The 144,179-nt window shown below is 36.9% G+C and overlaps 3 protein-coding genes across 6 annotated transcripts in view; 1 reads left to right on the forward strand and 2 right to left on the reverse strand.

The window, feature by feature from the left end:
• Positions 1 to 18,698: 18,698 nt before the first annotated feature.
• On the reverse strand, positions 18,699 to 65,493 carry CCDC53 (coiled-coil domain containing 53). 4 transcript variants are annotated; one of them, XR_001005280.1, is made up of 8 exons: positions 65,281 to 65,493; positions 64,631 to 64,729; positions 51,648 to 51,713; positions 49,715 to 49,822; positions 45,473 to 45,580; positions 31,701 to 31,765; positions 23,438 to 23,526; positions 18,699 to 18,948 (listed from the first exon to the last, which is right to left on the reverse strand). XR_001005280.1 is itself a non-coding variant. In XM_011973203.1 (7 exons), the coding sequence occupies exons 1-7, from the start codon at positions 65,329 to 65,331 to the stop codon at positions 18,864 to 18,866; spliced, it is 582 nt and encodes a 193-aa protein (XP_011828593.1). In that variant the 5' UTR covers positions 65,332 to 65,493; the 3' UTR covers positions 18,699 to 18,863. The 4 variants fall into 4 exon arrangements, 2 of the variants coding, with proteins under 2 accessions (XP_011828593.1, XP_011828592.1); XR_001005281.1 differs by lacking the exon at positions 23,438 to 23,526 and adding an exon at positions 25,016 to 25,110 and having other exon boundaries at positions 45,473 to 45,583; XM_011973203.1 differs by lacking the exon at positions 23,438 to 23,526.
• Positions 65,494 to 77,498: 12,005 nt separating this feature from the next.
• On the reverse strand, positions 77,499 to 123,009 carry NUP37 (nucleoporin 37kDa). The gene is made up of 10 exons (XM_011973206.1): positions 122,572 to 123,009; positions 121,942 to 122,162; positions 115,717 to 115,841; positions 104,622 to 104,694; positions 102,666 to 102,760; positions 89,097 to 89,187; positions 80,649 to 80,830; positions 80,123 to 80,173; positions 78,329 to 78,422; positions 77,499 to 77,777 (listed from the first exon to the last, which is right to left on the reverse strand). The coding sequence occupies exons 2-10, from the start codon at positions 122,095 to 122,097 to the stop codon at positions 77,664 to 77,666; spliced, it is 981 nt and encodes a 326-aa protein (XP_011828596.1). The 5' UTR covers positions 122,098 to 122,162; positions 122,572 to 123,009; the 3' UTR covers positions 77,499 to 77,663.
• A 764-nt stretch (positions 123,010 to 123,773) lies between these two features.
• PARPBP (PARP1 binding protein) overlaps positions 123,774 to 144,179 on the forward strand; it is a 66,382-nt gene continuing 45,976 nt past the window's right edge. The window contains exons 1-3 of the mRNA XM_011973205.1: positions 123,774 to 123,874; positions 127,452 to 127,607; positions 142,900 to 143,133. Of these exons, the coding sequence (XP_011828595.1) occupies positions 127,455 to 127,607; positions 142,900 to 143,133 (387 nt within the window). The 5' untranslated portion in view covers positions 123,774 to 123,874; positions 127,452 to 127,454. The remainder of the gene's footprint in view (positions 123,875 to 127,451; positions 127,608 to 142,899; positions 143,134 to 144,179) is intronic.

Here is a 144,179-nt window from a genome sequence, read left to right on the forward strand (position 1 = left end):
CTCTGTTCTCTTGGATTTGTTTGAGTTTCCTCAAAACAGCTATTTGAATTATCTGTCTGAAAGGTCACATATCTCTGCTTCTCCAGGATTGGTTCCTGGTGGCTCGTTTAGTTCATTTGGTAAGGTCATGTTTCCCTCGATGGTCTTGATGCTTGTGGATGTTTGTGTCTGGGCATTAAAGAGTTAGGTATTTATTACAGTCTTCACAGTCTGGGCTTGTTGTACCCATTCTTTTTGGGTACAGCTATTTTCAGGTATTTGAAAGGTCTTGGGAATTTTTTTTATCTAAGCCTTATCTGCATTAGAGGATACCTCTAGCCCAGTAATAATGCTGTGGCTCTTGCAGACTCATGAAGGGACCACTAGTGGTCTTGGATATGATCTGGAAGAATTATCTGGATTACCAGACAGAGATTCTTGCTCTCTTCTTCTACTTTCTCCCAAACAGAGTCTCTCTTTCTCTCTCTCTGTTGTAAGGTTCTTGGACCTGGGCATAGGGCAACAAAATCACCCTTGTGGGCACCACCACTGGCATTGTGCTTGGTCAGGCCTGAAGCCAGCACATCACTGAGACCTGCCCAAGGCCTGCTGTAACCACTACCTGGCTATCACCTTTGTTTGCTCAAGGCCCTGGGGCTCTACAATCAGCAGGTCGTGAAGCCAGTCAGGTTTGTGTCCTTCCCTTCATGGTAGCAAGCTCCCCCTGTCCCTGGGCAGGTCCAGAGGTACTGTCTGTGAGCCAGGGACTGGAGTCCAAAATCTTAGACATGTACCTGGTGTTCTATTGTACTACAGCTGAACTGGCATTCAAACAACAAGACACAGTCCTTCCCATTTTTCCCTCCCATTTCTACCAGCAGAGGAGCCTCACTCCATGACCACCACCAGCATAGGCCCACAGGGTACACTGCCAGGCTACCACTGATGTTCCCTTAAGACCCAAGGATTCTTCAGTCAGCTTGTGGTAAATGCAGCCTGGCCTGGAACTCATCCTTCAGAACAGTGAGCACGCCCTGGCCCACAGCAGGTCCAGAAATGCCATCCAAGAGCCAAGTCTTAGAAGTGGAGACCTCAAAAACCTGCTTGATGCTCTACCCCCATATGGCTGAGCTGATATTTAAGGGCAAAACAAGTCTCCTTTACTTTTCCCTCCACTTTTCTCAAGCAGGAGGAGTCTATCCCCATAAGCACAACAGATGGGAATGTACCAAGTCTCACCTGAAGCCATCGTTCTGAGTCTCACCCAAGGCTCATGGCTCACTACCTGGGTATCTCTGCTAGTTATTCAGGACCCAAAGACTCTTTAGTCAGCAGGTGATGGGTCCTGGCAGGTCCATCCTTTCTCCTCTTCCCACTTTATATCTTATGTTTTCCTTCATGATTTCATCCATATCCATGGTTTTTTCTATTCATTTTAGGCTGATAGTTCCAAATATATATGCCAGGTTGAGATTTTTCTCCTAAGTTCCAGAATTGCTCTATCTACTGGACAGCTTCACTGGGATATCCACAAGTGCTCCAAAGGAAACAAGTCTCAAGTGGAATTTTTCTTTCCCTTCAATCTGTTCACCTCTGAGCTCTTTAATCTAGTGAATGGGACCCACTCACCATAGCCTTAAGTCTTGGCATTATCCTTGATTTCTCTCTCCTTCAAACCCCATATGCCATTGACCACCGAATCTTGTTTATTTGCTTTTAAGTGTTTCTCAAATGGGTCTCCTTTCTACCCCTACAGCCAGTGACTTAATTCAGACCTTATCATTTCTTTTGGACTTATTAGTCTTATCTCCCTGCTTCTGACCTTGGTTTCTTTCAATTAGTCCCATACAGCAAAAAAATGACCTTCTCGAAATATTAGGTTGGTGCAAAAGTAATTGTGATTTTTTTTTTTTTTTTTGCCATTTTTCAGGCAAAAATCACAATTACTTTTGCCCTACCAACCTAATACAATCCAATTATTATTGTTTCCATACAATTAAAAAAATAACAATTATCTGTAGGCTTCCAGATAAAACTCATGTTCGCCACCATGGCCCAGAGTGCCCTAACCTGCCACCTTCATCTCTTACCACATACTGAATTACTCAGTTTCCTGGATGCCCCATGCTATCTCATAGATCCCAGTATTTCCACATGCTGTTCCTTCTGCTAGGTCTTGCTCCCTCCTACTAATACCTCTTCATGGCATTCTTTAAGACTCAGGTCAGACACTTCTACATCTGAAGCTTCCCTGATACTCCCCTTTTCCAAGTTGAGATTGGGCACCCCTCCTGGTATATGTAGAAAATAGTTGGCCAGGCGCGGTGGCTCAAGCCTGTAATCCCAGCACTTTGGGAGGCCGAGGCGTGTGGATCACGAGGTCAGGAGATCGAGACTATCCTGGCTAACATGGTGAAACCCCGTCTCTACTAAAAATACAAAAAACTAGCTGGGCGTGGTGGCGGGTGCCTGTAGTCCCAGCTACTTGGGAGGCTGAGGCGGGAGAATGGCGTGAACCCGGGAGGCGGAGCTTGCAGTGAGCCGAGATCACGCCACTGCACTCCAGCCTGGGAGACACAGCGAGACTCCATCTCAAAAAAAAAAAAAAGAAAAAGAAAATAGTCCATATATATTATTTGTGAAGCACTGACTTTGATTTTTAAAAAGTATCTGTTCATGGCTTTTCCATCACTAGATTGTGAGTCCCTCCCTGCCCTCTGTTCTGTCTATCCTCTGCCCTGGCTTAGCTTTTCTTCAAGTACTTATCACCATCTGGCATACTAGGTTTGTCTCTATCCCTCAAAAAGAATATGAGTTACATGAAGGTGGAGATGTTTACCTGTTATGTTCACTGCAATATCCTTGATAGCTAGACTACAACAGTGTCTGGCACATAGTAAGCACTCAGCAGTCATTTGTGATGTAAACAAATAAATCTTCGCCCTGGGCACTTACAGCAGTATCTAACACATAATGTGGGTTGTTACACTCTACTGCAACCTTGTTTACTCATCTGTCCCTGCTACAAGAGTGTAACTCCTCAAGATGACTGTATTTTGTTTACCTTAGTATCTCCAGTGCTTAGCATTTTTTTTTTTTTTTTGGCATATACTATACTGCATAAATAAATCTCTTCAATACTGCAAATTCATCAGGGCAGGTGTGAGGTCCCCCAACACCTGGAATACTGCCTTCCACATAAAAGATATCTGATGAATGTGTGTTTATGGCAAGCTGAGCATAAGCCACAAAAGAAATTCTTTATAAAATTGAAGCATAATACCAGGGAGTGTGAATAGCATTATACATACACAAAATCAGTTTTTGAAATCCAACCTTGGGGGTCTTATGATTTCAGGTTAGGAATTAGATGCTTACACTGTTAAAAAAATAAAATTTATGAGAGGAGCATAATAAATTGGGATTATTTCATAAATTGTTTTCTTTATCTGAATAACGCAAAGATTTACTAATTTATTAGAGGTAACAAAATGGTGATATTTTATTTCGATTATTTTTTCTAAGCTGGAATGTTTCTAAAAAAACACATTTTCACTCACTATTTGAACATTTTGTATAGAAAATATAATTCTTTTTTTATTTGTTTCAAAGTAATGAGTTAGTTCACTTCCATTCTTCGAAGAAGAATAGTACATTTTATTTTTAACTTTTCGTACTTTTGTGACCTAAAGGATTTAAACATATTTAAAGTGTTTTCAAGTCATTGCAGTTATTATCTTTATTGATCCTCAAATTATCTTATTTGGTCAGTGGAAATCTATGCAAACCAGTGCTTGGATAGGTTGACATTTTTTTTTTTTTTTTTTTTGAGGCAGGGTCTCCCTCTGTCATGGAGGCTGGAGTGCAGTGGCGCGATCTTGGCTCACTGCAACCTCTGCCTCCCAAGTTCCGACGATTCTCATCTTCAGCCTCCCAAGTAGCCTTCCAAGCATTCTCTTGCTTCAGCCTCCCAAGTAGCTGGGATTACAGGCATGCACCACCACGCCTGGCTAATTTTTGTATTTTTTTGAGATGGAGTTTCACTCTTGTTGCCCAGGCTGGAGTGCAATGGCGCGATCTCGGCTCACCGTAATCTCCACCTCCCCGGTTCAAGTGATTCTCCTTCCTCAGCCTCCTGAGTAGCTGGGATTACAGGCACCCTCCACCACGCCTGGCCTATTTTGTATTTTTAGTAGAGACAGGGTTTTTCCATGTTGGTCAGGCTGGTCTCAAACTCCTTACCTCAGGTGATCCACATGCCTCAGCCTCCCAAAGTGCTGGGATTGCAGGCGTGAGCCACTGGGCCTGACCAACTTTTGTATTTTTAGTAGAGGTGGGGTTTCACTATGTTGTCCTGACTGGTCTCGAACTCCTGACCACAACTGATCCACCCACCTCGGCCTCCCAAAGTGCTAGGATTACCTGCATGAGCCACCAAACCCGGCCAAGCCTGGCTTCATTATAATAGCTTTCACGCTTGCTGATATGACATCTTGTCCAGGTTCATATTGTATATTTTCTATCCTGGGCTTAGAATCAACTGTTTTTCCCAGGAGACTTGATTTCTCATATGAGAAAGGGTAAAAAGTCAAAAGTCAGAACCTAAGGATGCTCATTGATATCAAATTGATCATGATTTTTAGGTATTTCAGCACCAAGGGCAACAGTTCTTTCTTTTTTAAACTTTTAAAAGGTTTATATGGAGACACAGTCTCACCATGTTGTCCAGGCTGGTCTTGAACTCCTGGCAGGGTACAAGTGATACTACATTTTGGCTTCATAAAGTACTGGGATTACAGGCGTGAGCCACCATACCCGGCAGGGCAACAGTTCTTCCTGTCATGTTTCTCCAGTTACTTTGGTGACCTGCTGCTCATTCTCTATTGGATTCCTGAGAAAAATATTATGGGAAAAATATTCTATAATCAAGTTCTTGCATGCTCTTATAAGTATTTTATTGTGGTAAAATACATATAAAATAAAAGTTAACATCTTAATTTCTTTTTTTGTTGTTGTTGTTATTGTTTTGTTTTGTTTTGTTTTTTTGAGATGAGGTACACTATATTGCCCAGGCTGATGTCAAACTCCTGAGCTCAAGCGGTCCTCCTGCTTCAGCCTCTCAAGTAGCTAGGATTACAGGTGCACACCACCATACCTAGATCATTAATCATTATTAAGTATGCTGTTCAGTGGCATTAGGTACATTCACATTGTTGTGCAACCATCACCACCATCTATCTCTAGAACTTTTTCATCTTCTTTAACTGAAATGCTGTACCCATTAAACTCTAACGCCCTACTCCAGTCCCTGGCAACCACCATTCTTTCTGTCTGCATGAATTTGGCTACTCTAGGTACCCCAGACAAGTCAAGTAATAAAACATTTGTCTTTGACTGGGCACGGTGGCTCATGTCTGTAATCCCAGCATTTTGGGAGGCCGAGGTGGGTGGATCACTTGAGGTCAAGAGTTCGAGATCAGTCTAACCAACATGGTGCAACTGCATCTCTACTAAAAATACAAAAAATTAGCCAGGCGTGGTAGTGCACACCTGTGATCCCAGCTACTCGGGAGGCGGAGGCATGAGAATCACTTGCACCCAGGAGGTGGAGGCTGCAGTAAGCTGAGATCGCGCCACTGCACTTCAGCCTAGGCAATAGAGCAAGACTCTGTGTCAAAAAAAAAAAAAAAAGGTCCTTTTTGTGTCTGGTTGACTTTATTTTTCATAACGTCTCAGAGTTCACTCATGTTGTAGCATATACGAGAAAGCCTTCGTTTTGAAGACTGAACAATATTCCAATGTGTGTATACACCAGATTTTATTTATCCATTCATCCATCAATGGGCATTTAGGATGGCTCCAACTTAGAGCTATTGTGAATATTTCTGCTATGAACATGGGTAGACAAATATTTGTTTATACCTTTGCTTTCACTCCGTTTGAGTATATACCCAGAAGTGAAATTGCTGAATCATAGAGTAATTCTACGTTTATTTTTTTGAGGTACTGATCTACTGCTTTCCACAGTGGCTGCACAATTTTACATTCCCACCTACAATGCACAAAGGTTCTAATTTATCTGCATCCTTGCCAACTCTTGCTGTCTTTTGTTTTATTTTTTGATAATAGTCATCCTAATGGGTGAGTGGTGGAATCTCATTGTGGTTTTGATGTGCATTTTCATAATGGTTAATGATATAGACCATCTTTTCATGTGCTTCTTGGCCATTTGTATATATATACATATTTGATTTTTTTTTTGAGAAGTGACTATCCAAGTGCTTTGTCCATTTTTAAATTGGGTTGTTTATTTGTTTATTTTTGCTGAGCTGGAGTATTAACAGTTTGTATGTTTATATTTGAAGTTCAATTTGGTTGGATATGAAATATTTAGCTCATATTTTTTTCCTTGGGGTGTCTTAAATATGTTACTCCATTATCTTTCAGCACAAACTTACTACCAAAAAGTTTGATGATGATCTAATGTTATTTCAATTAGAAATGACTTGGTCTTTTTGCCTGTATGCCTGAAAGATTTTTTTTTTTCTTATTGCCTGATAGGTTTAGTAAAATGTGTCTTGATGTTAGCTGTTCTGGGTCTACTTTCCCAGATATATACTGTGCCTTCCCAGTATGTAATCATTTTTGTTTTAGAAAAGTTTTATTGAATTGTACCTTTTAACATTTTGTTACATTGTATGGCTTTCTTTTTCTTCTTCATGAACTCCTATTACATGTATGTAGCATCTTCTTTGATATATACATATATATAATAAATATATATCTAAAGTTTGTGTATATATAAACTTTATCTCAAATTCTCCACATTATTGCCAAGAGTTGGTATGTTCAGTCATTTAAATTTTAGCCATTCCAATAGGTGTAAATTAACATCTCATTATAGTTTTAATCTGCATTTTCCTAATGACTAATAATGTTGAGCATCTTTTCATATGTTTATTTGTCATATGTATATCTTCTTTGGTAAAGTATCCATTTAAATCTTCTGTCCTTTTGTTTGAGACAGAGTCTTACTCTATCACCTAGGCCAGAGTGCAGTGGCATAAGCTTGGCTCACTGCAGCCCAAACCTCCTGGGCTCAAGTGATCTTCCCACTTCAGCCTCCTGAGTAGCAGGGACCACAGGTGCATGCCACCATGCCCAGCTAATTTTTGTACTTTTGGTAGAGATGGGAGCTGGTCTCAAACTCCTGGGCTCAAGCGATCCATTCACATTGGCCTCCTAAAGTGCCTGCATTACAGGTGTAACCTACCACACCTGGCCTTTTGCCCATTTTTTTTTTTCTTTTTTTCTGAGACAGAGTCTAGCTCTGTCGCCCAGGCTGGAGTGCAGTGGCCGGATCTCAGCTCACTGCAAGCCTTTTGCCCATTTTTTAAATGGTGTCTTCCAAAGAGAAGTTTTTAATTTTGTGTTCCAATGTATCAACTTAGTTTTTCTGGATCACATTTCTGGTCAAGATCAATATATAAAAATATATCTAAACTTACCTATTAGTTCTAGTAGCTTTTTAATACATTACAATAGATTTTAGATATAGATGACAATGTCATCTATGAGTGAAGATAGTTTTACTTCCTCCCCACTATCTGTATGCTATTTATTTCTCTTCTTGCTCATTTTACTGGCTAGAATCTCCAATGTAGTGTTGAATAGAAATAGTAGGAGCAGACATTGTTGTCTTGTTCCTGGTCTTAGGGGAAAAGCATTTGGTCTTTCACTATTAAGTATGATGTTAAGTCTAGGATTTTTGAAGACACCCTTTATCAGGTTGAGGAAGTTCATTTCTGTTTTCAGTTTGTTGTGAATTAAAAAAAAAATCAGCAGTGGTTGTTGGATTTTGTCAGATGTATTTTCTGTACCTATTGAGACTGCCATATGGTCTTACTTTTTTGTTAGTTTGTTAATATAACAAATTACATTGATTGATTTTTCAAGTGCCAATCCATTCTTGCATTGCTGGGATAAGCCCCACCTGGACATGACATATTATTTTAAAAAAAATATAGGTTATCTTTTTAGTACAGTTGTAAATTTACAGAATAATTGAGTAGGTAGTATATGTAGTTTCATAAATCCACCTCAGGCTATTCCTCCCCAGTTTCTCCCACTATTAAAATCTTGCTTCCATGGCACATTTGTTGTAAATAATGAACAACTGATACATTATTATGAATTAGTCCATAGTTTACATTAAGAGTCATTGTTTGTGTTTTACAGTTGTACCAGTTTTGACAAATGTATAATGGGGTGTGTCCATAATTATAATTTCATACCGGATAGTTTCACTTTCCTAAGAATCCTCTATACTTCATGTATTCATTCCTCTTTTCCTTCCTTTCACATCCACTGATCTTTTACTGCCTCTATAGTTTTGTCTTTTCCAAAATGTCATATAGTTGGAATCCTAAAACGTGTAACTATTTCAGACTGGCTTCTTTCAGTTAGCAATATTCATTTAAGGTTTTTCTGTGTCTACTGCTTGATAACTCATTTCTTCTTATTGCTGAATAATATTCCATTGTGTAAATCTATCAGAGTTTGTTTATCCATTTACCTATTAAAAGACATCTTGGACTGGGTGCCATGGCTCACACCTGTAATCCCATCACTTTGGGAGGCCAAGGCAGGTGGATCACCTGAGCTCAGGAGTTCGAGACCATCCTGGGCAACACAGTGAAACCCTGTCTCTACTAAAATACAAAAAATTAGCCCGGCATGGTGGTGCATGCCTGTAGTCCCAACTATTCAGGAGGCTGAGGCACAAGAATAGCTTGAGCCCGGGAGGTGGAGGCTGCAGTGAGCTGAGATCACACCACTGAACTCCAGCTTGGGCTACAGAGTGAGACTCTGTCTCAAAATAAATAAATAAATAAAAAACAAAATAAAATGAAATACATTTTGGTTGTCCCTAGCTTTGGCAAAACTATAAGCAAATAAAGTTTATAAAACTTATAAACAATGCTGCTGTAAACGTTCATGTGCAGGTTCTTATGAAGACATAAGTTTTGGTCAAATACCTAGGAGTGTGATTGCAACATGGCAAAATTATGTTTAGCTTTGTAAAAAAACTGCCAAAATATTTTTTCAAGTGGTTGTACTATTTTTCATTTCTACCACAATGATTGAGGGTTCCTATTTCTCTGCATACTCATCAGCATTTGGTGTTGTCAGTGCTTTGGATTTTAATCTTTCTAGTAGATATGTAATGGTATCTCATTGTTGTTTTACTTTATAATTCCCTAATGCTATATGACAATGAGCCTCTTTTCAGATGTTTGTTGATATCTATATATCTTCTATAATATTGGTTTGATTTACTAAAATGTTTTAAAGAATATTTATCCCTGTTTTCATGAGGAATATTAGTTTGTAATTTTATTTTCTTGTAATGTCTTTGTCTGCTTTCATATGTTGGTCTCATAAAATGTCTTAGGAAGTAGTTTCCTTTTTTCAGTTTTCTGCAAGAGCTTGTGTAGAAGTGGCATTATTTATTTCTTAAACGTTTGGTAGGATTCACTCCTGAAACCATGTGCGTTTCTGGTTTTCTTTATGGGAATGTTTTAAACTCTGCATTCAATTTCCTCTGTAGACATAAGGCTGTTCAAATTAACTATTTAATCTTGAGTTATTTTTGATAGTTTGTGTCCTTCAAGAAATTTTGTCACAGATTTTAGCCATGGAGGTTTTTAAATTTTTCTATCTAGGTATTCTGTGTTTATGCTGGCCATTTTAAGCATCCTCACCACACACATACACACACAAAAGAAGGGTGATAATGGATGTGTTAACTAATTTGACTGTAGTAATCAGTATACAATGTATACTCATACCACCTCATCACACTGTTCACCTTGAATATACACAATTTTGTCAATGAAATATTTTAAAATACAAAATAAAAACTATTCTTCCAGCATCTCAGAATTTTGTAAGGTTTTATTTCTAAAACTAGAATGACAGTATAGCAAAGTATAAACCAATATGATTAAGAGGTCCCTAAGAAAATGTGGAAGTAGCTTTACTTGACTGCCACAGGGTCACATCTTTTAAAGCAAGTGAAAAATTGAGAGATCAATATTAAAATGTACTTAAGATACATGAAAAACATTTCACAACTTCACTTTGCAGATTACAATGTGAAATTTTAATAAGATTACCAAAATTTTAAGTATTTGGTCTTATATAGATAACTAAAATTATTAATATTTATTATAAGAATACTGGTATATTAAATTTTTTTTATATAATAAAACTCTTTTCTTTCTCATGTTTCTTGGGGGAATCATTCAACTTCCCTGGGCCTCAATTTATTCATTGGCAAAAATGGGTCAATTAGTTTAGATTTTTGCTAAGACTTCTTCTAGACCTCAAGTTTTTAAAAAAGTTTTCAATGTTAACTGTAAAACAAAGTGTTTACCTCTAAAGTGTTTTAAAATAATTATATCAATTGGAACATAAGTATATATGGATGCCTAGCAAATAATTTATAGATACTGTAAAATGAGTTTTTCCCCACATTTATTTACTTGTAAACTGCTAATCTAAAGTAATATTGTTTTGGGAATAGAGGAAATGGAGTCACAAATGAAATCTTTATACTTCATGTTCCAAAGGAAGAGAGATGTCTCTTGTTTAAGCAATCTGCCCAAATTCCAAGTCAGAGTGAGACTTGCTTTGGTGTCAGTCCTCTCGTTTATGAATCTTACCAACAAAAAAGGTAAAAGTGAGTGTTTTTGAGAAGATACCTTGGCACTGTTGCAGCAGCTATTAAAGTAGAGGATTAAATTGTGTGAATCTAAGCTCCTCATAAGCCCTGGAAATCAAGCTTGTTTTTGTGAGGAACTTGATCAGAAACAAAAGAGTTTGACTGAACATTATGCTGTCTGGACAGTCTTCAAGAGCACATGGACACAATTTATTCTTTAACAGGAGCCATGTTCTGGTTCAGATGTAAAAGTTTCACAGAAAAACACTGTGGGGTATGTGTAAAAGGAAACACTTAAAAATTGTATTAAAATTACCGCAGACTATAAAGATACAGATTTAGTCATTGTTTATCTTTTGCTCATTCTTGGAAGATTTTTAAAATTAAAATTTTTAATAAAAAGTTCTGGAAATCTTGAATGTGGCTTACTATCCAACTTGTCTTTATATCCAACAAGAAAAGTGTGCATTTTAAATAAAGGTAATCTCAGGCCCATCTGGTGTTTTGGAAGCAGCACTGTCTGTAGCTGATACTTCTGGTGGTATTCTGAAATATATCCCCAGGCCCACCTTGGATTTCAGCCACTGCTGTAGTGGAGAGTTCCACTCAATTTTAGACTCACTTTTTGGTGACAGCAACCAATCTTAAATGATTGCCCCATTTCTCTACTTTCTGATCTTGTATCCTTTCCAAGGTCATGGGAGCACCCTAGGCCTATGTAAACAATAACAAAATTCCAAGGCCCCCCAGCCATCTGAATGGCCACCTCCTCTCAGTCAAGGGCATTCCAACATTATCCTGAAAAACTAGTTAGGGGATGATGGGAAGGGGAAGCCAGACATGCCCTTCTCCCTTTTGGAATTACTGATAGACCAGACTCTTTAAGTCTGATAAGAAACATTTACAATCTAGTCTCTCTGAAGTCTGCTACCTGGAGGCTTCATCTGCGTGATAAAACTTCACAACCCCTTACCATAACCCAGACATTCCTTTCTATTGATTCCAGGTCTTTAGATAATAACTCTTTCAACCAATTGCCAATCAGAAAAGCTTTGAATCCACCTGTGACTTGGAAGCATCTGCTTCCAGTTGTCCTGTCTTTTCAGCCTGAATCAATGTACATCTTACATTGGTTGATGTCTTCTGTCTCCGTAAAATGTATAAAACCAGGTTGTGGCCCAACCACGATGGGTATATGGTCTCAGGATCTCCTGAAGTCTGTGTCTCAGGCCACTGGTCACTTGTATTTGGTTCATAATAAATCTCTTCAAATATTTTATAGATTTTGACTCTTTTCCTTGATACCTGTGTGCGGGTAATCCTGTGATTATGGAGGGGTAATGCCCCACACCAGAGGGTCCAGGTTAGTGGACAAATGCTCCAGCTGCCAGTCCTTCCAGTGGACAATTCTAAAAGCACTGCTCATTTCTGAGGAGTCTCTAGTCCTGAAATCAAATCCCACATACCCATAATGGCAGTCACAGTAATATACATCTTATTAGGTTGTCTTCTCTCTCATTCTTCCTGTTCTTTCACTCTTGCTTCCTGGGATTACCAAATAAATTCCTTGCACCCAAGTGTTTGTCCTAGGTTTTCTGCTTTAGGAGAAATGTAAAACTTTGATATGAGGCGTGACCCTTGAGGGCAAATCTTAGGATGGGATTCTGGAACTGGATCACTTACCCTTATTGCTGGGATAAGTGAGATGGTGATAACGGTGTGCATCCTAATTCCTATGAATCTTACCTGTGGTGGATTGGCATGAGAAGAAGTAGGTTATCTGGTAGCTCTATCACTACAATGGTGTGGAGACAAAGGATTGTGGAATTGGCTCACACTTGTCAACTGCTTTGGAAGCCTTGAAAAAACAATACAAAAAAATAACTGGCAGGCCCAGATCAGCCAATTATCAACTTAGGGCATGCTGTGAAAGCCACAAGTCCTCCTTGGCAGTATTTAAACAGGCTATTATCCCTTCAGCCATAGGGAAGCTGTGCTGAAAGTCAGATACACAATGTAACTGTAAGGATGGCAGAGTGGCAAAGAGATAAAAGATGCCACCTCAACAAGTCTCCTTTGCTAAAATCAGGTCCCTCATGTCAAAGGAGTGGGACTCTGAGACCTGGGATGAGACAATTTGAGTGCATGTGCTTGAGGATCTTGAGTCCCTGATTTCCTCTGAACCCTCCATGCCAGCCAAAGGAGGTATTTCTCCCACCCTACAGGAGAGCAACCTCCCCTTACCTGGAGACCATGTGAAGTGCTCGTCTGAGGTGGATGGCTTGTTAAATGACTCCTGTGTCTTCAAGATCTAATTCTGCCTTCCCTGACTGCTTTTAGATTAATTAATCTCAGATTTCAGCTGAGAAGAAAAATACAGTCCTTGAACTGGGAAGAAATGGCTTATTTACTGAAAGAATTTTAGGTAGTGGTTAGTAAGTACTGGCAATAAGTTGGAGAATATGAGTGAAGATAAGTCTTGTGTGGGCTGGACCAGAGAGGCAGAATATAAGGCTGGATAGAGGAGAGTTTACTGACACAGGAGCACACTCTTATGACTCAAGGTATAGTATCTCATCTTTAGGACACATGAGCTGGTTTTAACAGGCTGTTGGGGTGGCTTGGTCATGATGGCCTACACTAAATGAGGCAGGAATGCTGGAAATGCCTTATCAAAGTGAAGAAGAGGTCAGAGGCAGAGAGGTGGATATGTTGAATGCATTTATTTAATGCCAAGAGAACAAAGGTAGTATTTTCCCAGGAAGGGCCCAGAGAACACTCTCTTGACTACGATAATAAAGGATGTTACTGAGGGTGACATCAACATCTTTGATAAAATCATCAGAAGCTGTACCCTCGAGGCCAGGATTCACAGTAGGATATGATGCTGTAGAATTAGGCTCTTTAGTACTAACTGAGATGATAGGATTCCTTAATGGCAGGAGGCAGGTAGTGGCATTCAACCATCAGCAGCAAAGTAACAGCAAGCCTGAAGTAAATGCTACCTATGTCACCAGGAGTATATACGGTAAACATTCACCCAATCTTTCTTCAAAGGACTTTGAACCACTTCACAAAGTGAAACAAGTGGAATACTCGATCTTCGCAAAGGTTGTTGTATACAGGGCTCAGCTGCTTGATATCAAGTGATCTAAAATTGTCCTCATTGTCCCTCAAATAGAGTGGACACCACACCAAATAGAGTGGATACCAGGGAATAGATGGAGTTTGGGCTCTAGTCTATTTCACAGTATTTTCAGTTGCTCCAGCGGGGTCCCTCTGATTGTTTCCCTGGTCTCTAGTGCATACCTGATAAATATTCTTAATAGCTTCTTGTTAGTTTCCTGACCTATGGAAAAAAAAATCCACTGTGGCAGAGAGGATCAAGTGAAAAATCCCTAAAATTGTACCTTCCGTATCCCAGCCAAGACAGCAAACCAGAAACAATACTGCATTCTGAGTGGAATTTTGGAGATTAGCACCACCTCCAAAGACTTACAGGATGCAGAGGTAGCATCTTCTGCATTTACCTGTATGGCATTTGCCATGGTGGAAGACAAGGGGATATTATCAACTTAATAAAGTGATAGTGCCAATCATGTCTACCATGTCAAGTATGGTACCTTTCCTGGAACAGATCAACACAGCCTCTGCATGATATGTGGCTCTTGTTCTGACAAACATTTTTTCAATCATTAGGAATATCAAAAGTGTTTATATTTATATGGAAAGGATAGCAATATGTATTAACTTGATTGCTCCAGAACTATGTTAGCTCTCCTGCTCTCTCTCACAGTGTAGTCTTTTTTTTTTTTTTTTTGAGACAGAGTCCTTGTCGCCCAGGCTGGAGTTCAGCGGTGCCATCTCGGCTCACTGCAGCCTCCACCTCCTGGGTTCATGCGATCCTCCTGCCTCAGCCTCCTGAGTAGCTGGGACTACAGGCACGCACCACTACGCCTGGCTAATTTTTGTATTTATAGTAGACCTATCATTTATTTCCCGTATCATTTACATCTCTTACACTAATGCCTTTTCTTCAACTTACTTGTATGATCTCATGGAGAATCTTCAGTGGTCAATTGTATCAGTTATTTATTGCTACAATTATGTGGTAACAACCAAGAACAACAAAAAACTGTATGATAATCAACAGTGAGTATTTGTTATTCACATCCACAGCCAGCTGAGAATTGGCTAGGTAGGTTTTCTGACCTTGGCTGGTCTTGCTCATGTCTTGGGTTGGCTGATACATGGACATAACAACTCATCTCTGCTCCATGCATCTTTCATCCTCATTAGACTATCCAAGTCATGTTCTTATGTCAATAACAGAGCCACAAGAAAAGGCAAGACCAACTAAGTATTTGTCAAGCCTCTGCTTGGATCACATTTGTTAATATTCCATTGGCTAAGTTGAGAATCAAAAGTTGAGGCCAAATGCTCTATTCAGAGGGGGAGGGCAATGCAAACATATGGCAAAAGGCATGCAATAGGGAGAAAGTGAATAATTGAAGTTACTTTTGCAATATTAGCTCAACAGCTGACAGGAAACAGTGGACCTTGTTGATGCATGGACAAGCTTGATATATTGGTGTGGGCAAAAATGGCTGGCTGCCACACTGCTGCCTCTGACAGAGGTGGCTCTAACAATTAGTGGTGGGGAAAATAATCTTCCTGATGGACACAGCTTCAAACAGTACATTTTGTCATGATGTTGCTGAAGAAGCATGTAGTCTGAGTTAAGTACTATAGACTTTTGATCTTGGTAACTGGCTTGGCTGGTCAGGGATAAGGAGGGAGCGATATTGAAGATTAGAGAAAGCGAGATTTAAGGATGAAGAATGTGGACAAAACTATAGGAATGTGCACAAAGTGTGAAGATTTTTGTAGGACGAAATGTCAGAAAGAAAACACTCACTTGAGGAGGCAAAAATTAGGTGGACAGGATGATTTCTCCAGTGGATGTCAGCTAGCCTTGTCCTTGATTGCCCCAGGTTACACAATGAGCCCACAAATGGAGTAATCATGGTGGTAGAGATGCCGGCTATGCTTGGGCTCAACAGCTTGGGCTTCCACACTAATGGTCATCTGGTGATGAGCTAGACGAGCTAGGATTCAGCTACTGCTGAATACCCTATTTGTCAGCAGCAGAGACCAATGATTTGGTACTATTCCTTGAAGAGGTTAACCAGTCACTTGGGAGCAATTTATTTGCATTAAATTCCTTCTACCCTGGAAGAGGAGTAATTCTTTCTTATTGTAATTAATTACTACTCTTAACAGGGGCTTTCCTTTCCTTCCAGTGGCACCTCTGCCAGCATTGCTCTCTGATAGCCTACACGATGCCTATTACCAACATGGTATCTTGCATTACACTGCCTCAGATCTTCGGATTATTTTGTAGCAAATGAGTAACAATAGGTGCATGAATTGTTGGATCCACTGGTCTTACCGCATACAACATTATCCAGAAGAAATCAATCAAATAGAACAATGAAATGGTCTATTATAGGCTCACTGTAGGCACCATCTCAGAGATTCTGCAGGGTTGAAATGCTAAACTCTAGGATGTGGTAAATGCACTACAAAAATGGCTAGTATATGATGCCATGTCCTCAACTGCCAGGATTCATGGATCCAGGAACCAAGAGAAAAGAAATAGGAATGCCTAGACCAGCGGAATTTCTGATATAGAGCAGGAGAAACGTAAAACGGGTGGTGGAAGAAGATGTTAAGTACCAGTTTGGGCCTTGCGTCCAGTTGTAGTGATAGTAACTGTGGCTTGTCTCACTAATCTTCCTGTGTAGATTTTAGAAAGACTGTGGCTGGCTATCACCTTGTGACAAAGTAGACTTAACATGGGACTCAAGCAGTTCTGAACTGACTGCTTTTGGGTAGACTGCAGCAAATATCTCTTTTGCACATTCCGTCGTCCACTTCCAGTATCAGTCACAGCTACATGGATAGTTCTAGGTGAGTAAGCTCAGACTTGTCCTTTCTGTTGGTGAAATCCCACTGCAAGTCAAAGCCATGTATCTTTCTGCTTCCTGTTCCAAGTCTTTCTTCAACACTGGGGTGCTGCTTTCCCACACAGAAGCACAGCCCGGAAGTGCAAGGATAATTAACGACCCTGGAGGCAACTCTTAACTAATGGGGGATGGAAACTGGTTAATAAATGTTCCCAGTTCTATTAGTTGAAAAACTCTGGGAGGCATTCTAAAAGTTCCTCAGAAGGTCTTGGAGCACTCAAACCCCAACTGTCAATCTTGATAACACACTCTTTAAATTTTATTATTTTTGAGAGTCTCACTCTATCACCCAGGCTGGAGTATAGTGGTGCCATCTGGGCTCACTGCAACCTCCACCTCCCGGGTTCAAGTGCTTCTCCTGCCTCAGCCTCCCAGTAGCTGGGATTACAGGAACCCGCACCACGCCCAGCTAAATTTTGTATTTTTAGTAGAGACAGGGTTTCACCATGTTGGCCAGGCTGGTCTCAAACTCCTGACCTCAAGTGATCCACCTGCCTCAGCGTCCCAAAGTGCTGGGATTACAGGCATGAGCTACTGCATCCGGCTGATAATATACTTTTAAGTGATTTTCTCCCTTTTCCACTCCCTGTTTCTTCACTTCTGTTTTCTGGGATCACCTTGCAAATGACCTTATACACACAAGCCCTTTTCTCAGGCTCTACTTTCAGGTGAACTAAACTAAAACAGGCACAATTAGTTAAATGCATTTATATATTTTTTCACATAAGTACTTTAGGAATTTTCTAGACTGTGTATAAGTAACTGTGAATAATAATTACTTATTTGCAAGGTGAGGTGAGAACATTTTAATCCTGCTGCGCAAATTTTTTTTGTTTAGGTAATACAGGAGTTGATGGCAATGATGGTTACTCATTCTGAACCACACTGAAATGACCTTCAATTTCCATCTGCTAATAAATACAGTCATGCGCTGCAAAATGTTTTGGTCAACATCCCCTAAGATTATAAAACCACATTTGACTGCACCTTTTCTACATTTAGATACACAAATACCATTGTGTTACAACCGCCTACAGTATTCAGTACAGTAACATGCTGTGTGTAGCCTAGAAGCAATAGTTTAAGTACATTTGTGACGAAATCCACAATGTTTGCACAACAAAATCGCCTAACGACGCATTTCTCAGAATGTATCCCTGTTGTTAAGCAATGCATGACTGTATAAGAATATCTGACTTAAAAACACATATGAACTAATGGCCAAGTGGTGAAAGGCTGTGTATGCTAAAAAATACTACCAAAAAGTTCCATACCCATAACATATGTGATATGTGAGTTTTAAGTTGTCACAGAAAATTTCAACCCAGTATTACTTTCTACCAGAAATGTCTTTAACAACTCATGATATGAATCCATATACTTTTCACACCAAAATATTCACAAAAATTGAATAATTCACTTAGCCAAATTCACTTTTTTTTTTTTTTTTTGCATTGGGTCTATTATTGATCACTAAACTCACACTGACTTCATTTAAAATTGTTCATTGCATCGCTTTTTTTTTTTTTTTTTTTTTAGATGGAGATTCGCTCCTGTCGCCATGGCTGGAGTGCAATGACTCAATCTCGGCTCACTGCAACCTTTACCTCCTGGGTTTAAGTGATTCTCCTGTCTCAGCCTCCCAAATAGCTGGGAATACAGGCAGCCACCACCATGCCCAGCTAATTTTTGTCACCACGCCCAGCTAATTTTTGTATTTTTAGTAGAGACGGGGTTTCACCATGTTGTTGCCCAGGCTGGTCTTGAACTCCTGACCTTAGGTGATCCACTTGCCTCGGCCTCCCAAAGTGCTGGGATTACAGGGGTGAGCCACTGTGCCTGGCCGTAATTGTTCATTGCATCTCTAAAATATTCCATCTTAGTATGTGTAGCACTAATTGTACTTTATTTAGGTTATCCTATTTTTCATTTCGAGGCCCTTTATTTTAGCGACAAGACACACCGGCAAGTTAAAAATGCTTTATTATTATTATTTTTAACATAGAAGAAGCTTGGTAGTGGACATGTGGCCATTCGATGTTCTTATGACTAAGAGAGTTCAGGCTCATCTCTTACAGAATGTAAATGTACCCCTATGCATGCATATGTAATTCTTCTCAAAATTAAGCTTAGTCACTAAAAGAAGATTCGCTATCTGAACTTTCTTCTACAGTTTTTTCACTTTCACCATCAGGCACTGGAGCATCTGGCCTCCTAAAAGAAAAGGAAAAAAAATTTAAAGGTCTTTTCCAATTGAAAAGAACACTTACAAACTCTTAAAATTGGTTCATCTTAGAATATTGCTGCTAATAAATCTGCCAAGTCTGTGTCCTTAGTCTCCCGCACTACCCCACTAGCATGCTTCTCTCAGGCTTCTTCGGCACCATGGGGATTCAATGCTATGCCTGTAGAGGCCGCGGCAGTATTTTCTCTTGCCAGTCCTTACATAGTGCGCTGCTTCAGCACTTTCTGCTTCTCATTACCATGGAGACCCAACTACAGACAGAGATGCGATCTGTAGAGGCTAGCATGACCAGTGCTAAATCCCTGAAGCTTCCAAGTGTACATGAGGTACAGAGAAAGGAAAGCTAGAAATGAAAAGGAAACGCTTCATGTTCAGGAAAGCTTCAGGGAGAAACTTAGAAATGGAAGAGTTCAAAAATGGCTATTAAAAAATAGGTAATGTGGAAATTTTGTAGCGAAGGAGAGTGCCTGGTCAAAAAAGGTTCTTAATGTTTGTTAAACGTTTTCACTTCCATGTTTTATCTTTACAGAATGAAAATAGAAAGTATGAGTTGGCAAAAATACTGTTTCAAAGATCCCCTAGGCATAATAAGGAGACATGAGAATGGTTAGATTCCAACTTTGCATGGATGTGCTCTAATAAACCTAAATGAAATTTTAATGATGTTATTAAAATAGTCAACTAGTTAAGCCTCAATAGTTTTGTGCCAGTAAATCATTTAATCAGTGCAGTGGCACTATCACTCAACCTCTATTCACTCTTACCAAGAAAGTAAATTAAGCAAAAAAAGTATTTTCTGGGGGCGGGGGAACCAAGAGGAAAAGGAGTAACAATATAACTGCTATATCTTTTTTTTTTGAGACAGAGTCTTGCTGTCGCCAGGCTGAAGTGCAGTGGTGTGATTTCGGCTCACTGCAACCTCCGTCTCCCAGGTTCAAGCCATTTTCTTGCCTCAGCCTCCTGAGTAGCTGGAACTACAGGCATGTGCCAGCACGCCCAGCTAATTTTTGTATTTTTAGTAGAGACGGGGTTTCACCATTGGGGCCAGGATGGTCTTGATCTCCTGACCTTGTGATCCACCCGCCCTGGCCTCCCAAAGTGCTGGGATTATAGGTGTGAGCCACCGTGCCTGGCCTATAACTGCTCTATCTTAATAATTAAAAACTACCAGACTGATTTCTCCCTCAGGCTTCTTGACTCTTATTAAACATTTAGGACACTTAAAACTCTTATTCACCACAAACAGAAATTACTATTACTAAAATAAGAAAATGCACAGTCTAACAGTTACTTTAGGTATTAAAATTATGGCTCATATTTTTAAATATATTTGGCATACTACAAAAGAGAAAGAAATACTGGCATTGCTCCCTAGTTGTCAAATATAAACCCATTTGCTCTGCTGAATAATTTTAGATTGTATCTACAAGGAAGCCTTATGTACTCAATACAGTAAAATTTTAAAGCTGGGTATGGCGGTTCCAGGATTTGACTGATGCTCCATCTGCCTAAAATACTAACATGGGACCATCATCGTCATCGCTTTGCATTAGAAGCAACAACTCTAGAATTAGTGGGCATGAATACTAGGCACATTTTACCCAGTAAATTTCTCTTTGCTATATAGTTGATTTCTTACTGTCTACACTGTGTTAAGTAGGAAAACATTACCAGTGGGAATTATTTTAATACCACATCAAAATTATATTAGTATCTATGACAACTCAAACAAATACAACAATGTACATAACTTCCTAAAATAAATGCTACTTTAGAAAAGGGTAGGTCAGGGATATTGGTTCATGCCTGTAATCCCAGCACTTTGGGAGGCCGAGGAGGGTGGATTGCTTGAGCCCAGGAGTTCAAGACCAGCCTGGACAACAGCGCAAAACCCCATCCTTTGCAAAAAAAAACAGATAAATTAGCCAGTAGCGGCCTATTGTGCCAGCTACTTTGGAGGCTGAGGTGGATTGCTTGAGCCTGAGGGGGGCAGAGGCTGCAGTGAGCTGTGACCATGCCTGGGCACTCCAGCCTGGGCAACAGAGTGAAACCCTGTCTCCAAAAAAAAAAAAAAAAAAAAAAAAGGTAAAAGCTTAGGACTAGAAGAAACTGAAACTATAAAATTCATTAATTTACATGTGTAACCATTTATTGAAACGTGATGCTATATTGCATAGTAATTAAGAATATAGGCTCTGGGTACAGACTGTCTGTGCTGAAATCCCATCCTTGTTTCTTACTTGTTGGCCAACTTTGGGGAAGCTGTTTAACTACTTTGTGACTGACTGGATTTTGTGATGATTAAATTAATAAATGTAAAGTGTGTTTGATAATATCTGGCACAAAGTATCAAATAAATATCTGCTGTTACTATGATTATTTATTTTCATCATCATGCATCTACTATTTGCTAGAAAATGTGTTAGGTACGGGAGATACAGAGATGAATAACGAGTAGTTCCTTCCCTGAAGCAGCTAATATTTTTGTGAGGGAGACAGAAATGCAAACAAATTGTTACAGAATGTGATATAGCCATGTGCCACATAATAATGTTTCAGTCAGTGATGGACTGCATATGATGGTGGTCCCATTAGATTATAATGGAGCTGAGAAACCTCTATCACCTAGTATTTACTATACTGTACTTTCTGTTATTTTATCTTATTTGACAAGGAGTCTCACTCTGTTGTCCAGGCTGGAGTGCAGTGGTGTGATCTTGGCTCACTGAAACCTCTGCCTCCTGGGTTCAAGAGATTCTCCTGCCTCAGTCTCTCGAGTAGCTGGGACTACAGGCACGCACTACCACACCTGGCTAGTTTTTTTTTATTTTTGGTAGAGAGCAGGTTTCACCATGTTGGCCAGGCTGGTCTTGAACTCCTGACCTCAACTGATTCATCTGCTTCAGCCTCCCAAAGTGCTGGAATTACAGGCGTGAGCCACAGCACCCAGCCTCTCTTGTTATTTCATTTTGTTTTACATTTTTTGAGAGAGTCTTGCTCTGTCAGGCTAGGGTGCAGGGGTGCAATCTTGGCTCACTGCAATCTCTGCCTCCGGGGTTCAAGCCACTCTCCTGCATCAGCCTCCTGAGTAGCTGGGATTACAGGCATGCACTACCATGCCCAGCTAATTTTTATATTTTTAGTAGTGATGGGGTTTCTCCATGTTGGCCAGACTGGTCTCGAAGTCCTGATCTCAGGTGATGCACCTGCCTCAGCCTCCCAAAGTGTTGGGATTATAGGTGTTAGCCACTGTGCCTGGCCTCTGTTGTTATTTTAGAGTGTACTCCTTCTACTTACTTTTTGAAAAAAAAAGTTAATGTTAAACGGCCTCAGGGAGGTCCTTCAGGAGATATTGCAGAAGAAGGAATTGTTACAATAGAAAATAGCAGATTTATGCGTGTTATTGCCCCTGAAGACTTTCTAGTCAGACAGGATATGGAGGAGAACAGTCATATTGATGATCCTGACATGTGTAGGCCTTGTATGTGTTTTAGTTTTTAGCAAAAAAGTTTAAGAAGTCAAAATAAAAAGTTTAAAGGATACAGATATAAAGAAAGAAAATATTTTTGTATAGCTGTACAATGTATGACTTGTCTTTTAAGCTAAGTAGTATTACAAAATAGTTAAAAAAGGTAAAAAAAAGTTGATAAAGTTATACTAAGCTAAGGTTAATTTATTATTGAAAAAAGTTTTTAAAATAAATTTAGTGTAGTCCAAGTGTACAGTGTTTATGAAATTTACAGTTGGTATAATAATGTCTTAGGCCTTCATATTCACTCCCTATTCACTCACTGACTCACCCAGAGCAACTCCAGTCCTGAAAGCTCCATTCATGGTAACTGCCCTATGCAGGTAACATTTTTTACTTCTATGTTTAGATATGCTTAGATACACAAATACTTGTCATTGTGTTACAACTGCCTACAGTATTTGGTACAGTAATATGCTGTACAGGTTTATAGCCTAAGTATGTCGCACGCTATACCATTTAGGCTTGTGTAAGTACATTCTATGACGTTTGCACAATGACAAAATCACCTACAATGCATTTATTGTAACAGATCCCTGTCATTAAGCGATGCACAGCTGTATATATACAAATAAGGCTGAACTGTTTGTTTGAACAGAAAAAATGGTCGCTGAAGTTGGTCAGAGAAGACTCCAAATAATTGGAAATACTTGTGAAGAATTTTATGATTCGAGTAAGACTTCGCCAGAAACAGAAAAGGTGGAAATAAGGGAGAATGACAGCATTCTGGGTAAAGAACAAAATGGGATGGTGTAGCAGGCTGCACTCAGAAACTGTAAGTCATTTGGTAGTTAGAGTGTAAGGTACCCCGGGGTGCAACATTAGATGAGATTAGAACATCTAGCAGGAGCAATAGGTGGAAACTCTGTTTAACCTTCTGAGGAACTGCCAAACTTTTCCGAAGCAGCTGTACCATTTTACATTTGTACCTGCAATGTATGAGGGTTCCAATTTCTCCACACCCTCAGCAACACTTCTTATTGTCTGTACTCATTCATTTTTTTCTTTTTCAATTTTTCTTATCGTGGTAAAATACAGATAACATAAAATTTAACATCATAACCATTTTTAAGTATACGGTAGTGTTAAGTACATTCACATTGTTGTACAACCATCATCACCATCCATTTCCAGAACTCTCTTCATCTTGCAAAACTGAATCACCGTACTCACTTATTAATATTCCCTTCTCCCTCCAGCTGCTGACCATCACTGTTCTTTCTGTCGCTATGAATTTGACTACACTAGATACCTCATGCAAGTGGAATCATACAATATTTGTCCTTCTGTGATAGGCTTATTTCATTTAGCATAATGTCCTAAAAGTCCATCTATGTTGTAGCATGTGTCAGAATTTCCTTCCTTTTTAAAGCTGAATAATATTCCACTGTATGTATATACCATAATTGTTCCTATTCATCCACTGATGGTTACTTGCATTGCTTCCATCTTTTGGCTATTGTGAAAACTGCTGCTATGAACATGCATATACAAATATCTCTTTGAGACTCTGCTTTCAATTCTTTTGGGTACATGCCCCAAAGTGGAAGTGCTGAATGATAATTCTATTTTTAATTTTTTGAAAGATCACAGTACTCTTTTCTATAGCAGCTGCATCATTTTATATTCCCACCAACAATGCACAGGGGCTCCAATTTCTTCATATCCTTACCAATACTTATTATTGTCTTTGTTTGTTTATTTATTGGGGATATCTCATTCTGTTGCCCAGGCTGGAGTGCAGCGGCATGGTCAGAGCTCACTATAACCTAACCTCCTGGGCTCAAGTGATCCTCCTGCCTTAGCCTCCCAAGTAGTTGGGACTGCAGATACACACCATTGCGCCTGGCTAATTTAATTTTTTGTAAAGATGAGGTCTCACTTTGTTGCCCAATCTGGTTTAGAACTCCTGGCTTCAAGTGATCCTCTACCCTTGTCCTCCCAAAGTGTTGAGATTACAGGCATAAGCCACTGTACCTGGCTCCTCATTCATTTTATTTTATTTTATTATTTATTTATTTATTTAGAGATGAAGTCTCGCTTATTTATTTATTTAGAGAGGCTGGAGTGCAGTGGCACCATCTTGCTCACTCCAACCTCCACCTCCCAGGTTCAAGCAATTCTCCCTGCCTCCGCCTCCCAAGTAGCTGGGATTACAGAAGCCTGCCACCACACCCAGCTAATTTTTGTATTTTTTAGGAGAGACAGGGTTTCACCATGTTGGCCAGGCTGGTCTCGAATTCCTGACTTCAGGTGATCTGCTTGCCTCAGCCTCCCAAAGTGCTGGGATTACAGGCATGAGCCACCGTGCCTGGCCCCCTCATTCATGTTAAAATAAATTTTATGCTACTTGAAATTGGAATTGCCAGGAGAACAAAAGAAAAAGTACATACTAGTTCTCTTTGGGTACAAAAAAGAAAAGCAAGCCACAAGAATCAAATGAAGATAGGAAAGCATTTTGTAAGTTGTAAAGTCTTTTAAGTATTACTAGTAATAATAAAACTCACAGCAATACCATCATTTCCAGTCTGGATATTTGTATTTTCAAGGGGAACAGAAATTTGGCTCTGCATATTTTGATCATAAATGTTCTTACTTTACCCTATAAGTTGTTTTTCATGGAAAGAAATTTAAAGACATATTTGAAAAAGTTGCTACCTTAAACTACTAAAGTTTAGCTTCTCCCAATTCAAAGAAAACACACTTTGCTACTAAAAATTTGGAAATGAGGACTTTATAATAAGTCTCTTGTTATTTTAAATATATAAGTGAATTTCCAAAAAAGACTATATCAACAAAATACAGAAAAATATATATCATGAATATCATGCGTATTTTTTTTTAACAATTTCAATCTTTGGTGGTTACAATAAAAACACTAAATTGGTGGCTACATTTTAATAAGCATATTTATATTTGTGACACCAAAATTATCAGCAAAATTCTTAATAAAAGCAAATTTTTAAAAAGTTTAAGTTTAAGCTAATTATTAAACTTATATCTTAAAAATATATCTTAAAAATATTTTTAAGATACATCTTAAAAATATATATCTTTTCAAAGAAGTTACTAGGTTGACCTCAACTAAAAATGAGCCAAAATATAGAAAGGTGCAGGAGAAAGGACGAAGTATATACAAATCTGCCCTTTTTAGCATACCAGATGCTGTGCACATTCTAATTTTGACACCCACTCTTCTCCCATTGATGTGAATCAGTGAAGGTTGTCAACTAGAATCCTCGCTGTCCTCATCTTTTCCCTATCCACTTCCTTGTTTCAGTCACACAGTCTAGGCCTGGCTAATCACAGGAATCTATTCCCTTGCAGCGAGAGAGAGATGGATTCAAGGAAAGGCACACAATTCAAGCAGGGCTAGTCAGAATGTTTCCTTATAAATGAGCTATGAGTTATGGAGAAGAGGGAACTCTCTCTCTGTTCAACTGGAAAAACTAGCAATATTCTGGGGGGCTATGTTCCCAGGCTTCAGAGAGGAAACTCATCAGTACTAGGAGAGACACGGTTTATTACACCAAGGAAGTAAAGGTAGAATGAAGTGGGGAGAGAAGAATGCCAGTCAGCCAGCCCTGATGACACTGAGTCCCTAGATCCTGTCCTTACCTAGATTTTTCAGCTATGAGAGTCCATAACTTCCCTTCTTACATAAACTAGTTTGAGTTGATTTCTGCCATCCTAAATATGAAGAGAGTCCTAAAATACCAATATTGTTGGTTTAATTTGTTTTCATTAAAGGAAGATTTGTATTTGTGTTTAAAACTAGCTACTTTAAGGACACAAAAACCAAACATTCTTTGGGAAAACATGTAAGATAAAGAGTTTAAAAACATTTTTCATTTTCTAGACATTTAAAAACATTGAATTTAAAGCAGATTAAGTACCAAAAACATTGTCAGTAAAAATATTGCTGAGTAGGAGATGATGAGGTAGTTATTATTCAAATCACTAATGGCAACTACACACACATAAAGTTATAATGTCACATGGTACTGTTGTCCATTAATGGTCTGTCAGAGCTATGCGATGGCAATAGGTGGTCTTAAGAGAGACAGGTGTCGTGGCTCACACCTGTAATCCCAGCACTTTGGGAGACTGAGGTGGGTAGATCACCTGAGGTCAGGAGTTTGAGACCAGCCTGGCCAACATGGTGAAACCTTGTCTCTACTAAAAATACAAAAATTAGCCAGGCATGGTGGCATGTGCCTGTAATCCCAGCTGCTTGGGAGGCTGAGGCAGGAGAATCACTTGAACCCAGGAGGCAGAGGTTGCAGTGAGGTGAGACTGCACCACTGCACTCCAACCTGGGTGACAAGAGCAAAATTCTGTGTAAAAAAAAAAAAAAAAAAAAAGAAAAACAAGACCCAAAACACTAAGATTCTTGAATTAGATTGTATTGACTTAATAAGGACCTCTGGGTAATTAAAAATGTAACAATTTTGACTTTGAATTATAGTAGCTAGTGAGATTAATTTGGTCTTTTCTCTTTTGAATTCTCATCAAGACAGGTATATCCTGTTCTTTGTCTTAGTAGGTAGACTCCTGCAACCATGAAAACAATTTAATGCCTAATATCATGAAGAAAAAGAAAAGCAGCTGTTTTAGGTAGGATGGACTTTTGCTATTGGTCTTGGGACCCTTTATTTCCCAGCAGCTCCTCTGCCACTTGCTTGCTAGCCACACACAGACCCACAACTGCTTTCTAACATCTCCTCTTTGATATATCTATTATCTCTCTCATTCTTATGATCAAGTTCTCTAAAAGTAGACCAATTACAATTTTTGATATGGTTTGTCCTATACTTTCTAGCTAGTGTCTGCCAGCTAATGAATGAGGACTGGTAATTACATTAAATGGAGAACGTAGCTCAGCAAAAACTAACAAAATGGAAAGAGTAAAAACCCTATTTTTGCATGTCCAGTTGTGCAACTGAGGTCTAATCTGTCCTCAATCAGCTAAAAGTCAATCTTTACTCCACTATGCTGTTGTATAGCAGGAGGTAAAGATCCCCCTGGCAGATAAGGAATGATCTTAGAGGGCAGGAAAATCTGCTGGGCATGCCATGTAAAAAAAAGTTTTCTTGCTTTCCAGTATCCTTTTGTTTAACAATAATAAATCCCCTCTTGTCTCAGCGATAAGTAGGCTAAGGTGGCTACTTTTATTTCTGGCAACCATAAGAGTGGTCATTCCACCGTCTGGGAGGATGGTATAAATGTCTTTTGGATAGATATATCCAGGAGAAATGCCAACTGAGCTGGTTCTGTTCAAAGTCTGCACAGTAACTTGAACTCAATTATATGCTTTCTTTAGTCAAATCGATAAGTTGCACACTGCACCCTCCCACTAAGGTTAGGAGTGTGTTCAACTGAACTTCAAATTCAGAAATCTGTTCTTTAAAGCAAAGTTAACAATATAGGTTCTCAGTTTGAGAAAACAGAATATAATTTAAAAAGATAACTACTCTGTATATGTTAAATACGTCTTTGTTGAGAACATAATAGTATATAGGCAACTACAGGATTATAAACAAGTTGTTATCCAAAGCCTGATAAATCCATTGTCTAGAATTTGCTACATAGTCCTTGATTAAAACATTCATAAATCACAACTAATATGTATTAAACATTTACTGCTTATCCAGAGCTGTGTGTGCTGAGTGCTTACATCATTATCTATCTAGTCTGAACAACTCTATAAGGAGCGAACTCTTCTATTTCCCATTTTACTGATGAGGAAACTGATGCACAGAGAGGTTTGGTAATCAGACCAAGGTTATACAACTAGAAAGTGGCTGGGTAGAATCTGAATACAAGTAAGTAGACCATCTCTAAAGTCAGCCTCATCCTGAGCCTCAACCATTGTGAATTTCATGACTTGCCCATGGGCAAGTCCAGAAGCTAGTCTGTTTATCCTAGAATTGTAAAAGTAGCAATTACTAGGTAACAATAGTAACGCTAGTTCAGGGACATAAATGTAAGAGTACAGAACAGGATGGGGTGAAACTTTTTTCTTTTTTTCTAAGCAAGAAAATCTAGGCAGTGATTGAAAGAATATTTAAGGCGTGATTTACCCATTGTATATTTCTGAATGTATTAACCTTTGGCCAAAAACCAATCAAATTTTTCCATTTTCTCCTTAACTCTTTTGAGTATTTTGATGACAAATACTCTTTCACATATCTTTTTATCTCACTGGTAGTGAAACTAATTTTTAGAAGCTAAACAGGACTAATTCTTGGTTATATATAAATGATTGTTATTTTCAAAAAATTTAATTTTTAAAAACAATCACGTGAATCAAATCCAATATTTACTTAGCAATTATCACGCATTTTCTACAGTTTTATAGACTTTCTAAATTCTGTAATAGTCATTTTCCTGGGAAAATTGCTAGGATCTCTTCTCTCTTATCATGTAAATATTTTTGATTTAAAATTATGTACTCTTAGCTTCCAATTTTTCATACAAATAAGCCAATCAAATAGCAATATATTTTCTGATCAGTATTTATTTCTGTATTAACCTCAGTTTTGCCCTTTGCTCAGTGCAGACAGAGCTAGGCCATTTCTTCCAACAGTTGTATGAGTTTGTCTTACTACTTAAAGCTAATAAAAAATAAAGTGTATGTTTATACTTTAAAAGAAAAAAGAACACAGAACAATCTTTACTGAAAGTTCTTGGCTGAGGCTTAAAATGTACCTAAGATTCTAAATAAAAGTGTACTCTTCCCTTGGATGGCACATTTTCTTCTCTTTCATCATCTCATACTTCTCTCCTGAAGTGAGGCTCCATAACTTTTATGTAAACATGATTCCAAAAGCACCATAATTCCTCTGTTAACACGGTAGTTGATTGCACTTATCATATCTAGCTAAATACAGTTGAAACTGGGTTGCTAGTAGTGGTGATAGGTTATAGTGAGTCATCCCCCCTGTAACCAGTGCCCCTGGTGACTAATGGCATGTGCATATGAGGTAATGGGTCAGAATTCAGGCTCCAGGCTGTGGTTGAGGAGCAGCTTTTCTGTAAGACAATGTTAATTGTTACTGGAATTCTACCCTTAAACTTGGCACTACCTCACAACTGAATGTTTCTCAACATTTATAGACAATGAAATACCCTCAAACTGGCCAAGCGAGACACAACGAAATGTTGAAGGGCCTGGGATCTTCCCCCATGGTAGTTACCTATGGACTCTATCAGGTGGTGATACCTGATGGAGTCTTGAAGAATAATAGGTTAGCCAGGCCAGTAAGATGGGGGAAGGGAGTTCCACAGAGAGAAAGGAGAACATTTAAAGACACCAAAAGGGAATAGGAAAATGATACATTCAGAGAACTGCAAGTAGTTCACTATGGCTATATGAAATAGGCATATGTGAAAGAAACGCAAGAGAGGATGCTAGTGAGAGAATCTGCATCTTGATGATAAAAGCATTTCTATGCAATACTAAGATGTTAGACTACATGTTGAAGGCAGTGGAGGGTCACAGGAAGATGTGAAGCAAGAATGAAGTATGAAGAGATCCACTCAGGCTTTAGTGGATGGCTTGAAAGAGACCAGGAAAACCAATCAGTAGCTACTATAGTAATTCAGATGACAAATGATGAGGGCGTGAACTTAACAGCAATGGATATGGAGGTATACGGTGAGACGTGAGAGATATTAAAAATGAGAACACATAGTGATTGACACTGTAGTGGGTAAGGAAGAAGACAGAATCGAGGATGATTATCAAGTTGCTAGTACAGGTAGCTGGTTGAAGTAAAGGATTATGAAGTAGGTTTAGGCTGGGCAGGGGATGAAATGAAGCCAGTAGCAGGTAAAAGTCTTGGATATCCAGCACATGCTGATGCTTACAGGGTGCTAGTTTTCCACTTATTATATTTTCTCTAGAAAAAGACAATAATTTTAAAGGTAATTTTAGTTCTCTGTTATTATAGGAGGTCTAACTGTATTTCCAGAAGCAAAAGGTGGTCATAGTTAATGTTAAATATATTTACAACCTATATACTGCAATGAGTACCAAAATGGATTGAACCTATAGGTCTGATTCACATTAAAATATGTATCACAATCCATCTGGCTTTCAATGTGTGTGTCAGAAACAATTTCCAGAACAAATGCCAAATATCTCAGAGATCCTTCAGTTCAAGTTGCCAAGCTATGCCATTGTACTTGAACTGTTTGCTACTTGGATGTATACCAACTGTAGATATATGTTTGAAATTTATTCTTGTAGACTTTAAAAGAATTCATAAATTTCATATTTTGGCAGATAAAATATGAGACAAAGACTACTTCATAATGTTTTACCACCAAAGTGTACACCTTTTCTTGGAGGACTGAGAGCCAAGAAAAATTCCAAAGTATACTCTGCTAGTACAGTAATGAATGGTTGGAGTGTGCAGCTAAATACATTGGGGTGAACTACAACCCCAAACTGGAAAGATTCTTTACAAGTACCTAGATACTTGGAAAACAGAATTCTTCTGAAGAATCTATTACAATATATTTTATACAAGATGAACTGAACTATGCAGCCAGATTTGATTTGTTTGGATGAAATAAATTGTTGTCAAATTTCTGAGCTACAATTTTTTTTATCATTTCTCAAAAATATTTTATAAAATTCACACAATAAGGGATTAAATACTTTCAGGTTAAAAAAACTCACATAAATTAGTATCTAGTTTCTTAATAATCATTAACATAGACCTAGGGAAACTTTAGCCTATTTATTTCTCAATCTGGCTTAACCTAGATTATAGCAGACTAAATTTCTTACACACTGAGATCTTAAATGAAATCATCTACCCCCCATAGATAATAATCACCCCCCACTAAAAAAGGACAAACAAACAAACAAAAAACCAAGAGGTAGTACAAAAAGGAAACCAAACCAAACAAAAAAACAACTGTCATTAAATTCCAGCTCCTTTGGATATCTAGAATCATTACTAATCTATTGAAACTGTTCCTAAAATGTGTAAAGGCGGTTTTAGTAGAATAGGATATTTTTCTTTTTGGTAACATAACAGAGACACTATTTACAAAGATGATATCCTCAACCATAAAACACTGTAGGGATAAAAATATAGAGAATTTGAAATATTTTTATTATAACTGACAAATTCAATGTCCTGGCAATAATATAATTATATTAGAAGAATTACTTACTCAAGAAGATCTGGGTCTAGTCCTTCTGATATCATTTTGTTTCTTATTGCCATCACTGGTACACCCTAAGCAAAGGATATACGATAATTTCATCATTAAAAATGCCTCCTTTATATGTCTACACATACCATCACATACCATCAAGACCTTTATGTCTACCTATATGTCTACACATACCAACAAGACCTTTAGATGCCTCATTATTTAAGAGTTCTTATTCTACTTTTAAATTAACATGTGCCGAGGACTTGAATAATCTAGTGAAGTACTCATTTTACATTGACCTAACAGAATCAGTCTTATCCAATACCACATAAGCCCAAACTACATCATTTGAGCTTATTCATTACTAATTCTGCTGTATAGAGAACAGAAATCATATTCTCACTCTTCTTATATCACCAAAAGAAAGGAAATATTACTCAAATGATTAAAATACCAGCTGAAGTGATACAATGAATAGTTAACAATATGAATAGGTATCTTTTCAAAGATTTCAGAGACTTCTGCTCTTAAGTATAGCTACATTAATGTTCTTTTATTAAGCAAACAGTTCAATTCCATTTGAACACTTTAGACACAAAAATCAAATCTAATTCAAGAACCTCCCTGGGACTATATTACACATCTTCCCAACACCGGTGCAAACACTAACTAATGACAATTTTAGAAGTATATACGTTACAAAAATAGTAAAAACACGTGAATCTCAGACTTCAGGTTAAGAATATGAAAACAGTAAGAAAAGAATATGACAGAAATAGACACATTTACTTGAAAAGGAAAGAGACTTGATGTATAACTAAACATTTATTCCAAGTTCACTTGGTAAAGCTCCAAGGGGAGAAGATGTAATCAGATCTCTGTCAACTCCCCTCTCTTCACACCATCCCCAAGGATAAGAAACACTTAACTGATGTGTTCAATTTGAGGGCCTTGATTCTATCTCCTTAAAGGAGGCAGGGTCACGGCATGGGACCCTCTCTCTCACCCCGTGTGGCATAAGAAGGAAAGTACACCCAGGCACACTCAGGAAAAAGCCCAGTCACCTCTCTATTGCTGTTGTACACTTTTCCTTTATCATTAGCCAGTTGTGATGTTCATTTTTTTACTTTTTAATTGCCAAATAATAATTACACATGTTTTTGTGTATAATGTGTTGTTTTGAAACATGTAGACATTGAGGAATAATCAAATTAGGCTATTTAGCATATCCATCACCTCAAATATTTATTATTTGTGGTAGGAACTCCTCTCCCATAGCTATCTTGAAATATACATCTTGAAGATGGGATAGGAGTTTGTCTAAAATGAAAAACACAAATACTTAGAAATACACACAAATCTTTATATAGCCTATCATATGTACACTTGTCTCAAACTTTTAAGTACATACTTGTCCAGATATACTCCTTCCCCTCCAAAATGCTGATTTTATATTTCCCAATAAAATCTCAGTTTAAGTCCAGGCATGCATATGTACAAACGTGAGAGCTAAATTTATTACAAATTTAATATGGAAAGTCTTCAAAGTTAAGGACACTATATATAACATAGTATCTTGTATCTCACAGATCTTGCCAAATTAAGTTAAATCATTAAATTTAATCCTCCTTTTTTTAAATCAGAACATTTTATGTCAAAGAATTTAATTTTTATTTACTTTTTAAAAAACTGCCCAGAAAAGATAGCTATAGAAAGAGTCATAATCACTTATTTTGGCTATGGAGGAAAAAATACCTACATCCCCTTTCACAGCCTGCTAGGTTAAATAAGGCTAGGAAAGCAGAGGCTTTCTTTTGAGTTTACAGGTTACTAAGAAGACTCTCATGAGAAGTAGCAAAGGCAAGGTGGTCATTTGCAGGCCCATTTATACACTTATCTTGGTAACTGTTGTGTTTTATCTTATAAATTAGTAAAATTTAGCTTACTAAGACTCAGGTAAAAATAAATACTTAAGTGCATTCTAAATATTTTCACGAATCAATATAAATAGCACCATCTTTGAATTCTCTTCAAAACCATACCTCTGAAAGCAATATTGTTCCATGAGGCAATTTTTAAGATATTCTGAAAAGTGCATTATAATAGGTTTCGAAGTCAAAGAAGGTGGAAGATAAGTTTAATGACCAAAAAAGAGAAAAACAAAAAGGAAAAAGCCCACTTGCTAGGGGCATCCAATGTGAACAGACTAAAGTTTGGAATAAAGAAAGCAAGAAATTAAAACTAACACCACTTTTGAATATATTATCTAAAACTAAGACTTGAATGAAACATATTTAAAAACAAAACATACTTAATACAAAATTAATTTTAATAGTAGAGGAGAAAGCTGATTACTTGAATGACACAGCTGGGAATTTAACTTGATAATTAAATGCCATTCAATTATTTATGATAACAGGGGGTAAGTTAGGAGTTTGAAACATTCCACAAAAAAAATATGAGTGCTAGGAAAAAAAGAGGAGAAGAGAAGAGTTAATGTCATAGTTCTTTAAAAAGACCTTTCGGCTTCTATTAACTATGGTTTGATAGTATAAGGTCTTTCTACAAACTCAAGCATGTGATTTATTTATTATACTTTAGCATAATCCACAGGACATCACTGGAAAGGTCACACAAATAAGTTACAAAGCCAAGAAAAGAGAAGGGAGGAGAATGAGGTTGAAAAAAAATTTCCTAAAATATAGCAAAGAAAGTGTATATTGGGTGGAGGTGAGGGGAAGCAATGGGTGGGAAGGGAGGAATGGGGAACAGAGAAGTTGGTAGAATTAGATAAGCCCTCTATTTGAACATCAGCTTCATGGAATTGATTATAGTATAAGAATAATAGAAACTTAAACCTGTAAGCTCCAAATGTGAACCTTAGTTTCTGGGGTCTGCTTACAGCAGAACAGCACAGATATGCATACAATTTGGTATTTTTAGTCATTTCTGTGTATGCATATGGGTAAAGAAAAATATACACAATTGCAAATATCTTACTTGATTCTGAGACTTATTATCCCTACCTTAATACAAATCTCATAAAGCTTGATAAAAAATAATAATTTGGCCTGTGTTCCAAAGAATGCATTCCAAAGGGATTTGCTGTTGTTTCCAGTGACGTTGCTTAGAAAATTTGTTGTTTTGCTATATTCTTCCTTAGAAGTCAAGTAACAGTCTGGTTTGTTAAACACCAAAAAGAAGTGTCCAATTTCTGATCGCCAACAGACAAAGCTATTGGTGGTCTAAGGACAAGAAAGACCTCAAAACTGAAGTCTACTGAACTGTGGGATTTTTTTTGGCAAGTGAAAATGACAGTGTGTCCAACATAAGTAATGAAGAAGAGAGAAGGCAGCCATAAGTCTGATGTTCCAAAAAATCACGTCTGTATTTGCGTCACTGGAGAAAGTGTGTAAAGAAGCCACACTAATGAAATTATGATGGCAACACTAATAGTTAAATACTAGTTTCTTATATCACAAAAAACTGTTTGGAGGTTTACAGGCCTGCCAATATTTACATTTATTTCTTATTGTGTTAAAGAAAGTCAAACTACAAAATCCTTTTATAAACTTTAGGAAATTTTCCTAAAGTTTTAGATTAGAAGGGGAAAAAAAAACTTCATTCTCAATTTAAGATAAATGACTTTCCTTGTTTAAAAATAACTAAAAATGCTCCTTATATTTTAGAGTTTTTCCTCTTAGTTTAAGAGTGTGAATTGTAACAATTCAGTTATGAAAGATGAAAAACATGAAGTTTTCTTCCCCACCTAAGGCAACAATAAAAAATAGATCTACTGAATACGTTGGTGGAAAAAGCTTTTTCTTTGCAGAGAGCGGGAACTAGTAGAATTTGTAAAAATGCTACGGATTGTTAAAAGGCAGCCAGTCCCCCAGTGAGGGTCCTTTTCCTTAAAATTTAATAAAATGGACTCAATCATATCTTTGCCTTCTGAATTTCAACAGTCCTATTAAAAAAATATTTTATTGAGGCTGGGCTCAGTGGCTCACGCCTGTAATCCCAGCACTTTAGGAGGCTGAGGCAGGAGGATCACCTGAGGTCGGGAGTTCGAAACCAGCCTGACCAACATGGAGAAATCCTATCTACTAAAAATACAAAATTAGCTAGGCATGGTGGTGCATGCCTGTAATCCCAGCTACTCAGGAGGCTGAGCAGGAGAATGGCTTGAACCTGGAAGGCAGAGGTTGCGATGAGTCAAGATTGCACCATTGCACTCCAGCCTGGGCAACAAGAGTGAAACTCCAACTCAAAAAAAAAAATTTACTGTATTTTATGAAATAAATTAGTAGGATGTACATTTAGGATAAAATTTTCAGATTAAATATTACATATAATGGATTATTCACTGAATGAATCATAACACAAAAGAAAGCAAATGCTCAATGACCTTTTCTCTTTGAAGCTTTCAATGAAGGAATATCAATTAATTTAAATAAATTTTTTTATCACGTAAAATGAATATGACTGTCTAAAAAAATGGAAACTTTATTTCTAATGACCTATACAGATCTGGAAAATACTTGGTAAACGACTAGTTCCTGGAAACAAATTCTTCAAAAATGAACATTTTCACAGCAATTAAATGTCACTAAGGATGGCTATAAAAAATGTGATATTAGTATTAAAATATTCTCAGCTATATGATTATTATAACAGTGGTATCAGTGAAGAATAAACAGATTAGAATTGAGGGAGGCATATATGATATTACCAAGTAGGTACTGACACGACAACCATATAACTATTTAGTATCTGCCCACTACATGGCAAGTACTTCCTTCCATCTTCTAGCTTTATCACGCATCAGAAAAAGCGAGAAATTTAAAACCTGAACTTAGCAGTATCATTGTTTACTGCTCTCTAACAAACATTCATAACAAGAAAATTTAAAAATACGCAAAAGGGCAAATACATAATAGAAAGATTTATGTTTTGAAACAACATTAAATCTGTACACAGTACGACTGGTTCTAAGCTCCCCAACTTTCAAGGCAACGTAGAGGGTTCAAAAGGCAGCTAAAATGATGGAAAAATCATAATCTGTAAAACTGGCATAATCATTCTTCACACATGATTTCCTTTGAGGTCAGCTCACTGACTTTAGCAGAGAGTAATTTTTGTAATTTCTTGCTAAAAGTATGACAAAAGTTATCTTTCTCTAGGTCCTCTGTATACTGGGGCCATGGCAAAGCATAGGTAATATGGCAGGGGCTTTCAGTTGGTGGCTAACTGTCACAGTTTTCTGCTTAAGGGAAAGCTCTATCCAAACCTTCTTGCATTTGATATAAGCTAGAAAGTAGAAGGAGGAGGACAAATGTCAGAGGTCACTTGAATTTCATTGATCCCAACTCAAAATTACTACTCATATAGTCTACCATTTTGCTAAGCTTTGCTTCTTTCTTTTACTTGTAGTTACACAGACCTGCCTAACTTATTTAGTTCATGGGAAGAATAAAATAGTTTTACTCAAAATTTTCAAAGTTGGCTAAATTCTACAACTAATTAAACAGACAAATGTTCATTTGTATCTTTTCTTTATATTCATAAGTGTGGCAAATCAAAGTCATTGGACATGAAGCTTTATTTTTCAATGAACAGAAAGAGGCTAAAACAACACAAAATAAACCTTCATGTACTCAATAAATATTGATCTTGATATTGATTAGTAAACCTTAGGTATTATAAAAGAAACGAAATACATATTAATATGATTATACCTATAGTTAGAAAACAATGAAAAAATAAATCACAGCTATTAAGCTAAATCTGTAACAGTGTTGTTCACAGCTATGATTATATACGAACCAGTAGCTCCTCCTTTTTGACTATACTTTGACTATACTGTTGATCACTGATGAGGAACTTACCTGGAGTTCTTTAAACCATGGAAAGCCACATTGGGATCATATCCAAAAAATGTTTTAAAGACTTTAATTACTCTTACAATAACTGCATCTTGTTTGTCATCTAAAGAACATGCTATTTCATGCTTGATTGGGTTTCACAAGGTCCAAAGTGCATAACTTCTTGATGAACATCTTTAATAATCATTTAGAGCCTCTTCATCCTTAGGTAATGGAAGTCACATTTCCTCAGGCCAACATTCACCGCTGGCAACGGATGCATCAGAACCACCAGAACCAAAGAGATTATTCAATTCACATTTTAAGCCAGCCAAAGAAAATAGAGCTTTAAAAAAAAATCTAAGCGTCCAAGAGACTGTTTTGGCAAATACGGTTTCAAAAAATACAAGTCATTAGCTTCTTAATGTGGAAGTCGGACTTGCCCAATGCACAATTTATTACTGGCAAAGGATTCACCAAGATCTGCCAGTAAAGAGGGGAGAATTGTTGGAAAAGTGATCTATGTACACAATTCCAGTTAAGTTATAAAAGCAATATGTAATTTAGTAAAGGCTTGTGCTGCACTATTATGACAACAAACATTAAATCAAAATCAATTATCTGCCACATTTGGAACACAACACTATTACTCACTGAAAAATCTTGTATAAAACTTGCTTAAAAAGGAAAAAAAAGTCAGAAAATGCCAGCAGGTGTTCCAGGAACATTCATTAGTAATGAGATCCAAATTTGGGGATCAATTAATAGATCATAAATCTAAAAGGAATTTCAGATCTCATTTTATGTGTGAGGGAATTGAAGCCTTGAGAGGTGACATGACCTGATGTGATGGCAAAGCTAAGAAACTATACCATGTTGTATTTCAGAAGTACTGGGAAAAGATCTGGGTGTACTCCTAGGCAATGAAATTTTTTCCCAGAGAAAGAACAACTTTTCTTTCATTGTTTTAATATAATCATTGTTTTATCTCTCAGAGGGTAGTAATCCAGAAGTGACAGAAAAAGGCATGGAGACCAAAAAGTAAGGTATTGCTTATTACTCTGTCGACTGGTACTTGTGATTAGTGAAGGACTGTGTTGCTTTTTGTTCAAAGGAGTTTATATTAATTAAATAGTTTTCATTATCTAGACTGTAAAATAGATTTACAGGTATGTGGCAAGTGAAGCAAGGCATATATAAAAGCAAGGCATTCTAGGAGATAGATAGTTCCCAGGAAGAGGAAGTTTTCATTGCAGTTTAGGGAGGAACCCAAAGGGGACTGGAGTTCATCCTCATATCCAGGAAGTCTTAACATTAAGAAAAATCTGTTTTTGTAACCCACAAGACTTTCTACCATATCTGAAGTGAATGATCACATCAGAAGTCTGCAAAATAAAGCTTTCTATACTACAGAAGAAGCTGAAAGGGCTTGAAAAACACGATTCTGTCATATTACAGAAGACAAAATCGTTCTAAACAATAATTCAAAAACTAGGAGAAATGGTTAAAAGATTGTTGAGGAGCTATGTATCAAGATGATACTGAGTGGAAGTATATTACACTTTGGAAAAAGAAACACAGTATAATTGGAATAGAGGTATAAGACTCTTCTTATGGGGCAGTAACTCATATTTTTAAATGACAAGAATATAAAGGCAACTGAAAAAGAGACAAATCCTATTATTACCCTTTCACAAGGTGAAAGACCTTGTAGCACTGTTAATTCCCTTTTGAATGTATAGAGATGGTTATTTTTAGGATCTTAGGATTAGAAATTATTGGCATAAAGGATTAGATATTGTTGGTATAAATACAGTTTTTTTTCAGAAAGAGTTTTTTTTTTTTTTTTTTGAGACTATGCTATCTTCCTTTGTGTTAATATAAACAATTCCCTAAAAGCTGAGATGTAGGCTTCTAAAACTGTTTCTATAACCTGTAGTCATGTGTACAGTGGATGTAAACTACTCAAGGTTATACTAATAGACAAATTAGAACTCATTTAAAGAATTATGTTGTTATCGGTCTTTCTCCGCATTAAGAACTAAAACTGAATTCTGAGTGGTGGGTAAGCAAACGTTAGTCACCCCTAAAGTTGAGAAAAATTGGGTCTTTTAATGCAAATCTAAAATCTTGTTGGGAAAGTGATACACTTTTCAGTATGATAAGGTAGTCTGTAATGAAGTCACTCTCTAGAATTTACTGGGGTTAGGCTCCTCCTTATAGCCAGTGGTCAAATTTGCTTTTCTATCTATATCCCTGTTTGTTCTCAGTTACACTCGAAGAACTTAACCACATTTTCAGAGGGAACAACTGATTAGAAGACAAACACAGAAAATAGGAAGGCATATCACTATCCTGAGGTATAGAGATACAAAGCTATCTGTTTTCTTTCCATGTCAATGACAGAAAATGAATGGCTCAGTGGTACAAATTATAATAGGTCTCTAATGATTGTTCTTCACTCCACTTCTCTGAGTCATTTTCTAAAGCAAAGTGGTACTGTTATCTGCTCTCCCAGTTAAAAGTTATAGTTTGGTAACGGAATGGATATAGGAAACACAACTTGCTACGCAGATACTGCTGAAGAGTAATATTTTAGGTGATAACTTATGACATTAGAATGACTGTACTCTTGGAAAAGTGCTAAGTGGTTTGGAAGAACCAACAGATTATGTTCAGCAATACCCACAGGTATGTTCAAGAAGCTTTACACTGAAATCAAAAGATTAAAAAATCCTCAATTAAAGTTTTAAGACTAGACCTATGAATAACAACAATATAATGGGGAAAAAACAGTGGAAGAACTGCCAGGAAATTATTAGGAGGAAAATGTAAACAGCAAACAAATCCAACAGCCTAAAAAAAAAAAAAGTGTGTGTGTGTGTGTGTGTGTGTGTAAATAGAGCAAATCTGAAATTTCAAAATAAGTAAATCTTGGGGACTGCCAACACTTAATAGGAAGAAACTTGTGTATGAGAACTCGCATTTCAAAGAAACGTCTTACAATGTTTTCCAGCAGAAAGAGGACAATAACCATAAATCAAAATATATACACGTATATGGAAATTCTTGAACATGAGATAAAGAAACCCCTAAGTGACGTTAAAAGAAGGCAAAAATTTTATCAGATGGAGCATACTTTTTGGCTACCTAGCCGGGTAGAAGATTTAGATAAGGCTTTCTTAAAACGCTGTAAACAAGCAGAAAGATCCAGACACGATGGGGGATATTATCCATCTACAGGTACTAGAAGCTTAATTTTGCCTGTATTAGAATATCTGATAAATTCCTAAGTTGCCCCACTGAAAATTTAATTCCTCAGTAGATAAAGGGAGCAATGAGGCAAACATGCAACTATTTGTGCCTAACACAAAGGCCAAAATAAATGATAATGAAGAAGGGACAGGAATTCTGGTAGTAATCATGCCAAGGAAAGAAAATTCCTGGGCATTGTCAAATATGTAGCCTACATCTGTTGTTGGAAATTTTGACAGTCACTCATGATATGCTTAGAAAACAGAAGAAGGAGTGAATTTATAGATGGCTCAATAATCATAATCCAAAAATTAATGATTGGCAGATTCATGTCAACCTCGAGGAAGACCTCTGCTGGGTCTATTCTTGTTATGGTCCTGAAAAACATTTTAAATTGATAACCTGAAGAAATGAGAGCATATTTATACATATCCAGGGAGCACAAAGTGAGAAAGGAGAGATCATATGCAGGATTACATATAGAGTCCATTAACAAATATTGATTGAGCACCTGTATGGGTAAGGTGTTAAAATGAATACATGGATTAATCAAGACACCATTCTTCCTCTCATGATTCCATTTTCAAATGGAGATAAAAAAATATGTACAGATAATCATAAAACAAAGTATTAAGTGACAAACTGCAGAAAGAATACCGGTAAAGTCATTGGATAGGTCAATAAAAGGAACTATTACTTCTATCTAGCTTTATGTGTGTTGGTGGGTTTAGAATCTGGAATGATTTAGTGCACACAATCATAGGAACATGTTAGATAACAGAATTTGGACATGTAATAATAAAGAGAAGGATAATCTAGATTCAGAGAAGGAAAAGCATGGCACTTACACAGGGAACAGTTTGTGGTTTTGCCTGATTAAAGAATGGAACTCAGGGCTGGGCATGGTGGCTCACTCCTGTAATCCCAACACTTTGGGAGGCTGAGGCGGGTGGATCACCTGAGGCCAGGAGTTCAACACCAGCCTGGCCAACATGGTGAAACCCTGTCTCTACTAAAAGTACACAAATTAGCTGGGCGTGGTGGCGGGCACCTGTAATCCCAGCTACTCAGGAGGCTGAGGCAGAAGAATTGTTTGAACCTGGGGGCAGAGGTTGCAGTGAGCCGTGATCATGCCCCTGTGCTCCAGCCTGGGCGACAACAGCAAGACTCCGTCTCAAAAACAAAAAACAAAACAAAACAAAAAAAACAAAAGAAATGCAGGACAGGGAGCAATAGGAAATAAAAGTTGGGTAATAAGGTTCTGGGATGCAGGTTGGCACAATAAACTAAAAACAATAAAATTAAATTTAACTTGGATGAACTTCTAGTTTTAGGATGGCAGTTTGATGTAGCTCCCCACTTTCTTCTTGAAAATCACCCCTAAACAATTTGAAACAGAATATGACCTCCAGCTTTAATGACTAAGAGGCATATATGAACCAATTACATAAAAATTAAGAGCAGATAGAAGAATGATTGATGACTTAGCAGAGCAAAAGAAGGTCAAGTCCATGTGCCTGACGAAGGAGATGCCAGGAAGAAGCAGCACTTCCAGAATGCTGAAAATGCTTAGGAAATAGATAAACCCCCACCAAAGGCAGAAAGGAGACAAAGGGCTAAAAACAGAAAAATTTGTCTTAAATCAGAAACAGTCTGAGGCAGAAGAAATTGAACCTCTAATCATACTCAGTGACATCAAGCAAAAAGGATAGGCTGGAGTTAAGTGCCAAGTACTGCTAGAAAGTTTAGGCTTTTAAAAAATAAAACAATTATTTATTTTCTTAAATGCTTTTTAAGTTTAAAAAATGTAAACGATATTAAGACATAGTTTAAAATGTTTTTAAGCAATTCTTAATCAGGGTTTTTTTCCCCAAAATACATACGCTCTATGTATCAAGTACCAACTTTAGAGATTCTAATTTTGTAGGGTAGGGCCCAGGAACTTATATTTTGGAAGTTTATCAAACTACTGAGCTAGTGTGAAAAAGGAATCTATCACCTAAATCTATCAAAAGGTGAAATGGTATAGACAAATTATAAGCATTTTCATTCACAGGACTATGTACAAGGTATTGTTGCAGGAATGAGGAATAGTGTAGTACACAAAAAAATTCCCTGTCCTTTTGGAGTTTATAATTTTGTAGGGAAGAGAGAGAGTAAATATATAAAATATGTAGAATGCTGGAAGTTGATAAGAAGAAAAATACAGCAGAGAAGGGGTAAAGGGAATTGGGTAAGAGGACACTGCACTTTAAAACAGCGTGGCCAAGGAAGGCTGTACTTAGAAGGTAATATTTTTGAATATAGATTTGAAGGAGGTGAGGGAGCAAACCATGAAGGTATCTGGGGAAAAGTGTTTCAGGCCGAGAGAATAGCTGAAGCAAAGGCCCCAAGACAGGGGGCTGCCAATGTATTTTTATTCAAGGGACAAAAAGGAGGCCAGTAGAGCTAGAGAAGAGTGAGCGAGGATATGAGATCATAAAGGTAACAGAGGAGCTAAACTGTATAGGATTTCATGGGCCTGTAGAGGATCTTGGCTCTTATTCCTATGAGGTGATAAGACATATGATTAAAAAAGTAAATATTTAAAGGGTCATCTATTTGTTTTTTTTTTTTAAGACAGAGTTTTACTCTTGTTGCCCAGGCTGGAGTACAATCGCATGATCTCGGCTCATTGCAACCTTCGCCTCCTGGGTTCAGGCTATTCTCCTGCCTCAGCCTCCCGAGTAGCTGGGATTACAGGCATGTGCCACCATGCCCAGCTAATTTTGTATTTTTAGTAGAGACAAGGTTTCTCCATGTTGGTCAGGTTGGTCTCAAACTCCCGACCTCAGGTGATCCGCCTGCCTTGGCATCCCAAACTGCTGGAATTACAGGAGTGAGCCACCGTGCCCAGCCCGGGTCATTTATTTTATATGTATATTTATGACTGAAAAGCAATCAAACTTGTTCATGTAATTAATAACAAAAATAAAAGTTGCAAGTGGTATCTGGAAACTTTACCTGGCTAAATAAATCTAGACAGTACCTAATACAGTAGCTTAGCTTAAATTAAGTATTTGATAAATATTTGTGAAATGAACAGATGGTGGATTTATAATGAAAAAGAAAAAGAGTTTTTGAAGTTCTTGTAAAATTGAAGGCAATATATCAAGAATTTAACAATTATCCTAAGATGCAGCCTTCATAAAAGATTTCAGGGCATTTTTACGGAGTATCATCTAATAGATTTTCCTATTTCTTATTTTATATAGATTTGGCAAGAAGGGGCTAATATAAAAAATCTTTCAGTCATTTTGAAGCATCTCCCTTTTGTTTAGAAGAGTGAAACACAGTTTTTGTTTTTGTTTTTTTTTAACAAGTCTACCTTTTAAGCTAAGGTTTTCCTGGGTTCTAGTTTTAAAAATGTGTTCATCATGATTCATGCTTAAACTGGCTGTGTTTTATTCTTCTTAATTAAAAAACTTCATCTATTTTCACCCCAAAGTTTGGTTTATTTTTTTCTAAATTGACCGCCAATATCCTGAGCTCTAGGCTTCAGAAAAAAGGAACTGTGGAAGTGAAAAATCCACTTCTGATAGCTAGGAAAAGTGCAGCTTCCAAATGAGCCAATCTACTCTTTCTGGTTGTCAGAATTTGCTTTTAAATTACTAGGTGATAAACTATCCCATGGATAGCAAAACAAAACTGTCCTTTAGTATTAGTATTCTGCTTCTTTTGCTTGATAATAGAATTTTACAAAAGCATTATTATTATTATTATTTTTGAGACAGGGTCTCTGTCACCTACACTGAAGTACAGTGGCACAATCAGTCAGGTGAGCCAGTGCACCCTTGAACTTCTGGGCTCAAGCAATCCTCCCACCTCAGCCTCTTGAGTAGCTGGGACTACCAGGTGCATGCCATCATATGGAGTTTTTTGTTTTTGTTTTTGTTTTTTTAAATGTAGAGGTAGAGGGTCTTGCTTTGCTGCCCAGGCTGGTCTCAAACTCCTGTCTTCAAGTCATCCTCCCACCTCAGCCTCCCAAAGTGCTAGGATTACAGGTGTGTGTCACTGCGCCAGGCTTTAACTGTTTGATTAACAGAAAAATGATGGACAACTAACTCCTTCAACTATTGAAATAGTTTCTAAAGGAATAAAAAAATGTTAACTTCTGCTATTATAGACAACTGCAGATATTTTTGGTACCATACCATGTTATGATTTCTCAGGAAAAATATGAATTCTGAAGTCATATAATATCAAAAGCATTACCTTACATGGCCAAGAGATCATTGATAGATGAACATAAAAATTTTTAAAAATATTATTTGTGCTAATATATGGGGATTAAGCTAGAATCAACTGATTTACCAAATGAATAGTCTACTTTCATTACTTTTTGTATCTAAGATTTGCATTGATAACTTTGTGTAATGCAAAAAAATTTGTATAAATCTATATTAAACTATGTTAATTTAAAGTGTGGGATCGATTCTAATTACAAAGATTTGACTTCTTTTTTTTTTTTAAAAAAATCAGAGAGTTAAAATAGAAAGGAAGAGAATAGAAAACTTGGTTACTTGGTTTAGCAGTTTTCTCAAATTGAAAAAAATAACAGCAAAACCTCCAGGGTTAAGAATTTCAAATGAGGCTGCTACACAAAGAAGACAGACCAAATTAGCTTACCACTTGAACCATTTTGAGATATCTGGCATATCTTGGATCCTTGGCTACAGTTAAGATATTTTCTGCTGATACTTCACTTTCCTGTAGTCCAGAGTCTTGTGTACTGCTCTGCTGTAGAGAGTATTTTGTGTAAATCTTTAGACAATTTACAAAAGGGGTCCATCATGTTACTTAAAAGGAATGCTTCTTTCCATAATTCAAAGGCAATAAATTGCAGAAAAAAAAGCATCTCCCCAAATTTAAATACCAATAATTTAATTATGAGATATGTTTGCAAATATCTACAAATATTTAAATATCACTTCAGAGGAGGTTACACTTCAACACTATATTGGTTCCTTAAAACACAAGTATATTCATGCATTAAAATAAAAATTCTGTTTTACTTGTCCTCAGAGTGCTGATACAAAGCATGAATTATATATAGGTGGTTATACTATTTTAACAAAACTTTTAAGAAACCTAATAAAACTATCAACTGTTTATAAATTAATAATAAATTTACTGAGATAATGATGAATTGATTTCCTAGATATCTATAATCTACCTAATTGAGCCCTTTATTTAGTAAATCATTTTATTCTAAGTGGACATGGCTCTTCTAACTTTTTAGAAAGCAATTTTTGGAGAAGTTGTAGAAGAGAAGCCAGTTTGTCAGACAGAATTATCTGGTTTTATATATTTCAGCTACTGATGGAACTATTAATGGTAACATTGTCTACAGAGTGGTTAAAAGTCATACTAAATACGACTTGTAATAAAGAATCTTGGGGAATGGTCTTTTTAGATGAAAATGCTATTGTTATACAGGCAGTCTTCACTTTGCATGGTACCATGTTACTGAAACTTGTGCATATCAGAACTATATCTTTGCTTAAATGCAAAACTAGAACTGCCTGTATACAGTACTTGATTTTTCTATCAAACCAAACATTTAGAAAAAGCTTAGTTTTGTGAATCTCTCTCATTATCTGTATATAAGCATTAAGAAGAATTTCCTTAGAAGAAATCAATTTTATGTCTATTGTTCATGCTGAAATGTAGATAAATCAATATCTTTATATCTTCACAGTCTTTAGACTATGAATGTGAATTACATATTGAAGTTTTTCCTCAGATAATTCAAATATAAATTAAATCTGTTGAAAATTCCAAAGCAAATAAAACATCCAAAAATCCTTTAGGTTTCTTCTGTTACATAATATAGCTAAGTTTTACAAAAGTCAGTGTGTGTGTGTGTGTATATATATATATGTGTGTGTATATATATATATATTCATCTATAATATACATAAATACAAAAATTCCAAAACACTGTTAATTAAATAAAAAATTAAAACAATAACCAAATATGTTTTTTAACAATTTATGGAAATTAAACTCATATAATAGCAAAATGGTGCAAATGAGAACTATATCCTGGCCAGATATCAACTCTCAGTCGTTAACTTTTGCATAATAACCAAGATCTCAACAAGGTTTAATTATGAAACACCATTGCTATCTGAATGATCCATTAAAACCTCTATCATATCTCTCAACTGTCCTTCATTTATTCTCAAATCAAACTCACTCTGCACAACTGGATATTCTATTGTGAATAATGATGAAATCTGAACCATGAAATTAAAGTTGCAGAAATATCAGTACACAAACTTTGGGTCTTTGACTCATGTATAGATTAGAGAGAGTGATAAATAGATGATTTTTTTAAAAAGTGCACTATTCCCCTTTATCTGTTAATTGAGTGAACTATAATGTCAATAAAAACTCTGGATTAAGCAATACTTAAGCCCACTTCAAAATATTTTGTATAAAATATACCAGTTGATAACAACGAAGAAATGAGAAGTTGATGTGAATATTAAGAACATGCTGAGCAGTTATTTTATTAAGCTAATCAACACACAACTTTATCACAGTATTTCAAACTTTGGAAGCCAAAAGAACTTCATAAACCCTCTAAATAAATACATAAACATTTTAAAATAAAATTGCCAGAGATATACCAGGTTATTCTGAATTTGCAAAGCAAATTAAGAAATTCAGCTGTGATTACTGGTAATCAATTTTTTGGGACATTAAATATGTGAGGACCAACACAACTGCATAAAAATTTTAAAGGGCATATTATAGATGGCATTCATAATAGCACCTGGAAAAATTAATAATCAAAGTTAGGTATACTTAAAAATATTATAGAAATATATGACTGCTCTATCCACCACATAATAACTACTAGATAGAGTGGAAATATTTTCTTGATATTCTTTATAGATGCTTTGTTTTAGAAAGAGGATAGTCATATTTAATTGAGAGAATATAAAGTTAAACTCCTCTATAACATCTGGATATCCTCTTGCATTTTATAAGTTTGAGTGGCCAGGATAATGAAGTTTGCTATATTAAATAAATGGATGTTAAATTTTATAATATCTAATGAAGTAAATGATAATCTAATTTATTACCCAAATATATACTATATTCTAAATATATGGCTTTTCCTACAGGGCCTCATACCACATATCCTCAATATGTTTAATAAATTGAACACAGGTACTGAGAACAGAGTAGTGTAGTGTAGTATAGTGTAGTGTAGCAGGTAAGTGCTAGGGCTCTTGGCACCAGACTGTCTGGGTTAAAATTCTAATTCTTACATTACTTTTCGACCTTCAGCAAGTTACTTAACCTCTATATACCTCATTTGACCCATCTATAAAGTAAGATTGATAATATGGTGCTTATATTATAGGGCTGTTGTAAAGATTGAATTCGTTTATGAAAGGCACTTAGAAACGTGCATGCCTTGGTAGACAGAAAGCACTCTTGAAGTGTTAGCTGTTATCATCATTGTCAACATCATCATGATCTAAAAAATATCCTGTGAAAAGTGCCTCCAGGTACAAAGGCAGAATGCCATTATAAGTCTATTTGTTTAATTTGTTTATTATTACTTTGGTAGGCCACCACTTTGATAATTATTTTGTTTTAGATTTTAATACCTCGCTGAGATACACTAGAGATTGTTCTCAAAAAACAAATAATTTTTATTTTTTGAAATAAAAAGTAATAGAAAATTGAAATTCATACAGAAGCATAAGTGAGTGTTAAGATCTAAGAGCCAAATGTAAAGTATAGCTTTTATTAGGATGCTGATTCAAATGAATCAACTTCAGAAACAGTTTTTACACAACTGGTATTTCTAAGATCAGTAGCTCTCAAATTTTAAGAGCCTACAGATCACCTAGGGGTCTTGTTAAAATGTAGATTCTCAGCAGTTTTGGGGTGGAGCCTGAGATGCTTCATTCTAACAAGCTGCCAGGTGATGCCCATGTGGGTTGGTCCATGGCGTGTACTTGAGTAACAAGGGGTTAGACAATACCAGCGAATGTTCATTTATTTTTATTTTTTTTATTTTTGAGGCAGAGTCTTGCGCTGTCACCTAGGCTGGAGTGCAGTAGTGCAATCTCAGTTCACCGCAACCTCTGCCTCGTGAGCTCAAGTGATCCCCTCACCTCAGCCTCCTGAGCAGTTGAGACCACAGGTGCGTGCCACCACACCTGGCTAATTTTTGTATTTTTAGTGGAGACAGAGTTTTACCATGTTGCCCAGGCTAATCTCAAACTCCTGAGCTCAAGGAATCCACTTGCCTCAGCCTCCCAAAGTGCTGGGATTACAGGCATGAAAGACTGCACCTGGCCAATTATTGTTAATTACATTGTATATGATAAGGGCATTTATATAAGAAAAATGTTACAAAAGAACATGTCAAAACTTTTCAGAGATGCTCAAAAATTTATGCAGGGGTGAGATGATAAGCTGTCTGGGATTAATTTCAGCAAGTGACCAAGAAAATAGATAAAGCAATTGTGACAAATCATAACTGGTGAATTCAGGTCTATTTTTGTGTATGTTTAAAAATTTTACAATAAAACATTTTAAAAGTACATTTCTTATAAGAACTTAGAAAAATTTCTAATTATTTTGAAGAAAATAATTATTTGAAGATTTTTCCTAGTCCTACATAGACTGATTTTCTTTTTTATAGGCAAAGTATTAACTTAAGGAAGCCCTTCAAAATAACACAGCTAATTTGTTTTTCCCAAACTTCATTTTCTATGTTAAGGTTTTAAAATTTTACTATTAGAAGTTTTACATTTTTATTTTTCTTCCTTCCAACCTGCTGCTTAAAACTATCAGTTTCAACCAAAAACATCTGCTCATTTCTTAGAACTCACTTACCTGTGGTTGCTCTGAAGTGGCTTCAGGATGTGCTCCATTTGTGACACTGGTGACATTTAAAGGAGATACTTCAACTGTGACATCATCTAGGCCTGGGATAGATGACAACTGAAAAAAGATGAAAAGAAAATTGGTATTGAAATATGAAGATAGTACCTGCATAAACACTGTAAGTTTCTAGGTTTGTATATTTTTAATAGCTGTCTTAAGTTTTAAGGCTATACAAACAGGTTCATAATATCTTGTCTTAAATTTTCCATGTCATAAACTAAAAGTGGAAGACAGTCACAAATTATTTTGAAGAACTTCTCAAAAATCTAATTTAGTTTATATAACCATTATTTTCAAAATACATGCAATCCTAGTGTAATGACTGAGAGCTGGTCTTTGAAGTCAGACTGTCTAGGTTTAACTTTTAGCTCTACCACTCACAAGCTGTGTGATCTTGTGCAAATCTCCCTATGTCTCAATTATCTCACCTGTAGAGATAAGAAAATGTACCTAGAAAAGTTGTTGTAAAAATATTTCTATTAATAATACTTTGAAAAAAAAGGGCTTTGTGCAAATTTTGAGTTTCAATTATCTAGGATAAGCCAAAGCTCTTGTCTTTACACTTTAATGTATGACACAGCTCATTCTTATTTCTTTCTTTGAACATTCACTACTGAACGTTATTAAAATACGTTTCTTGTATGCAAAAAAAATGGGCATATTGTTGGTATTTCAACCTGAAATGGTTTAGCATTTCAGGTTAGATCTGCAAGACCCATAAAAACCTTCTTTTCTGAGTTCATCCTGATATCAATGACACACATTTGTCAGACGTTTGGCTAATTTTGGGGATGACTCTATGGCCATGGAGATAACTAAGGTTAACTTGTCCATATGGTAACTTAATGTGTGACCTTGGACTCTAACTCCCTAAAAATTCCTTAAACACTAAAATAAGACACATATTCATAATAAAGAATAATAATAATAAAAAAAAACCCAATGGTAATAAGATCTCAAGCAGCAATACTCATTGAGAACTGTTGACTGATAACCATAGTTAGCACAGTGGCTATGGTCCAAATAGTTTCAAGTGGGTATGGCTGCTAGAGGAATACTTGAACATGTTCAAGGCCAGGTTTCCAAACAAGAGAAATGTTCTAAGAGAAACACAGTTGCTGAAGTCCATAAGGACACGTAGTAAGTACAAACTAGACATTCTGGTCATATTAAAAAGGGATATCATTTTTTTCTTCCTCATAAATATTCACTGAATATTTCTTAGGTTTTTTTTGGTAAATGGACAAAGAAAATATTAATTTCAGAAAAGTTAGTAATGAAAATACACTAGTGTCTCCATAATTTTATAAACAGAAAAAACACATGTAAAAAATATTAAAAATGAAACCAAACTAAATACATCACTGTTATCGAAATCTTTAAGCTTTCAATCTAAAACAGTCTTCTGTTTTTCTTAGTTATCATTTGCAATTTCTGACATCAAAATTGTATTCTTCATTAGCATTTAAGGTATTCGCAAATAGAAACAGATGACATTGTCTCTAAAATTTGCTCTGAGACATCTAAAGATTTATATAACTATTATTGTATTATCACATAATAACTAGTAAAATAAATTTGGAATTTTCTATCAAATGAAGTGCGCTTGATAACAGCTCAACTTGTTAACATGTTACTCGCATTATGCGTTTGCCTAGCACAATGAAAGAAATCTCAAACCATGTGTACGTTTGAATTAATGGTTCATAATGAACACCATTTTCTTTGCAATTGCAGTAAAATTAAAAACACAACCAGTATCACTTCACAGATACAGAAGTTAAATGGAATCACTCCCAAATGCAATGAAAGTTAAGTATGATTAAGAAAGCTGGTATATGTACAGCAAAGTTTATACTACAAATTATTCAGAAATACTAACCTTTGCATCTAAAATATTTAGAGTTGTTTCAATTTGTTGGATACGAAGCGAAAGGTCTGCCAGTTTCTGGAAAAGAAAAATTAGAGACATAAATATAAAGATTTTAATTAAAATAAACTGTTAACAATAACTAAGGGCAGATTTGAAAATATTAAAAACCATTAAATATTTGTCATATTCTAATGTAGTACTGTCTTATTTACATGAGTAGGAATGAGAACTCTTCTATTACCTGTATTAGAAGGCTTCTTAGTTTTTGGTTTTTTTTTGGGACAGAGTCTTGCTCTGTCACCAGGTTGGAGTGCAGTGGTGTGATCTCCGCTCCCTGCAACCTCTGCCTCCTGGGTTCAAGCGATTCTCCTGCCTCAGCCTCCCAAGTAGCTGGGACTACAGGCACGCGCCACCACGCCCAGCTAATTTTTGTATTTTGAGTAGAGATGTTGTTTCACCATATTGGTCAGGATGGTCTCGATCTCTTGACCTCGTGATCTGCCCACCTTGGCCTCCTAAAGTGCTGGGATTCAGGCGTGAGCCACCGCACCCAGTCGCTTCTCAGTTATTTTATAAAATCATATTCACTTATAACAAAGTGACATTTTCTGCAAACTCATTATCAGAGCAGTAAACAATTGTTGAGACCAGAATATAAACAAACCAGGATAGAGCCTTTTGTTTACCACTGTACCTGTAGTGCCCAGCATAGTACCCTGACACTTAATAGGAGCTTAATAATTATTTGTTGATGAAGAAATTTTTTCATAGAAAATAAAAGAATAAAAATTATTCAAAGACACTCTGCAACAAAGTCTGCCTTTATAAATTACTTAAATGCATAAGCATATATAACTCGTCCCAGATTTAAACATCCATAGTTTGAAAAATAAAGGGGGATGGAATTGGAAGACGAGTAATTCATTTCGGAAAGAGAAGAGAAAAAACTAGAGTATTAAAACAAAATCTACCATCAAAATGCAAGGTAAACCAGATTGAAGAGCTTATCATGTTTGTTACTCTATATAAATTGTCAATATACCTTGTAAATATACACCTACACAAAGAAAGGTAACATCATAAAATATGACCTATAAGAACATTTACTTAAAACCTCCTAATCTTAAACATTACATTCAGTCACATAATCCAAGAGCAGTTAGCCAGTTTACAAGTTGGCAGATACACAGCATCCTGACTGTATTCTGGGCTATTATTAAGATCCTGACTATTAAGTAGAACTTTATCATCCTGTGAAATGGTCACTTTGCCCACAATTAGAGGGGACAAAAAACTGAAAGTGGCCACAAAGCTTCTTTACAGATCACTTATTTTTAGGTTAACATCTTGATATCCACAAAGATATAATCCTCAAAGAAAGTATTAGGATCTAGTTTTTACGGTATCAAAGCTAAGTTCACCCTTGACTTCTAGAATTCATTCACATAAGGCTTTTAGGTAAACACCAATACAGGTTTATAACATGTATTATGGATGAATCCCTTTCCAAATTATAAGTGTATTCCTTAAAATCATAGAAATTTAATTTTGGCAAATCTAATCAGTGTCTCAATTCACTAGAGAAGAAATTCTACAGCAAATTAATATGTAAAGTGAATGATAATTTCCACCTTATTTAAAAACGGACATATTGGTTTGCCTGAAGGAAACAAAAAAGGAAACAAAAAATTGAATTAAAAATTTTTCTGTTTTAATATACCTTTAGAAGTATTTACTTTTAAGCAATAATCATCAATATTGTAAATATTTGAGTCTTTGCCTTGCCACATATGGCACACTGTATATGCAACATATCAATTGAAATCTTATACCAAATCTATGAAGTAGGAACTATTATGCCAATTTTAAAGATGAGAAAATTGAGTCTTATAGAAGTAAAATATCCCGAACTCAAACCCTCCAACTCCAGAGGCAATACACTTCATCAGATTTTTTGAGAATTTTACATTGTTAAAACATAATGGTAAATTATTGGGTATTGCATAGAATTTTTGTTATCCAAAGCTAACAAATGATCAATTCGTTTCTCACTAAGATGATTCTGTGCCAAGAGGAAAAGCCTTTTGCTCTTCTGATTCTGAGATGATCACTTACAAAGCGGTTCTGAACTACAGTACATGAACTAGGATGAGAGAAAAAAATTCTACCTTTATTTTTATCTACTTCTAGCTTAAATTTGGCATTGTTTAAAAACATAGTAAAAAAAAAAATCACCGTAGGTTGGGCACAATGGCTCATGCCAGCACTTTGGGAGGCCGAGGCAGGTGTATCACCTGAGGTCAGGAGTTCGAGACCAGCCTGGCCAACAGGGTGAAACCCCCATCTCTACTAAAAATACAAAAAAATTAGCCAGGTGTGGTGGTGTGCGTCTGTAGTCCCAGCTACTGAGGAGGCTGAGGCAGGAGAATTGCTTGAACCTGGAAAGCGGGGGTTGCAGTGAGCTGAGATCATGCCACTGCACTCCAGCTTAGGCGATAAGTGAGACTCTGTCTCAAAAAAAAAAAAAAAAAAAAAGAAAAAAAAAATCATGGTGGTTTTAGGATCTATGACTGTCATCAATAGAAATCATAGATTTTTTTTTAATCACATCACAATTGCTGCAGATTTCTTTACACTTCAAAATTATGGTTATTAGACATACGAAAGGATAATATAATTTAATGCTTTAATAAATAACCTACTAGTATAACATAGTTTTAAATTTTTTTAAGTATATAACTGGTTTCTTTTGTAATCCTAGGCATTTTATTTTATCCACCTGAAAACATTAATTTGGTTTCACTAGACTGTCAAAGTGTGCATGGCATGACTAAGAAAGAACTCCTTTTCAAAGATAATTGAGTCTAATAAATGGTTTTGTATGTTCCAATGTAATTATTGCTATAACATACCTGAACGTATACTTTTTAAAGAGACATTGTTAAGTGAAAAGGTGTACCTGGGTTCACTGATGGGTTGCTGAAGTTCATTTCTAAGATGTTTATGCTTGTGGCATTTTCTTCATACAATTCCCAGACCACTATAAAACAGGTTTTTCAAAGCTGGCTATATTGACATTTGTGGGTGAAATATTCTTTGTTGCAGGGGACTGTCCTGCACACTACAAGATGCGTAGCAGAATCTCTGGTCTCTATCCACTAAATGTCAGTAGCACTTCCCAGTTATTACACTCAAAAACACCTCTAGACATAGCCGTATGTACCCTGGTTGAGAGCCACTGCTCTAAATTATGGATGACTATGGATATAACGAAAGTAACATAATTGGTGACAGTAGCTGTTCTCACCTCTGAAAGTTTTAGCAAGAGGAAATGGGAAGGTAACGGTCTATCATCCATTTAACCATTGTTTTATGAACACTGAAAACAAACTTGAAATGTTATGGTTTGGGTAACAGGGGAATTTATAAAGTCCCTGATATTTGTCAGATAAGCTTAAAGCTTGATTTACTATCCATCTATTTCCAAGGCAGTACATTTTATAAAGTTTAAAAAAGGACAAAATAAAGAAGGAAATATGGAGTTACTAGTTGAATACGGAAACAAAACACTGGTTTTTCATGGTTGTAAAATACCTTGCTTATATATCCATTTCTCTAAAAGGGAAACAGTATTTTAAGATAATGGATCTCTTGGTATACCCCACTGTGTTGTATGTGCCCCAGAAGCCAGAAAAGGAAGCAATCAATGGTTTTATTAGGTTGTGTCTGATACTTAAGCCCAGCAGTTGTTAAAGATGTAAGAGCAAATAAGGATTTAAGTAAAACATTATCTGATTAAAAGTTAAGTCCAATGGAGGCTAAAAAAATGAATGTAGAAGATAAGCACTAAAGAAACTTTTAGGTTATGTGACAATTCTCAGCACTTTTGCTTGTACCTAAAGATTTTAGAAAAAAGAAAAATTTCAGAATATTAAAAAATTATTTAAAAATCCAATATCTCAGGCATGTAATAAGTCTGAGTTTGGCTGAGGGCGCTTGTAATCCTAGAACTTTGGGAGGCTGAGGCAGGCAGATGGCTTGAGCTCAGGAGTTCAAGACCAGCCTGGGCAACATATGGAAACCCTGTCTCTACAAATACAAAAAATTAGCCAGGTGTGGTGGCATGCACCTGTAGTTCCAGCTACTTGGGGCACTGAGGCAGGAGGTCTAGGCTGCAGTGAGCTAAGATCACTCCACTCCACTCCAGCCTGGGTGACAAAGTGAGACCCTGTCTTACAAAAAAACAACAAAAAAAGTTTGAATTAAAATAACATTCTGGCCAGGTACAGTGGCTCATGCCTATAATTCCAGCACTTGGGAGGCCGAGGCCGAGGGATCACTTAAGCCCAAGAGTTAGAGACCAGCCTATAATGTAGTGAGATGCCATCTCTAACTCTCACACACACACACACATACACACACACAAACACACACACAAAATTAGCCTGGTGTAGTGACATGCCTATAGTCCAAGCTTCTAGGGAGGCTGAGGTGGGAGGATCACTTGAGCCCAGGAAGTTGAGGTTGCCCTGAGCTGTGATCACGCCACTGCACTCCAGCCTGGGTGATAGAGCAAGACCCCGTCTTAGAGGGAAAAGAAAAAAAAATTATTAAAAACCCCAAAAACCCAAAGTTCACATTTGACACTCCTGTTTACAAAGTACCACTACTTTAAAACTCACTATAAGGTTAAATGCTCAGGTTTCACCTGCAGTATGCGTAGATCTTATGTTGCTTCCCGCCAACCCCTCAAAATTTGCAGTCCCAATGGATGACCATAAGATTTTGCTGACTAAAGCAAGAATAAAAATGCTCACTGGGGATTTGTGATGGAAGAGGAGATGACCCTAAGTACCTCTGCAATGTGGGTCTGATTCTACTACTTTCTCTGTCATCTAATCTCTCTTCTACTCTGGTGCCAATCACTGGAAGAGTTACAAAAGTAGCCTAATATGCAGAAAGTTTTTGCAAAGTTGAGTTCTTCACAGAATGCAGTTTTATACTCTTCTCTTTAGTGAAGAACTCTAAAAACAGTGCCACAGACGAAGAAAGAAGCCTAGCAATTTGTTTCAAACTTAATTCTGGCTTGAGGGTTTATCTATGACTGAAGTTGTTTAAGTTTGGGTTTGGTTCAAACCAGATCCTGTCGGGGGATGGGGAAAGTTTTCTTTTTCCTCCCAGTTCACTCTCAGTTCAAAAACTAACAGTTGAGGTTCCTCTTTTGTTGAGAGAAACAGTCAGTTGATTCTGGTTTAAGGCTTTAAATAAATAAGGACTAGAGGCCTATTAGGTACTATTAACAAAAGCATTTCAAAACACCAAAGTGACTTTAACTTGGGAGAAAATGGCACCTTACATTTGAATACATATATTCTTGGAATTGACATAAAAATATATTACAACAAATAGACATAGCATAGCAAAGAAGTGAATATGAATCTAAAAATAGATTTTAATATAGCTATAAGAAGGTACTTGTACTGCACACTCTCACTTGAAACTGACATAAGCATGCTTCTTAATCAGGTAAGTCAGTGCAATGTAAGAGAGTAATGAGATATTGACTTTTCCAGTTAAAAAATCAGTGGGAATCCAGTTCTGCTACTTTCTGTGTATGTGCAGCTAATGCAGCTACAACTACTGGGGGCATGCAGAAATATGTTGAATGAATGAATGACTAAGCAAATGATTTAAACTCCTCTACATCTTAGTTTCTGTATCTGTATGAGTGGGATAACTAAGCCTCTCTCAAAGGGCTGACTGCGATAACTAAATACACATAAAGCACTTAGTATGATGCCCAGCACAGAGTAAGTACAGAATAAATATTAGTTGTCATCTCATTGAGCAGCCTCCAGCTGACATGAATATCCAAATTGCTAAAATATATATTGTAGAAAATCAGTTACAGTCAACCCTAGATTATCAAACATAAAGGAGAAAAAGGTGGGACAACAACAGCAAGATGGGGAAACAGGACTTTCCAGCACTGATCCTCCCACAGAAACATCCATTTGAAAAACTATTCACACATGAAAATACCTTCTCAAGAGCTAAGGAAACCAGGTGAGAAATTATAGCACTGAGTGTAGCACAAAAATAAGAAAAAACACATTGAAGAGGGTAAGAAGGACAGTTTTACAGAACTCATGTCACCCTTTCCCCAACTCCAGGCAGCACAGCATGGAGAGAGATACCCTCCAAGTGGGCGAAGGAGAGGTAGTGAGCACAGGACTTTGCCTTGGACCACAACACCAGGCCCACCCCAGTAGAACTCAGTGCTGAGCAAGCCCCCTCAGCCCAGACTCCAGGCTGACACCTGCAGGCGAAGCCTTTAGGCCCCTCCTGGCACTAGGCTGGATCACCTAGTCCTGAGTTCTAGGCTTGTCCCACTGGGACCCCAGGCTCCAGACCAGCTTAAGACTCAGGACAGCCCCAGCACCAGGCAAGACTGCATAGATTGTCTCCAGGTCTGCTCTAAGGGCAGGCCAGCCCCAGTGGCCCTAGGTTCTAGACCACTCCCAGCACAGGGCTGGCCTCCATGGGCCCAAGGTTCAGGCCCACCCCAGCACCAGGCCAGCTCCTGCAGATACAGGTTCCAGGCCTGACCAATGCCGAGTCAGCTCCTGTGGCCCCAGTTTGGCTCCTGCAGCCCACACCCCAGTAGAAGTAGGTTTTAGGCCCATCCCAGTAGGCCCTTCTGTTGGACTGGCACCCATAGACACAGGCTCCAGGACCATCCCTGTGGACTCAAGTTCCAGGCTAGCCACTATTGCCTTAGGACCCCGGCCAGCCCCATGTAGCCCAAGTTACCAGGCCACCACCTATAATCCCAGGCTCCAGTCTGGCCCCTGTGACCCCAGGCTGCACACTTGCCCCAGCACCACGCTGGCCCCAGGCAAATCCCTGTGGTCAGTCAGAATCTAGGTATGTTCCAGCAGACCCGGAGTCTGGGACCACCCCAGTAGATTCCATTGCCAGACTGGCCCCCATGGACTGAGGCTTCAGGACCATTGCTGCAGACTCAGGCTCCAGGCTAGTCACAGTACAACCAGGACCCAGGCCCACCTCCACATACTCTGGCTCCAGGTCCATCCCAGGGGTCCCAAGCACCAGGCCCACCTTGGAACCTGGCCAGACACTGCAGACTCAGGCTCAAGGCTCATCCCAGTGTCAGACCAGCCCCTGCAGACTTAGGTTTCAAGTCAGAACCCTAAGGATCCAGGCCCACCTCTATAGAGCTAATCAGCAGGTCCATCCCGGTGGATCAGGCTCCAGGAACAACCCTATAACCCCAGGCACCAGGCCAGCCTACCCAAGGACTCCAGCAGCAAGCCTGCCATGCACCACAACAGATGGCCTGTCTAGAACCTCTGGATGGGCTTACTGGTGAAGGGCTTTCCCAGACAAAGCCAGTCTGCAAAGACTGGAATAAGTCCTTACTTCTTCAAAGACATACATACCAACACATGGCCACAAAGACCAAGAATAATCAGGGAAACACGTCACTACCAAAGAAACAAAATAAATCACCAGTAACTGACCCTTCTTCACAACGAATCCAAAATTATTGTTTTAGGGAAGCTCAGTGGACTTCAGGAAAATTCAGAGAAACAATTCAATGAAATCAAGAAAATAGTAAGTGACCAAAATGAGAAATGTAACAGAAAGATTGGAATTATTTAAAAAAAAAAATCAAACAGCAATTTTAGAGCTGAAAAAAAATGTATACAGTCAAATTCAGAATATTCTAATACTGTCATGGTGATTAAATCATTTGTATCTTTAGTATGAAAGTTAACAGATAAAACTATTACAAATAATAATAGCTAAAATAACTTAAGGGATATGCAGTGTAAAAAGATGTACAATGCAAAATCAAAAACAAAATGTGGAGAGGTGGAGTAAAAGTGCAGAAGTTTTTTATGTTATCAGTTATGTTATTATTAGTTTAAAATAGCCTGTTATAACATGTTTTATGTGAGCCTCATGGGAACAACAAAGCAAAAACCTAATAGTAAATAGACAAAAGATAAAAAGTAAGGAATCACAGTATATCACTAGAGACAATCATTTAATCACAAAGGATGACAGCAAGAATGGAAGAAAGGAACAAAAGATCTATAAAGCAACCAGAAAACAATGAACGAAATCACAGCAGTAAGTCCTTACCTATCAATAATTACCTTGAATGTAAATGGACTACATTCTCTGATCAAAAGACACAGGTTGACTGAATAAGATACAAAAATAAGACTCAACTACATGCTGTGTACGAGAGACTCACTTCACCTTTAAAAAATGGACGCACATAGATTGAAGTGAAAGAATGGAAAAGAGCTGGGCACAGTGGCTCACATTTGTAATCCTGGGATGCCAAGGCAGGAGGATCCCCTGAACTCAGGAGTTTGAGACCAGCCTGGGCAACATGGTGAGACCCCGTCTCTACAAACAATTAAAAAATTAGCTAGGCATCGGGGTGTGTGCCTGTGGTCACAGCTACATGGGAAGCTGAGATAGGAGGATAGCTGGAGCCTGGGAGGTTGAGACTACAATAAGCCATGTTCACGCTACTGTACTCCAGCACGGGATGTAGAAGGAGACCCTGAAAAAGGGAAGGGAAGGAAAGGGAAGGGGAAAGGGGAGGGAAAAGAGAAGGGAAGGGAGGGAAGGGAGGGAGGTAGGGAGGGGGGGAAGGAAAGAAAGAAAGAGAGAGAGAGAGAAGGAAAGGAAAGAAAGAAAGAGAGAAGAATGGAAGAGAATATTTCAAGTAAATAGAAACCAAAAAAGAGCAGGAGTTGCTCTTTTCAGATAAAACAGACTATAAGTCAAAGGCTGTAAAATGAGTCAAAGTAGGTCATTATATAATGGTACAGGGAGCAATTCATCAAGAAGATATAACAACTGTAAATATACATGCATCTAACATGGGAGCACCTAAATATATTAACATATTAATATTAATAGATCTGGAGATAGACTATAATATAATAATAATGGGGGATATCAATAGCCTACTTTCAACCATAGACAGATCATCCAGGCAGAAAATCAGTAATGAAACACTGGCCCTAACAGACATATGTAGAGAATTCAATAAAACAGCAACAAAATACACATTCTTCTCAAGGGCCCACAGAACATTCTCCAAGTTATATGATATGCCACAAAACAAGTTTTAATACATTTAAGAAAACTGAAATCATATCAAGTATCTTTTCTGACCATACTGGTTTGAAACTAGAAATCAATAATAGAAGGAATCTTGAAAAAAAATCATAAATATCTGGAAATTAAATAACATGCTCCTAAACAACCAATAGGTCAAATAAAAGGGAAATTAAAAAATATTTTGAGACAAATGAAAATGGACATACAACACATCAATACTTATGGAAGGTGGTAAAAGCAATTTTTTTTTTTTTTTTGAGACAGAGTCTTGCTCTGTCGCCCAGGCTGGAGTGCAGTGGCCGGATCTCAGCTCACTGCAGGCTCCGCCTCCCGGGTTCATGACATTCTCCTGCCTCAGCCTCCCGAGTAGCTGGGACTACAGGCGCCCACCACCTCGCCTGGCTAGTTTTTTTTTTATTTTTTAGTAGAGCCAGGGTTTCACTGTGTTAGCCAGGATGGTCTCGATCTCCTGACTTTGTGATTCGCCGGTCTCGGCCTCCCAAAGTGCTGGAATTACAGGCTTGAGCCACCACGCCCGGCAGGTAAAAGCAGTTTTAAGAGGAAAGGAAGTTTCAGCAATAAAGACATATAACAAAAAAGATGAAAGATCCAAAATAAACAACCTAGTGTTACAACTCAAGGAATAGAAGAACAAATAAAACCCAAAGTTAGTAGAAGGAAAAAATAATAATGATCGGAACAGAAAAAAATGAAAGAGACTAGAAAAACAATAGAAAAGATGAATGAAACTAAGAGCTGGATTTTTGAAAAGATAAACAAAATCCACAAACTTTTAGCTGGATTAAGAAAAGGAGAAGATTCAAATGATATCAGAAATGAAAGAGATGTTATAACTGATACCACAGAAATACAAAGAATTGCTTTTTACAGCCACAGAGCGCAACTCAGCTCAGTGACGTTAAAATGCTGATGAACTTAAGGTCTGGTGTGTGTTTGAAAGAATCAGTGAAGCTTTTCTTTTTTTCTTTTCTTTTTTTTGTTTTGTTTTTTTGAGATGGAGTATTGCTCTGTTACCCAGGATGGAGTGCAATGGCGAGATCTTGGCTCACTGCAACCTCTACCTCCCAGGTTCAAGTGATTCTTCTGCCTCAGCCTCCCAAATAGCTGGGAATACAGGCGTGTACCACCACACCTGGTTAATTTTTGTATTTTCAGTGGAGATGGGGTTCCACCATGTTGGCCAGGCTGGTCTCGAACTCAGCCTCAGGTGATCTGCCCACGTGGGCACAAAGTGCTGGGATTACAGGTGTGGGCCATCGTGCCCAGTCCATCAAAGCTTTTCAAGTAGATAAGGAGTATTTGAATATGGGACCACTGATATATTCAGAACACAAGTTTTTGCTTTCTTTGTCTCTTTCATGGTGGTAGCTGGGGTGAATTGAGATGGTCCCAATGTTTAATAAGGAATGTTTAGATAAGAATTTTTTGTTTCTGTCCTGTGGTTGAGTTGGTGCCATAGAGAATTTCCATAAAATTCAATTCCATTACTTAAAATAGTTTTTTTTTTTTTTTTTTTTAACTAGTTTTTCTATCAACCAGCCCCAGTCTGAAACTTGAGACAGTGTTAACACAAAAGAGCATACTCTACCTACAAAGACATGACCTAGACTAGTTCTTCAAGCAGGTCAGTTTTAGGACACATTAATTCTATCCAACTAGACTAGCTATTTTACAACTATGGAAGACAACTTTATAAACTCTGCTTTAACTTACAAAGGTTATTTAATAATCCCATTGTTTTGATGATTCTAAAGATTGTAAGTTTATTTTTATAGTCTACTCTTAAATATTACTGTTGAGGCATATATACAGCAATGGTGGACTTAATTCTGCCTAAGATATCTGAGCATCTGTACTAAAATATGAAGCTACCTTCATTTGGTTGGTATGCTAAAGAAATTTTGTAAGTATCTCATTTTTAAAAAATTTGGTTTGTGTGTTTTGTGTGCTCAGGAATTTTTCCACAGTACCAGAGATCACTGTAGTGATTAAATTTGACCCTTTTGACAGAAAACAGAATAACAGATTCCTAGGGATAAAAAAGGGGTGACTGCAAAGGAACATGAGGGAATTTTTGGAGTGATTCTACACCTTGTTCTACAACTATTCTACATCTTGATTATGTTATGATTATGAATTTGTCAAATCTCATACTTAACGGTAAATTTTAGTGAATATAAGCTCATACTTAAATAAACATGACTTTACAATTAAAACAAAAGAAATATGAAGGCTCATAAGAGACTGCTATGACCAATTATATGCCAACAGATTGGATAACCTAGAATGGATAAGTTCCTAGACACATACAACCTATCAAGACTAAATCATAAAGAAATAGGTAATCTGAACAGACCAATAATAAGAGATCAAATCAGTAGTTAAGTCTCCCACTAAACAAAACCCCCCGGACCTGATGGCTTCACTACTGAATTCTACCAAACATTTAAAGAAGAACTAATACAAATCCTTCTCAAATTCTTCCAAAATACTGAAGAGGAGGGAAAATTTTCAAACTCAATTTAGGAGGCCAGCATTATCCTGATTCCAAAGCCAAACAAATACACTACAAGAAAAGAAAACCAAAGGTCAATATCCCCAATGAACATAGACGCAAAAATCCTCTACAAACTCTAATTGCTAAGGCTATACCTTACATAAGGCAGAATGTTCAACAGACTTGTGAATTATCTAAGCCCCATAATTTACTTTTCTTTCCTTAAATGCAATTTCAGCCAATGGTTCCCATTGTTCTCCCCATCTTCTTTTTTGGCTTTTTAAAAGACAGGGAGTCCCTGGATCCTGGATCTTGTACCTATCCTCTTTTTTAAAACAAAAACAAAACACTGAGTTTCTCTATGTTGTCCAGGCTCGTCTCAAACTCCTGGGCACAAGTGATCCTCCTGTCTCTGCTTCCCGAGTAGCTGGGATTACAGGTGCACACTACTGTGCCAGCTCTGGCACCTAGTCCCTAGTTGGATACTTAATCCTTACAAGTCATTTGCAGAAAATATTTTTATTTCTATAATCATATTTGATGCCAAAGTTATGTTTCCAGCCTATCTCCTCTAGCCATCTTTTAGATTCGGAATGTAAAATAAATTTAATATAAACAATGTGGTTTTGGGGTACGAGAACGAATAACAAATAGCAAAATAAAAACTATTTTGGGGTACGAGAACGAATAACAAATATCAAAATAAAAACTATTTTCAACTAATTTTAGAAGTCGGGCACGGTGCCTCGGGCCTGTAATCCCAGCACTTTGGGAGGCCGAGGCTGGTAGATCGCCTGAGGTCAGGAGTTCGAGACCAGCCTGACCAACATGGTGAAACCCCCGTCTCTACTAAATACAAAAAATTAGCCAGACATGGTGGCGCATGCCTGTAATCCCAGCTACTCAGGAGGCTGAGACAGGAGAATCGCTTGAACCCGGGAGGCGGAGGTTGCAGTGAGCCGAGATCGCGCCACTGCACTCTAGCTTGGGTGATAGAGTTAGACTCCGTCTCACAAAAAAAAAGAAAAAAAAGAAATTTTAGATTTCCTATTGTTCTCTTTAATCGCAATAAGCCTGACTGAACTATCTCACAAGGACCTCTAGAACACTAATTCAGTAGAGGAGGGTTGCAAGATTGATTGTAACAGAGTAAAAGAGAACTTAAGGTGTGTTAACACAATTGGGTGACGAGAGGTCATGATACATGAATAAAGACTGTAATTCTTGTTTTACTCCATTTGTCAATCTCAGCAGTGCAAGGTGACTTCTAGGCGACTCTATAAACCAGTATCACAGGACCTACCTCCTCACAAACTGTAGAAAAGCGGTTGAGGAACTGTACAGTGTGCACCACAAATTGGTTTAGAAAAGCCACCGTTCTTTTCTGTTGAATAGCTGGCACCTGTGTTACGTAAAAACAAACATGGTTCATACAGGAGGAACGTACACAGTGCAAACCTTTTCATATCTGGAAATAATCACGAGGCACTTTGCTGTGTGATACGAATTTCTTGAAGGACTGGGAATAGTCATTAACTTGTTTTCCTAAACTGTAGGTGGGGTGTCCGAAGACGACAGAGGTGCATAAAAGTTTGAGAACAGGCTCTAGACTCACTGGTACGAATTTTGGCAGGCAGAAGCAACACACATAAACACACATAAAAACTTGGGGGCTGAAAAAGAGGTAGGGCTAGCTATCACAACCGGCGTCTGTCGCCGGCGGCACAGAGACACGGGAGATGGGAAGCGAAAGTTGGGAAATGCACACCATCTCCTTAATCAGTTCAGGAGGGACCCCATTTGAAGGTGGACTGCGGAGCTCTGCCTCCTGAGGCCGGCAGAAGGGCCCGGGGCCGTGACAGAGTGGGGACCCGGAAGGTGTGGTCTCCCCGGGAAGCTGCGTCTTCCCCATCCTCCTCCCAGTGGAGGAGTTTAGTATCGTCTTTTACAAACCTTGGTCAGGTCTATGCCTGACCCCATGAGAGGAAGCCCGTCCTCATCCATCTCCTCTGCGGGCGGGAGACCCCGAGTTCACCCACAAACCCCTCCCAGATGGGGCCCGACCAACCCGGTAATCGCGTCTCAACTTTCCCCCCAAGTCCCCGCCTCCGGGGCCCTTCCCGCCGGAAGAAAATGCCTCCGCTCACTAATCACTCGGCGACTTCCGGAGAGCCCGCCTCCTCGCTCGGCATTCTGGGATTGGTAGTTTTAGTCCAGATTGTGACGTCAATTTCGCGATGGTGCAAGGATGCAGTTATAGCAGTAAAATCTTAGGAGGCAAACAAAACAAAACAAAGCCAGAAGTTGCGTCCCTTTGAGGTTACCCCTACTTAGTCCTGTCTGTTATATAACGGCTCCGTCATTCCTTGAGCAACAACTTTTTTTTTTAATCCTAAGTGTCATATATACTTTGCTAGGCTTTTACTGTGAAAACAAAGATTGAGTTTGATTGCTGCATTGGGGAGGTTTATGCTCTGAAGAATGAGAAATAAGACCTACTTCCAAAGGGTGTGTGTGTATATACACACCAGTTCCCAGGCTGGTCTCGAACTCCTGACCTCAAGCGATTCTCCTGCCTCAGCCTCCCAGAGTGCTGGGATTACAGTCGTGAGCCAACCCGCCTGGCCTTCCAAAGGTTTTTAAAACATGAAATAAAACATCAACTACTAGAGGTGAGGCACAAACCTACGGAAGTGACTGCCATTTACAGGGAGCATGGAAAAGATGAAGACCAAGTTGGCAACTTTAAAATGGGGGTCTCGCTGTGTCACCCAGTCTGGTGTGCGGTGAGGATCATAGCTCACCGTAGTCTCAAACCCCTTGGCTCAAATGATCTTCATGCCTTGGCCTCCCTAAGCACTGGGATTATAGGTGTGAGCCACTGGCACCTGGCCCTGTTGGTTTGGTTGAAGCAAGTAATCCCATACATGGAGAATGGTAGGAAATGAGGTAAGAGTGCTACCGGTGGAGGGTGTCCAGGTTATTGACGTTTTGAACAAAGAATTGGACAAAATGCACAAAGCAAGGAAAGAATGAACCAACAAAAGCAAAGATTTATTGAAAACCAAAGTACTCTCCACAGTGTACTGGATACAGAATCTTCTTAGGTCCAAATACCTGCTAGAGATTTCCCATTGGCCACTGGTGTTCTCCTCATGCAAATGAAGTGGTGGCCACAATCAGTATGATTGGTTGTGGAAAGCAACCAATCAGAGGCTGAAGTAAAGTTACAAAGGTCACACTCCTATACAAACATCTGATTGGTTGTGGAAAGCAACCAATCAGAGGCTAAAGTGATGTTACTAAGTTGCACTTCTATGCAAAGGAAGATTTGGTCCGCAATCAGACTGATTGGTTGAGGTACCTTCAATTTCCATCTGCCTGTCAGAAAAGGTGGGGATTTGCAAAGGGAGTAGTCGCTGCTCCTTTTGTTACTTAGGTGTGGAAATTTGGGGTTTACCTTTTGATTTAGTTCTAGGAAGTCAGCGTGAATTGGCCTTAGGTTCCCTGCCTCCAGACCCTATTCTGCTTCAGGAGACGTAGCCAGAAAAATTTCATTTAAGGGCCTTTTATGCCAGATTTGATACTATAGTCCATGTTTATCTAATGTGATCCACAGGGCATCTGTAGCAATTATTTGGGTGTGGGTATTGTTTCTTAAAGTTGCACATTGCACAGCTTAACCTTACAGTGATCACCTTCTGATTGAACTTTCTTAATTTTTCTTTCAAGGAGGCAAATCTTCTCTGATTTTCTTTGTATCACTATGGTCATTTCTTTTTAGTTTCTTTTGCTGGTTGCTTCGCATGTCCCCATTCTCTAGAGTTTCTCACATTTATATATCTAACCCAGATCTTACATTGGAAGCCAGTATAACTGAAGCAGAGCGAGCAAGGTGGGGAACTGAAGGACATGATGGATAAAAGTTATGTGGAGACCTGATCATGCAGAGCTTTATGGGACATCATAAGGACTTTGGCTTTCACTTTGGGTGTGATGGGAAGTCATGGAAAGATCCAGAGCAGAAAAATGATGGGAGCCACTGAAGAGCTTTTAAGCAGGGGGTGGCATGATCAGAATTGCATTTTGGGACATTCTGTTTGGTACAAGGTAATGAATGTGACTTGAAGGTAGGTGGCTGAGCCTGGAAAGGTTACATAGCTCTAACAGTCACTCTTTACTCCATCCTCCTTTATATCTAGTCATTCATCAAATCTTACCTCTTCTATTTCCTAAGTAGCTCTTGAATCAATCTGTAACTCTCCATCCTTACTGCCATATCTCAAGTTCTGTACGACACAGTTTTATGCCTGGGTTACTGCAACAGCTTCTTCCTGCCTCCATCTTGTGTCTCCAATCTATTCCACACATTGTAGCCACAGTGATTTTTAAAAAGACAAATCTGATTATATTACCCAGGATATAATTTCGTTCCCCATCTCCCTCAGTTTAATATGCTCACACGTCCTCTCTATGGCTCTTGGCCACTTCTTTAACCTTAACTCTCACTGTTATAACTTTCTCCTTAGCCCCAAATAATTTCTTTCAATTCCTGGAACTGCTTGCAGTGTGTGGGTCTTTCAAGATGTTGTCTTCCTTCTGCCTGGAACAATCTCCCTTGCTTCCCAACAACCCCTGCCTGGCTAACTCCTACTCACTCTTCACATCTCTTCTCTCCTTTATCCTTGGTTTTCAAGTTTGAATATAATGTGCGTGGGGTATGGGTATGGTTTTCTTTGTATTTATCCTGCTTGTGGTTTGGTGAACTGCTCAGATCTGTGGGTTGGTGTTCTAAATCAAATTTGAAAGAAAGATTTTTGACCATTAATTCTTCAAAAAACGTTTTTGTCATTCTTCTCTTTTTCTGGGACTTCAAAAATACTTTATGTTAGACTGGTTAATATTGCCCACAGATCATGGTGCTCTGCTCATTTCCCCCAAAACATTTACTTCTCCCTGTGTTTCAGTGTGGATAATTCTTACCAACCTATCTTCAAGTATTTTCTAGTTTCCAATTTAGTTCCAAAACACATCTAATAAATTGATTTCAGATATATTTTTGTTCTAAAAATCTGTTTTTTGGAATTTTTCTCTTGAAATTCCCTTCATTCATCTTTTCCTCTATATTAAAAAAAATGTATAAGTTTTTAAAAAGTCCTTATCATGCCAATTTCTGGTTCATCTATGTGCCTGCTTCTATTGACAACTTTTTCCTAATTATGGGTTGTGTTTCCTGCTTTTTAGCATGTCTTATAATTTTTAATTTTATTATGAACATTGTGAAAAAAAGAACGGAAAGTTCAGTGAGAAATGGAACATTCAGATTCATTCACACTTTGAATTGAGCTGATGCTGGGCTGCAGCTTTAGATGAAGTTCAGCTGCAGTTAATTCAATTCAACCTCCTGCAAAGGACTGAGCTCTTGGATCTTGTCAGTGTTTGTGTTAGAGAGGGAGGGATGGGCCATAGTTTCAGATCATTTGGTTCACCTTCGGATTCAGCTTTAGCAGGGCTCAGGAATCCAAGCACTGTAAGAATGTGCAAGATTCAGTGAATTCTCTCTACTTACTGAAAACATTTCTTCCATTGCTGCTTTCTTAGCAATCTTGGGTGTGGGATGTAGGCCTAAGTGATTTATTTTTGTGATTGAGGTCCTTCCAGATCCAAGTCTGTCTCACCAGCCTATACCACTGGCAAAGTCTCAGCCACCTTCTCCTTAACTCTGCAAAGTCTCCTAGAGTGTTGTAGGCTTGTTCTTCCATCTACTTGTATCCAGACCACGCCCTTCTCCCTGGGCATGGCAATGCCACAGCTCTCTGTTAAACTATGTTCCTCCAAACATAGGCATGACTGTAGAATTTATTTCATTAAGGTCTTATATACATGGCTTTTCAACAGCCCCATAAAAAGTATGATTTTTATCTGGTTATTTCTTATTACCACTATGTAAAAGGCTTTCATGCATCTTTCTGTATTCTAACTTGTAGCAGAAGTCTTAACATTCCATCCTTAGAGCTTTCCTGAAGCCACAGAGATTAGATTAACTGTTCGTACATGCTTCTGTAGCATTCTCTGCTTAACTCTATCATAGCACATATAACTGCCTGTTTGAAAGCCTGCTATATTATCAATTTAGGGCAGAGTCTCTGTTAGTTCACTATTAAGGCCCTAGCCCAATGTTTGTCCTATAGTAAACGCTAAGTATCTTCTGAGTGACATTTGGGCTTAATGAACCTTGTACTTCCACATCCTACTTGATATTTCATTAACCTTTGATTTAGGTGGGACTCACAACTCTGGGTACTCCATCAGTCTCCCTGAGCAGAATTCCCCACTGGTCAGCCTAGCCTTCTTCTCTAGAGCCAAGAGAGACTCCCAGCCAGGAGAAAAAAATCAAACAAACAAACAAACAAAAACAACACAGCAACTTTATGGTTATAGTTATGTATAAGTAGCAGGCATTTATATATGTGTATGTGTGTATATACATGTATATGATATGGTTCTATACACAGTTATGGGCCACAAACCATTTCCTCAGTGATGGACTACATATTAGAGGGTGGACCTATTATAGTAAAAGGTATAGTATTTTTACTACACCTTTCCCATGTTTAGATACACAAACACCATGGTGTTACAATTGCCTATAGGATTTAGTACAGTAACATGCTGTACAGGTTTGTGGCCTAGGGGCAATAGACTATAAAAAAAAAAAATTTGTAAAACGGTTTGGTTTTTAGAGTGGCAGTTTCTTTGCCTCCTAGGATATTTGATGATTACTGTTCGTCAGTCATCCTTAGCTCCTCAGAGCAGGGCCATTCACATTTTAATAACTGTATTTCCAGGACTATTAAAAACAATCTATACCTAGAAGTCTTGGCCAACCACCAGATGACCTTTGAAGTATGTACTCTTTCCTTCAGGCTTTCTTGCACTGGTAAAAATGAAAAGTATTGCCAGATTTCATTTACTGTAGTGAATTTTGGGGGCCAAAAAGATTGTAATGAATACTGATTTCAAAGACTATGTGTGCCACCTCCATGTATTCATTTTATAAAAAACTAAGAATTTTTCAATTTCTTGAAATGTTTTCATAAGATTACCAGAAAATTGCTGTTATCACGGTATAGTCTTGGGTGGGGAAACAATAAAAAATGGTCCCCATTTTTTTTTTTTTTTTTTAAATTTCTCCCTGCTTTGCTTCAGGATGGAACAGTTAGAGAGGCATGGTGTTGATTCGTAATAGTGGGAAAATAAAATTAAATGTTTCCCATCCTTATTCCCTCCTCAATCCCATCTCTCAGGAGTGATACCAATAATCTGTTGAGACTTCGTTAAGTGAAGGAATTCTAGCCTTGCTTCAATTGTGTTAAGAATTCATGTTTCCCGTTATTCCTTTTAATTGTTGTAGCTTTCTTAACTTCGTACAGAAAATTGAGTTGTAACCTTATATCCTCTAGGCAGGAGACATGATTCCACTTTGGAAAGCTAACTCCCTCAAGAGAAGAGACCTAAAGATACTTATAGTCAGCTATTCCCCAGTGAAAGAGCAAACAATCTAAATTATCCTGCCCTCTTTGAGGGGATTGGGAAAAGGTCTCACTGTACTCATTTGTGCTGATAGGACTTTTACTTATGGAGACAACTAAGTGATGACACAGGCCAATGCTATTGAAAGAATTTAGTACTTACAGTTCCCAAGAGGGCACACCATGCCGTGGAAGGCCACAGGGGAAACAGGAGTTTGGTCAGGAGAAAGAGGCAGAAGCAAAGGAACTTCTTAGGAGCAACCATTACCATTTTTATAGAGCTATGGTACTTTATCTTGAATTCACTGAGTGATGTTTTTCCCCTTTTGGTGCAGTAGAAATGAGGTAAACCTCAGTCCTGAATGTTTGCTTAGTTTTGTACACTTTCGTTAGCACTCTGTCCTCTTCATAGAATCACCATCTCTGTTTATTTTTTTTAAAAAGCAGCAAATGATGCCACTATCAGCTGCTTCTAATTAACCTCCCCTGGCTGTGTCTGTAAATGACTCAGCACCTGGATTTCTTAAAGTGGTCAGGTTATTTTGAATCACAACCATATAAAATGACTTAAAACTACTCAGAAGTTCAACACCAACATTTCTTCCCGAAGCTTTGTTTCTAGAGTTCAAAAGGATCATGCTAGAGCCTTTGCTATCAACTTTAAAAAAATAACTGGGCCACAAATTAAAAGCCAGTCAATCCAGGAAAATGGTTCATGGTGTTTTCCAGTATGAGAAGCCCTTTTAATAATATTCAAAACATTCTGAAGAACATTGATGATGACTGTGGTTGGACATCTAACATTCACTGAACAAACACATAGACATTGTTGTGGGAAGTTGAAAATAGGAATATAGGTGAGCTCTATTGGGAAATTCATCTTAAAATCCCAAATTTTCATTCAAAGATAGTATTTCTCTCCATTTCATTTTCCAGGCTAGGTTCTATTAGTTTTCTTGTAATACATCCTGCCTTAGAAAGTCTTGCCTCCTGTATACCACACAGGAAGGAATGGTTAAAGTACACTGGCTTATTTCCAAACACCAGAGCTAAAATCTGAAGACATGTAGTAGATTATCAAGTTGACAAACACACCTCCACATATCTGGGAACACTTTTTTACCCTCTAAGATTGCTGAGATCTACAAAAGCCACTATCTCTGAATGTGAATGGAGAGTTCCTTGGCTGGGTCATTCCCCTCCTTCCTGTTATGGTGTTTTGGGGAGGAAGTGGAAGATAGCAAGACACCTTAAGTCAAAGTCTGTTGGGAACATGTGAGCAAGTTTGATTTGGGGGCTGTCTATATTATCTCAGGACCCCAGGAGGTCATGGCTTCTAAGAAAAAAGAGAATTTTGCTAATGGTAGCATGAATATAATTTTGAGAAACCCTTGCAATAGTTCCATATTCTCCCAGGTACTTACCACCAAGGTTGGGGAGCAATGACCCAGGGTTACATGAAAATTATGTATACATAAAAATACATCTTAGTTATTGTGTTAGGTGAGTATAACCATGGGAAGAGAGAGGTCAAAAACACTGACAGAATTCCGGAATTGTTCCATTTTCTTGGGGTTTAACGTATTTGTGGGTTAAGTCTAGGATGAGGTGAGACTTCTGAAGCAGCTGTCTATATAACCACATCCTGTACTTGCTCAAAATCAAGTGCCAGGAAAATCGTATTAGCCAATCCAATATTAGAGCTCTACAGATTTCAGGTGAGGGGTACTACCACAGATGTTCTCTTGGAATAGGCAATTTGGAGAGAAATGCATTATTAGCTGTTCACAACACAGCTTGAGGTGCTAGTGTCCAAATCTCAGGAGAATCAGCACTACAGAACATTTGGCAAAGTATTTAAAATTCCAGAAAGTCTAATACTTAATGAATTTTTTTTTTTTTTTTTTTTGTAGGCTGGGAACCAAAATGAGCTATTACACAGTTACAATAAAATATATCAAGTTATTCTATTTGTAATAAACACCTAGTTTTATTATTAGTGGAAGAAAGTACTAGCAATTAACCAAAGAAACATTAAGATGGTAGAAAGAAGTTCATTAAAAAGTAACTTATATTGGTCTGATTTAAACTTAATGTCAACTAAGACTACTATGGTAAGAAGTGACTTTCTAAGTCAAAATGAACCAAAATGAACTTATTTGGTTATGCAGTTTCCACCTTTCCATCTTCTTTATCACTATGGTATAATTTATCATTAGTTGCGTCTGGCTTGCTTTAGAGGTCAGTTGTCTGGAACTTACTTCCTTTTATGCTGTCTCAAAAACAAAGATTTCCTAAAACAGTATTAGAAAGCTCTTACTTGAGATGGTTGCAAAGATTAACCTTAATTTTGGCCAGGGTTTAATCCTGTCTGAATTTGGCTCAATTATAGGACAACAGCTGTGTTTATAAGATCAAAGTTTTATGTTTAACCACCATTAGAAGCACAGATACCAGCAGCATTTATTGTCTTTTACTTCATAGAAACAGAAACTCAACTCATTACAGCATTATAAATGAAGTTGGTAGAAATGAATATTTCATAAATCTTTAAGTCAAATTGTTTGTAAAGGCTGAGAAACCCGGTGGTCTCCCCATTACTTACTATTTTTCATGTGGATTTTATAAGCTTACATTGTGTTACAAGTCCCAAGGTAGAGTATCCTGTTAGAAATTAGTTTAAAAGGCAAATAGCTGTATAACAAAGACATGTTACACAGAAATAAGCTGATCCAAGGAAATTTTCAGACAAACAAACGTCACTTGACCCTATATAAGGACAATTTTTTAAATTAAAGTAGTTCAAAGAACAGATGAAAATGTCAGAAAGTAGATTAAATGCTTTTGATTTTCCATGAAATCTGTGCCCAATGCATGCAAAAGGAAGTGCTTATGAGTTTGAGTAATGGATATATCATAACGTATGTTTTTTAGCTTTTGTGAAATGAGATCTTCAAAGCTGATACACTAATTATTTTGTTGTGTTACTGTGATTAGGTAACAAATGGTTGCTATAAATTAAAATCATGTTAATAAAAAAATTCTACCTACATTTTAAAGGGCATTATTTCTTTAAATGTATAATTAGAAAAAAATGTTAATTGTTTTGAAATTCTTTTCAAATGCCTGTTAAATGTTTTTCAGTCAGCAAGGTGTTAAAATTAAAGAAGCAGAGTGTTCTCTCCTGTCCTTGTTGCTGAGCACACAGCTTGATAAAGATATATCGGAACACAATGCTGCTTCTGAGGACTTGACCAAGCTCTCATGAGGAATATGTGGAAATGGATCATAACTATCATTTTTATTTGGCAAATTTTATTTAGGCTCAGAGCTAAGGCTATTATTACTTGTATGGTATAAAGTTGGGTTAAACTGAGTTTAACTTTTTGAGATATAGAAAAACATGGAAAATAGTCTAGAGTGACTACTTTTTCTCTCCTAAAAACTATTAAAATCAGTCTTGGGCACAATACTGCCTCATAACTTCCCAATCAGCGTTTCTGGGACAATGTCAGATTTTAGACAATTACAGAAAACCAGGCACAAATGTGCAAACCAGATTTCAATTTCTTCTTCACTGACATGAGATTTAAAACAGCAACAGAAACATTTCTAGGTCAGTGTCAATATGTAGTCACAAATTACCAAAGTAAGAAACAAATTGGAGTGCATGGGTGTGTGATTTTGTGTTTTGGCATGGGAGAGATACTGAAATACTCACAACGTAGAAGCCAAATCATAAAAATGAAATGGGACTTATGATCCCATCATTCTGAAAAATGTAGGATTTAGCTCTGACATCTTGCAGGTTTGTGATATCCTGACTTTTGCTTCAATAGTCCTAAATAATACAAGTTTTAGAACATAAGTACAACTTTTTTCACTTTGATATTTTAAGTGAAGCAATCCTGAGGAAAACTTAAATTTCAACAGAAGAAAAACCCTCTTGGACATATTTATAAACAAACATGGAAAAACTAAAACTGGGACATACAATGTGAAATATCTCATGTTATCATCAGGAATTAGAAGTGATGACCAATAACTAATTCCTCATAAATACTTCCTCGTGTCTTAGTCTAATTTAAACATATTTCGAAGAACAAAGTTTACTAAGAAAAAAAATTATACGATTTAAAAATAATTAAACACAATAAAATTTAACAACAAAGTATAAGTTGGAACATGGTCCTGTAGCCTACTATTAAGATCTAAAGAAAGAAAAAGAGGTTAGAGTTCTCAATGCTTACATAGGATAAAGTACATTTCATTTCTGAAACTAACAGGTGAAGGCAACCCTCTCATTTCTTAAGAATGTCTTATCTTACAGTCACTATATTAGTCCACAAATGGAATCACCATTTTCTTCTCTTTGAGGATAACATTTCCTGCCTCTTTTTGGCATAACAGTATACAACCATCATGAGTTATCTTTTTCCAACACAGCTTCCCCTACTAAAATACAGAAGTTCTATTGGGTATTTTTTTTTTTTTTTTGAGATGGAGTCTCGCTCTGTCACCCAGGCTAGAGTGCAGTGGTGTGATCTTGGCTCACCACCACATCTGCCTCCAGGGTTCAAGCAATTCTCCTGCCTCAGCCTCCCAAGAAGCTAGGATCACAAGCATGCACCACCATGTCTGGCTAATTTTGTTTTTGTATTTTCAGTAGAGGTGGGGTTTCACCATGTTGGCCAGGCCGGTTTTGAACTTCTGACCTCAAGTGATCTGCCCGCCTCAGCCTCCCAAAGTGTTGGGATTACAGGCATGAGGCACCATGCCCAGACCTACTGGGTAATTTTATCAGACAACTTTTATATTTTGGTTAAACCCTTATTCCAGAGAATCCATTTCTTATACACCCAAGCCCAGCATAATCATCTCCCTAATTTCCATCCCTAAATAAAACCCACCCACTTCATACATCAATTTTTCTAAGTATATGACAACAATTTTTGAATACACTGGCCTTAGAGGTGACTTTTTTATTTCTTGGACACATCCTGAAATGACAAATTCTTATAAGAATCACTATTGATAGCCCTTTGGCTATCCTGATGCTTTTAGGAATCCTTGCCCCATCACAGAGAGTCTTAAAGAGAACCATGTCAAAATTCCTTGCTCTTTGCTTTTTACTTTGTTAGTTCAAAATCTTATTATGAAGGGGTAAACAAAACCATTTATATCATTTGGTTATAATATTTAACTGTATTAAAAAAATTAGGAAATTGCTATGAAATTTTTCATCTGTACTTTAAAGCATATAAAAGTTGAACCCAAACATCTACATATTATAAAATTTCACTGAATTCTTTCTTTTAATTACCTGGAACATTCTCCTATCTCTTAAAAATATCATGTTCTTGATTCTATAATTATTTTAAGACACCTTACGAATAGAAAACTGCAGTAAAAAATATTTACTGGCATTAAACATAAATCTCTAAAACCTCAAAAATAAGACCTACTCATCTCTGAAATAAATAATTTCTATACATCTCTGAACCGTGTGACAGACACATACTAGGTACTTTCATTCACCTTTATTTAATCTTCACAGCAACTCCACAAAACAATGATTTCTATGGGTACTTTACAAGAGGAAGTGAAGCTTCAAAGAGGGTATTAACTTGCAGGAATGGGCAGTTTGTCAAAATGTATTGAATTCTGTATGTGACTGACAAGCAGAACCATAATTTTATATGCTTCTGACTGTACCATGATGTATCCCCAAAATGTGATACAGCTGTCTTAGATAATGTTGATTTTAATGATCTTTGAGAGGGTGAACATGGTTCCATTGCCAATAGGTCCCATCTCAAAAATACTTAAGTTTCTTGGTAAGAACAGTGAAGATTCATAAAAAGGAGGCTGTTAAAGGGATACACTAGAAGTCATTTTGATCCCATATACCACATGTTCTAAGACTCTTAAAACACCTAGTCCAAAGGAATCTGCATATAATAAACAGGGTTAAGTAATATAATCAATTACATATTTAAGAAACTGAAAACCATTTTTTACATTGAGTATACACACACACACACACACACACACACACATATATATATACACACACACACACACACACTCAACAACCACTTCCGGAGTACCCTAAGATATTTTTTTCTCCTTTGATTTTTTTTTTTTCTTTTGAGATAGCCTTGCTCTGTCGCCCAGGCTGCAGTGAAGTGGCACAATCTTGGCTCACCGTAACCTCTGCCTTCCAGGTTCAAGTGATTCTCCTGCCTCAGTCTTCCAAACCATGCTTGGCTAATTTTTTAATTTTTATTTTTTTAGTAGAGATAGGGTTTCACCATGTTGGCCAGGTTGGTCTTGAACTCCTGCCCTCAAGTGATCCACTCCCTTCGGCCTCCCAAAGAGTTGGGATTACAAGTGTGAGCCATTGCACCTGGCCTTTTTTTCTCTTGATAAATGTGTCCCTGAGAATTAGAAAAACAGCATACACTCAAAGTACAGAAAATAGGTACACTTTAAATATTCCTTTTCTGATAAACTCAAAAGCATTATTTTTCCTTGGTCATCTCTTCTCTGGAGGTCAGTTGCTGAATCAATATATGATTTTATAAGATTATTAAAAACAAAATATATATATACACACACACACACAGAGTAGAAAAATAATTTTTCAAATCATTCACATTTTATTTAATAAAAGCAACTAAGACATTTTCTAAAGTATATGGTATATTTGATATAAAAATTCTTCAAAATATGTACTATAGAAATTCTTCAAAATATGTACTAAAAATACAAAGTTTGTGAATCTAAGGTACAAAGAAAACTTTATACTTCAGTCACCCAAAACAACAGCTTGTGGTCTCCTCCAATTACACACAGAGGGAGAGTTCGATGCCAGGACAGCCCAGATCCAACGGCTACAGAACCCATGAGGATGGGCTATAAAATATGTGAAGAATTAAAGAAGCACAGTAAGTCCCCAAAATTAATAAATAAAAATGACTTGCAAAAATACAAAATGCATTGATAATTTATCTTTGTAGCAGAAACAAAATTTAAAAATATGCCCCCTTACAGGTGAAATACACATTATTGATATGCAGCTGGAACATGGGATACAATCCATGTATGAATAACTGGTACAATCCAGACTCCATTTTTGCAGTCTACACCAACCAAACAAGCAAAATTAATGTATTTAAATAAAGAAGAAAATATAAAAGTGACAGAAGAAATAAAAAGCTTCTTACATGAATATTGGCCAAAAAAACCTGTTGTCACTGGTAATGCAAACATCAAAAAAAAAAAAAAAAACACACACACACACACACACATAAAAAACAAAAACAAATGAACCACCTTTTCTTGCAATTTAAGCAGATAACAAACATAAATGTCTTTAGTTAAATTACAAATTTGGGGCTATGAGTGGAAAAGTCAAAAACACAAATTAAGAAAAGTACATATGTTACAAAACATTTCCACATTACCTGAGGGTGTCCTAAATGATGAATTTGAAACTGGCTTGACATTTTGCCAGGATAACCAGTGGTTGCAAACAGATTTTCACTAATTGTGGACCACCTGTGAAACAAGGAAGCATAAAATTAAGTATTGTATCCTATAGATAACGACAAGCTTTTCCAAAGCGGGTTTTTTCTTTTTCTTTTTTTTAAGAGACAGGGTCTTGCTCTGTCACCCAGGCTGGAGTGCAGAAGTGCTAACAAAACTCACTGTAGCCTCAAATTCCTGGGCTCCAGTGATCTTCCCACCTCAGCCTCCCTAGCAGTTGGGACTACAGGTGTGTACCACGATGCCCAGGTAAGTTTTAATTTTTTTTTTTTTTTGGTAGAAATCGGGTCTTGCTATCTTGCCCAGGTAGATCTCAAAGTCCTGGCCTCAAGTGATCCTCCTGCCTTGGTCTCCTGAAGTGCTGGGATTATAGGTGTGAGCCATAGCACCTAGCCAGAAACAGGTTTCTTTTTGTACAAAACCAGTGATTTTAATAATGCTAAATTTGTTAATATGTCTTTACAATTAGACTGGGAATTCGAGGAAAATATTCCATAAATATTTTCTCATACTTTTAAGTATTTATGAAGTGCTTATTTTGTGTTATTTCATTAAGTTCCAAAGTCACACAAGGTTAATACAATCCTTTTTTTCACAACCAAAGGGGTAACAGTGTGGTAGAAGACACAAATAAGGTATCAAATACGACAGTTATTCTGCCCATTTTCTATGCTAACTGAACCCCAACTTTGTTCAGGGCACAGTGTGTCCAACCCTAGGGGATTAGACATAATTAGTTTAAGGCAGTCATAGCAATCTCCCATAAAAGGAGAGGGTTCCTTCTTCTCCTCTTACTTTTTTTTGTTTAATTCTTCGGCAAATGGAGTACATCTCTTATGCCTGGAACTCTCATAGCCATCTTGTGACTATGAAGCAACAAGTCCCAAATCCTTTCCATTGAGAATAGCAGAGGGAAAGGATGAAAAGGGTCTGAGCTCTTGATGACAGTGATGAGCTGCTAAACAAGCCCTGAGACTACCTCCTCTAGACTTATAAGTACCATAGCTCATTGATTTTAAAAATGATGTATACTCGCTCATTGGTGTATATTTGTTCACACATCTCTGAAGTCAGGATATCTCTTATGATCCACGGCATTCTTCCATTTAGTCGAATGTATTTTATTCTCAACAATGGTATCTCTAAGTTCTACAACTTTATTGGGGATATTTTATATCCCCAATATATTGGAATATAGCATATAATAAAATTTCACTGGTTTTAGTCTCTCATTTAGTTTTGCTGTTCCTTAAAAAGCAGAAATAATAGCTTAATGACCACATGATACAATGGAGTATTATGAAAAAGAACAAGGTAGACATGTATGTTAATTTAAGTGAAAAGCAAAAACACATCGCAGAGATATACTATCTAGCATGGTTTCATTTAACACACAATAATAAAGTTTATATACATGAATATGGGCTCCCCTACATTTACATCCTTAACAGCACAGAACAATCAGGAAGCATAATATATTCCAAATTGTTGGGGTGGTAGTGGTGGAGTGGTTACATGTTTTTCTGTGTAAAGAAAATATTTGGAAAACAAATCAACTCCTTGTCTAGACCAAAAGACACAATCGATGACTTAGTTGTAATCAGGGAAAAAAAAAACTCAGTGCAAAGAAGAGAACTACAAAAGTATCCCAGTGGTGGCACAGCACGACATCAAAAGATCAAATCACAGCTCTGACAAAAATGGTACATTACCTGAATAAGCAGGCTCGATCCATGTGAACAGGTCTCTTATTCTGAGGATAACTAAAAGATAATATTTTGCATTTTATGAATTATGTGTTAGACTCAAGTGGGTGAACTTAAGGTTTAAACGGTATTTTCTCTTTATAGGACAGAATGTCCAATGTGTTTAAACTATAATAAATCCTAAACAAGCAATCAGTTAAAACAGATGAAATACAATAAAGACATGACTTAGAACCACTGCAGGGAACCATCATGCAACAGGGTCGGTGTTTTTCTTATTTTCCAATATAAGTAAACATTGCACAGATTCAAGATTTCCTCTTTTGCACTGTCCTTTCTGGGTTACTCCCAGAGTAAATCTGGATAGCAACTTTATGTTATGTAAAAATCCATAGCTCTGGCCTTCTATAGGAGAGACTTGTTTTCGCTTGACAGTGTAGTCTCAGGTATAACAGGATGGACGAGTGGATCATTTAGCAATAGTTACTGCCTTTTTTTTTCTCTGTAATAGACAAACATATCAAGAAAGTACCTGGACCGAGTAATATCCCAAATTAACCAATCATTTCCTGCAACGGCTCCAACTTTGAAGGTGTTTTTTAAGCACCAGTGTGCTGACATTAATGGCACTTGTTCTGATTCAAGAGATAAAATAGCCTGTTGGGCCAAAAGATCATAAAATCGGATTGTTCCATTCTTCTCTGCAACCATTAGCTGTAAGACAGAAAAATAAAAAGAAACTCAATCACTTATCTCACTAACTATACCTGAAGTATCAGCAGAGATTCACTGTTGTACGGTAAAATGTAAACACTTGCAATATACAGGTTGAGCATTCCTCATCTGAAAATCTGCAATGCTCCAAAAACTAAAACTTTTTGAGTGCCAACATGATGCCACAAGTGAAAAATTCCACATATAAGCACTTAACACAAACTTTGTTTCATGCACAAAATTATTTTAAAAAGTTATATAAAATTATCTTCAGGTCATGTGTATAAGGTATACAGGAAACATAAGCGAATATCAAGACTTGGCTCCCATTCCCAAGATTTCTCATGTATATGCAAATATTACAAAATGCAAAAAATTCCAAAATCTGAAACCCTTCTAGTTCCAAGAATGTCAGATAAGGATCCTCAACCTATATTACAGATGGCAGATCAAATATAAAGGAAGTAAGAGGCTATGTAAAAATCTCCACAGAATATAAAAAACCTTAGAGAAAACTGGCAAGATAAACGATTCAAGATTTGGCTGGGTGTGGTGGCTCACACCTGTAATCCCAGCACTTTGGGAGGCTGAGGCGGGCAGATCACTTGAGGTCAGGAGTTTGAGATCAGCCTAGCCAACATGGTGAAACCCCGCCTACACTAAAAAAAAAAAAAAAAAAATAGCTGGGTGTGGTGGCACAAGTCTGTAATTCTAGCTACTAAAGAGGCTGAGGCGGGAGAACTGCTTGAACCCGGGAGGCAGAGGTTGCAGTGAGCCGAGATCGCGCCACAGCACTCCAGCCGGGGCAACAAGAGCGAAACTCCATCTTTTTTTTTTTAAAAAGAAGGTTCGAGATTTGGTAGAATTTTAAGTGATGATGTATGGTCACTAAGAAGAGATCAATTTAACAATTCCTTCTGCGAAAAGTTACTTTTAAGTAAGTTAGTTATGTTGTCTAGAAAGAATACCTAAGTATGTATCTCTCAAGAGAGACAGACATTTATGTGTTACGCATACTTACGCAACTCAAGTTTGTTTCTAGAATGGAAGGCAGGGCAGCAGAGTTAAAGAGCACAGACAGGCCGCTTCCTTCACTTATAAGCTGAGTGACTGCCATGTGACTGGCAGCTTTCTCATTTCTAAAATGGAGATGGGAGGATAAGAATGGCTACAGGATTGTTGTGATTATTAAATAGTAATGTGTGTAAAGTACCTCAATGTAATGCTTGACAAATAGTAGCCACCCACTCAAAAAATAGTAGCTATTACTTCACTATTTCCTTTATTCTAAGATACCATTGACTTAAGATGTTTAATACATTGATAAGTTTTATGTGTGAAATACTTTATCAAATGCACAAATTAATTATAATGTGAATTCCAATTTTACAAAATAATAAAATGTGAAAAAATTTTTCTTAATCTCAAGGAAGCATGGCATTGGTATACCCATTTGTGGGAGATAAGGTATGAGATTGCTATTAAGTATCTAAGTGCATGAATAGTTGATGCCTGAATAAAATGCTTTTCCACTCTCTACATCTCTGTAAAGTTCTTACTTTTAAACAGTGTTCTTTTAATTCTGGTTCTATTTAGTTGAAAAATCCTTGAGGGTGTAAAGTAGTAGCGGTAGATTGGTAAGAATGTGGGATTTGGCATCAAAAATCCTAAGCTGTACCATTTAATCTGTTGAGTAACCTGGAGTTAGCTTTCCTATCTGTAAAATGGAGGATAATTATATCAGAGTCAAAAAGTTACTGTATGGTTAAAATGTGATTGTTCTTTAAGAATGTACTTTTGTACTTTCCTAAACACATAAAACATCATTTATTCTACTATTCATCTAACAGGCTTTTACTGAGCATCTACTTTATACACACATACGGATAGTCAATTATTCAGGGTAGTTTGTTGTTATAAAGTTGCTGCAAACACTCAATTAGTGAATACTGAACCATTAGGGAAATATACAGTTAGGTTCCCTGTCAGCCTGTGGTCACAACCTTTTTGATGACTGATCAATATGTAGCTTTTAAAAACTGTGTTTCTTTTTAAAGATATCTTAATATATACTGATTCACTAATATAGACCTCACCATGAACAGCGCTATAACTCATGCCTAAACAAACCTTACCTAACATATTTATTTTCTTCATAAGACACATCACAGCCTTCTTGCACTTAGAACACTAGACAGCACTACATTGCTGTGCTTGGGGATGATTTTACACAGCAAAATTTTATACAGTAAAATTACCCACAAAAAGTACAAAAATGTTAAAAAATGTGGCACTAAACTGACGAGGAAAAGACACCTATTTACAGTATGAAAGCTAAAATAAGAAGTCAGAGCTCACCTTGTTCAACCTAAGCTGAGCAAGTGCACATAAGCTGACTCAAACCTTTTGTTGTTCTGTGCTCCCTGCGTATGTCTGTGACTAAGGAAGTGCTATGAGTATTGATTTTGGGGTTACAAATAAAGTTTAGTGAGGAGGGAAATTCAAAAATGCAAAATCTGTGAATAATGAAGATCTACTATATACAAACATACACAAAACACTACATTAATTCCAACAGAAGTCAAAGATAAAGGACATATTCCTTGATCTCAAGAAACTTTCTATCTAGAAAAGAGAATTATGAAAAAATCGGACAATAATTTAAGGCAAAATGCTCTAGAGTACAAAAAGGAATTATTCCAGAATACAGACAAGGTTTGGAATTACAGTATTCTTAGAAGAAGTGGAATTTGAAATTATTTTTATTAGCCAGGCGAGGTGGCAAGTGCTTGTAGTCCCAGACACTCAGGAGGCTGAGGCAGGAGGACCACCTGGGCCTGGGAAATAGAAACTGCCGTGAACTATGATTGTCCTGCTGCCTCCAGCTTGGGCCACAGAGTGAGACCCTGCCTCAAAAACAAAACAAACAGAAAACAGAAATGATTCTTTAAGAACAGGCAAATGTTAAGATAATACTAATGCTACTAACAATAAATACAATGAGGTCAATGACAAACATACAACAAAAACAAGTACAACACTGAGGTGAGAGCTTTACATGTCTGCTTTATTTAATCCCCTAAGCTACTGTATGAGGAAATTACTATTGTTAATCCCATTTTTCAGATGAGACTGTGGCTCAAAGTGATTCATGTGATTTGTTCAAGGTATCAACCCTAGCCCATGATGGAGCCTGGATTTGAATTCAAGTCTGTTTAACTACAGTGCACACATGTTCCTTGCTACAAGGCTAGGCTGCTGAAGACTGGTGAGTGGTCTAGTGTGCTATAGTCTGGAGTGGGGAAGGATCAGAAAAGGTAAGAGAACGAGGAAGACTTACTAAGACCTAGTAAAAATATTTGATATTTTGAGAGTGACTTGAAAGATCTTGCGAATTTCAGGTATGCCTTATGGACTATGGAAGGACTAAGACTACCTGAGCCTGGTCCGAAGGTACTAGGAGCAGTAAAGCATGGTAAGCAGGTGTGCAGCCTCTATAGCCAGACTGCTTGGATGGGGCCCAGCTCCGCCTTCAGGAGCTGTAAGATCTTGGGCAAACTGCTTACCTTTCTGTGTTTCAGGTTCTTATCACTAAGAAGGGACTAATAAGAGTATCTACTTGATAGGACTATTGGGAGAACAGCAGGAGTTAGTAAATATAAAGCACTTAGAACTGTTTTGGCACAAAGCAGGCACTCAACAAACACTGGCTATTATAGGTTAAAGTCAAATTAAAAACTCACTTCTAACACAAAATTTTTGTTATTTGCTGTCTGTATAACTGTGCTCAATTATGACAATAAATCTTTTTTTGGGTGAAAGAACAGATAGGGTAGAAAAATTAAGTGAGTTTGGGAGTAACTGAATCTAAAAATGGCACATGGGGAATTTTTCCTTTAGGAATTTTCAGAACTATAAACAACACCATGCACTGTGAATTTCCAAGGGGGAAATACTTTAAGTGGCATAGAACATTGTCATATTTGAACCAGATTGAGTTCAAATCTGTCACTGTGTGACCTTGGGCAAAATGCTTTACCTTTTGGTGCTTCGGTTTTCTCATCTACAAAATAGAGTACTAGTACTGTCCCTGTAGTGTTTTGTGGGGATTAAATGAGAATACATGTCAAGTACTTAGTACAGTTCCTGGCAAATAGGAAGCATCCAACAAATGTTAAATCTATTTCATTTAGCTATTTTTTTTTTTTTGAGACAGAGTCTCATTCTGTTGCCCAGGCTGAAGTGCTCACTGCACCCTTGACCTCCCTGGCATGAGCAATCCTCCCAACTGAGCCTGCAGAGTAGCTGAGACTACAGTCGAGCACCACCACACCTGGCTAATGTTTGCATTTTTAGTAGAGATGAGGTTTCACCATGTTGCCCAGGCTGGTCTCCAACTACTGAGCTCAAGTGATCCACTTGTCTCGGACTCCCAAAGTGTTGGGATTACTGGTGTGAGCCACTGCTCCCGGCCACATTTAGCTACTCTTTAACCTCTTTTTTCTTAGGGTAGAGACTGAGATGTCCTCAGTCCCAATTATTTGATCCTGTGACATCCTAAATCCTTGGTCCTGTTATTAGCATGCATTGAAATCCTAGCTCCTATTGAGGCTTATTGGATTTGGGAGCTTAGTTTTTGGAGGTCTCTTGACTTTTATATATTTTACTATTAAATTCTAGCCATTTGTTTTGTGTTCTCCTGATTTTATGGTTTTTTTGTGGTTTATATCTCTTGGGATTTTCATAAGCATTCTATGAGATAGGTAATCAAGAACTCATCTCTCTCTTCTCTAGCTGCCTTATTTTCATCAAGGCCAAGCATGAGGCCAACAATTCTGGGCTTGCAGAGCACTGAAATGACTGTAGAGCACTGAAAACGAATGGCAGAGCACTGAAAGCGATTGGGCTTGTTACCACTGCAATGATAGTATCAACAATGACCAGTAGCTAAAATTGACTGAGTACTTACTATGTGCTTTTTAAAGGATTTTACACATGTTAGCACATTTAATCTTATATATCCATTTTATAAGATGAGGTGAAGACAGTGAGAGAAAGTTTAAGTAACTTGTCAGAGATCACATAACTAGTAAGTGGTGAAACTGGGATCTGACTCCAGGCAGTTAAATGAAGAATCCACACTCTTAGCCACTTCTCTGTATTTCAGGTGTCTGAGTTTAGCAGTGATAGGATGAAACTGATATTCTAAGACTCTTAGTCCAGTAGGCAAGAAGAATCAAAGAGTAAAGAACCACGGACTTTAGAAACAAGCTAAGGCTTGGCAAGTTAGGTGTGAGAAGAGAAAGTGGGAGAATGCACCTTAATGAAGAGAAGAATGCTAGAGTTAGTGAAAATGAAGGAAAAATTAAAAGACCTGGAGTAGTTTGTGTATAGGGAAAGAAGGAATTAAAGGTAATTTTAGGATTCTGAGTTTATGTGATTTAGAACAGGGACTTTCAAACATTCTGAAGTCATGGAAACATCATAAAAGAAAGGAGATGGGGTAAGGTGAAATTTTAATGATAAGTAGGAGAAAAACAGAAATTAAGTTAAAGCATATGGAAGAAAGAGATAAAAAATAACAGCAAGAAATTAAGCATTAAGATGTAAGTTTTGGGATAGAAGTTATAATAAATGTTCTCATTTGTCATGCAGGTCATCGTTTTTACAAAGCAGTTTATTGTAGTTATATGTGGTGATATTAACATTTTGGTAGAAACTGTGACTGTGTTTTAATTTAAGTAGACTCACTGCTCTTGGGGAGAAATGTAGGCATAAAACAAAATTTAGGAACTGGACTCAGAAATAAACCTATCAATTTAATAAGTTAGAACATTTCACTCATGCACATATGCAGAGTATAATTCTACTGATGAAAAGACTCAATGGGCCTGAAACAAATTTCTATGAAATCCCAGGGTTCAGAGAACACACTTACACACAGTCTGGGGATTATCTCCTCTGTGAAAGCTGTGAGAAGATTTGGTTAATCCTTCTTTATGTCATCATTCTACTTAATAGATTTTTTGATTCTAAAACTTATTTGTGTTGCTGTATTTACAGTTTTTCTTCCTCATACATCAGTATACAACTTAAGAGCAGGGACTTTATTAATTCTTTTATTCCCTATTACAATAAATGGTACAGTGTAGTGAGAATTAACCCTTGAAGCAATTCACATATGGTGAAAGAAAAGTTGGCAGAGTATAAAGAAAAAGGGAACATATATGCAAAGTTGCTCAAAAGGACTTAGATAATGTGGCTTTAAAAATCAAACTAGCATTTCAAGAAGGAGGTGATCAGCAGTGTAAAACACTGGCTGGAGAATAAGAATGAAGGAAAAGGCCATGGGATGTGTTGAAAATATCCCTGGTACCTTCTGAGAGAATAGTGGAGACTGACTGAGATTACGGTGTTAGACCAAAGGATGGGAAAAGAAGAAATGAAGTTAAAAGGTACAAGTGATGGATTCAAACATTCAGAAATAAAAGGTGTGATGAAGATAGTTTAAAATTTAAAGGGGAGGTGGAAAAAGGGAATTTTTAAGAGTAAGATCTATGGAGCTGGGAGGCATGAGTTCAAATGCCAATTCTTCCACTTACCAGCTGTGTGACCTTGGATAATTTATTTAATTTCTCTGCACCTTGGTTTCCTTATCTGTAAAATGGGGATAATCACAGTGCCTATCTCATGTTACCATGAGGACTAAATAAGCTAACATAATGAAATGCTGACTATGGACCTGTCGTATTTAAGCACTACGTGCTTGTTATGATTAGTGAAACTTATCTTCTCATGCAAACTTGAGGACGGAACAGAGTCGACAGAGAATAAGCATGAAGACGGCCAGTGCGGTGGCTCACAACTGTAGTCCCAGCAATTTGGGAGGCCGAGGAGGGCAGATCGCTTGAGACAAGGAGTTTGAAACTAGCTTGGGTAACATGGTGAAACTCTGTCTCAACAAAAAATACAAAAATTAGCCGGGTGTAGTGGTGCATGCCTGTAGTCCCAGCACCTTGGGAGGCTGAGACAGGAGGATCACCTGAGTCCGGAACACGAAGGTTGCAGTGAATGACGAATGCTAGAGTTACTGGAAATATCAAGCATGATCCCAAGTTGGCCATGCTTGGTAACTAGCAGATTAAAGGTCAGTTGGTTGTGCCACTGCACTCCAGCCTGGGTGACAGCCAGGCTCTGTCTCCCAAAAAAAAAAAAAGAAGTATGAAGACATTAGAGGACTGTGGGAGTCTAAGGAACTGCCATGAACTTCAGAGAACAGATGAAGAATTAACTTTAAGAAAGATGACTGTAGTAACTTCTCAGATTCTAGGGAAACATACAATAACTACAGTGATGATGAAGAGAAGACACTGGCAAATGAGAGAATTCTTGTTTAATGGCTCCTATCTTCCCAGTGAATCAGCATTAAGGGTAGTTGATAATAAGAACTTGTTGTGTATTTTTAGTGTTTTAGAAAGCTCTATCTTGAACAGGAATTGAACAATACTGTAGCTAAGACAAATTTGCCTTCGTCCACTAATGTTTGTTCACACTAGGGCTCACCAGGGTGGATGATGTAACTTAAAAAAAAACAAAAAAAAAAACTGCCTACTGGGCCAGGTATGGTGGCTCATGCCTGTAGTCCCAGCATTTTGTGAGGCTGATGTGAGTGGATCATCTGAGCTCAGGAGTTTGAGAGCACCCTGGGTAATATGGCAAAACCCCAGCCTTACCAAAAATACAAAAAAATTAGCCAGGTGTGGTGGTACGTGCCTACAGTCCCAGCCATTCAGGAGGCTGAGGTGAGAGGATTGCTTGAGCCTCGGAGGCAGAGGCTGCAATGAGCCAAGATCACACCACTGCACTCCAACCTGGGTGACAGAGACCCTGTTTAAAAAAACAAAAGCAAAAACAAAAGAAAAACCAAAACAAAAAAAATCCCTGCCTACTGCTACTAGATTGTTGGAACACCAGTTTTTACACTGACATCCACTAAAGATCAGGAAAAGTGTAGTTTGAATAAATGCCAATTATGGATGATGGCTGCCAAATAAAAATCTTAACAATTATAGAGAAACTTCTACAGTACAGGTTTCTAGACTGACCCAAATACGTTTTTGCTGATTAGTACAATCCAAATGCATTTGTGCTGATTAGTACCTCTGAGATGGGAAAAATCATTGCTCTTTCTCCTCGATGTATGTGATGTCTTATATCTCTATATGTCTTTTCAATTTGATAAGAGAGTTAAATTATAAACAATAACCTTAAAAGTCTCCTCAGGATGCCAGCATACACTCATGCCAGGAGAATGCAGAACAAAATGAGCTGTTTGCACGCCTTCCAAGTTCCAAATCCTAATAGAAGAATAACAGTATAATGTTAATTGTTCTTGATATACCATTACTAAAAAATTAAATTTCCATGAATTTATTCAAAGCTATTAACTACAGATTATAAGGCAGACATTTGTATTTAATGTATATCTTTTAAAGAAAATTATAACACCACTTTTAAATAATATGAAAGTAGTATGAATAATTTAAATTTTACCATACTCAATCATAGACAAAAAAGTCACACACATTTTCCCTCTAATTAATCTATCACAGCAACCCTGTTACATGGTAATCAAATTAAATTATTTATATACTCTTTATTTTGTGGGCAAAATCTTGAGGTTTCTAGGTCACTAATCAGGTTGTCTGACTACTTCAGTAGTCATTTCAGTTGACAACAATTACTACTGAGGTGCTTACAAACACACACACACATGCACGCTGAGTATTTTTATTTTCAAAACAACATACAAAGAAGCTAATATGAAGTTATGTAAATGTAGCAACATGGCCATCTTCCATATTGTTTATTCCTTCTACCTTTAGGATTCCAATCCAGTGGCTACTTCCTATTTATACCTTTTGTAATTTGGCTTATTTTTTCAGTTTTCTCTCCCCAAGCTGGCCATGGTTGATGATTAAAGCTGGGGTGAAAGAAGAGGCATTTGGTTCTTGCTGTTCTCTCTTTCCTCAATAGTAACAAATCCACAGTAATAAGGACCAGGTTACCCACCAACATGGCTCTCCACTTCAATTGCTTTATCATCGCAGAGGGAGATCAAGACTCAGAAACCTCAGTCATGGCACTATGTTGTGAGAATGCTATCCCTCACCCACTGCTCATTCTCCATATTCAGCCACTGTTACCTTGCACTGGCACAGAGTGTGGCACAGAGTACAGCAGGTGACAGAAGTCGGTGAGAGGCTGGCAAAGTGCACATAAAATTCTGATCCTTAAGAACTAAACTTGACTGAGTGACATGGCTCATGCCTGTAATCCCAGCACTTTGGGAGGCTGAGACAGAAGGATCACTTGAGCCCAGGAGTTCAAGACCAGCCTGGCAAATACAGTGAAACTTCGCCTCTACAAAACATACAAGAATTGGCCAGGCGCAGTGGTGCACACCTGTAGCCCCAGCTATTACTCGGGAGGCTGAAATGGCAGGCTGACGTGGGAGGATTGCTTGAGCACAGGAGGTGGAGGCTGCAGTGTGCCACGTTTGCACCTCTGCACTCCAGCCTGGGTGACAGGGACCCTGTCTCACAACAACAGCAGCAACAGCAAAAAACCAACAATAAAAAAAGAACTGAACTCATTCATTGGAATTTTTCTTCTAGGTTTTATAGTTCATATCTCACTAGAGACCAACAAAACAGATTTAGCCAATTTCAGGAATTTATTTTCAATGTGTAGGCAAAAATTTATTTCACAGAAAGCAGAATATATATTGGACAATGCTACTATTCTGTGCCAAAACACATTACTTCAAATATTCTTCTTCCTTGTAGAAATTATTGGGTCTCTGAATATTAAAATATCATAGTTACATATAAATGAACATAGATGTTTTTCAAAATGATTATCTTAATGATTAAACAATTTAGAAGCATACTGTTCTCTTGCCAAATCAATACTTTTCATCTGTATTTATTATACAAGGGAAACAACTACAATTTAATTGAAGAGAGAAATCACATTTAGCAAGGCTTTATGCATCTGTGTTTCACTCCCCACGACGAATTAGATGATTAATTATGGCAACTGATTAAGTATTTCTTCTCTATTGCCTTCTGCAAAATAAAGTGTTGCGCTAGCATATATTTTACCACTATTGAAATAGTAGGAATTTGTCTTGAAAATTCAGCAAGTTACATAAGAGGATGGTTTAAAATCTCCATTCTTTTGATCTTATTCTAATATGTATTTGTTTTGTTGGCTATTATATAAATTGAGTAAATACATTCCAAAATATTTCCATGATTTTTTCTTCCAAATGAAGGAAACAAAAGAGGTAGAAAATATGGATAAAAATATTAAATAAAAACTGGTCAGTTAATGAAGTGTATTCCTGTCCAATGAACCAAACTTTTACCTAATTTTTTTTTTTTTTTGAGACAGAGTCTGGCTCTGTCACCCAGGCTGGAGTGCAGTGGCCTGATCTCGGCTCACTGCAAGCTCCACCTCCTGGGTTCATGCCATTTTCCTGCCTCAGCCTCCCGAGTAGCTGGGACTACAGGCGCCCGCCACCACACCTGGCTAATTTTTTTGTATTTTTAGTAGAGACGGAGTTTCACCATGTTAGCCAGGATGGTCTCGATCTCCTGACCTCGTGATCCATCCACCTCAGCCTTCCAAAGTGCTGGGATTACAGGCGTGAGCCATCGCGCCCGTCCCAATTTTTAACCAGTATTTTATCCTGAACAGAGCCTGACATTTAAGAAAACAAACAAACAAAAACCTGACTTAAAAATGAGATTAGTTTTCAAGGGATTGGGATAAAATGATTCATGGTTTATAATTATATGCTTATTCAATAATTCTTAGTGGTTACACAATCCAAGTACTAAGTATGTAAAATACAACAAACGGGGCTGAATCTAGTTATCCTAACTAAATTAGCTACAGATGGGACAATTTAAGTTGTTAAGTCTTATTTTCCTTTTTGATAGATTCCTTAATTAAGCCCTTCTCAAATCCTTTTGTGGAGTTCAGCTCATTTTTCTGTGTCTTTACTATATAGCTTATCTAGTTAATATTACTTACATGAGATAGTCACTTCTTTGGATAAAATTTTTGAAGTATACCACATATAATAAAAGTACACAAATCTTAAATGTACAATTCGAAGAGAAGACACTCAAAAAGAATGGCACCTAAATCAAGAAACAGAGTATTTCCAAGGCTCCAAAAGTTGTCTTGTGCTCCCTTTCCAGTCATACCTCTTTGCTCTCTCACAAAAGGTACCCACTCTTCTGACTTCAAATGTTATTGCTTACTTTTGCCTATTTTTGAACATCATAAAAATGATGTCAATTTTCATATGTTACATGTTTTCTTGGTCTGACTTCTTTTACTCATCGTTAGGTTTTGTGAGATTTACCACCATTTGTTGCATGTTGTTGTAATTTGTCTTTTCTTAATGCCTTATACAGTCTTCAATTAATTCAGTACACAACAACATATATATTCATTCTACTCCTGACAGATATTTAGGTTGTTTCCAATTTTTGGTCATCACCAAGACTGCTGCTATAAGCCTTCTTGCACATGTCTTTTAATGAATATAGATACCCACATACGATCGCATACACACACACACACACTTGCTGGGTACATACCTAGGCATGGAATTGCTGGATCACAGCTTACAAATATATTCAACTTTAGCAGGTAGTTATCATCAAACAGCTTTACAAGTTGGCTGCACCTCATATTTCCTTTTTCCCTCTCATATTTAATTACCAGTGGAAAAAGTCAAAACTTTCTCTCATTCTCTGACAAAAACAGTCTTAAACAATTATTTATATGAATGGCAACAGGTACAGCTTTTCAGGTGGTCTTATTTTGTAAGGTAGATTTCTCAACTCATCTTTTTTTTTGCATTTTACTTTCACGTATCTATGTATGGACAAATGTGCCTAAGTTTTAAAATGTGGTAAACACAGTCTACAGTAGAATCTCTCTGAACTGACTCTGACAGATTTTTTTTTCCCTCTATAGAAGTGACAAGAATGAGAACGCTATTTTTTAATATGCCCACACGTGCATTTGTTATATGTGTACGAAGAGGGAATATAGCTTCTTTGCTTAGCAAACCACTGGTTGTATGTGATGTAAACCCATGCTTATTAATGTAATTACATAATATTATATAAACTGACAAAATATGAATGTGAAAGCTATTTCAATGAAACCAAGTCAGTGCCAACTAACTAAAGGTAAGTTTCTAAAAGAGAAAAAAAAAAACTCACTCAAATTAGGTATGTGTGACAGTTTTAAAAGATTAAATAAAAAAAATAAAAATCTAGATGTATTCTGAATTAAGATTGCTTTTCTAAGTGTTATTTTCATTGAAGACATTGTATTTTGGTTGTGGTTCATGTCAAAAAAGTGGTCCCAAGGCAATCAATGGACTCATAACCTAAGAAAAAAAGCACTGGCCTAATGACTGGCGAATGGTTTTTAATACACATGGGTCGTATATTAAAATAAGGCACGTAGGCATTCTTTTAAAATGATGTCCTGAGTTTACTGACTTTTTGTTATCTAAGAAACTTTTGGTCTAGACCACGACAGACAACAGGATTTCTACTATAAAAGAAAAAAATTCAAAATCTGAAAATTCAGGTTTTAATATTTCCAAATTATTACTATTGCAAAGTCAGTTATAACCACAGAAGCACACTTTTCAGGAAAGTAGTGCATCACAGAAAGAGAACTGCTTTAAAAGCTCACAGCCGGCCGGGCACTGTGGCTCACACCTGTAATTCCAGCACTTTGGGAGGCTGAGGCAGGCAGATCACTTGAGGTCAGGAGTTCGAGACCAGCCTGATCAATATGGTGAAACCCTGTCTCTACTAAAAATACAAAAATTAGCTGGGCATGCTGGCAGGCACCTGTAATCCCAACTACTCGGGCGGCTGAGGCAGGAGAATTGCTTGAATCTGGGAGGCGGAGGTTGCAGTAAGCTGAGATTTCGCCACTGTACTCTAGCCCAGGAAACAGAGTGCGACTGTCTCAAAAAAAAACCAAAAACCAAAAAAAAACCCACAGCCTTCATAATACACATAATCAAACATATGAAAAGATGACAGACCACTTATCAAAGGATAAAAGTACATAATAAATGTTATCAGGTTTAATTACCTTAGACAAAACCTAGGATTTATATTAATATACATATGCACATATTTAAATGTTTGCAAGGGAAATTTAAAAGGAAAAGCTTTTATGGCAAAGTTATGTGCTGACATATTAAGATGCCAATACAGACCAAATCAAATGGGAACTAGGTAAATAAAGCATCACTCCTCAAGTGAAATAAAATGACAGTTTTCATCCAATTTGAACTGTAATTATAATAAACATCCCCATCCCTCCTAACATTGTGGTCCTAAATAGAACTCTTAGATTTAGCTGTAAAATGATGGGATAGAGAGCTATCCAGATCTAAGATTATGAATTATGCTTATTTTACGTTTAGTATTTTATTGCATAATTATTGCTCCATTTCAGGCCGAGTGCTTTTCAGCAGAACATTAAGTATCTCTACCATATGGTATTTAAATGTTATTGTCCCATTTAATTAATAAAAAGGTCCCATAAATTGGGTGTTGGCATATTGGGGATATCCTAGATATTCTCAAAGGTCTTTTAAATGGACATTAGTAAAGAAAGATGTTCTGTCTGAGGATTCAAAAGGAAATTTCCTGGGTAATACTCTGTTTAATTGTTCATTCTCCATTTTTAACATTTTTGGCAGCTCATTGTTTGCTAGGGAATTCATTGCAGAAGGGAATTTCTACTACCAAATGGTTTTTGACAACACAAAAGAAGGAATGGATGACATTAAATGACACATCTGTATCCATTTGGCCCTAACTGGTAAAGCAAAAAATATGAACCATAATCTTTCTAAAAGACATGACTGGATCACATGAATCTGTGTATTGATTAATTAAATGAGAAAGAAAGAATAGTAATACAGAGATGTAGTTATAAGGATTAGCAGGCACTTTACAATGTCACTGGTACACGAAAGGGACCCTCAACATTCTTAGACAAGAAACAGATTTTTCACTGAGCAAAACTAGGATTTTCTCTTAGTTCCAATCAATCAATTACTAAGTTAATCAGGTTATAGATGATTCAAAGTAGGGTAAGCCATAGTGTGTTTGCTTAGTAAATGAGTACACAATTAGAAAGAAAAGTGAAACGTTTTGCAAAGTGCTAAAATATCTGGTTTTAAGTGCAAAAGGAGTTCAGAGGTGGGGAACCATGTAACTGAAAGCCCACATCTAGAGATTAGATGGACAAATCTTTTCGGTGGGTATGGTAGGTTAGAGTTGGTAAATAAACTTTGTCAGTTTATGGTTGAGACTATGGAGAACTTTGACAGCTAGGCAAAAGCCTTAAAAGTGGAGACAACAAAATAGCAGGATAGTTGGAAGAATTTTGTAAAGGATACTTTCAGTATGTGTGTCCAAATATATTTAGAAAATAAGATTAGATTAATTCTTTTTTTAAAAAAATTGAGACTACTGAGCAAGTAGTAGCTGTAGCAGTAGTTTTAATGTACTAGCAGTACTAATGATAAAATATTATTATTAGAAGTTTTACTGACTTCAGAGCAAGATTTAAGAGGGCGAAAATGAGATAATTGTACATGCTTATTATCTTACCCCTCAATAACTGAAAATAGTAAGGCAAAATCAGAGTTGATAACAAAGGCTGCATGTACTTTGAGGGTGGAGAGAGAAGGAAGAAGGTGCCCTGTTTCATACAGAACACTAATAAACTACACCACACAAAATTTAATCTATTATACATCTTCACAAAGCTTTGGGGAGGGTAAAAATCTTATCAATTTATATGCTGTTCCTTCATTTTGATTTCTTGTAATTGTAAACAAATTGAGCAGAAACTACAATTTATTATCACAGAGGTGAGAAACTGAGGCTGTCTCAGAGGACAATTGTTAACATCTCATTTAACTTATACAGACAGATAAATTTTTGAAGGATGGAAATTGAGAAATTTTGTCACATTTAAAAATAAACTTCAAAAATTAAACTCTCAACTGCAAAGAAATACCATATGTTAGTTTTCAAACAGACCATGTGTAATGATTTCATCTTTAAGGAATTCAGAGTAGAAGGGCTTTTTCTTTAACTAACATAAGCCTTAACACAAGCAACAGTAACACTACCCAGGAAATATTAGCATTTCATTTTATCCAAGAAAAATTTTGATAAACTTTACAACTTAAAATTTGACTATATGCTGAATACTAAAGCTATCAATAAGAGAAAGTACTCCTTTATCATTCATATCAACGGTCTTTCAAAATCTGGAAACTGTTTATGGATATGATTCCCATTTTACAATCCACTTACTGTAACCACATGAGGGCCACCTAAAGCAAGCTTAAATTACTATAGTCACTGATTTGGTGGTATATTTTATTAAGTACTTGTTTTGTATTTCATCTACAAGGGCATACAAAAAAGAACAAAGTATTGGCTACTAGAGAGTGATTTTTACCAGTAAATGATCATGTCAAGTTTTAGAAAACTTTTTCAGCACTTTACTGACTCCTACTCTATTACAGTCTTTCATTAACACACTATTTCATTGCATTGAATTTAAAAATGTCTGCAAAAGTGATAAACAGGTTTTAGTATAATTTTTGGAGAGCTCTTTTAAAGACAATCTCTATGTTCTATCACTGGAGCTAAAGTATTACCACGCTCAACACAAAGTGTCCATTTTATCCCTTTCTCAAGGCTTTTGTTAGAACTATGCAATAACTGATCTTGATTCAAAATGTTACAGAAAATTAGAGTGAGTTTTAGAAGACAAGCAGGGAACTTTTCCTGAATTTTAACTATAACACTATAATAAATCATGTAAATTATTCTGATTATACTTTGTACCCGGGCATGGTTTATGCACTCCTAGATGTGGATTACTTTCCAAAGAATGCTTCATTGGCCTGCCTTCAGAAGGCTCTCAGTTTCCTTTTTTCTGTTTCCCACAAGGACTATTATTAAGTACATTGCATATTTTGTGATCTCAGTTGGGGTGGGGGTGGAGGAAGAACACTTCACCTTAATTATGGATCTTAAAGACTTGCAAATGTACATAAACAGAGGTAATATGAAAAACACATAGCTTGCATGTGGTACACAGAACAAATTTGATAAAAATCCTTTTTCCTCTTGTAACATTTTTCAAACAACTATTTTACTGGCTTAGTCAGTAGCTTAGGTAATTTAGTATTCCTTTATACAGTGATTTGGTTACATTCCTATATCTTATTCTTTATTTTTTATATGCCACCCTTCTCTCATTCTTTTAAAAAGTGATCCCAGTTAGAACATGACAACTACAAATATTCCATGGCTTAGAGAAAGTGAATGGAACATTATATGCACACCTATATTTTATTAAACTAAAAATTCCCTGGTTACTAGAAATCAGTTTTCTTTCACCATAAACTTTTATCTAATATTTTAAAAGATTATTGAGGGATGAGGAGGAGGGATGGGATTTACTATTGATATCCTTTGTAGTTACAGTGAGTGCTAGGTCTTGTATTTCTTTTGTATCACCCGAAGTACTAAATATTGGGTATACTAAATATGTTTAATAAATACTTGTTGATCTGACTTGTTCTTACAGAATGGTACTGTTTCTAATATACAAGAACATCTGTTATTTGGCAATGACTGGGAATGAGATGTTCTGTATTAGTGAGTTTTAAAAAATAATAAGCTTAACCCATTAAATACTTAAATGACACTTTTACATTCTTTCGCAGGAAGAGATAATAATTTTTTCTAAATGAATATGCGCTTCTTTACCTTTCAAATACCATAATAATTTTAGCCTTCTTTCAATGACACTAGGTCATAACTATGAACATAAGTATTTATATTTTTCTGTGCATATGCACATACAAACACACACATAAAGCATCAGTATTTGTATCAACGTGTGTATATATGTGTACATATACATTTTTATATATACATGTATATGCACGTGAGTGCATCTGCATATGGTAGACATGATGAGGGATCATAAAGAAAATGGTGTAGAATATGAGGCTGAATGACTAGAAACTCCATGCTTTACTTGGGAATTTCTTTTATTAAACACATCTCTCAGATGCTTGCTGTTTCAGTAATGGCACCTTTTTCATAAAGATACATATTTCTTCATCAAGATATATACTTTTCTGTAAGTGTGTGTGTATATATATACTTCCTGTAAGAAAAGTATATATATACTTACTTTTTCTGTATGAAAAGTATATATATACTTACTTTTTCTGTAAGAAAAATGAAAATATATATATATTTTCATACAGAAATAGTAAGTATATATATACTTTTCATACTTTTCATACAGAAAAGCATTCTTTTACTACCAGAAGAGCATTTTTCTAAGCTCTTCTATTACTACCAGCAGAATATTCTTCTAAGCTGTGTGATGTCCTCTACAGCAGCAAAGCCTGGCCGAATCCACAAAATACCTTATTAGTGAAAGTCTAAAGTAACCTACTCCAGAATAGCTTTCCCTACCCTCCAGAAAAGTCTGTTTCTCAGCAGCAGTCAAACCCTCTGTTACTTAGGCATCACTGATACCATGCAGCTCTCTGTGGCAGCTTGCATTTTCTCCTCTTCTTTATCTGAATAACTGGGCTAATGTGGTATGAAGAAGGAACCTAACATCTTCATTTCAAGGATTGGTACTAGAGTGTGATGTCAAAGGTATCTTTAAAAACGATAAGTTCTTTACCAGCAGAAGATGGTAACACTTCTATAGACATGACTCTAAATACAATTCTATCAATTTTACGAAGCTATAACTAATGCTTGATTTTGATCAGAATGGACAGGTAATAGGAACATTTGCTTTTTCAATAACCCCAAAAGACTAAAATCTCTTAGAGAATCTTAAAGTAGAAACAGTATACTTCAGTACTTAAGAGACAGACTGCTATAAAAGGGGAATACTACAAGAACCTATCCTATAAGGTGTTTGAGGATTAAATGAGTGAATTCATAAAAAATGCTCAGGATAGTGCCTGGTCACATATTATTATCTAAACCAATGAGCCTCAACAAGGGGTTGGTCCAATACCTAAGGGGCTATTTTTGGTTGTCCTGATTATTGGGGTGCCACAGACATTTAGCACATGAGAGCCAGTGATGCTAGTCATTTTATATGCCTTTTGAATGACTGAGTGAACTCTAGAAATCCCAAAAAGTAGGGACATTTCAAAAGAGATATTTTCTGCAATCTTCATTAATTATTTCATTCCATGGCATAACAGTGAATTACTTTGATACTGTACATATAAAAACTAGCTGATTTGCAAGAATATTGTCTTTCCTTATTTTTCAAACTTGACATCCTATGATTTATCTTGCTATGTTATTCCTATTTTGATTACCTGTATTTCCCTATTTCTCTTATGAGATTTAATTTCATTCTATTACTACTAACATGAGCTTTTATCCTACAACTGTAGATCTGCTCAGGGCTATGACACTGCAGAACTCCAGATGGCACTATTTACATTATACTCTACACAACTCATAAATCCTTGCAACTGTGCAAGTTGACTGCCTTGCCTCTGCCTTACATTTTCGTGTTATCTAATTTTTCTGATATCCAGTCTTATTCGTTGTAAAGAATAACAAAAGCTACCCCACTATGTCTTCATATGTAGTTGTATCTGAGCTTATACACAATGCATTATTATTCTATTGGTTTTCCTTTTATAGAAACATATAATAAAATTAAGGGACTATAACAATTTTCTGTACTTACATATTTGGAAGGCTACATTTTCGGTGAGTTTCATTTAAAAAGGTGTGGTAGGCATTATAAAACGTTTGTTAGAAAGGCAGTGTTGGAACTGATAAAGACCGACTTTAATGAGAACTCAATTTTCTTATAAACTTGCATAGATCACAGAATAGTAAAACTAGATGGAATCTTAGATAAAATGTAATCTATCATCTTCCATAATAACATTTTATATTATCAGAGGTACTTTGGTTCACCGTATGACTCTTTATTCTATTTGATTCATAATTTGGCAATTTTCAATACAACACATACATTTCATGAACCTATTCAGGTGACAGATTGTTTTAAAATAGTGTTCCTAGGGCAAAATTCTGCTAGCTGATTATAATATCGTGTCTTTCTTTGAAATGTCAAAGTCAAACATCAGAAAATATGCACAGATCAAAATATTAAGGTTATTTAAAAATTTTTTAAGCACTGAGTCTGCTCTTTACAGTACAGAATACATGTTGTAGAACTGCTCATATGATAGTCTCTTTTGTCACATATGTGATAATGTAAGAATATATAAGTGATATTATAAGAATCTTATCATTATCACATGTCCTCTCAGAATTCCTTCTTTTCCTGCTATGAGAGTGTATGATACTATCTACTCTTTCTCATTTTAAATTTGTTTTTATATGTGTTCTGTTTTTTTAAAAAATCTTACCTATATTGCTTAGGTTTTGGCCTAAGAGGTTTGGCTTTAATAACCAATCAGAGTTGTTTATTTTTGGTTGGTGAACTAAGCTGTAAAATCTAAAAATACTTTGATGTGCATCAACCCGAAAATCTCAGTGGTTTACAAAAATAAGCATAAATTTCTTGCACATGGGTCTATGGGAAGCTCTGTTTCCATAATGCCATATGGGTCCATATCTGCTCCATGTGTTTCTCATTCTGTGATTGGTAGCTATCTAGGACATGCTCATCTTATAGCAAATGACAGAGCACAGGAGGTCAAGTCAAGCCAGGCAAAACATTTGAAGCTTCTGCTGTGTCACACCTGTTAATGCTACATTGGCCTAAACAATTCACAAAGGAAGGGCCAATCAGGTGGGAAAATCTCCTTTCATGGGAGGGTGAAAGGAAAGCAAATATTTGTTGAACACTAATATCAACAACCACAGTCTGGCAAAATGAGAAACTTAGGAGCAACGTAGTGAGGTTTTAAAAAATTAGATTTATTTAAATGAAAAGACTTACTCTTTAGTTATGCCTTTCCTACTTTTTAGAGTAATAATGTCCTTTCTTTTATAAAATGATAATGGTAGAAGGCAGTAAACGTAAGAGTCTTATATTTGACAAAATAAAAAGTTATCAACCCTATGTCAGTCCCCTAAATTTTTAAATAATTTTGCTAGTGTACAAAAAAAACTGAGTCATAAGAAAACAAACAAACAAAAACATAGATACTGAGTGTGATCTTAGGTCTCTCTGGCTTTTGTTCACTATTCAGAGGCGATTCCTTGGCTTGCAGAGACACTCATTTTCCCCCTTTGCAGATTTCATTATTCCAAATGCTTGTGATTAGGACAGTCATTATTTATTTCCAGTGATTGAATTTTTACCTTAAAACAATTCCATTTACTCTTCAAGTCACTATACAAACTTGATTTTGTAGTACCTGGGGCTCTAGAATCTTAATGTCATGTAAATCTTTCATATCTCTGACATGAAAATTTTAACAGACAGTACATAAAGAATAATGGCCTATGACTCTATCACTTTAAAAAGATGAGCTATATTAAGAAGATTAAAAATTTAAAAAGTAGCTAGCAGCTTTACTTCTAATGTGAACTCATACATATTTAATAGTTTTATATGTACATAAGTACTAATAAATACTAAGGATTTTGGCAGAGTTTTATGAAACATTATGCAAAACAGCAGAGCAGCAGTTTTTCTCTTCCTCAGTATTGTTAAAGCAAATGAAGCAACTGACACCCTTCCAATGACTGATGCACTCATTCCACTCCTGACTTCTCAGCTTATTTCCACCTGCTATTCTTCCTTTTCATCTTGTTCTTTACTTGTAAAATTCTCCAGCTTTAGGCACTATTAAAATGTTATAGCTACCTCATCTGTTCTAAATTAGAGGGTGAGGTAGAAGAACATAATAGTTAAATGTATTGTATCTAAAAAAAAACTTACGTAGAAACTACTGATTTTATCAAAACACTAAATTTTCCATCAGTCTTATGTAGCAGATGAGAGTCATAGTTCATTATTACACACTAACTTATACAACATCTGTGAAGTAACTTGACAACTGCATTTTACTCCTACTCATCTTGTCCAATACTGAAGAATTTGATCCAATGTATGTTTGTGTGTGTGTGCTTTTTTTTTTTGAGATGGTGTATCGCTGTGTCACCCAGGCTGGAGTGCAGTGGCACAATCTTGGCTCACTGCAACCTCAGCCTCCCGGGTCCAAGCGATTCTCTTGTCTCAGCCCCCCGAGTAGCTGGGATTACAAGTGTGCACTACCATGCATGGCTGATTTTGGTATGTTTAGTAGAAATGGAGTTTCGCCATGTTGGTCAGGCTGGTCGTTAACTCCTGACCTCAGGTGATCCGCCCACCTTGGCCTCCTAAAGAGCTGGGATTATAGGCGTGTGGCACTGTGCCCAGCCCAATATAGATTTGGAATTCATAAATGTGAAAATCTGAAATAAGAGATAAAAGACACACATGGGAGGCAAGGGAAGTTTTCATTAATGGCGATGAGGACTCATCTCACTGGTTTTGAAACTCATGTGTGTGCCATACCAACAGTTCAAATAAGGTATGCTTCTTTTACAACACTATAGAATTTATATAAAAGTCACATTGTTTTCTCATTTTAAAAATGTAATTCTCATTAAAATGACAATTTAAAAATGTGGTTATAACATAAGCAACATACCTACAGGTGTGATCGTCACTCACACTTGCAATTTCTTGGCCTTCTTTGGGATCAAACACCAAACCATTAATGAAATCTGTATGGCCCTCTAAAACCTAACAGAAAGAGAAAGCTTAGTAAGAAAACAGAAAAATAACCTACAATATTCCTACATAATATTTTTGCTTCACTGCCTTAAAAGCTTTCACTGCATGTTTTTCTATAAATATTTCTTAAGCAATCTGCTATTTTTAAAGCATGATTTATACACCCACTTTTCTGGAAGGTTTATCTTGGAAAGAAATTGATCATTCAACACACTATTAGCTTAGTCTTTCTTTTCTAGTATGCATTTCTTACAAAAACACACACGCATTTTTATTGTACCTGTCCTCATATCACCTTCTTTCTCACTTATTATATAAAGCCTAAATAAAAATTAGAGCTAGGAAACTTTTTAGGGGTACTTTTTAGGGTACTGAAGGGTACTTTTTTAGGGTACTTTTAGGAACTTTTTAGGGTACTGAGGTAGAGTACTTCTAGGCTTTTTACCTTATATCTCTTGTTCTGCATACTCACTACTACTTAACAAACATACACAGGATGGACTTCCCCATCTAATGACTTCATTTACACGCTCAATGTGACTGCCAGCAGCGAAGACAGCTGGTTGTTATAAGCCCATAGTCATCACAAACACAAAAAATCTTCTCGACACAGAAGCAATAAATGAGAAGTTGCACAGTGGAGGACTGTGTGAGCAGGTAAGGCTCAATCTGTCTAAATCTTCATAGTTGAAATGCTAAATAGGCCTGTCAGATAATTACTTTAATGGTTATCATTCTTTCTACCTTTCCTTCTTTCCAAAAACTTAAATTTGATCTCAGTTCTGAGGTTATTAAAGCAGTTCTATATAGTACTGCTCACTATGTAGAGATGTAACATTAAAAAAGAAAAAAAGGATTTGGGTCAAACATTCCCGAGCAACTTTAACAAACCCAGGTCCTCCAAATCATTCTCCAAAGCTTCTGTCACAGTCTACAAGACAAACTAAATTAACAGTAAATGTTTAATGTGTATTATAACTAGCATATTAACTTTGGATAAGTCAAAATTTTATGTGCCATTTATATACTTGGTTATTTCTGGTACAGCCTTAAATTAACCAATCCATACAGTACATTAAGCCCATTATAAATAGCTTACAGCATATTTTTTTTTACTATTTTCTAAATGATTGGAAAAGTTTATAATTTATCTTTGTTTTATAACAATATTCATATTTTGGCTTATTAGAAAGCCAAGAAGGCAATACCATTCTTATAAGAAAACATGATGCAATTTCAACCCAATCTGAGGGTTATTATTATAGTAACAGAAAACACATATGGCGTTTACTATGTACCAACATTATTCTAAGTGTTTTATATGAATTTGCTCAGTCAATGCTCGTAATCCTATAAGGCAGCTGCTATGATTACCCACATTTTACAGGTAAGGATATTAGCACAAAGAGATTAGGTTACTCAACCAAGGTCACACCATTACTAAGTAATAATACTGGGGTTTAAATGCAAGGAATCTGGCTTCTGTGTCTGTGCTCTTAACCACTTTGGAATCCTGCCTGTGCTATGCTGTACTGATCATTTGTTCCCATGAAGTTCAACTCTTACTCTATGAATGGTCATGTCTATCATACTCCTACTATACCCAACTGTAAATTTCTAATTCTTTCTTATTTGTTGTTCCTAATATTTCAATAAGAGATATCAGATTTATAGTCATTATTAAGAACCTAGTTCTTAGTAATATAGCAAGCTAGCTACTATAACCTATAGTAGAGTAAATGAGACCCTAAATTATATACTTTAATGATGACCATAAAAAGCCATTTTAAATTGGAATAAATGCAATTAAAAAAGCAAAAAACAAACGTTTTAAAATAAACTCTAAAGATGTAGACAGTTGTCAACATACCTTATATTCATTTTTATCTTGAAGATCTGAAGTAAATAATCTAATTTTCATATCAGCAGCTGAAGTACAAAATCTGGAAGCAAAAAAACAAAAATATACCAATTTTCAGCCTTTGTAAGTGAAAAGTCTCCCCTTTCCCCATCCTTCCCTCCAGGTCACTGAAGCTTTTATCATAACTCATAATCATGCTTTTTATGGAGGGGGAAAGAAGACTGTTGTGGCTTTATTGTAAAAAATATTATATAGCCATCACAGAAAGTAGGAGTCATATTATTTTATTTTGAGAACATACAAAAGGTTAGTCTATTCTGGATTTGCTTTTTCAATAATAAAAGTATAGAATTTTACACTAAATCAGCACTTGAATTTAATTTTAAATGTTTTCTTAAAAGCAAAAAAGGATGGATTTTAAAAAGTATCTTCATTTTAGCCAGGTCAACAAGAGATATTAAAAATATTGTTATACATCTACTTTAGTCTTTGCCCTCTTCTGTTATCCATAATCCTTAGTGTTTTCTATTCCTCCAAATAAATCAGATGAAGTAAGATACTATTTTTATAACTATAAAAGCTGATACATTTATACCTACTAAAGGCTAGAGTATTATTTATACTTTAAACATTTAAAACATGTTTTTCAGTAATCAATGGATTATTAAATTAAAAAACAAAACCTAAGCAGCAAACCCTCCTTTTTTTTTTCTTTTTTTTGAGACAGTCTTGCTTTGTCACCCAGGCTAGAGTGCAGTAGTATGATGTCAGCTCACTGTAGCCTCCACCTCCCAGGTTCAAAAGATTCTCCTGCCTCAGCCTCCCAAGTAGCTGGGATTACAGGCGCCCTCCACCACACATGGCTAATTTTTGTATTTTTAGTAGAGACAGGGTTTCACAATGTTGGCCAGGCTGGTCTCAAACTCCTAACCTCAGGTGATCCACCCACCTCGGCCTCCCAAAGTGCTGGGATTACAGGCATGAGCCACTGCGCCCGGCCAATAACCACTTTTTAAACTAGTTTACCTTTAATCCTAAATTTTCTAGATTCGCAGGATGTGAGACAATGGCTGAGAAAAAAATACAAATTATATACTGAAAAACAAAAGTTTATTTTCAATTCTTTGGTAAAAAGAGTATCATACACAGATCTAAATTCATTCTTTAGTTTGACTACAGTGAGCCATTTTTTTCTTAACTAAAGGCTCTTAATCCACAGACCCTGATGTGTTGGTAGACCTTTGCTATTACACCCCTTTCCAGTAATTTGTCAAGAGTTGTTAGAGAAAACAGATCAAAGCCACCAGGGAATGATTCTTTGTCCAAGGTCTTCTCAGAGGTAAAATTAAAGTGGTAGTGGAATAAAGCATGTTTTCTTTCAAGAAATGTCTACTCAGGTTCTTTGCCCATTTTTAAATATACCTGTTTTCTTGTTATTGAGTTCCTTACATATTGTTGATATTAGCCCCTTATCAAGATGTATGATTTGCAAATATTTTCTTCCTATCTGTAGGTTGCATCTTCACTCTGTTATTTTCTTTGCTGTGCAGCTCTTTAGTTTAATACAATTCCACTTGCCTAGTTTTGCTTTTGTTTCCTGTACTTTTAGGGTCAGATCCAAAAAATTCACTGTTGTGGAGATTAATGTTGTGAAGCCTTTTCTATTTTCTTCTAGCCATTTTACAGTTTAAGGTCTTAGGTTTAAGTCTTTAATCCAATTTCAGTTGATTCTGCACATGGGGTGAGATAACGGTTTAGTTTCATTCTTCTGCATGTGTCTATACCATTTTTTGCAACAACATTCATTGAAGACACTGTACTTTCTTCATTGTATGTTCTTGGCATCCTTGTAAAAAATTGATTGACCATAAATGCACGAATTTATTTCTGGGCTCTCTATCCTATTCTATTGGTTGAGGTATTTCTTTTTGTGTTAGTACCATGCTGTCTTGAATACCACAGCTTTGCAATATATTTTGAAATCAGGTAGTGTGATGCCTACGGGTTTGTTCTTTTGTGCTCAAAATTGCTTTGGCTATCTGGGGTGTTTTATGATTTCATATAAATTTTTAAATTGATTTTTCTATTTCTGTAAAGAATGACATTGGAGTTTTGATAGGTAGGCACTGCATTGAATCTGTGGATTGCTTTGAGGAGTAAGAACATTTTAACAATATTAATTCACCCAATCCATGAACACAGGATATGTTTCCAATTATTTGTGCCAAGTTCAATGTCTTTCATCAATGTTTTATCATTTCTGTGTACAGATCTTTTACCTCCTCAGTTAAATTTATTCCTAAGATATTTTGATGCTTTTGTAAATCATATTACCTTAATTTCTTTTTCAGATAGTTCATTGTTAGTATATTAGAAAGGTTACCGATTTTTGAATGTTGATTTGTATCATGCAACTTTACTGAATTCATTAATCAGTTCTAACAGTTTTTTGGTGGAGTCTTTAGCTTTTCGGTATATAAGATCATGCATCAGGAAACAGATAATTTAACTTCTTCCTTTCCTATTTGGATGTCTTTTAATTCTTTTTCATATCTAATTGCTCTGGCTAGGACTTCAAGTACTATGTTGGCAAAATACTAGCAAACTGTAATCAAGAGTACATTAAAAAGATTATTCACCATGATCAAGTGGGACTTATCCCTGGTATGCAACGATGTTCAACATACGCAAATAAATATATGTGGTTCACTTTATTAACAGAATGAAAGACAAAAACCACATCATCTCAACAGATGCAGAAAAAGAATTTGACTAAAGACAACATTATTTCTTGATAAAAACTCAACAAATTAGGTATAGACAAAATATTCTGCATCACAATAAAGGCCACCTGTGACAAGCCCACAAGTAACATCATTCTTAATGGTGAAAAGATGGTGGTCTCTCTTTTAAGATTAGGAACAAGGACGTCCATTTTTACCACTTATATTCAAAATAATACTGGAAGTCTAGCCAGAGCAATTAGGTAATTCTATTTTTAATTTTCTGAGGAACCTTTGGAATGTTTTTCATAGCAGCTGCACCATTGCTACATACTGACCAACAGTACAGAAGAGTTCCAATTTCTCTACTTCCTGGGTCAGCATTTGTTATTTTCTGCTTTTTTGGTAGTGGCAATCCTAACATGTGAGGTAACCTCTCATGTGGTTTTGATTTGTATTTCTTTAATGATTAGTGATGTCGAACATCTTTTCATATGCCTGTTGGCCATTCATATACCTTCTTTGGAGAAATGTTTATTTAAGTCTTTTTGAATCATTTTTAAATGGGATCATTTATTTTGTTGTGGTTGAGTTGTAGAAGTTTTTTGTATACATTCTGGATATTAACCCCTTGTTAGGTATATGGCTTGCAAATATTCTCCCCCATTCTGTGGGTTGCCTTTTGACTCTGTTGACTTTCCTTGCCATGTACTTGTTTTAAAGTTTGATTTAGTCTCATTTGTCTATTTTTGCTTTTATTGCTTGTACTTTTGTTATCAAAACTAAGAAATAACTGCCAAATCTAGTGTCATACAGCTTTTTCCAGATCTTTTCTTTTAGGAGTTTTATAGTTTCAGGTCTTAGGTTTAGGTCCCATTTTGAGCTCATTTGTGCAAGGTCCAATTTTATCATTCTGCATGATACTCAGTTTATTCAACATCATTTATTGAAGAGACTATCCTTTTCCCCATTGTGTAGTCTTGGAACCTTTGTCAAAGATCATTTGATGGCTATGTGAAGGTATTTTTCCTAAGTTTTCCACTCTGTTCCATTGGTCTACATATTTATCTTTATGCCAGTACCATACTGTTTTGATTACTGTATAGCATTGTAATACGATTTGAAATAAAGAAGTGTGCGACCTTCAGCTTTCTCAAGATTGTTTTGGTCATTTGGGGTCCTTTGAGATTCCATTTGAATTTTAGGATGGTTTTTCTGTTTCTGTAAAAGTGCCACAGAGATTGATAAGGACTTCATTGACTCTGTAGAGCTTTGGGTAGCATAGACACTTTAATACTACGAAATCTTTCAATCCATGAACACAGGCTTTCTTTCTATTTATTTGTATCTTTCATTTCTTTCTGCAATGTTTTGTAGTTTTCAGTCTTTGGCTTCCTTGGTTGTCTAGTGAGGGTTCTTATGAAAGGGGATACCATGCACTACATTAGCATACAGTTTATTTTGCACCTCTATATATTTATATATTGCACAAGAATGCCATGGTCGGGTGCAGTGGCTTATGCCTGTAATCCCAGCACTTTGGGAGGCCAAAGTGGGCAGACTACTTGAGCCAGGCGTTCCAGACCAGCCTGGGTAACCTGGCAAAACCACATCTCTACAAAACAAACAAACAAACAAAAAACAATTAGCCGGGTGCAGTGGCGTGTGCCTGTAGTCCCAGCCACTTGGGAGACTGAGGTAGGAAAATCTCTTGAGCCTGGGAGGCGGAGGTTGTAGTGAGCCAAGATCACGCCATTGCACTCCAGTCTGGGTGACAGGAGCGAAACTCTGTCTGAACAGCAAGAATCCCATATTATCTTTAGCAGGTTAAAAAGTGCCCTCAGGCTGGGCACAGTGGCTCCCGCCTGTAATCCTAGCACTTCAGGTGGCCGAGGTGGGCGGATCACTTGAGGTCAGTTTGAGACCAGCCTGGTCAACATGGCGAAATCACATCTCTACTAAAAATACAAAAATTAGCTGGGCATGGTGATGTGCACCTGTAATCCCAGCTACTCTGGAGGCTGAGGCCAAGTTCACTTGAACTTGGGAGGCTGAGGTTGCAGTGAGCCGAGATCACGCCAATGCACTCCAGCCTGGGTGACAGAGCGAGGCTCCCTCTCAAAAACAAAACAAAACAAAACAAAACAAAAAAAAAGTGTCCTCAAAAAGATAAGTCTATCTGCTAACCCCTGGTAACTATAAGTGCTGCTTTATTTGAAAATAGGGTTTTGCAAACATGATTGAATTAAAGGATACTGAGATGATCATCCTGGATCTAGGGTGGGCCCTAAATTTAACAATGAATGAAACACAAAAAAGGATAAACACAGAGGAGAAGGAGGTATGAAGGGTAAGAGATTGAAGTGATGCATCAACAAGGCAAAGAAAGTCAAGGACTCCTGGTCACCAACAGAATCTAGAAAACAGGCATGGAATGAATTCTGCCTCAGAGCCTAATAAACCAACCCCACTGATAATGTGATTTTGAACATGTGCCTCCAGAACTGTGATAATAAATTTCTGTTGTTGTTTTAAGTTATTATGCTTGTGGTGATTTGTTATGGCAACAGTGGGAAATAAATATACCCTCATAAATCGTATACAAATATATGACTGTTTCATTAAATTGCTTAACAGATGTTGAGTATCGAGTTATCCCCTAAAAATCTGCCATATTTTAACAAGATTTTCATTTGATTAACCATGTCAGCCTGGTAGTGGCTCTACTACTTTTTAGCTATGCAACTTGAAGATGGCATTTAACTACTCAGGGCTCAGTTTCCTCCTCAATAAAGTAAAGGAGACTGGATTAGTTTACTTCTAATGCCTTTTGTATTAATAAATGAAAGCACTCTATCAATCTCATTTTAAAATGCAAACGTACACTCTTATCATTACTGTCACTTAACCTAACGAATACCTATATTTAATTAACAATGCATTATAAAAATAGGTGCTTTGATTTGGGACATAACAGGTCTGGCAAAAAGCAAAAAAAAAACAGGGAGAGCCAAAACCCAATCAGGTCCACTTTGTGGTCCTGATGGTGAAACTGGCCCAACTTCCCCACAGAACTAATGTTTACGGTTTGGGGATAATTACAGAGATTGACTCTCCTGTTCTTAAAGCCTGAAACTTTTATTTGTCTTCTCTGAGTTCCTTTCTCAGGAAACTGACCTTCAGGCCTCCCAGATAGTATAAAGGAACTGAAACTTACCAGATCATTGCATCTGGACAATGAGACACCAGACCCCTCGTTTGTCATGATTGGTTCCTTACACCCTAGAAGTCCTGTCTTTCTACATGTAGTTACATTTCTTCCCTGCTGTATAAATCCCTAATTTTAGTGGGTTAGTGAGATGGATTTGAGACTTATCTCCCATCTCCTCAGCTGCAGCACCTGAATAAAGCCTTCTTCCCTTGCAATACTCGTTGTCTTAGTCACTGGCTTTCTGTGTGGTATGCAACAGGGCCTAGACCAATCCCTTGTGTTTTGGTAACAATGGCAACACGTTAAAAAAAAAAATCCCCTCCTATGCTGCATTTGGCATACACATGGAATGACAGGTTGCTAATGCCCAAGTTTTGATATCAGAATTTTGCCCACTTTAGTTCAAATTCCCCTATCTAGGCTAGTCAGCTTCCCTTTGGTTGACCTGTCAGTCCATCTCCCCAATCATTCTTCACACCTTTTACAAGTGGACAAGACAAGGAAAAAAAAGGGGAAAAGGAGGAGAAAGAAAAGGCCTAAGAAACACTGAAGAAATATGTGTCAGCTGTTAGGGGAAAAGTATGTTTCAAGTATGTTAACGGTAGACTCTGTCTCAAAAAAAAAATGTACATTATGATATATATGCACAGTAATGTTCAAACAGCACATTCAGAACCCCAAACTGGAAATATAGTATTAATAGAATGCATAAACTGTCATAGACTCACAACGAAATACTACATAGTAATAAATAATTAGATCTACAAGTAGAAACATGGATGAATCTCATATATATAATGTGAAGTGAACAAAGCAGGACAAAAAAAATACATATAGTATTATTCTATTCATAAGAAAGTTCATAAGCAGGCAAAATTAAGCTATATTGCTCAGGGATGCATCAGTAACTGATAAAACTACAAAAAAGCAAGGAGATAATTATCCTAATAAACATGAAACTGATAGCCTTTAAGGGGAAAGAAGAAGGTTGATTGGAGAAGGGCACACTGGCAACCTCAAGTGCTAGCAATGTCCTATCTCTTGACCTCTGTGATGATTACATGAGTGTTTATAATAAACATGTTACAATGCACATATATACTCTGTGCTGGTTAATATTAAGTGTCAACTTGATTGGATTGAAAGATACAAAGTACTGATTCTGGGTGTATTCGGGTGTTTCTGGGTGTTGCCAGAAGAGATTAACATTTGAGTCAGTGGAGTGGGAGGGGAAGACCCACCCTCAGAAAGACACACCCACAATGTGGGTGGCCACGATCCAATTGGCTGCCAGCACAACTAGAAAAAACAGATGGAGGTGGAAGGAGCTAACTTGCTAAGTCTTCCAGCCTTCATCTTTCTCCTGTGTTGGATGCTTCCTGCCCTCGAATATTAGACTCAAGTTCTTCAGCTTCTGGACTCGTAGGCTTACACCAGTGGTTTGTCAGGGGCTCTTGGGCCTTAGGCCACAGATTGAAGGCTGCACTGTTGGCCTTCCTACTTGTGAGGTTTTGGGACTCCGACTGGCTGCCTTGCTCCTCAGCTTGCAGACGCCTTATTGTGGGACTTCATCTTGTGATCATGTGAGTCAATACTCCTTAGTAAACTCTCCTTCATATATACACCTATCCTATTCATTCTGTCCCTCTAGAGAACCCTAATACATACTATATGTATGTTTAAGCATGTATGCTATATTTTATACATGCAAATAAAGGGTAAGAAAAAACCTGTAAAACAAAGCTTATTCTACCTAATTCTTCTCCTTTGAATTTGTCCCATTAATATTTTGGGAATTCATTATTTCTTTGCTCATAGGAAACTCTACACAAATTTGCCACAACAGTATCACTCATGTTGAGGGTCTCCTTCAGTAGATTTCCTCAGTTATAACAAAACTTTGTTCAAAATGTCACCTCTAAAACAGATAAAAGCTATTTTGGAAGTTGTTAAAAGAAATATCCCAACTAAGAGGGTTTGTAAAGAGGTATTAATAGCAAAATGAGGCCAAGTTCAGTAAAAATGTCAGCAAACAGAGGAGTTACAGTAATCAAAGAATACTTACTTAAAAAGAAAATTAATAATCTTATTAGGATCTAAATAAAACCAAACAAACAAACCCAGAAAACTTTATGGCCAGCCTTGTGTTGCTCTACTTTTCTTTGAATCCTTGCTGTTTTAGGGATATTTAAGTCCTTCTTTAACTGAACCAGAAAATCTCAGAGAACGGAAATAAGATGAACAATGAATTCTCTGGCCACTGTAAAAGAAAAGCAAGTAGTGATGGAAAGAGTAGAAAGGCAGGGAGAAAGAGAATTTAAGGCAACTACATGCTAATGATAAGTCATCATAAAGGGTTTCTAAATGTAAGATAAAAATTAATGATGATAAGAGAGATGCTGAGTTATACCTTAGTCATGGTGACAGACTACTATTTATTTTAAAATACTATAAAAAAAGTAAAGTAAAAAAAGTATAGAGAGTTACTCTAGTATAATCACAATTATGTACAATTATGTACAAAAATGAAAAGGGTATTGGGAGTACAGGTGGCATTCTTCTCCTTTTTATTTTCTGTGTTTTCTAAATTTTATCTATTAAGCATTTATTATTTTATAATAAAAATAATTTATTTGAAAACAAGATTGTGCTGTCATCTTGCTCTAAAAATAGTCTAAAATTAATGGCCTGCTAATGCTTTTCGAATTTGTTACTGATATTTGTACAGTTCCAAAAAGGACTTGAGACAGTTTACCAAAAAATAAGAAAAAACCAACCAAACAAAAACACCAACCAGAAATGATGAAACACAGCAAATTCACTAAAAAGAGGACAGGAAAACAAGTACCAAGCAACAAGGAGAGTATAGAATACAACAGCTGAATATCTAGATTAAAGTATCACAAAACTTAAAACCAAGGGAAAAAGACTGTTTCCACAGCTTTCAAAATGTAAAGAATCAGAGACTTGTTCTTGTTTAGGTCTAGATATTGTTACCACTTTCTTTTAATATAAAAGGAAACTAACAGCACACCAGCTGCTGGCAATGACATTACGTATGCTGACAAATGCTATTGTGTAGATTATTCAAAACTAAGTTAGCTAAATATCGGTACAGGCTTCTAGGAAAAAACATGCAACATCTTCACAACCTATAAGAAATCACACAATGATTTCTAATAGAAGAAACGAATACACCAAAAAAGCGTCAGCATCATCAGTCATCACGGAAATGTCATTGTGGCATCAACTAGAATGGCCAAAATTAAAAAGACAGGCTGGGCACAGTAGCTCATGCCTGTAATCCTAACACTTTGGGAGGTCAAGGTGGGTAAACTGCTTGAGCCTGGGTGCTCGAGACCAGACTGGGCAACATGGCAAAACCCCATCACTGCAAAAAATACAAAAACTTAGCTGGGAGTGGTGGTGCATGCCTGTAGTTCCAGCTACTTGGGAGGCTGCGGTAAGAGGGAGGGTTGAGGCTGAGCCAAGGGAGGTTGAGGCTGCAGTGAGCTGTGATCACGGGTCTGGCTGTCAGCCTGGGTGACAGAGTGAGACCCTGTATTTAAAAAAAAAAAGATTTACAATAGTAAATATTGGAGAATAGGCCAGGTATGGTGGCTGATGCTGTCATAACAGCACTTTGGGAGGCCGAGGCAGGTGGATTGCCTGAGCTCAGGAGTTTGAGGCCAGCCTGGGCAACAGTTTGTAGGGACAGGCAAATCCCTGTCCCTACAAAAAATACCAAAATTAGCCAGGCATGATGATGGGCGCCTATAGTCCCAGCTACTCAGGAGGAGGCTGAGGTGGGAAGATGGTTTGAGCCTGGGAGGTAGAGACTGCAGTGAGTGGAGATGGTGCCACTGTACTCTAGCCTGGGCAATAGAGCCAGACCTTATCTCAGAATGAATGAATGAGTGTTGGAGAGTAGGAAGACCACCCTTAGATTATTGGGGAAAAGACAAAATGGTAGAGCCACTTTAGAAACAGGCACTTTCTTAAAATGTTAAACATACATCTACCCTGTGACTCAGCAATTCTACTCCTAAGATAAATTAAATCATATAACCACCCAAAGCAGTATTCAGCAAAAAATAATAACTGAAGTCTGGAAACTATATTGGTACCCACTTATAGAAGAATGAATAAACAGACTATGGTCTATTGATACACTGCAATGAAGTACTACTTAAAAAGCACTGGTATACATAACAATGTGGAAAAATTGCAAAAACAAGCCAGACACAAAAAACATTCTGTATGATTCCACTTACATGAAGTTCTAGAATAGGCAAAACTGATTTCTGGTAATAGAAATCAGATCAATGGTTGCTTCTGTAGGGAGTGGGATACAATGATTAACTGGGAAGAAATATGAAGAAACTTTCTTGGGTGACAGAAACACTGTGCATGAATAGGGTGTGGGTTATACAAGAATATGCATTTGTCAAAACTGATCAAACTGTACCCTTAACAGCTAAGAATATCAGAGTATCTAAATTACCCCTTAATTTAAAAAATGAAGTTAGCTTAATAGTTGGTAACTTTTAGTTCCTAAGAACTGTTTACTAAAAAAGACACATCTTTTAGATTTGACATTTGTAGGAGGCAAGGCTAGTGTTTTGTAACAGATCTTAAATAACCTAACATATTCTTGCCCCTGTAAAGAGGGTTTCAGCAGGCATTGCTAGGATTTTTTCTCAGAAAACCATCATTCTTTTTAAACACTTTCACAAAAACTGAAGTCCAAGGACCAGAACTACAGATTTATATACTGTTAGACAAGAAAATGTGATCTTGGCCTATGTGTGGGGAAGGAAAGCTCATTAACATCTCAACTACATTTAGTTATTTTAAGAGTTGTACTTTCAATTAAGTTGTAAATTCAGTGAACGATCTGTAAAGACCTTGATTTAGATGAATCTCACGTAAAAAGCTTTGTAGTTTGACTCAAACACATGGTCAAAGAATCACAGTCATGGCTGTATCTTTAAATTACAAATTCAGATGATAAGCCTAAATTATTAAGTAGTAGCAAGTATCAAAATATCTAATATCTTGGGTTGTGGAAAATGGAAATGGAGAAAAAAGTATCTATGATCAGACTTCAGATCATGTAACACAATCAAAGTACACTAGTAAAGAATGCATTTGGTACTATTAAACTTACTTGATTACTGGAGGCAGTGAATCAAGTCTAGTCTCTGGGCTCCAAGCTATGCCATCGACCCTGACTCCATGGTGAAATGTTCGAAGTGTTTTATACTGAATGCCTTCAACGTCTGCTTCTTCTTCCTGAGCATACACAGTAAATGTTTTAGTAAGTAATGAGAACAAACAATATTCTGTATTTCATTATAATGAATTTATCAGAAGGTTATGTTTATGCTTTTGAAAAGTTCAAAAGCAAATTACATATTAAGATTTAACCAGTTCATTGAATTTAAAAAAAAAATCCAAAGTTGTCTAGGCCTCACAAAATAACTCTCTAAGGCAACTAGAAACAAACAGTAAATATGTTCCACTTTATCTTAGGAGGCATTTCATAATAAGTTCAATGAAAAGGGACTGCTTGGTCAGGTGTGTTGGCTCACGTCTATAATCCCAACACTTTGCAAGGCTGAGGTGGAAGGATTGCTGGAGCTCAGGAGTCTTAGACCAGACTGGGCAACATAGTGAGACCTGTCTCTACTTTATAAAAAAAGAAAACAAAGAAAATGGAATGCTCTAAAGAATCAAAATATTCTAGGTAAATGAATTACCAGAACCGGATTATCTACTGACAATATTAAAAAAAATACACTGAACATTTTGATTACATGGAAAATACCTTGGGACCTCATAAAGATCTCAAAGTCTTTATAATCAGTGTCAACGATGTTCATGTAGTGTTACATGTGGCATTATATGTGTGCAAGATGCTACAAATAATTCATCTGGACTATTACAGTCTATGAATAGTGAATATGTAAGAAATAATCTGGTTAGTTTTAGATATTTGATTCTGGGAATAAATGCTTAATAAAGTTGGCTTATTTATCTAGTTCAGCCCTACTAGAATGATTTCAGTTTATCTTCATGGGAAGGTGAGAAAAAAAATCAACTTTAAAAGTCAAGCCATCCATCGCTGGCAATGGGGACAATAACCTGAAAAGTTCTCCCATTACAACATTGCAAAAATTCAAATACAGACAAGCAAACAACTACCAAGGTATGCAGCTGTTATAAGGGCATCTGCCTACATGCAATGATTTAAAGCTTCAGTTTGCAAGAGAGAGGAGACAAATCCTAGTGCCAGGACAAGGAAGGATGCCAGATGAGAGATCTCTGCATAGATCCAGGGCCCTTAAGGGGGAAGCAGGAAAAAACAGACAAACAAAAAGAAAACCCTGCCATGCAAAATACCTACCATGAGTAAGGGAAGGATACTTAGGGGGCCTCAAAAGAATTGCTAATGTTCCTTTTCTTAAAATAGGCAGCAGGTATATAGGGATTCATCTTATTATTCTTTATGCCTTTATGGATAACACATATTTTATAAGCATTAAAATACTGCTCAGCACCATAGGAAAGGTAAAAAAGAAAAAAAATGATAAAAAAATTTTTGCAATTTTAAAAATAAGTATATCATTGTTCTGTTATTTAAATCAATACCTGAACTGGGTCTAGAGACTAACGCCAAATTTTCATGACAAATTTGTCCAAGAAATCTTGTGTGTTAACTACAGTTATTTTTAGTATCAGGGAAAAAAATCTAGCAGGTGAAAGTTGATATTTAATGAAATACGTATGTCTATATTGATAGGAATTACTTGAAGGCCTGATCTAAGAATTCCATTCACCCAGAATCTAAATGCAAAGTTTTATAATGTATACTCGAATGAAATCCAAGTAGATATACTGATTTTTCCAGGATAGCCTATGGGATCCTAGTAAAGTCATTTCACAAACATACTACACATCTTTCTCTATATAATTCAGATACCCTTTGAAAATAACTTCAAATTTCAGGTGAACTTAAAGTTAACAGCAAAAAGTTTTTCCATAAATGAAAGAATAGAAATACACATATCAAGGAAAGAAAAACACTGTCAAATTTTACTACTTCGTAATTTGTGTGTATAATAGTTGTATAGCTAACAGCCAGATATGCCAAGACAGCAGCCACTAAGCAATTTTAAAATAAGTTTAGAAGCCTAATCATAGCTGACTTCACAGTTTGGATTACATCTATTTTTCCAAACTTGACAAATCAGTCTCTTAAAAATGAAGTTTTTACATGTAAATACACATCATCTTGCTACTGTAACAATATTATTGACAATCAGGTCCTATAATTTGTTACCCAAATCACATACAGGATTACTGGGTGGTCATGGGGATAAAGAAATCCCAGGGACTGTATAGCCTGGGCTTTTTATATTGCCAGTGAAACCTTTTTTCCTGGCAGCACTGTTTGCCACTAAGCCAACTAAAAGGCCAGGGTGTGTGTGTGGTATAGGCAGAGACAAATGCTATTTTGGATTTAGTTTGGGGTGTAAGCAGAATTGTATAGGCAGGAAATTAAGACACTTTGGAAAACTTGCTATAATACAAATGATTACACAAGGCTTCAGTATATTTGAGGTTGGGGCAAAGCCAGGTTGATAGAAGTGCTATTATAAGGTTTGAAACTGGCAGGTCCTCCTACCACACCCATTTAAGGCCAAATACAGAATTTCAGTTAGTCAAGACTATGAAGTTTCTCTAGTTCAATTCTTTCCCCTAATGCTTGAATCCCTAGGAGAGCATCTGAGTTTACACAACCCCTCTCTCTGAACATTTCCAGTGAGAGGGAACTAGCTACTTCTTTGGAAAGTTTATTCAATTGGGGAATAACTCTAATTATTAGAAGAGTTCTTAACGTTAAGCCAAAATCTGTTTCCATGTAAATTCTACTCATTATTCCATGTTCCATCTCTGGAACCACACCAAGTCAGTCTAAATTAATGATGGCAAGTATTTGGCCATAGTTCATCTCCTCTAGGTGAAGACACACTAAGCAGTGGATTCAGCCTCAGCCTGAAAGCATTATAAGCAACAACTCTGTCCACTTAAATAGAGTGACAAATAACATAAAATCCATTTACCATTCTGAGTCTAATACCTCTTTCACAGTTTTAAACATTTAGATACTACCCTGAAATTTGTATTAAAATATATTATCTTCTCTGAATCATAATATACTGCTGAGAACTAAAGAGTATTATTATTATATTAAAGATTATTGTCAATTTACAGAGGAAAATGCAGAGAGAACTGTGCTGTCTGATATGGTAGCCACTAGCCATACAGGACCTTACGAAGCACGTGAAATGTGGCTAGTTCTACTTGATACGTGTACACTTTAAAAAGTGTAAAATACATAGCAGATTTCTAAGTCTATTCAAGGGGTCTTCATTAGCGAATTGAGGCCTCTAGTAGAACTTGGACGAGAACACTGATTTAGGCAAGCATACATGTTCATGCTCCTCTGCCCTTTAACAAAGGTTTTTATAGCAGTTTTCTTATTGCTCTGCTTTATATTTAAATATTTCCTTAAGGATACGGTCCTTGCTTTTTTCATGTCTTGGCAACGAGTATGCACTTAAGGAATATCTGACAAATACATGACACCAGTTAACAGTACTATCGTGCAGAAGCTCATATGTCCATCATAATCAAAGGGACAGCATGAGATTCTGAAAAATGCTTTGTTGAAATTCAAATTCACTATATCTACAACGTTTTCTAAATAGTCTTAAAATAAGGATTATCTTTCTGACAGGAATGTGGAAATCTTTCCACTTAATTTACCTTTACTTAGTTTTCTCTCAAGACAAGAGGTATGAAACTGGGCGCAATGGAACTTGAAGGTTCTAGGATAACAGAATAGTAATAATGTTTAACAGTGTTTAGCTAGATAAAAAATAACTTCAAAGAAAAGCAATAATTTATTTTGAAATGGACTTACTTAATTGTATTTCCAATGTCTGGTGCAGAATATAATTTGTGTTTACTATTGTCCAAATTAATAAAAATCTAATTTTTTCCTTAGTAATTTGGGCATGAGACCTACATTGCTAATCTCACAGGTATGAGGGTCAACTGAGACAATACATGTGACCATAAAACGTAACAGAACACAAATGTTTATACTAGTTCTTTTTTCTCACGTTGTCATTTTCCTTCTTTCTCCCATCTTCTCCCTCTCTCATCTTTGCCTTTCTCTTTTCCTAATTTGTTCTCCATTGACTTTCTCTCTCAACATTTCTTAATCATAAATGAGATAAACATTTTTCAGTGTTTTTGAATACAATTTTATGTTCAGTTATTAATTTTAGAAGTAATGAAGTAAAAATTAGTTTTACCTGTAGGAGGCTGCTTTACTCTTTTGTGCATTGGTGGCCTGCATTAGAGAAATGGTTTTTCCTCAGTCTTTTTCAAGTATGTAACATTGTTTTAATCATATAACTTTTTATAATCCTAAACCATGTCCATGTAAGTGAGGCTGAGGGTCATATTTAGTCTAAAAGGTATAATTTCTATCCCTCCACCCAAAGAGACAGTATGAAATAGCCTAGGAGCTGTCATATTCTACTCAGACAGCAACAAACTGAAACTTTTAATTCATACTTCCTCTTAAATATGACTATATTCCAATTTGTAAAGCTTTATATATTTATTGTGCTATAAAATGCCAAATTGCATTTCTGATGTCACAATACTGTAAGATTCAGAATTGCCGCTGGGCATGATGGCTCACGCCTGCAATCCCAGCACTTTGGGAAGCTGAGGCAGGCGGATCACGAGGTCAGGAGTTCAAGACCAGCCTGACCAACATGGTGAAACCCTGTCTCTACTAAAAATACAAAAAAGTTAGCTGGGCATGATGGCACGCACCTGTAATCCCAGCTACTCAGGAGGCTGAGGCAGGATAATCGCTTGAAGTCAGGAGGCAGAGGTTGCAGTGAGCAGAGATCGCACCACTGCACTCCAACCTGGGTGACACAGCAAGACTCCATATCAAAAAAAAAAAAAAAAAAGATACAGAATTGCTTTTTCAGTAAAGGAGGAAATAACATTTATAATGATATAATATCACTTTAGTGATAGTTATTTTAAACCTTAGAAAATTGGACACTTCCAAATTACCGTATTAATTATAATTTGAGAAATACAGTTCTATTAATAATATTCTGATAGGCCAGGAAGGGTGGCTCACACCTGTAATCCCAGCACTTTGGGAGGCCAAGGTGGGCGGATGACATGAGGTCTGGAGTTCGAGACCAGTCTGGCCAACATCATGAAACCCCCTACTAAAAATACAAAAATTAGCTGGGGGTGGTGGTGCATGCCTGTAATCCCAACTACTCAGGAGGCTGAGGCAGGAGAATCAATTGAACCCAGGAGATGAAGGCTGTAGTGAGCCAAGGTCACACCAGTGCACTCCAGCCTGGGCGACCAAGCAAGACTCTGTCTCAAAAATAATAATATTCTGACAGACAAAGGATTAGCCAGATAGTCCTGACGCTTGAACCTTTGTTGTTCAAAGTCTCTCTTACATGTAAAACTAGTTTTCCTCTGCGAAAACATGGTTTATGTTCACCACAAAGCAATGTTACTTTGGTGATTAAATCTGAGAGTGTTACCATTGCCCATATCAATGACAACTAAAACATATATATGGATTACAATGTTGTCAGATACCCTCTTGGAATTTTATACATACTAAAATTTGAGCATTGTTTTCCTCTTTTTTACAGGAGAGGCTAAATATCTTATTCAAGGTCTCATAGCTAGTAAGAAGTAAGTAAAGCAGGAGTAAACATGTAGGCATTCTAGTTCTAGAATTCACGCTCTTAATAGCGATGCTTAACTGCCTCCTCAATTAATAAGACTCCATACTCTGCATACTTCAGATGCACAGAAAGTATGACAGCATACTAATAGGAAAGCTGAATATTATAAAAGCTATAAAATCTCCTGGAAGATCATTTTCCAGGCTCTCAATATTAGCTGGTTTCGTATGTCAAAGCAGGATGTAGAAAAACCGTAATTAATTGGATCTCATTTATATTGTTTTTTTTCCTGTACATACCATTGTTCAGTTAATCATAGCTTTCAGTTATCAGAATATTCCATTAATGATCATGAAGCAAAAGAGAAGCCTCATACTATTCTTTTTCACTATCTATATAATGTTTACATAAATCTCAGGCACATATAACTGGGAACATCTTTCTCTATGGGTGTTATCTTTTTTTTTTTTTAACATTCAAACTCAATATACTTTCAAAGTTTAGATTTGGTTTGTGTAAGTTCTCTTATCAGTGAAATATGTTCACTGTCATTCGGTGCAGTTTTGTAGACTAACCTGAAACGTACACGTGCCAATGACCACATAATTATTGCCACCATATGCAATTAGGTTTCCTGAATCCCCATTCTCAAAGGGATTAAATTCTACCACATGCACATAATCTTCACAATCCACAGTGTAGGCAGCATTTCTTGAGGCATCTTGCTTCATCTTGTATGTCAAAATTCAAGCAGTTGTGAAAATTAAATAGCCTTCTACTGGACAAGGTCACGAAACTGTGGATTACAGCACAGGTACAATTAGAATGGTTGAAGTGTTAGTCATTAAACAAATGCATCAAAATAAGGTTGTGGTGTTACAATGAGACAGAAAGCTCAAAAGAAACATTTAAAGTACTTATCAAGGGACAGAAACTGAAGGAAAAATATTAAATCTAGTTATTAATGGTTCCACATTGGCTCTACAGCTTTTTCCCGTATCTGTGATTCTAGCAGACAAAAACACCATAAAGTTCTGTTTAGATTATCTAAAACAAAAAGTATTCCATCTGAAGATGGAATCATTTTAATAGCAAATATGTTAATAAAAATAACTTTTATGAACCACTATTTGCAGGTGCCACATTAAGGATTTCACTGACATGACCACATCTAGTATCTGTACAAATCTAAAGGCAGGTACTACCTCTGGTCTCCATTTTGCAGATGGAGAAACTGTAGCTTCAGTAGGTTAACTAACTTGCCAAGCTTGTAAGCAGGGCCAGGATTTGGAAGACTTCATTGTGTGTGGAGAACCAGTGCTAATGAAGAAAAAAACAGCCTTCTGGCTTAAAGGAGACCACAATTTAGCGATAGTTATGACTCAACGTGAAAAGGGCTACAATATAAACAGATACAAAATACAGGATCTGTTGTAAGGAGTGCCAAAATTTGTGATACAAAAATAATGTTCGGGGGGCTGGGGGAAGGGAGAGCATCAGGATAAATAGCTAATGCATGTGGAGCTTAATACTTAGGTGATGGGTTGACAAGCGCAGCAAACCACCATAGCACACGTTTACCTTTGTAATAAACCTACACGTCCCGCACACGTATCCCAGAACTTAAAATAAAATTTAAAATAGTAATATTCTTAAAACTAGGCACCAGACTTTAACTAACCGTCAGGGACTAGTGTGCACTCTGGAAGTAGCATTCCCACAGGAGAATTATGGGTTTTAGAGTTTTTGGTTTCTTAAAAAATTCGACACAAGCGTTGTCCTGAAAACAGACGGGCTCAGTAACAAACATATCAAGCATCTTAACAGTATCTACTGAGAATCAGATGAGTCCCACCTCGAGACGCTTATAAACTAGTAACCTTAGGAATGGACATCCGGGACTGAAAACTTGTTAAGGGTGACCAGCAAGTGTTAGGGACATGGAGGCAGAGAGGTATAGGAAGTGCAAGAGATTCGAGGTCAGGATATTGTGCAGTTCCCACACCTACTGCTCATTAAAGCAGTGCCCAGGGCCTCACCATACACGTTCGGCAGGACTTGCCCCTGTAAAACTAGAAGGGCAGAGAAGAAGGGAGGGAACAAGATAACTCCCTGCAATGAGCCCCGACACCTCTCCCGGGCCAGGCGAGTTCCTCAAGACCCCGCTCCCACCTCCCGGGGCCCGAGGTGGGAAGGAAGAACTCCTGGGGATAGAACGGCAGGGCTGGGCGGCCGGCAGAAAAGCATCACGGCCTCTTGGGCTCCCCGCTCGATACGCACCGCAGAGCGCCGGGAACCGACCAGAGACAAGCCGGTCTTCGTTGGGGGCTGCTGCGACGCGCTCTCGCTCTGCTTCCGGGTCGGAGGGCGAGCACAGCGATTGGCTCCCGAGGTCTCCCGCGAGGTTTGAAATGTATTCAGCGGCGGCTGAGGCGGCCGTGGGAGGGCTGTCCTTGGGGGAACTTTCCGCAAGCTCAAGCGTACGTTTTCGGGTCTACCCCTAACCAGGTAAATCTCGCGTCTGCCCCACCCGCACTGTCGCATTTTTAAGTGATGTTTCAGGCTGTGGCTTTTGAGGGTGTTTTGCACTATAATACCCGGTCGTAGCAAAGTGCTGTGGGGCCGAAGTATTATGGTGCAGTGACTTCGCGCTCGAGTCTGGTTGGGCCTGGGGGCTGTAGGTGGAGTTCACAGTATCTAGCGATGGAGCTGGAAGGTCCTGAGGGTTCGTCTGCAGCTTGGAAGACAGGCCGATAGAGGCCTGCTTAACTTCCATTAGTTAGGCAGGAAATCAGGATTCTAGTCCCACTATGCACGCAGACTCCAATTCCTCAACTTTCTCCTACTCCTGATTAGTTACAGCTTCCCAGGGAACCTTTGGGACTTGCACTCTAACACTGATAATGATGTTGAGTGCAGTTTTTTAATTGAGCACCTACTAAATGCCTGGCACTAGGTGGGTTGTGTACTCGTTGCACTGACGTCTCATTCTGTGAGGTAGGAATTCCCTTCCTGGTTTTGCAGGTGAAGAAACTTGTGCTCATTAGAGATTTTAAATACCGAAGGACTACAGGTCATAAATGGGGGAGCCTGGAAGTGATATCTGACTCGAAAATGTAGTTCTTTCAACCATTTCACACTGCCTGCCCAGTGACAATTTTTTGTCTCACAGTTTTTGCTCTAGAGCAGCTTGGAATCCAATTTTTTAAAAACAAGTGTTATCGCTGCTGCCTTTGGCTACTGTTTTTTTTCTTGTATAGTGCAGCCTGCCATTCAGAGTGCTGGCATATTTATTGTCTCATTGACCCCTCACAAGGGACTGGAAGGCAAGTATTTCTGTGTAATGATGCTTCCACCTAGGCAACCACGTGTAAGCTTATCGCATAGGCTCCCTCAGGCAGCTAACTACAGGAAGAGCTGGGACTAGACCAGGGGTTGGCGAACTAGCTGTGCTGCCTGTTTTTGTGCAGCCAGCTCCTTAGCTAAGAATGAGTCTTACATGTTTATATGGTTGGGGAAAAAATGAATAATGTTTTGTGATGTGTAAAAATTACATGAAATTCAAATTTCAATGTCCATAAAAAAAGTTTTATTGTAGCACAGCTGTGCTTATTTGTTTGTTTATGTATGTCCGTGGCTATTTTCACACTAGAAGGTCAAAATGAGTAGTTGTGCCTGCCTCAAATATTTACTGTTTGTTCCTTTAGAAAACGTTAGCTGATCCCTGAATGAGACTCTTGGTTTTCTGTCACCATGGTAATGCTTTTTTTTTTTTTTAAGACGGAGTCTTACTCTGTCACCTAGGCTGGAGTGCGGTAGTGCTATCTTGGCTCACTGCAACCTCCGCCTCCCTGGTTCAAGCAATTCTCCTGTCTCAGCTTCCCGAGTAGCTGGGGCACGTGCCACCACACCCAACTAATTTTTAGCAGACATGATTTCACCATGTTGGCCAACCTGGTCTCGAATTCCTAACCTCAGGTGAGCCTCGGCTTCCCAAAGTGCTGGGATTACAGGTGTGAACCACCATGCCAGGCCAATGCTCTTTTACTTTTAACTCAAAACAACTTAGAAACTCATAATGCGTGATAATAGTTAATGTGCTTTTATACATGCCAGGCACTGTTCTAAAAGCTTTACTTGTGTTTATGTTGTTTACTCGTCATAAAACCCTATGGGATAGGATTTTCATTTTCATTATGAGGAAGCTGAGACAGGGAAAGGTGATATAACTTGGCCAAGATCTCGCAGCCAGTAAGTGGTGGAGCCACATTTCAGACTAGTCTAATTCCCAAGTGAGTCTTCATTCATAGCAATCAAATCTCATAATACGACCTTTAGATAATACCGGTAAGTAATTTACTCCTAAATATTTATTTCAGGCAAAGTGACCATGTCACTGAAGCTGACACTTCTTCACTTTTTTTTTTCTTTCAAGAGATGAGGGTGATTTTTTGAAGAGAAATACAACTCTTAGCTATTTACTAGGATTTGCATTTACGTAAATAATTAATCTCTGATTTTTCTACCTGTATCTTTAAGTTGCATCATAGATTGTATCTATAATTTAATTATTTTGCAAGTGGCATATGTCTTTGTTCTTGATTATACAAACCAAAGATGCCAGTAAACATCTAGAATTCTGTTTATGCCACATAAAAATAGAAGAAATGCATAGCAGGAGTCAGGAAATGGAATGAGTGCAGGAAAATGCCCAAAATAAGATGATGGGCATGTGAGTATGCCTAGACTTGAGTACCTAAAGTAGGAAAAAAACTTTTAGCAGGCATGTCTGTAAACTCAGAGAAAGGAATTGGATGCCTTATGTAGTCTTGGGTACGTGAAACAATGGCACTGCCTCAAATTATTTTGAAAGGCTTTTGTGTGCATCAGGAGAAGTTATTTAATATGATGCTTTAGGAACACAGCTTATAGAGTTAGACGTCTTAAGTTTACACTGTTTGTCCACTTACAAGCTGAGTGACGTGGAGGATATTAGGTAAAATGAGGATAGTAACAGACCTGTCTTATTGGACACTTACGAGAATTGAGTGAGGTAATCAATATTAAGCTTTTGAAAAGCATCTCCACCAAGTAAGCTCCTAAATATTAGTTATTTTATTGGTTATGTAGTACAATGTAACAAACCATTTCAAAAGTTAAGGTTTTAAAATAACCCTTTCCTTCTGATTCTGTGGATCAGCAGTTTGGGTGGGACACTACTAGGTGATACTCTGGTGGTCACGCAGGACACAATTCCTCCAGTAACCTGTTGTGACAACACATGTGAATTATCTACCAGGGAAGCTTATTAGAGACTCCATGCCCAGGGTTTTTATTGGGGGCTAAGTGCAAAGGCATCCACTGTCTGACATGTACCAAAATTCCAGACTCGCAAGTGTTTAGCATAAACTATATTGTTTGAATGAACAATTTAGCCCAGTGAACCACTCTTACTGGAAACGCTCCTGAAATCTAAGTTCCCAGACTGAACTCCAGCTTCAAAGGAGAGCATTCAGGCCTATTGTATTAGTACTTCTGCACATACCACTTAAGGCCTAAGCTCAACTCCCACAGCGTCATTCTTGCCACATTCTATTGGTTAAATCAAGTCACGAGGCTGGTCCAGATTCAAACAGGTAGAAAAATAGGCCACCTCTTTTGGGACAATGTAGGATGGGAAGAAATTGGCTTTTTAGTTTTTTTTTTTTTTTTTTTTCCAATTTATCAGATATTACCTATCTCAAAACAAATATATATATTTAAATACAACTTTAATTAGTTATGTTTGTAATTATAAGTTTGCAGTAAATTTGCATGTCTGTTTTTGTGTGAATTTTCAGAATTGAAGGCTGCATTTTGTTCTTTCAAAAGGTTTGGCTTAAGAAACCAAAGGGAAGGGAAATATGATTGAGCAGAAATTGTATTATTTTGTTTTCCTAAATGTAATTAAAAGCAATCTTGGTAAATACGAAATGACCTCTCATTCAGTATATATTTTTCTCTATCTGTGCTTGCCTATACATGTTAAATGTTAATTTCCAGTTAACGTAAGGTACTTTAACTTTGTATTCTGTCCTACTTTAAGATAATGGCTGTGCTTAATCAGAAGTCTGTCCTGGATATGATTAAAGAGTTTCGAAAGAACTGGCGTGCTCTTTGTAACTCTGAGAGAACTACGCTATGTGGTGCAGACTCCATGCTCTTGGCATTGCAGCTTTCTATGGCAGAGAACAACAAACAGGTTGGTAAACTATATTTAGGTTAACTTGTTTTTTTAAAGCAAAATTTCATTGCTGTCCATTTGAATAAACTTAAGAATATTAATTTCCTTACAATATGTGCCCTTCTATGATAATACACCATTTTCACAAATGCCTCTGTGTATCTGTGTCAGAATGTTACAATTGAATTTGAAATTAATTATTTCAAAATTAGACTCTTCATATGTATGATTATACATGGGACATGCACATTTGTTGTTTAATAGGAAGACTCAGGATAAACATGTAACTATTATTGTGGTCAAATTATTTTTATTTAATAAGACTTTCTTTGTTCCCTAAACTTTAAAAACTACTGGCTCTTGTACCCCAATCCTGGAAATTCTGATCTGCACTGAGATGCTGGAAACTGCCTTTAAAAAATTTCCACAAAGTGATTCTTACTTAGGTAGCTTGAGCCAGACTAGTGTTTGGAATTAAGCCCTAGCTAAAGGGCTGGAGGTGTTCAGATGAGAAAAGGATGAATGTAGGGTAGAGTGGTAAGGAACGGCTTTGTGATATTAGATGGATTTTAGATAAAGGAAGAGAAGGCTGTAGAGGAGGCATGATGAGGAAAGTCAGTTCAGAAGAAGGGTTCAGGGGAATCAAAGTCATGGGTTGACTTTGGTAAAGATACCGGCTTGACTAGAGAAGAGGATTTTTGAAGGGTAGAATTAGTTTCAATGGGTCTATTGGTCTAGATATTGAAATGACATTCTGATGAGTTGTTTTAATTTTACATGTGAGTAGTTTCCAGATTTTTAGATTCCATAGACCAGTAAAATTTCTAAAAAATTATTAGACACTGACAGATTTTAATCATTTCTCATTTTTGCAAATAAGGCCATTGAGAAAAAATAGTTACTATATACTATGATCATCATTTTGAAAAAGGAAGAATATTTTAACACTTAAAAAGTATAAAATCTTAAAACAGGGATAGTGTTTTCTACCCAAGAATAATTGGCAGTTTTGCATATTTTAAACAATGCATGTTAAGATAAATTTTGAATCTCTGAAACAATGACAGTGATATTTTACTTTATATAGTCATTTTTTGAACAAATACTGAGTTTTTACTGTATGTTAGACATCATTGTAAAAATTGGGAATACAGTAATGAAAGAAGTCTCTGTTCTTATAGAGTGAACCTTCTAGGGAGAGATAGCTAGTACTGTAAGATATTTAGTCTTTTAGGACATAAATGCTATTAATAATAGCGTTATTAATATGTACATAATAAACATACAGAAAAGAATAAAACAGATGCAACTAAGGAATATGCAGAGTTTGGGATAAAAGAGTTGTTGGAATTTGAAATAAGGTGGTCAGGGAAGGCCTCACCTGGAAAGTACTATTTGAGCAAAGATTTGAAAGAGGGGAAGTCATTAGCCATGGGGATTTTTATGGGAAGGGTCTATCTCAGGCAAAGGGAGGAGCAGGTGTAGCAGCCCTGAGGTGGGACTATGCCTGTAATGTTCCAGGAACAGTAAAAAGGCCAATACAGCTGTTTAAATAAATGTTAATCTCCTTCCCTCCACTAATTACTTTTTTCTCTTTTTCTATTTTTGAACTTCTACTATATGCCAGGCATTGTGATATGTGTTGGGGTTAAAACGGTGAGCAAAACCAGACTTGACTCCTGCTGTCATGAAGCATATTACCTAGTAGATAAGGCAGACATTAAGTAGAGGATCATACAAATACATGTAAACTAATAGCCATAAGAAGAATATGATGCTCAGACACCAGACAGTTGACTTCATCAGAGAGATCAAGCTGAGCCCCTCAGTTGTACTCTTTGATCTAGAGACTCTTTTTCACCCTCTCCAGGGAATGAACCTTCAATTTTCTGCCAAGTTAGATGATTATTCTCCCCTACCTCAACAGAAATTAATTATTAGGCAAAAATCAAAGCAAAGATTACCCAGAGAGATAAGCACAATACTGGAATAACTTCTAGAATCACTTCATTGGCAAATCTCTTCACCAACGCCTTCCACTGGGCAAATTGTTTTTCTAGGAGACCTATTAAGAGTGTTGCCTTTAGAAGGCTTTGGCTTTATGTGGCGGGGTGAGCAGAAAGGGTCTCTGATTCAGCTTTCTACCTTTCTTGGACTCTTCCTTTGTCCTTTAAACTTTGCGCTCAGGGTTTATGAAAACCAGTTTCTAGAGTGCCAGGGAGTAGTAGATGCCTTGAAACAAACACAAGCCCCACCTTTTGTTTACCCTTCTATATTGGCACTTTCTCTTTGTTTTTGACCTTTTGTAGTTTCTCTTTTATAGACTATTTAGTCATGCTTTAAAACATTTTTTCTATTTTCTCCTGTAGTTTTAGGTATTCTGTACCAGGAAGTTTTTCTGCGTATCAAGTTAGCCATATTGCACTGTTGGTGTGTCTGTTTTAAAATATAACAGATGGGGCCGGGGGTGGTGGCTCACGCCTGTAATCCCATCACTTTGGGAGACTGAGGCCGGCAGATCACGTGAGGTCAGGAGTTCAAGTCCAGCCTGGCCCACTTGGTGAAACCTTGTCTCTACTAAAAATATAAAAATTAGCCGGGCATAGTGGCAGGCGCCTGTAATCCCAGCTACTCAGGAGGCTGAGGCAGGATTATCACTTGAACCCAGGAGGCAGAGGTTGCAGTGAGCCACTGTACTCCAGTCTGGCCGACAGAGTGAGACTCCACCTCAAAAATAAATAAATAAAATAAAATTGTAACAGTATCAGTTCTTTCTATATCTTTTTTTCATCCAACATTATTTTCAAGATCTTTTCAGGTACTGATAGAAAAGTTAATCTAATTTATTCATTTTATCACTCTCACATGTTCCTTTAATATGACTGCTACATTTTATTTATTGGTGGATCTTTAGACTGAAGTTCTTTTGTGTTACAAATAGTTTTGCCTTGAAATGAAATGTTTGTACCAAGCAAGAGGTTCCTTAGGCTCCTTATTTAAGTAGTTACATGATAGACACTTTTTTATCTTGCATGTGGCAGTTAGAATTTACATTTATGGGCTAGGCACACTGACCCATACCTGTAATCACAGCACTCTGAGAGTCCAGGATGGGCAGATTGCTTTAACCCAGAAGTTCAAGACCAGCCTGGGCAACATGGCAAAACCTCGTGTCTACAGAAAAATACAAAAATTAGCCAGGTGTGGTGGAGTGCGTCTGTAGTCCCAGCTACTTGGTAGACTGAAGTGAGAAGATCACTTGAGCCTGGGAGGTTGAGGCTTGCCGTGAGCTGAGATCACGCCAGTGTACTCTAGCCTGGGCAACAGAGTGAGAACCTATCTCAAAAAAAGAGAGAGAAAAAAAAAAGAATTTACATTTGTATCATCAATGGAAGAAAGTGCCATTTTTTATCCCTCTTTCCATATTAGATGTCAGATTTTATTATAAAAGAGAAAAAATCGTATTTCATTTTATTTTTTGGACAGCTACCGTGTTTAAAAATTTGTTTAAATGCTTATTTGATCATTTAGGTATCTTTTTCGTAGTAGATTCATTTTTAATAATGAAATAAACTAGAAACATTCTGCACATATATCACCTGGAGGTTGGTTGTATATAGCATTGTAAACCACCAGTAGAATAGTGTGCAATAATTAAATAGCTTAGGTACGTGTACATTTATTGACATGGAAAAATATTCAAAATATATTGTTAATAAAACAGAGCAGTTTGTATTATGGCTAAGAGTAAATGCTAGGGAGTCAGTTGGCTTGGATTCACAGCCTAATTCAGCCTTTTGGCTGAGTGACCTTAGACAAATCACTTAATTTTAAAAAAAACATAGTTTTTTAAATTGACAAAAAATTGGCTAGTAACCATCATTGTCTTTCTACTTCTGTAAGTTCACCTTTTTTTTTTTTTTTTTTTTTGAGATGGTGTCTCACTCTGTCTCCCAGGCTGGAGTGCAGTGGCACAATCTTGGCTCACTGCAAGCTCTGCCTCTCGGGTTCACACCATTCTCCTACCTCAGCCTCCCTAGTAGCTGGGACTACAGGAGGATGAAACTCCATCTCAGGAAAAACAAACAAATAAAAAAAAAAAGAAGTGGGCAAAGGATATGAACAGACACTTTTCAAAAGAAGACATACATGTGGCAAACAAGCATATGAAAAAAGCTCAATATCACTGATCATTAAAAAAAATGCAAGTCAAAACCACAATAAGATAGCATCTCACACCAGCCGAATGACTATAATTAAAAAATCAAAAAGTAACAGACGACTGGACACAGTGGCTCAAGCCTATAATTCCAGCAGTTTGGGAGGCCAAGGTGGACGGATCACTTGAGGTCAGGAGTTTGAGACGAGCCTGGCCAGCATGGTGAAACCCCATCTCTACTAAAAATACAAAAATTAACTGGGCATGGTGGCATGCACCTGTATTCCCAGCTACTTGGGAGGCTGAGGCATGAGAATCACTTGAACCCAGGAGGCAGAGGTTGCAGTGAGCTGAGATTGCACCACTGCACTCCAGCCTGTGTGATGGAGCGAGACTCTGTCTCAAAAGAAAAACAACAGGTACCGGCAAGACTGGAGAAAAAGGAACACTTATACACTGTTGGGGGAGTGTAAATTAGTTAAACCATTGCATAACGCAGTGTGGAGATTCCTTGAAGACCTAAAAACAGAACTACCATTTAACCCAGCAATCTCATTATTGGGTATAAATCCAAAGGAATAGAAATCATTCTATCATAAAAGCATGCATGTGTAGGTTTATTGCAGTGCTATTGACAGAAGCAAAGATTTGGAATCCACCTAAATGGCCATTAACGATAGACTAGATTAAGAAAATGTGGTACATATACACCGTGGAATACTATGTAGCTGTAAAAAGGAATGAGATCATGTCCTTTGTTGGAAAAGGAACTAGAGACCATTATCCTTAGCAAACTAATGCAGGAACAGAAAACCAAATACCACATATTCTCACTTACAAGTGGGAGCTAAATGATGAGAACAAATGGACACATAGAGGGGAATAACAGGTACTGGGGCCTACTGAAGTGTGACGGGTGGGAGGAGGGAGAGGATCAGGAAAAATAACTAATGGGCACTTGGCTTAATACCTGGGTGACAAACTAATCTACAGCTGGGCACGGTGGCTCACACCTATAATCCCAGCACTTTGGGAGGCTGAGGCAGGCAGATCGCCTGAGGTCAGGAGTTTGAGACCAGCCTGGCCGACAGGGTGAAGCCCACGTCTCTACTAAAAATATACAAATTAGCCAGGCCATGATGGCATGTGCCTGTAATCCAAGCTACTTGGGAGGCTGAGGTGGGAGAATCACTTGAACCCGGGAGGTGGAGGTTGCAGTAAGCTGAAATCACTCCATTGCATTCCAGCCTGGGGGATAGCGACAGAGTGAGACCCTGTCTCAAAAAAGAATCTGTACAACAAACCACTATGACATGAAGTTACCTATATGACAAACCTGTACATGTACCCCTGAACTTAAAAGTTCAAAAGAAAAAATCCATTTTGAGTTGATTTTTGTAAAAGAGGTAATGGTCTAATTTCATTTTTCTGCGGGCAGATACCCAGTTGTCCAACATTTATTGATTAGACTATTCTTTCCCCATTAGGTGTTCTTGGTACCTTTTTTGAAAGCCAATTGCCTGTAAATCTGTGGATATATATTTTGGTTCTCAGTTCTGTTCCATTGGTCTAGCCGTATGTTTTTATGCTAGTACCATGCTATTTGGATTACCATAGTTTTGTAGTATATTTTGAAGGTAGGTAGTGTGTGCCTCCAACTTTTTTCATTTTGCTCAAGATTGTTTTTGCTGTTTGGGGTCTGTTGTAGTTCCATATAAATTTTAAAATTGTTTTTTCTATGTTTTTGCTGTTTGAGGTCTGTTGTAGTTCCATATAAATTTTAAAATTGTTTTTTCTATTTCTGTCAAAAATGGCATTAGAATTTTGATAGGAATTGCATTGAATCTGTATATTGCTTTGGATAATATGGACATTATAACAATATTGATTATTCCAGTTCATCAATATGGGATAACTTTCCACGTATTTGTATCTTCTTTAATTTACTTTATCCATGTTTTATAGTTTTCAGTGTGCAGATCTTTCATCTTCTTGGTTAAATTTATTTGTAAAAATTTTGTATTTTATAGCTATTGTAAATGGGATTTTCCGGATTACTTTTTCAGATTGTTTTTAATGTGTTGAAGTGATACTGATTTTTGTATTTTTATTTTTGTATCTTGCCACTTTACACAATTTGTTTATTCTTATAGTTTTTGGTGGAGTCTTTATGATTTTCTATATATAAGAACATGTTATCTGTAAACAGGAACAGTTTCACTTATTTCTTTCCAACTCGGATGCCTTTTATTTCTTTTTCTTACCTAACCACTCTGGCTACACCTTCTAGTGCTATGTTGAATAGAAGTGGGAAGAGTAAGCATCCTTGTCTTGTTCCTGATCTTAGAGGGAAAGCTTTCAACTTTTTCACTATTAAGTGTGATGTTAGCTGTGAGTTTGTCATATATGGCCTTTCTCATGTTGAAGTATATTCTTTTATATCTAATGTGTTGCCAATTTTGATGATGAGAGGATATTTAGTCAGATTTTTTTTCTGTATCTTTTGAGATGATCATAGTGTTTGGTCCTTCATTCTGTTATGTGCCATATTTTGTTTATAGATTTGTGTATGTTGAACCATCCCTGGTATGAATCTGACTTTATCATCATGAGTGATCCTTTTAATGTGCTGTTTAATTTGGCTTCCTAGTATTTTGTTGAGGAATTTTGCATATGTGTTCATTATGGATATTGTCCTCCAATTTTTTTTTTTCTTGCAGTATCCTAGTGTGGCTTTGGTATCCAGGGCATGCTTGTTTCATAAAATGAGTTTGGAAGTATTTCCTTTTCATTTTTTTGGAAGAGTTCTTAGTTCATACAGAATATTCTTCAAGATAGATCATATGTTAGCCCACAAAACAAGTCTTAACAAATTTAAGAAGATTGAAATCATACCGAGTATTCTGATTACAGTGATATGAAACTAGAAATCTGTAACAGGAAGAATTTTGGAAAATTAACAAACACGTGGAAATTAACCAATGATTTGAAGAAGAAATTAAAAGGAAATTTTAAAAACCTTAAAAAAATGGAAGTACAACATACCATAACTTATGGGATGGAGCAAAAGCAATTCTAAGAGGAAAGCTTACAGCAATAAACACCTACATTTTTTTTTTTTTAAAAAGATCTTTAATAAACTTAATGTTAAACCAAAAGAAACTAGGAAAAGAACAATACACTAAGCCCAAACTTAGCAGAAGGAAAGGAATAATAAAGATGAGAGCAGAAATAAATGAAATAGAGACCAAAAAACCAATAGTAAAGATCAATGAAGCTAAGAGTTGGCTTTTTGAAAAGATAAACAAAATCAACAGACCTTTAGGTAAACTAAGAAAAAAGACAAGACTAAAAAAAAAAATCAGAAATGAAAAAGGATACATTATAACTGATACCACAGAAATAAAACAGGCCATAAAAGACTACTATGAACAATTTGTATGCCAACAAATTGGATAACCTAGAAGAAATGGATAAATTCCTTGACACGTACTATCTACCAAGACTAAATCATGAAGAAATAGGAAATCTGAATAGACCAATAAAAAGTAAGGACATTGAATCAGTAATAAGAAGTCTTTTATTAAAGAAAAGCCCAGGACCTAGTGGCTTTACTGCTGAATTCTACCAAACATTTAAAGAACTAATACTAATCCTTCTCAAACTCTTCCAAAAGCATGCAGAAGAGGGAACACTTTCAAACTCATTTTATGAGGCCAGTGGGTAGGTATTCTCCTCATAGACTTTCTGTTCATATCCTTTTCTTATTTTACTATTGAGTTGTTTTTGTCTCTTGTTTTTGTTTTTGTCGTGAGATAGGCTCTCACTCTGTCACCCAGGCTGGAGTGCAGTGGCACAATCATAGTTCATTGCAACCGCGACCTCCCCAGGCTTAGGTGATTCTTTTACCTCAGCCTCCCAAGTAGCTGGGACTACAGATATGTACCACCATGCCCAGCTAATTCTTTTATTTTTTATAGAGACAGGGTTTCTCCATGTTGCCCAGGCTGGTCTTGAACTCCTGGGCCCAAGGGATCCGCCTACCTCGGCCTCCCAAAGTGCTGGAATTACAGGCATGAGCCACTGTGTCTGACCTCTTTCTTATTTGGAATATTTCTATATGTATTTTAGATATTCTCTTTGTTATAAATTTTGTTGGTACTGAAAGGGAGGCAAAATTTTACCTCCACCCTTTTAGGGTTTTTTGGCTGGGCCTGAGAATTAAATTGACATAAGACAGATCAACAGGAGAAAATCATACAACTTTAATATGAGTATTACATGGCACAGGAATATGCATAAGGAAATGAAGACCAAAAGACAAGTTAGAGTTGAGCACTTATATACTGAATCAGAGAAAGAGTAGTAAAATGAAAATGTGACGAGGCAAAGAAACTTGGCCTAGGGTATTTAATTGGATGTAGTAGTGGCCAGGAAATAAAGATTAGTTTAATAAGGTTTGTCTGTATAGATTTCCCTGGACCTCAGCTTATACTCCTTGATGATAAGACTGTTACTTATATAAAGAGGATATCTTTCATATGGGAATTTTGTCTTCTGCTTTGAATAAACAGAAGGAAGTTCATAGTGATCATTTTGCACCTGCTGTTTTTCAAGTACTTTTAGCCTAAATTTTCATTTTACCAGGTGGCATAATTTGGGGGTGGAGTGATCTTAACTCTTTCAGTATCTTCTAGTTTTACCTACAAATTTTACCTTTTCTCCATTTTACCTACTTTAACTGGATGCATTTCCCTTACACTGTTGTACCTGCGTTTATGTGAGATACCATTCTACTGGGTCTTAAATCTAGTATGATCATCTTTACCTTGATGTCCCTGTACTGTTTCCCACATCATTTTTTTTTCCGAGATGGAGTCACTCCCACATCAGTTTTTAAATAGAGCACATTGTTTGCTTTTTCAACTTACTTTCCCATTCATACTCTTAGTCGTACTGGCATGTGCCTTGTTCACTCAGTCACTTAAGTTGGTAGCCTATTTTTATTTTAATTCATTCTTCTTTAGTAGTGTGAAGAAATAGTACTAAGGTAAATGATGGATTTGAGAATATTGAATAAATAGACTAGCTAAGGGTTAAACCTTGGTGACCATACACTGGAAAATAATGAGAGAGGAATTGAGGCCATTTTTCAGAATCAGTCTTGTATAGTGATTGAAGGCTGTTATTCTGGAATCAGACTACATTCAAATCACCTCCTTTCATTTATTTATGAATTACTTCTAAAGAAATAAATAGATTTTATCAACAAGCTAAGTGAAATGTACCCTGAAAAACATTTAACCCTCATTGTAAAAATTTTGACATACTGAAATACTCAATCCAAATCAGTTTTTCTTCAGGATTTATCTATGTAGCAGTCACTCAGTGTCTCTACTTGCTAATTTTCTACTTGCTAATTCACTTAATTCAGTGTGAAAGTTCAGACTCTGGGTGGGAAAGAAGAGGTGAGTTGCAACTGAGCTTTTCACAGTTCTTTTATGTGTGTGCACATGTGTAGTGGTGTGGTGGGCTGTAGGTCAGTTTTATTTCAACTTTCCACATACAGAGTTAGCTTAGGCATCCTCAACTGTGCTCAGACTTCCAAGTACTCAATGATATGAAACAACATACATATATGTCTGCAGGTGCATTCATGAGTAGCATATAGTAGTTAAAAGTAGATAGAGTTGGTTGTGTATATCCATTGCTTATATTTTTTATCCTGTGTTTGAGCTCTATTTACGTTTCTCTCTTGTTGTCTTTTTTTTTTTTTTTTTTTGAGACAGAGTCTTGCTCTTTGCCCAGACTGGAGTGCAATGGCGCGATCTCCACTCACTGCAAACTCCCGGTTGACACCATTCTCCTGCCTCAGCCTCCCGGGTAGCTGGGACTATAGGCACCCACCACCATGCCTGGCTAATTTTTTGTATTTTTAGTAGAGATGGGGTTTCACTGTGTTAGCCAGGATGGTCTCCATCTCCTGACCTCGTAATCCACCCACCTTGGCCTCCCAAAGTGCTGGGATTACAGGCGTGAGCCACCACGTAGGTTTTTAATTCTCTGAAGTTTGAGAAAATAAGTCTTAAAGTATAATTCTTACAACTGAATTTGACTACAGTAAAACTTTTGAATACCTAGTAGAGTTGTTAGTCTGTCTAATGGCATATTTGTTTTTTCTTAACTGTTAAAGTGGGAGAAAAGAAAAGATATATTAAAATACCCTTGACATTTTAGGTTTTTAGCATGTTTTTTGAGGGGGAAAATTTTTTAGCTTGAATTATACAGTGCCTCTCTAGCAGTTTTATCCTGCTAAATTTTTTTTTTATTATACTTTAAGTTCTAGGGTACATGTGCACAATATGTAGGTTTGTTACATATGTATACATATGCCATGTTGGTATGCTGCACCCATTAACTTGTCATTTACATTAAGTACATCTCCTAATGCTATCCCTCCCCCATCCCCCTACCCCATGACAGGCCCCAGTGTGTGATTTTCCCCTTCCTGTGTCCATGTGTTCTCATTGTTCAGTTCCCACCTATGAGTGAGAACATGCAGTGTTTGGTTTTCTGTCCTTGCGATAGTTTGTTCAGAATAATGGTTTCCAGCTTCATCCATGTCCCTACAAAGGACATGAAGTCATCCTTTTTTATGGCTGCATAGTATTCCATGGTGTATATGTCCACATTTTCTTAATTCAGTCTATCATTGATGGACATTTGGGTTGGTTCCAAGTCTTTGCTATTGTGAATAGTGCCGCAATAAACATACGTGTGCATGTGTCTTTATAGCAGCATAATTTATAATCCTTTGGGTATATACCCAGTAATGGGATGGCTGGGTCAAATGGTATTTCTAGTTCTAGATCCTTGAGGAATTGCCACACTGTGTTCCACAATGGTTGAAACAGTTTACAGTCCACCAACAGTGTAAAAGTGTTCCTATTTCTCCACATCCTCTTCAGCACCTGTTATTTCCTGACTTTTTAATGATCACCATTCTAACTGGTGTGAGATGGTATCTCATTGTGGTTTTGATTTGCATTTCTCTGATGACCAGTGATGATGAGCATTTTTTCATGTGTCTGTTGGCTGCATAAATGTCTTCTTTTGAAAAGTGTCTGTTCATATCCTTTGCTCACTTTCTGATGGGGTTGTTTGATTTTGTCTTGTAAATTTGTTTAAGTTCTTTGTAGATTCTGGATATTAGCCCTTTGTCAGAAGGGTAGATTGTAAAAATTTTCTCCCATTCTGTAGGTTGCTTGTTCACTCTGATGGTAGTTTCTTTTGCTGTGCAGAAGCTCTTTAGTTTAATTAGATCCCATTTGTCTATTTTGGCTTTTGTTGCCATTGCTTTTGGTGTTTCAGTCATGAAGTCCTTGCCCATGCCTATGTCCTGAATAGTATTGCCTAGGTTTACATCTGGGGGTTTTATGGTTTTAGTTCTAACATTTAAGTCTTTGATCCATCTTGAATTAATTTTTGTATAAAGTGTAAGGAAGGGATCCAGTTTCAGCTTTCTACATATGACTAGCCAGTTTTCCCAGCACGATTTATTAAATCGGGAATCTTTTCCCCATTTCTTGCTGCCGCCTTGCAGTTCGATCTCAGACTGATGTGCTAGCAGTGAGCGAGGCTCCGTGGGCCTGGGACCCTCCAAGCCAGGCGCAGCATGTAATCTCCTGGTGTGCAGTTTGCTAAGACCGTTGGAAAAGCACAGTATTAGGGTGGGAGTGTCCCAATTTTCCAGGTACCATCTGTCATGGCTTCCCTTGGCTAGGAAAGGGAATTCCCCGACCCCTTGCGCCTCCCGGGTGAGGCAATGCCCCTCCCTGCTTCGGCTCAGTCTCCGTGCTGTGCACCCACTGTCCAACAAGCCCCAGTGAGATGAACCTGGTACCTCAGTTGGAAATGCAGAAATCACCCGTCTTCTGCGTTGCTCATTCTGGGAGCTGTAGACTGGAGCTGTTCCTATTCCGCCATCTTGGAACCTCCTCCTAAAGATTTAACCTTTATAGATTCATTGAGGACTTTTGACTTCATTATATGACAAATGTATGACTTCATTAGGTGGCAAATAATATTTTGGCTTTCTTTCTTTGGAATTAGCTTCTTAGTTTGCATCTGACTGGCAATCGTGTTAATAGAGGCTATTTTTTTTTGCCTTAAATTGTCTTATTGAGAAACTTTTACAATATTCCATTGCATAAAGCAGATGAAGGTATTAATTTTATACCTTTATGGAAAGCAGTTAAAGTACCTGTGATTGACTGTCAGATTTGAAAGTGATATAACTGGGATCTAACAAGAAGAAACAGGTTTTTAAAATTGTATTACATTTTATCACCACTCTTTCCCCTCAAAACAATGATTTTACTTTAAATAAGAGAAGAGAAAGGAAATTGACATTTTTGATTACCTGTCATTTGTCAGGTGTTATTTAATCTGTGTAATCTCATTTTATAACCAAGGAAACTGACTGAAGGGTTTCAGTATCTTACCCAAGGTCACATAGCCCATTAGTGCTCTTAAGTAGACCTATCTTTTCTCTAATGACAACAAAACATCTAGTCAATTAAAAATGTAAAGTTTTAAAATTTTGAATTATTAGAAATATATGATATAATGTACAGAGTACAAATGCTTTGGAAAATGTGTAACTCTTGCTTTTCTCATTTTATTCTTGTGAAATACAATCCTCCTTATGTCCATCAGAGAATTAAAGTGCTGAACATTTTGAACGTCCTTCATATATTAGCCAGCTGGCATGTTTTCCTAGCAAAATATTTTCTGATTTGACCACAGACTCTCTCAATCAGTTGTTACTGGTTTGAATAATAGAATATGCTGTCATGGTGGGCACCTGATCATGAAAACTGATATCTGGAGTGCATTTTTATTTGGATTTAAAATGTTTTTACAATCCCAGTATAAACACTGTTAATCTAGTCAAAACTTTTTCTCACAAGATCAAGAGCTTACATAGTTTTACTTTAACTAGTTATAGTCAAAAGGGTAAGAATAAGTTGTGCATTTACATTACACAAAATCTTATTGTAAACATGAAGGATGTCAGACTAAGAATAGTTTTGCGAATTTTTGAGATAAAACAGTTTAGTTTTAAAACTAAATAACTGGATTTATTTAATTTAAATACCTTTTGGAAATTTTCTGATGTGTAACCTTTGTGGCGTTGGGGAGTAAGTGTACAGTTTTTGGTACAATGCTGGAAAATTACAAATATGTCCTACATTTGGAGAATAGATCCAATGTTTGAGAGTTACCGATTTTTTTTTTTTTTGGGTTATTCATTGAACTAGTTTCATGAAATAGAATTAATTTCCATTTTCATGACACAACAGGCCCCTGCACTAAGGACAATTAGGATAATTTTTTTAGTTGTGTTTATATAGATGAGTAAAGAGCTGCTTCTTTTAAGGCAGTTGGACACTTTGTCTTAAATGTGGATAGTGAGTAGTAACAGTGGCTAATTATTATAGGAAGTATAAAAATGCAGATTTAAAAGGGTCAAATATATAGAAAATAATATTCAAGAGTACTTAATTTCTTTCTATTTTTGTTGGGTAAAGGTTATATTGTAGTTTAGTTCTAGTGAACTGTAGTCGTACTTCAATACCCACCCATCTTTAAATGCAATTAATGGACAGATCTTGGTGTTAATGGAAACTACTAAAATATTAAAGGAACTTAACTATGGAAGACAGCAATGTATTACATTTCATAAACCATATATAGATACTTAAAAATATTTAGTACTCATGGTGTATTAGAAAGGAGTAGTTAGAATTGGCCAGGCGCGGTTGCTCACGCCTGTAATCCCAGCACTCTGGGAGGCGGAGGCGGGCGGATCACGAGGTCAAATCAAGACCATCCTGGCTAACACAGTGAAATCCCGTCTCCACTAAAAAATACAAAAAATTAGCAGGGCGTAGTGGCGGGCCACCTGGTAGTCCCAGCTACTCGGAGGCTGAGGTAGGAGAATGACATCAACCCGGGGGGCAGAGCTTGCAGTGAGCTGAGATCGCACCACTGCACTCCAGCCTGGGAGACAGAGCGATACTCCGTCTCAAAAACAAACAAACAAACAAACAAAAGGAGTAGCTAGAATTTAATTTTTGCTGAATTAGGGCTGGCAGCTTTTGGAAGGCATCATTATTAATTTCATTAATAAGGGAGCAGAATGGAATCAATAAAAAAACCTTTCAACTTGTTCACTGAGAGAACTTATTATGCAGATATTGAAGACTTTAAAGAAAGTTTTATAGTTAGATAAAATATTGGCATGCAAACATGTTGGTAACATTAGTGGGTCTCTAAGCAACTATATGTCACTGTAGCCAGGTTATAATCTGTTTTATTTCTTGTGGGAAAAATAGAAACTCTGTCAAAAAAGAGAAAGAAAGAATAATTTTGCCTGATTACTAACATCTGACAACTTATAGAAAGAAACCTGTGTCTTTTTAGCACTTGTTTGTTACAGTTTCATGTGTCCATGAGCTGAGAAGAATCAAAATTAATCTCTGGCTCAAGATTTTACACTTGGTCTTAGCCAAAAGGCCGAGAAGCAATGGCTCAAGGTTTTAGCACTGATGTTTTGCTTTCCTTGTAATAGTAATGAAACATAATTTAAAACAATTAATCTTTATGACCTTATTTTAAGACTAAACCCTTGGAATATTATGTTATGTGGGAATTCACTATGGCATTGAGAATTTTAAATACGAGACTAAAAATAGATTAGCCAAAAGAACTAAAAGGAACTAAAAAGAATCAAAATTTTCCCCTATCAGTAGTATTTAAGTATACTTTACTGCCCACCTATCCATCCACTGTGGGTAGAAGAAGGTTGACAAATTTCAAGAAATGTAGCAGTGACTATGTATGTACCGTTTTTGTCATGTGCAAACTTGCCTTAGTTGTTCATATTTTATAAAATCATGAAAACCTTTTTCTTTTATATCTGGTTTCCAAAATTGTCTCATAGTTCAACTTGGGTGTTCTCTTCAAACCCACAAAAATTGAATGTAGACTTTAACAAAATTCAGTTTGTATTTCTTATCTCAGTTATAAGTTATTGAATATTCTGGGACCCAACTTTATCTCTTTTTTTGGCATTATCTTTTGCAGCACAGTGGAGAATTTACAGTCTCTCTCAGTGATGTTTTATTGACGTGGACATACTTACTCCATGAGAAATTGAACTTACCTGTTGAAAATATGGATGTGACTGACCATTATGAGGACATTAGGAAGATTTATGATGATTTCTTGGAGAATAGTAATATGTTAGATCTGATCGATGTTTATAAAAAATGTAGGATTTTGACTTCTAATTGTGAAAATAATAAAACAATATGCCCTGTAAGTATTTTTTTAAACAATTCTATTTTAATCAAATTAAAATTTAGCTCTATTTATTTTAAATTATAGTATCACCAGTTATAGTAACTTGGTAATGTTTTTGCTTTGTGAATCGTGTTAAAAATGGGAAAATTTAGCTACCTGAAAGCTACTTATTACTTGAAAGAAATATTTTGGTGGTAAATTTTCTTGGACTTGTGTTATTGTTATTTGGTTGCTATGAGAATAGCCTCTAATTAGACCAAAAATTTGTAACAAAGAAATTTGTCCCAAATGATTTCTTTTTGATTCATGTCAAAGATTGCTTTCGTATTTCACTTCCTTGATTTAGTGTCCACCTGTTCATTTGGCATATGTTGGATAAATGATTGGTATGACTTTTTCTATGGATTAATAATGTTATTTTACTACGTATAGGTATCATTTATGAGAATAGTATTATGCAATATACATGAGATAATAGACTATTCCATTTTTGTACAAGCATTTTTTTTTAATGGAGTATAAATTTAAAAATTAAATGGAGTAGTATCCCTTGCAGCTTGATTTTGTCTATGTTAGAATTTATAAATTATTTTAGAATATATTTGGGTATATCTAGTTATTTTTAAAGTGTTGGAAATATTTTTGGTTATTTGAATATTTACTGAGTGCCAATAAAGTAGTAAATAGTGGCAATAAATAACTGTAGCTGGAATTAGAAGAAAATGTTTACTATATTTTATAAGATATTCAATTATTTTATAAATGTTTCAATGTAATACTTGAGAACAGTGTTTTAGCTGATTATAGTAGAAACCTCCACTACAATAGTTATTTAGAGAAAACAGAAGTATAACTCTTTTATTTAAGATGTCTAAAGAAACGCAACCAGGACTGATATGATAGCTCCATGGTTATCTGACACCTGGACTTTCTCTGTCATTCTGCTCCCTCATTTTAGTCCTTGGTCCCTACCCTCAAGACCATTTTATGTTCCAAGATGAACATTGGAGCTCCAGCCATTATATTCATTATACTGGTATTCCTTGCACCAAGAAGTAGTA

Source organism: Mandrillus leucophaeus, unplaced genomic scaffold, assembly GCF_000951045.1.
Source record: "Mandrillus leucophaeus isolate KB7577 unplaced genomic scaffold, Mleu.le_1.0 Scaffold1353, whole genome shotgun sequence".
Lineage (NCBI taxonomy): Eukaryota > Metazoa > Chordata > Mammalia > Primates > Cercopithecidae > Mandrillus > Mandrillus leucophaeus.

Excerpts from the sequence above, each read along its gene's own strand:
- CCDC53 (XM_011973202.1), bottom strand. The coding sequence starts at position 65,331 with ATGGATGAGGACGGGCTTCCTCTCATGGGGTCAGGCATAGACCTGACC. Across the intron at positions 45,584-49,714 it reads CCACTTCAGAGCAACCACAG|CAGAGCAGTACACAAGACTC; the intron begins GTAAGTGAGTTC and ends TACTCTCTACAG. Across the intron at positions 31,766-45,472 it reads ATCTCAAAATGGTTCAAGTG|GGTGTACCAGTGATGGCAAT; the intron begins GTAAGCTAATTT and ends TCCTTTGCTTAG.
- NUP37 (XM_011973206.1), bottom strand. The coding sequence starts at position 122,097 with ATGAAGCAAGATGCCTCAAGAAATGCTGCCTACACTGTGGATTGTGAA. Across the intron at positions 104,695-115,716 it reads TCACTGCCTCCAGTAATCAA|ATTTTGTACTTCAGCTGCTG; the intron begins GTAAGTTTAATA and ends TTTTGCTTCCAG. Across the intron at positions 80,831-89,096 it reads ATCCTGAGGAGACTTTTAAG|CTAATGGTTGCAGAGAAGAA; the intron begins GTTATTGTTTAT and ends TCTGTCTTACAG.